We start from the raw sequence: 144,179 nt of genomic DNA on the forward strand, positions 1-144,179 counted from the left end.
AAATTGCAAAAAATCCCATAATGTTTTAGGAAGGTTTATGAATTTGTGTTGGGCCACATTCAAAGCCATCCTGGCCCTCATGTGGCCCATGGGCCATGGTTGGACAAGCTTGGTTTACACAAAGAAATGAAGAGCATCAGAAATGGTAAAACATGGAAGTAAGTATAAAAGACCCTCTCATTTTTATTGGAGTAACCACATTCCATCTTATATTTCCCACTATTTACAACCAAACTCTGGATGAAATCTGTAAAGCAACCATCAGAAGACTGAGAGGCAGAGAAAAGAAGGTGACTTGGCCAGGGATTCTGAGACATGAGGAACAACCAGGCGGTGAGTTCCTTGTTATGATTTCCCTCCTGTATATCTTCATTTGAGCACCGGAGAGGCCCACACTCAGAAATACCAACAGGCACAAAAAACAAAGGCTCCAAGGAAAGCTTACTTTCTCCAGGCAAAAGTATTGATAAAGGGCAGCCCTGAGAGATAGAACACATGCTACTCCAGATGAACAGATGGTATTAAAAAAATGTGATACCATCCTCCAACCCCATGCAACACCGCAGCTGCAGGGACTGAGGGCAGAGCCCTGTCAACCATCCCTGTCCTACCCTAAGGATCAGGCACCCTTTCTTCTCCCGACTTGGAGTCTATGGTCAGGGAGACTGTGTTAGTTTGTTCTCCTGCTGCTAATAAAGACATCCCTGCGACTGGGTAGTTTATAAAGGAAAGAGGTTTAACTGACTCACAGCTTAGCATGGCTGAGGAGGCCTCAGGAAATTACAGTCATGGCAAAAGGGGAAGCACATATGTCCTTCTTCACATGGTGGCATCAAGGAGAAGTGCCAAGCAAAAAGGGGAAAAGCCCCTTACAAAACCATCAGATCTCAGGAGAGCTCACTCACTGCCATGAGAACAGCAGCATAGGGTAACCGCCCTTATGATTCCGTTACCTCCCACTGGGTCCCTCCCATGACATGTGGAGATTATGGGAGCTACAATTCAGATGAGATTTGGGTGTGGACACAGACAAACCATATCAGAGACTGTAGGTGGAGACCTGTTTGGCCATTTCTGTCTTGCATTAAGGAGAAAGAACCCTTCCTCCTCTATACCAGGACTCAGAGCAAACTTCAGGGTGAAGCCCTTTCAACTATTCTGATCCTACACTAACATGGGTAGAAGTGGCACCCCTCCCCCAATACCTATCACTGTGGAGACTGTAGAGTGAATCCTTTCTACCATCCCTCTGCTGCACTAAGCAAATGTCAGCAAAGAGGTGATGCTCCTCTCCCACTCCACTGGTGCATAGACTGTGACCATCCCCACCATGCATGAAGCAAACAGCAGCAAAGAGGCAGCACCTCCTTCCCTCCCAATTAGAGCAGGGTAGGTAGGATTACGGAGGAGAGAACCTGTGTATTAATTCCTGGGCAGACCCCCAAGCAGCCTATGCCTAATAAGAATCAACACATTAGAAGACTGGAGAACTGAGCTGCGGTGTCAAATACTGCTATCATTTCACATTGGCCTCTGGGCAGCACATAAGTTGGGAAGACCAGGGTAGCAAACTAAATTGGCATTTGAATCTCAGCCTATGAAAGTGTACTGGAACATGCATACTGAAGCTAAACAGGTTGACTGCCTGCTGAAAGAAGATTTAAATAGAAACCAGAACTTCATCACACAACACTCAGAACGTCCTAGTTACAATCCACAATTACTCATCACACTATGACCAAGGACATCTCAATTTGAATGCAAAAAGGCAACCAACAGACAGCAACACCAAGATAATACAGATACTATAATTGTCTGACAAGGGTTTTAAGGAACCAGCATAAAAATGCTCCAAAAAGTAAATAGTAACGCTGTGGGAGAAAAAAAAAAAAGAAAAAACAGAAACTCTAAACAAAGGAAAAGAAAACTTACCACGGGAGGAGCCAAGATGGCCGAGTAGGAACAGCTCCGGTCTACAGCTCCCAGCGTGAGCGACGCAGAAGACAGGTGATTTCTGCATTTCCATCTGAGGTACCGGGTTCATCTCACTAGGGAGTGCCAGACAGTGGGCGCAGGCCAGTGGGTGCACCGCATTGTGTGCGAGCCGCCGAAGCAGGGTGAGGCATTGCCTCACTCCGGAAGCGCAAGGGGTCAGGGAGTTCCCTTTCCGAGTCAAAGAAAGGGGTGACGGACGCACCTGGAAAACCGGGTCACTCCCACCGAATACTGCGCTTTTCCGACGGACTTTAAAAATGCGGCACCACGAGATTATACCCCGCACCTGGCGCGGAGGGTCCTACGCCCACGGAGTCTTGCTGATTGCTAGCACAGCAGCCTGAGATCAAACTGCAAGGCGCGGCGAGGCTGGGGGAGGGGCGCCCGCCATTGCCCAGGCTTGCTTAGGTAAACAAAGCAGCCGGGAAGCTGGAACTGGGTGGAGCCCACCACAGCTCAAGGAGGCCTGCCTGCCTCTGTAGGCTCCACCTCTGGGGGCAGGGCACAGACAAACAAAAAGACAGCAGTAACCTCTGCAGGCTTAAATGTCCCTGTCTGACAGCTTTGAAGAGAGCAGGGGTTCTCCCAGCACACAGCTGGAGATCTGAGACCGGGCAGACTGCCTCCTCAAGTGGGTCCCTGACCCCTGACCCCCGGGCAGCCTAACTGGGAGGCACCCCCCAGCAGGGGCAGACTGACACCTCACATGGCCCGGTACTCCAACAGACCTGCAGCTGAGGGTCCTGTCTGTTAGAAGGAAAACTAACAAACAGAAAGGACATCCACACCAAAAACCCATCTGTACATCACCATCATCAAAGACCAAAAGTAGATAAAACCACAGAGATGGGGAAAAAACAGAGCAGAAAAACTGGAAACTCTAAAGATCAGAGCACCTCTCCTCCTCCAAAGGAACGCAGTCCCTCACCAGCAACGGAACAAAGCTGGACGGAGAATGACTTTGACGAGCTGAGAGAAGAAGGCTTCAGACGATCAAATTACTCTGAGCTACAGGAGGACATTCAAACCAAAGGCAAAGAAGTTGAAAACTTTGAAAAAAATTTAGAAGAATGTATAACTAGAATAACCAATACAGAGAAGTGCTTAAAGGAGCTGATGGAGCTGAAAGCCAAGGCTCGAGAACTACGTGAAGAATGCAGAAGCCTCAGGAGCCGATGCGATCAACTGGAAGAAAGGGTATCAGTGATGGAAGATGAAATGAATGAAATGAAGTGAGAAGGGAAGTTTAGAGAAAAAAGAATAAAAAGAAACGAACAAAGCCTCCAAGAAATATGGGACTATGTGAAAAGACCAAATCTATGTCTGATTGGTGTACCTGAAAGTGATGGGGAGAATGGAACCAAGTTGGAAAACACTCTGCAGGATATTATCCAGGAGAACTTCCCCAATCTAGCAAGGCAGGCCAACATTCAGATTCAGGAAATACAGAGAACGCCACAAAGATACTCCTTGAGAAGAGCAACTCCAAGATACATAATTGTCAGATTCACCAAAGTTGAAATGAAGGAAAAAATGTTAAGGGCAGCCAGAGAGAAAGGTCGGGTTACCCTCAAAGGGAAGCCCATCAGACTAACAGCGGATCTCTCTGCAGAAGCCCTACAAGCCAGAAGAGAGTAGGGGCCAATATTCAACATTCTTAAAGAAAAGAATTTTCAACCCAGAATTTCATATCCAGCCAAACTAAGCTTCATAAGCAAAGGAGAAATAAAATACTTTACAGACAAGCAAATGCTGAGAGATTTTGTCACCACCAGGCCTGCCCTAAAAGAGCTCCTGAAGGAAGCGCTAAACATGGAAAGGAACAACTGGTACCAGCCGCTGCAAAATCGTGCCAAATTGTAAAGGCCATCGATGCTAGGAAGAAACTGCATCAACTAATGAGCAAAATCACCAGCTAACATCATAAGGACAGGATCAAATTCACACATAACAATATTAACTTTAAATGTAAATGGACTAAATGCTCCAATTAAAAGACACAGACTGGCAAATTGGATAAAGAGTCAAGAACCATCAGTGTGCTGTATTCAGGAAACCCATCTCACGTGCAGAGACACACATAGGCTCAAAATAAAAGGATGGAGGAAGATCTACCAAGCAAATGGAAAACAAAAAAACGCAGGGGTTGCAATACTAGTCTCTGATAAAACTTTAAACCAACAAAGATCAAAAGAGACAAAGAAGGCCATTACATAATGGTAAAGGGATTAATTCAACAAGAAGAGCTAACTATCCTAAATATATATGCACCCACAACAGGAGCACCCAGATTCATAAAGCAAGTCCTGAGTGACCTACAAAGAGACTTAGACTCCCACACATTAATAATGGGAGACTTTAACACCACAATGTCAACATTAGACAGATCAACGAGACAGAAAGTCAACAAGGATACCCAGGAATTGAACTCAGCTCTGCACCAAGCAGACCTAATGACATCTACAGAACTCTCCACTCCAAATCAACAGAATATACATTTTTTTTCAGCACCACACCACACCTATTCCAAAATTGACCACATACTTGGAAGTAAAGCTCTCCTCAGCAAATGTAAAAGAACAGAAATTATAACAAACTGTCTCTCAGACCACAGTGCAATCAAACTAGAACTCAGGATTAAGAATCTCACTCAAAACCGCTCAACTACATGGAAACTGAACAACCTGCTCGTGAATGACTACTGGGTACATAACGAAATAAAGGCAGAAATAAAGATGTTCTTTGAAACTAACGAGAACAAAGACACAACATACCAGAATCTCTGGGACGCATTCAAAGCAGTGTGTAGAGGGAAATTTATAGCACTAAATGCCCACAAGAGAAAGCAGGAAAGATCCAAAATTGACACCCTAACAACACAATGAAAAGAACTAGAAAAGCATGAGCAAACACATTCAAAAGCTAGCAGAAGGCAAGAAATAACTAAAATCAGAGCAGAACTGAAGGAAATAGAGACACAAAAACCCTTCAAAAAATTAATGAATCCAGGAGCTGGTTTTTTGAAAGGATCAACAAAATTGATAGACTGCTAGCAAGACTAATAAAGAAAAAAAGAGAGAAGAATCTAATAGACACAATAAAAAATGATAAAGGGGATATCACCACCAATCCCACAGAAATACAAACTACCATCAGAGAATACTACAAACACCTCTACGCAAATAAACTAGAAAATCTAGAAGAAATGGATAAATTCCTCGACACATACACTCTCCCAAGACTAAACCAGGAAGAAGTTGAATCTCTGAATAGACCAATAACAGGATCTGAAATTGTGGCAATAATCAACAGCTTACCAACCAAAAAGAGTCCAGGACCAGCTGGATTCACAGCTGAATTCTACCAGAGGTACAAGGAGGAACTGGTACCATTCCTTCTGAAACTATTCCAATCAATAGAAAAAGAGGGAATCAATAGAAAAAGAGGGAATCCTCCCTAACTCATTTTATGAGGCCAGCATCATTCTCATACCAAAGCCAGGCAGAGACACAACAAAAAAAGAGAATTTTAGACCAATATCCTTGATGAACATTGATGCAAAAATCCTCAATAAAATACTGGCAAAACGAATCCAGCAGCACATCAAAAAGCTTATCCACCATGATCAAGTGGGCTTCATCCCTGGGATGCAAGGCTGGTTCAATATACGCAAATCAATAAATGTAATCCAGCATAGAAACAGAGCCAAAGACAAAAACCACATGATTATCTCAATAGATGCAGAAAAAGCCTTTGACAAAATTCAACAACCCTTCATGCTAAAAACTCTCAATAAATTAGGTATTGATGGGACGTATTTCAAAATAATAAGAGCTATCTATGACAAACCCACAGCCAATATCATACTGAATGGGCAAAAACTGGAAGCATTCCCTTTGAAAACTGGCACAAGACAGGGATGCCTTCTCACCACTCCTATTCAACACAGTGTTGGAAGTTCTGGCCAGGGCAATTAGGCAGGAGAAGGAAATAAAGGGTATTCAATTAGGAAAAGAGGAAGTCAAATTGTCCCTGTTTGCAGACGACATGATTGTATATCTAGAAAACCCCATTGTCTCAGCCCAAAATCTCCTTAAGCTGATAAGCAACTTCAGCAAAGTCTCAGGATACAAAATCAATGTACAAAAATCACAAGCATTCTTATACACCAGCAACAGACAAACAGAGAGCCAAATCATGAGTGAACTCCCATTCACAATTGCTTCAAAGAGAATAAAATACCTAGGAATCCAACTTACAAGGGATGTGAAGGACCTCTTCAAGGAGAACTGCAAACCACTGCTCAAGGAAATAAAAGAGGATACAAACAAATGGAAGAACATTCCATGCTCATGGGTAGGAAGAATCAATATCGTGAAAATGGCCATACTGCCCAAGGTAATTTATAGATTCAATGCCATCCCCATCAAGCTACCAATGCATTTCTTCACAGAATTGGAAAAAACTACTTTAAAGTTCATATGGAACCAAAAAAGAGCCCGCATCGCCAAGTCAGTCCTAAGCCAAAAGAACAAAGCTGGAGGCATCACACTACCTGACTTCAAACTATACTACAAGGCTACAGTAACCAAAACAGCATGGTACTGGTACCAAAACAGATATAGATCAATGGAACAGAACAGAGCCCTCAGAAATAACGTCGCATATCTACAACTATCTGATCTTTGACAAACCTGAGAAAAACAAGCAATGGGGAAAGGATTCCCTATTTAATAAATGGTGCTGGGAAAACTGGCTAGCCATATGTAGAAAGCTGAAACTGGATCCCTTCCTTACACCTTATATAAAAATCAATTCAAGATGGATTAAAGACTTAAACATTAGACCTAAAACCATAAAAACCCTAGAAGAAAACCTAGGCATTACCATTCAGGACATAGGCATGGGCAAGGACTTCATGTCTAAAACACCAAAAGCAATGGCAACAAAAGACAAAATTGACAAATGGGATCTAATTAAACTAAAGAGCTTCTGCACAGCAAAAGAAACTACCATCAGAGTGAACAGGCAACCTACAAAATGGGAGAACATTTTCGCAACCTACTCATCTGAAAAAGGGCTAATATCCAGAATCTACAATGAACTCAAAACAAATTTACAAGAAAAAAACAAACAACCCCATCAAAAAGTGGGCGAAGGACATGAACAGACACTTCTCAAAAGAAGACATTTATGCAGCCAAAAAACACATGAAAAAATGCTCACCATCACTGGCCATCAGAGAAATGCAAATCAAAACCACAATGAGATACCATCTCACACCAGTTAGAATGGTGATCATTAAAAAGTCAGGAAACAACAGGTGCTGGAGAGGATGTGGAGAAATAGGAACACTTTTACACTGTTGGTGGGACTGTAAACTAGTTCAACCATTGTGGAAGTCAGTGTGGCGATTCCTCAGGGATCTAGAACTGGAAATACCATTTGACCCAGCCATCCCATTACTGGGTATATACCCAAAGGACTATAAATCATGCTGCTATAAAGACACATGCACACATATGTTTACTGCGGCACTATTTACAATAACAAAGACTCAGAACCAACCCAAATGTCCAACAATGATAGACTAGATTAAGAAAATGTGGCACATATACACCATGGAATACTATGCAGCCATAAAAAATGATGACTTCATGTCCTTTGCAGGGACATGGATGAAATTGGAAAACATCATTCTCAGTAAACTATCGCAAGAACAAAAAACCAAACACCGCATATTCTCACTCATAGGTGGGAATTGAACAATGAGAACACATGGACACAGGAAGGGGAATATCACACTCTGGGGACTGTTGTGGGGTGGGGGGAGGGGGGAGGGATAGCATCAGGAGATATACCTAATGCTAGATGACGAGTTAGTGGGTGCAGTGCACCAGCATGGCACATGTATACATATGTAACTAACCTGCACAAGGTGCACATGTACCCTAAAACTTAAAGTATAATAATAAAAAAAAATTTATTTTCTTAAAAAAAAAACAAAACTTACCACAAAATTTAGAACTGAAAAATAAAATATGTGAATAAAAAGAAGCTGTCACTGAATGGATTGAATAGCAGGTGGAGATGACATTAGAAACAATGAATCTGAGGCTAGATCAATACAAATTATCCTAAATAAGGAGAAAATAAGACTTTAAAATGAATAGAATCTCACAAACACGTGGGACGATAACAATCTAAAATTAATGTGATCAGAGACTCAACGGAAAAGAGAGTGTGGTGCCCAAAAATATTTGAAGAAAAAATGATTGAAAATTTCCCAAATTGGGCAAAAGACATAAGCTGACAAATTTAAGAGATTGAGCAAACTCCAAGCAGGATAAATCCAAATAAATCCATGCCCAAATACATAACAATCAAACATCTGAAAACTAAAGACAAATTTAAAACTTACAGAAACAGCCAGAAAACAATGACTATTACCTACAGCATTAAAACTATTCAAATGACAGCATATTTTTCAGCAGAAATCATGAAGGCCAGAAGGACGTGTCATAAGACTTTTCAAGTGCTGAAAGAAAAAGAAAAACTGTCACCCAGAATTCTGTGTTTGGCAAAACTAACTTTCATGTATGAGGGTGAAATAAAGATATTCTCAGATGAAGAAAATCTAAGAAAATTTGTTACCAGCAGAACTGCCTTAAAATTTTTTTTGCTGGAGGAAGTAATTCAGACAGAAAATAAATGATAACAGAAGGAAATGTGGAACGTTTGGAATGAAGATGAGCCTCGGAAAGGAGATATTACTTTTCTATTGCTTTATAACAAACTACTAGAAACTTGGAAGCTTAAAACAACACGTTGTGGATGAATATTTTGGGCATGGCTTAGCTGGATTCTCTGTTTCAGGGTCTCACCAGGTTACAACACAGGTGTTGGTGGGACTGTGTTCCTTTCTGGATCTTGGAGTCTTCCTCCAACCTCATCGCACTGTTAGAAGAATTCAATTCCTTGCAGTTGTAGGAGTGAGGCCCTCAGATCACGAAGGACACCCACAGATTTTGCAATGTGTTCCTGAATAAGCAGTTCCTATCAGACCATCTTTCTTCTTCAAGGACTGCTACGGTTAGGGATGCTCATCTGCAACAACACAGTGTAATTCAGCACTTCTCATGCTCTTCTTCTCACGCTCCTCAAAAATCCACCTTTTTCAGGGTGATGTCAATGAAGTCCAACAGTGAGCTGAACATGAAGCCCCACCTGGGCCTGCAGACTATACCCAAAAAGAAGAAGAATTTAAAAGAAAAAACAATTAGTTCTTACGACATAATATCCAAAATGTCCAGGAGACAATAAAAAATCCATATACCAAGAACCAGGACATTCACAACTTGATTGCGAAGAGATGATCAAAAGGTGCCAGCGTTGAGAAGACTCAGACATTGGGATTACCTGACAAGAATTTTAAAGCAACTATCATGAAAATGCCTCATTGAGCAATTACTAACACTCTTAATACAAATAGAAAGTAGAAAATAAATAGAAGATATAAAAAGGTACCAAGGGAAATTATGTAACAAAAATATAATAATTGAAATTAAAAACTCACTGGGCTGCCTCAGTAGTGGACAAGAGATGATAGAGGAACGAAAAATCGATGAACTCAAAAGCATATCAATAGAAATGTCCAGTCTGGGCCAGGCATGGGGGCTCGTGCCTGTAATCCCAGCACTTTGGGAGGCCAAAGCAGGTGGATTACTTGAGGCCAGGAGTTCAAGACCAGCCTGGCTAACATGGCAAAACACCGTCTCTACTAAAAATACAAAAATTAGCCAGGTGTGGTGGTGCATGCCTGTAATCCCAGCTACTCAGGAGGCTGAGGCAGGAGAATTGCTTGAGCCTGGGAGGTGGAGGTTGCAGTGAGCCGAGATCGCAGCACTGCACTCCAGCCTGGGCGACAGAGCAAGACTCCATCTCAAACAAACAAACAAACAAACAAACAAAAAACTGAAAAGAGAAATACAGAAAGCCACCATTAGAGTTGGAGACTGCAACATTTCTCTGTGGGTAATTGACAGAAATTGACAGAATAAGAACACGGAATATTGGCAAAGATAGAAAAATCCTGAAAAATACTATCAAGCAAATTGACCTAATCGTCACTGATAAAACACATGACCTGGTCCAGTGGAATACACATTATTTTCAAGTGCACATGTAACATTCAGCATGATAGACCGTATTTGAGCCATAAAGCAAATCAACAAATTTAAAATAACTAAAATAATACAAATTTTATTCTCTTACCACAGTGAAAACCAGCTACAAACTAAGTACAAAAATATATCTTGAAAATGTCTTTGAGGACATTTTTAAGACCAATAACTCATTTAAACAATTATCTTTAAATGATTTATTTAAAAATTATCTTTTGGGCCAGGTGCAGTGGCTTATGCCTGTAATCCCAGCAGTTTGGGAGGCCAAGGCAGGAGGATCACTTGAGCCCAAGGGTTCAAGACAAGCCTGGGCAACATAGTGGGACCCTACCTCTAGAAAAAAATTTAAAAATTAGCCTACCATGGTGGTGCAGACCTGTGGTCCCAGCTACCCGGGAGGCTAAGGTGGGAGAATCTCTTGAGCCTGGGACGTGGAGATTGCAGTGAACTGAGATCGTGCCTCTGCACTCCAGCTTGGATGACAGAGCAAGACCCTGTCTCAATAATAATAATAATAATAATAATAATAATAATAATATAAATCTTTTGACCAAAAGGAATTCAAAAGTGAAATTATAAAATATTTTAAATTATACATAATAGAATTTGTGAAATGTTCTCAAAGTTCAGACGGAAATTTATAGCATTACTTATAATACTTATATTAGAAAAGGAGAAATGTCTCAAATTATTGACCCAAGCATCTACATTAAGAAACTAGGAGAAAAAAGGAATACTGTTTGCAATCTGTGAGCATTTTTTATATTTAGTGATTAAAATCACAGCCTGGCTACTATCAGGGCCATTTTCCACTTTCTCAGCATGAACTCACTTTTGGTGCCACATTTCTTTTACTGCGAAATAAATTCTTTGATCAGAAGCAATCTTGTGTGAAACAGCGAATAAAGCTAGAGAAGGCAAATCCATGTTCAAAGTAAGCATCTATTCCAGTGTGGACAAATCAACGTCCCCTGCTTGATGGGGGGGGGGGCGGTCAGTGGAATCATCTCTTTGTGCTTATATTTTTGTGCACAAGAACATGACATGCTTCATGAAAGGAAGAACTTAGCTTAGTGCTAAATCCCCAGGGCTCAGGAGGGTGCATGCCACATAGGGGCTCAGTACTTTCGCTGAATGAAGAAATACACTGAAGTGTTCTATAGTACAGAGTTTTCGCAGGGGCTTTTCCTGTGTTTCTTGGATTATATTTTCCTCAGGATGAACTCTTCATCTTTCTTTCGCAGACTGTGTTTCTTCCTGTCTTTCCTTTCATCTGGGTTCTCTCGTTCCCCTTCTATCATGTGTGTGTGGTTGCTGAGCCGTTTCTTTTTTTTTAAGACTGCTTTATTAAGAAGTAATTTATATGCTGTAAAGGTTACCAGCTTAAAGTGTAACTGGCTTTCTTCCCTTAGCACCGTGTTTTTGAGATTTATTCACGTTATGGTGTGTATCAGTACTTCATTCCTTTATGTGATGAAATAGTATTCCATTATATGAATGAACTACATTTTGTTTATGCATTATTCATCAGTGGGACATTTGGGTTGTTTCCACTTTTTTACGATGAATAATTGTGCTGTAAACAAGTTTTTTAGTGTATGTCCTAAAACCTAAAATAACAATAGACAGATAGGCTCTCCAAAGGAGTTTATCTGGGATTAGTGGGGGATTGCAATCCAAGATACCCATGCCACAATGAACCAAGGAACACCCAAAGACGCTGGGGTCAAGGCAAACTTTTATAAAGACAAAAAGGAGAAAGTCATGTAAGCTGGTTTGAAACAAAAACTCTTGACTGTTGAAGCTCATAGCTCCTCATCGGTCACACTGGCTGTTGCTGGGGAGATGTCTTCACTCCAGCAGCTTAACATGGAGTGTTTATGGTTTCCAGGGAGTCCTTGTAATAGTTCTTATCATAGGCACGTGTGTGTGAGTTCTCCTCCTTCAGGGCCTCCCGGATTCATTTTGCTAGGGTTTGACCTAAGTGACCCCATTTTGGTGCTGACAACTTTCACAACATATCTCCACTTCTCTTGGGTGTATCCCTAGCAGATTCCCCAAGTCACATGGTAACTCTATGTTTAACATTTTCACAAATTGCCAGACTGTTTTCCTGGGCAGCTACATCACTTTACATCCCCACCAGCAATATATGAAGGTTCCAATTTCTGCACATTCTCGTCAATACTTGTTATTGTGTTTTCTTTTTCTTTTATTTTTTAGAGACAGTGTCTCGCTCTGTGGCTCAGGCTGGAGTGCAGTGGTGTGGTCACAGTGTCAATGAAGAGTCCAACTCTGTAAAATATTTGAAGAGATTTATTCCGAACCAAATATGAGTGAGGCACAGTATCAAGAGGTCCTAAGAACATGTGCCCAGTGTGGTCCGGCTACAGCTTGAATTTATACATTTTAGGGAGACATAAGACACCAGTCAATACATGTAAGATGCAGACTGGTTCCATCTGGAAAGGCAGGACAGCTCGAAGCAGGGGCTTGCAGATCATGGGTAGATTCAAGGATTTTCTAACTGGCAATTGGTTGAAAGCGTTATTGTCTAAAGACCTCTAAACAACAGAGGGGAGTGTCTGGGTTATGATACGGGATTGTGGAGACCAAGGTTCTCATCATGCAGATGAAGCCTCCAGACTGCGAGCTTCAGAGAGAATAGATTGGAAATGTTTCTTAGACTGAAAAAGGTGCCAGATTTGTGACTGATTCTCTGCTGTGTCAGGGAAAAGACCTGAAAGGGAAGGGGATTCTTTGCAGAATGTAGATTTTTCCAAGAGACAGCTATGCAGGGCCATTTCAAGATATGGCAAAGAAACATATTTGGGGTTAAAATATTTTGATTTCTTTATCTGTCCTGTGATGTTATGCCAGAGTCAGGTTGGAAAGTAAGCCACATCATATAGGGTTAAATAAAACTGCTTTGAGATTTTATAAGGTGCAACTCCCCAGCCCCTTAGATAGGAATTTGGCAAGAGGGAAAAAGGTCAGAGTTTAGTCCTCAGTAGCTAACTGTAACTCCACCTCCTGGGCTCAAAGATTGCTCCCACCTCAGCTTCCCAAGTAGCTGGGACCACAGGTGCACACCTGCTTATTTTTATTTATTTTTTTTAGAGACAGGCGTCACTACGCTGCGCAGGCAGGTTAAGAATGCCTTTTATTATAGTCATTCTAGTGGGTGGTGAGTCATTTCATTTTGTTCTCGTGTAAAAGGACAACTTCATAATATGTGAACAAATTCCCTTGGTTTTCTCTTCGAGCATTTTGCAAGTTGTATTTTGTGTTCTAGTCTACATTCCGTGCCCTGATAGCTAGGAGTGAGGCAGGGAAAAGCTCAGCTGAGACTATATCTTTGCTAGAATATCTGGTCTCTGGTTTCTTGACTAGGATTTTCTAAATGTCCTGAATCAAAGTTTCCTCCCCAGGGAGTGATGCAGTGACCCCTGGGGGTCACCCCAGGCTTTGGATCCTTTATCTGGTTCAGCAGGGAACCCCTGAACCCATCAGAGTCCCTCCTGTTTGTTCACGAGCCCTCTCTCACTGGTCTCTTCCCAGCAGCCCTTTTCACTTCCCCCAGCAGTAACAGGAGAAAGATATAGATACCTCTCTTTTCTCCCAATTAACCTGTTTTTCCTCACCAGTGAGACCCCCTTTTTTTTTTTGGAGACGGAGTTTCGCTCTCGTTGCCCAGGATGGAGTGCAATGGTATGATCTCGGCTCACAGCAGCCTCTGCCTCCCAGGTTCAAGCAATTCTCCTGCCTCAGCCTCCTGAGTAGCTGGGATTACAGGCACCTGCCACCACGCCCACCTAATTGTTTCGTATTTTTAGTAGAGACGGGGGTTTCGCCATGTTGGCCAGGCTGGTCTCGAACTCCTAGCCTCAGGTGATCTGCCCGCCTCGGACTCTCGAGGTGCTGGGATTGCAGGCGTGAGCCACCACGTCTGGCCTCCAGTGAGACTTTCTGAGTTTTGTTGTGCCAGCAGGGCCATTTGCGGGAGTCATCTTACACACCTGAGCAATAATGTTTTTTCCCTGTATTCACAATTTTTTGACGTTTTTGGCATTTGGCTGTATCCTTTTGCTTGTTCGCTGTGGAGTTTTCATTTGTTTGCTGGTTTTGGGCAGGAAGGAGGTGCTGGCTTTTCCTACAGTGTGTTCATCATTTAAGTATTTGAGAAGGGAGATGCTGTAATCCAGCTGCACTCTACCACTTTAAAAATTCTCAGCAATACTTTTAGGTGTTTAGCTTACTCCCAGCAATTCCTCCTTACTCATTCATCAAAATCCTAGTCACTGTGCACCTGCTGCATGGCCGGCAGGGCTCTCAGAGCTGAGCTACAGCAGAGAACCAGAGCCCCGCCTTCGTGCAGCCTTAGTAAATTCTGTCCACGTGTCTCCATCAAAGCGTATTTTGCATAAAAGTGTTGTGTTTATGGAAGACAATTTCAATACATTTAAAAGAATTTAAATCAAATTTGCCTAGGTTACAAAATTAACCAATAGGTCTAGTGCATAGCATGACTACAGTTATCATATTATAAATTTGCTAAGAGTAGATTTTAAGTGCTCTTACCATGAAAGAAACGCATACGATGTATATACAATAAAAGTTAAAAAAATGTGTCTACCTCTAACATTCATGTGACATTTCATACTCTACCAAAAGTGCAGAACAGAGGGGAAGCTTTAGAGCAGGGGCGGAGGAATCTGCCTTCATTTTTCCTGGGTGTTTTTTTTTTCCTTTTTATGCATATTCTACTTATGTAGCGCCTTCATTTTCAGGCTTTTTCAATGTTGTATTTGAGAAGCTGCATCAGGTACAGCTCATTTTCCACTCATTGCTTACAGGATGAATTAAAATCATTTGCATATTCCATAGCTGATGATATATGCCCAAAATAAATGCAAGTCTGGCATAAGGCATTAAAAAAAAGTACAGAGAAATGAAGTTGTGTGGCATAGAGAAGGTATTTTTACATTTTAAAACCTTGAAGCATAAGATCTTTGAAAAAATCTTTTTATACGCACCATAAACCAGAGTTGTTCCTCAGCAATTTGCAGAAATCAGATCAACATGGTGTTACAGACAAATATTTACTTGAAGCCAATTTCTATATATTATCTCCTTGCAGCCACCTCAACCGCCAATCCCTGGAATTGTACACAGTCCCTTCAAAACCTTGAGGACACCCGTGGCATTAACTCAGCAAATAAATGAGAGCCTCTGTGTGCACGGCATTATTCTAGGGACAATGGAGGTGGTAGACATAAATAACCCAGCACCTTCCCGTGAGGCATTATTGGGGTAAATGGAAGAGAGCTGACAAAGCAAGGTAGAGATTCTTAAGGGGAAATCATGACAGATGGCCTGCTGCAGTGATAAATTCTGAGTATCTAGAGAACTATCAGTAGAGGATGGTTGACTGATACGGTTCCCAACCTGTGTGAACAGGATGGCTATCTAATCATATTCCTGGATCAGAGCCCATAGCTCACACATGATGGACTGTGTCCTTTCCACCCCAAATTCACATGTGGAAATCCTCACCACTGTAATGATGGTATCAGGAGGTGGGACCTTTGGGAGGTGATCAGGTCATGAGGGTGGAGCTCTCAGGATTGGGATTAGTGCCCTTGTAGAAGAGGCCCCAGAGAGATCTTCCCTGCCTCTACCATGTGAGGATGTGAGAAGATATGAGGAAGAAGGCCCTCACCAGATACCAAATTTACCAGCACCTTCATCTTGGACTTTCTAGCTTCCAGAACTCTAAGAAATAAATTTCTGTTGTTAAGCCACCCCGTTTATGGTACTGTTATAGCAATCCTGAAAATCTAAGACAGCAGAGGAATAGAACCTGAAGGTCAGACTCCAACATGGCATTTTGCTGCCAGCAGAGGCCCATGGGATTTGCTACAAGAGATTGCACCCACACTCCCTAGTGCCCTTTGAAAGTATAGTTTTACTTTGCAGTTTCTTTTTGGGGCTGTGTATGAGTTCATCGTTCATAAATTTGTTTGTACTATTTGAAAATCTCTTCGTATTTCCTGCTAGTTCTGTCTCAGGCCATCAGCTCTATCAAAGTCCTTGATATGAAGCATTCCTGACTGGCTTACATCCTTCAGGTTCCAAGGGCTATGCCCTTGTGCAAACTTTTTAGGATTTGGGAACAAGTTCATTCATGCCTCCTTTCATGGATTCTGAATCTTTGAGCTTTCCTCTCTCAGACACTGCAGCTTCATTATCTAATTCAGGCCCCCAGAGCCACAAAAATGGTTAATCAAGGATGCTGTTACCTATTTCCACCGAGGGCAATGCATACTTCCTACTAACTTCCCACCCACTCCCTGGTTCCACCTTGCATGATTGCTCAACAGGGAAGTATTAGATTCTCTTCTACGCAGAGCTACATAAGGAGACTCAGGAGACATTTTTATTATAGTTAGCAAAGGGGCTACTTCTTGAAGAAAAGATCCTCTTCTAAAGAAACACCTGCTCAATCAACAGTTTAACGGATACAAAAAGTGTGTATTTGCTCTCAGAAAGAAAGGTCCGCATAAACCGTGTTACTCCCATCCTGAAGCACTGCTCATGCTCTGTGACAAGTTCCTCGTAAAAACAAAACAAAACAAAAGAAAACAAAAACAATTTCAGAGTGGCTGTTTCTGGAACTAGAATGGGGAAGCAAACGTAATGGGGATGCGCCACCTAGCGACGAGAGATGGAACTGTCACTCAGCTAAGAAAAGGGCTGTGCTTTGAACAGCAGCAAGTGATCACTGAAACCTTTCAGGTAAACTGAAATCAATAAATCATCTGCTGAATGAAATATGCAGGTATCTTATAGCTTCTAGATATGATATGGTGGTTAACAGTCTTCTGGATAATACACACAAATGTTTAAAAAACAGTAACTCAGATACCCACATTTGAAAGAAAAAATGCTAAGTTTTTAAATGTTTCAAAAGCAAGCTTGAGTAAAAATCTTTTTGAATAACTGAGTTTTTTTTCCCCGATAAAGGGTCTATAACAGATCTATACTCAGAAACATTTATATATTTCCACTGTGTCAATAAACCAGCCAATTATGACTCTGTTAGAATGGAGTAATGCCCTTAAAGATAAAAATGTTATTCTTAACAATAAAGGTAAGTTGTAATGATTATTCAAGATTATATTTAATACAGAAAACAGGCCCACAGTATTTAACTTGCAATTTTATTTTCAGTACTCATACCTTTTATATACTACTAAGAAAATTTAAACCATAACTAGACATAAACATTCTGCAGTTTAATTCAAATTTTCATATATACAGACCAGACTACACACGTATTACACTGCAAAACTTACACATGACTGAAGCTGAGCCTAATAACTTCAATTAGCCAACAACAGAAACACTCCCATTTCCTGCAGTCACAGCAATTAGCTAACAATAAAAACACTCCCACTTCCTGCAGTCACAGCTGAAAGGCTTTTCAAGGCAGACTACATTTGGGCTGGAGATACAAGTGATGTAGTTTGACTTGGGCAATACAAAACAAAAGTCATAGGAATTAAATGGATTTTCAATCACTGTATAATTCATTCTCCTGGCTTAAGTACGTTTTAATTTTTTCACAGAAAAAAATATATTTCAGGCAAATAAAAACAAATTCCAGATTAGCATAGTTCAGCGTTTCATTTATCTTACCTTTATCAAGGCAAACAAAGTACAGATGCTGTACATTAAAAACATAGAAATATATCACTCACACCACATCAACTCCTATGGACAAAAGGGCTTTTTCTAAGCCCTGCTCCTTTCTGAAGCACACACCACAGCTAAATGTACAAAGAGCCATCTGCTGGTCCAACATAGCCAACTCCAATGAGCAGGACGTCTATCAGTGTCCATATTCCCAGGCCACCGAAGCTGAAGAGCTTGCCGAGGCCTTCCCGCCACTGGCCCAGGTAGAAACGGTCTGCTCCAAACCCACCGAGGGTGATGCTGCGACAGCAAACAGACAGGATTCCATGAGATCACCTCCACCCCAACTGTGGCCAGTTATGGTTTAATCACCACATTATGTCAGATTTGAGAAAGGGCTTCCCCTGATCATAGCCCTTAACTGGAACACAAGTGACTATTTCACAAACTGACACCACCAAATAATTATGGGCAGGAAGACTGTTTAAATGTCAAAAGTAAACATACAATTTTTAGCTGTATTAAAAAACCAATGTTTTCTTTTTTTTTTAAAGTGATCAATCTCATTGCTTTTTAGTCAAAACAAAGCAAAGACGCAGTCTAACAGGAAGTGCACTAACACGGGGTCAGGGCTGGAGTCGGGAGGAGCTCACCACCACCTGGATGACCTGGATCAAGTCGTCCATGTTTTCAGTCTATTTTCTCATTCATCTCTAAAATCTTAATGTTAGGAATAAGCGACTTTTAAGGATCTTTTAAATTCTAAGATCTAGTAATACTGAAACAATATTATGGAAAATTTCTAAACACATAACAATAAAAAGTAAAGAGAACAGTACCCATGACTCAGCTCCAATAATCAACACTTGGCCAGCCATGTTTCATCAAAACCCTCCTCTTTCCCCTCCAGAGTACCCTGAAGCAAACCTTGGGCATCATCTCATTACAGTGATGATTTTAAAAGAAACCATGTTGCCGGGCGCAGTGGCTCACGCCTGTCATCCCAGCACTCTGGGAGGCCGATGCAGGCGGATCACGAGGTCAGGAGATCCAGACCATCCCGGCTAACACGGTGAAACCCTGTCTCTATTAAAAATACAAAAAATTAGCCAGGCGCGGTGGTGGGCGCCTGTAGTCCCAGCTGCTCCGGAGGCTGAGGCAGGAGAATGGCATGAACCTGGGAGGCGGAGCTTGCAGTGAGCTGAGATTGAGCCACTGCACTCCAGCCTGGGCGACAGAGAGAGACTCCGTTTCAAAAAAAAAAAAAAAAAAAGCAAAAAAAACACCATGTTGAGTGCTGAGAAGTTTTAATTGTTGAAAGTATGTTATAGTATAGTACTGTAAGAGGTTAACAACGTAGGGAAACCAGGTTAGGGGTATATAAGAACTCTACTATCTTTGCAACTTTTCTGTAAATTAAAATTATTCCAAGTTTCAAACATTTATTTATTTTTTTAAAAAGCCAGTTGTTAATTTGAACCATTGTCAGCAATGGTTACTAATCTTTTTTTTTGAGACAGAATCTCGCTCTGTCACTGAGGCTGGAGTGCAGTGGTGCAATGCCAGCTCACTGCAGCCTCCTCCTCCTGGGCTCAAGTGATGTTCCCATTGCAGCCTACCACGCAGCTGGAACCACAGACATGCACCACGATGGCAGGCTTTTGTATTTTTGGTAGAGATGGGGTTTCACCATGTTGGCCAGGCTGGTCTCGAACTCCTGACCTCAAGCAATCCGCCAGCCTCGGCCTCCCAAAGTGCTGGGATTACAGGTGTGAGCCATCGCGCCCGGCCTATCTTATTTTTGTTAATCTCATTTTCTATCCTGGCATCCTCTTTTACTTTTCAGTCACACTTTTCCTGCCAGGCAAGATCCTTCTTTCCTCAGCTCAAATTCTAATGCAGTGGTTCTCAGCAAGGGGCAATTTTGTCCCCTAGGGGACACCTAGCAACATCTGGAGACACACTGTCACAGCTGCAAGGGATAGGGGGTTTGCTATTGACAAGCAGTAGGTAGAGGCCAGTGAGGCTCCTCAACACCCTGCTATGCAGAGGACAGCCCCAAGACAAAAACTCATTCAGCCCAGAACGTCAGCAGTGATGAGGCTGAGAAATCCTGCCCTATGGCTGCAATGCTGCAGGCCTCAGGGTCTCAGGCACGAACTCAGAACTTCAACTGTAGGCAGCGTGACCTTTTCACTAATCAGTTAACCAGGGTCTTACCTGCCCTTCCCTTTGGTGGGAAGAACTGCTATAATTTCTTAAAGTACTGTTGAGAAGTTTAACAAACAGGACATTTCTATGTAAGAAATATAAGCTTATAATTATCTGCTGATGATGAAATTATAGGTCATTTTTAATGTTTTTGTCATTTTCATTTTTCCAGTTTTCAGTGTTCATCATGTATTACTTTTTATAATAGTTACTTAAAATTAAAGCTATACATCATAAAACTGCCCATTTTGGATAGTCCACAGCATTTTACTGATTCGTGGTACATTCAGAATGGGAAACGTAATGTGCAAGCATCTTGGGAGAAAAGCTAACGTGCCTGCCAGTCAACTCCACGGAGGTACTGGTCTGATCATCTAAACTCTTCCAGCTGTTTCCTAGAGTCTAACACACGTGGTAGGATCTGAGTGAAGAACGAAGTGGACTGAGCTCAATGTCTGAAGATTCCACCAATCCCAAAGAAATGCAAACGGCCTTTTACACTTATGAGTAACAAGGCTTACCTTAGAGCCAGAGCCGTAGACCACTTATAGCCTCCAGTCCAATTGCAATATAGCATTTTGGGAAAAGTACGGTTACCTTAAAAAAAAAAAAGAAAGAAAAATACAGGGTATAAAAAATACTCTCAGAAAGACTTAATTGTAACAAATGGGCTCAAAATTTAAAATGTGAAAAGTCAACTCTCTTTACGGTAATACATGTTGAAGTGAAGAGTACAAAGCGCTTACCATCTATCTATATAGATGTAATATTTAAATCAGCTCAGTTAGGATTACAACGTGAGGAACATGAAATGCTCATCCACATATCAAGACTTACGGGGAAGTTACGAGTATATAAGACAGTGTGGTCCTGAGGCATAAAAATCACCCAATAGGAAAAGAAGAGAAAGTCTAGAACCAGAAATATACAAACACTTCATGTATCAGTGTATGACAGAGGTCACACACGGATCAACAGGGAAGAGTTGAGACAACTGGCCATCCATGTGTGGGGACAATTAAAGTAGAATCTACCTCACACCATCTACCAGGACCAATTCCAGGTGGATTCTAAACCTAAATGTGAAATGTTAAACTTACAACTTTCGAAAGAAAATGTAGCAAATTGTCTTTATTAACCTGGGGTAGAAAAAGATTTCTTAAAACCACAACAAAAAAGGACTAACTCTAATAACTTACAGTAATTATATTTTTAAAATTCTGTTCATGAAAATATACAATAATGCAAAAAAAAAAAATCAAAATCTGGGAGAGGGTGTCAGGGACAGCACAGGTAATATCCAAAATATAAAAGAAGTCTAGACAACTTGAAGACCAAATTTAAGAATAACAACTCTTGGAGAGAATATGGCTCATCAGGAACAGTTACATAGCACGGGTGGGAATGTAAGTCAATACAGCCATTTGAAGAATGACACACACTGGAAAGTACATGCTGAAGAAGCTCTTGCACCTGTGCCATCAGGAGATGGGCAAAGAAATTTGAACACTCACAACAGCAGAAAACAGCACCTAACCAAATATATTGGAGAATAAACTGTGATACAATCTTACAATAGATTGTTACACAGAAGTAAAAAAAAGAAGAGAAGTCACGTGGATGAATCCTAGAGCCATAATGTTTAGGAAATAAGCAAGTCCCAGAAGAGCACACACTCTGAAATCATTTTATACGGTTCTAAAACATGCATTATTGAATATTATTTTATTACATAGAGACAATAAAACTATAGAAAAAATTTAAAAGGAAGTGAAATAAAAAATTCAAAAGGGTGGTTACCTTGGAAGAGGAGGAAAAGCAACCAGGTGAAGGCAAGCACTCAGGCACTCAGGCGGCCGCAATGGTATTGGTGCTGCTTTCATTGTTATTTTGGGTAAAGGTCAATTACTGTGTATTACGCTTTATACTTCAAATGTTTTTATTATTTTATCAAATATTACATTTAAAAAGAATTGCAATTTTCTGGATGCTTTACTTTAGTATGTTGAGTTTATTGATGATGCTTGGCACATCTAAAGAGCTGCTGATAAATGTTTCTAATTAAGTAATTTGACTCGCAAATTTCTGGTTAAAGTCCCTTCAATAAACTTAGAGAAAAACATTTTGTTGACAAATGTCCTTGAACTCTGACCTACCCAAGCAGTGGATGTGGTCCCGCACCGTGCAGTTGGCAGGGTAGCGCTGCCGAGGACAGGACACCGTCATGCAGCTGGTGGAGTTGGTACACTCGTAATCTGTTTCAGGAAGCTGCCAGCAAAATCTGCAAGTCATGTTAATGATGAAGTTCTTTTGCGATTTGAAGTCTTGATCCTATGTAGCAAATGACACAAAACTCATCAATCACAATGGTGTAGTCTGTTAAGATGTCAGTAAGACTGCACAGTCACATGGCACAAAATTCCGTAAACGCTTGTATTTAGGACCTAGGAGTAAGTGCCAGCAAAACAGTTACCAAAACAATATGTATGTAAAACAAATGCATATGATGTGACCTCATAATCATAAAACTACACACCCAAACATATGTACTTAAGGGAAAAAACTAGATAAATTCACATCAAAATAGCAAAGGTTATTTCAGGGTGATATAATTATTTCATAACTTTTGCTTAGCTAAATTTTTCATAGTAAACGTATACTTTTATAATGCAGAAAAGAGGAAAATTTATTTTAGAAAGTCACAATCACGGATGGCTGGAAGGAACTGATGAATGCATTTGTTGAAGGTCACTGAGCTTCAAGTGAGGAGTGGAATCCAGGTCCCTGAACTCCAGCCTGACGCTTCTGTAATGGTTAACACACCGCCTTGCTTCTGAGTTGCCACCCTTCCCTAACATCCCCTACCTTGCACAGCCTGGCAACTCAGGGTTGTTACAGCTGCTCCTACCAGCAGGGCATGTGGCATGTTTAATACAGAGGCAGCCCAACTCAGAAGCACCACATGGTGTGTGGAGGCTCAGTGAGTGTTCATTGGTGGCCAGAGATTTTTTCATTTCAATTTTAAAAGCCATTATTTTGTATTCTGCTTACAAAAGTAGAATGTTCTTTGTATGTTACATATTTGAAGATTATAGACAAAAACCTATAGGTGTTCAGAGCTAACCACTTTTAATCTTCTTTCCGTTTCTTCTACATGTATATTTATCAACTTACTAAAATGGAATTATACTGAAAGCACTTTGTAGTCTTTTTACTCTACCTGACATTACACTGCAGTGCATATTTTTCAAAATCATTTTTATGTGGTCACACAATCATCTCTGGATGCATCATGTATATATATGTATACATATATATACACATACACACATTATTTTTTTTTCTTTTTTTGAGATGGAGTCTCGCTCTGTCGCCCAGGCTGGAGTGCGGTGGTGCAATCTTGGCTCACTTCAACCTCCGCCTCCCAGGTTCAAGCGATTCTCCTGCCTCAGCCTCCTGAGTAGCTGGGATTAGAGACGCACCCCACCACGCCCAGCTAATTTTTGTATTTTTAGTAGAGATGGGGTTTCACCATGTTGGCCAGGCTGGTCTCAACCTCCTGACCTCAGGTGATTCACCTGCCTCGGCCTGCCAAAGTGCTGGGATTACAGGTGTAGGCCACCACGCCCGGCCCATGTTTGTTATTTTTTTTAACATTTCACAAATTTGCATGTCATTTTTGCAGAAGAGCCATCCTAATTTTCTCTGTATGGTTCCAACTTTGGCATATGCGCTGATGAAGCAAGTACTATTCATTTTCTTATCAATGCAAAAACCAATTTTTAATGGTTTTTTAAAAAGTAGGTGACACATGTACATGGTACACATGTCAAGACACAACAGGAGAGTGAGAAGTGAGCCGGCCTCGTCTGGCCTGGCCGCCGGGAGCCCCTGCCCTCCCCAGGCCAAGTACCCTCTGTGCTTCCAGAGAGAGCTGATTCTACACATAGGCACATGTATGTCATCTACATTTAATGTTCCCCAATACTTTCACTTAATTTTGGACATCTATCAGTACATTATCTCTAGAGCTGCCTAGTTCTTTTTAATGGCTACAAGGTGTTTATTCTATTACACGTGTACCATAAATTAAGCAGTTCTTAGACATTTCACTTCTTTTGAATCTTTTGCTTTAATGAGCAATGCAGCTAAAAAATAAGCATACTTCTTTGCATCCATGTATAATGATATCTACAACATAAATTCCTACATGTAGAACTGCGAGGTCAACGATTGTGTGCATGTATAAATTTAACAGATATGGCAAATCGCCTACAAGAGGTTGATCAATTTGATTACCTATAAGATATGAGCATCTGACCCTTATACTCTCACAAACTCAGAGTTAATCAAATTAAAAAAAAATTGCCAATCTAAGGGTTAAAAATGTATTAATTAAATACTATGAGAAAACTTATGTTTTTCATGTTATACATCTATTTGTATTTCCTTTCCTATGAACCATCTGCTCATTTCCTAACACTGTTTTTCTACAAGACTGTCATCTTTTCCATGTGGGTTTTAGGAAGTGTTTATATATTATTGATATTAGTGTATTATTTGTCACATATGCTAGAAACGCTTTTTCCTAGTTTGCCATGTCTTTTGCCTTTATGCTTTTTTTTGGGGTCATGCAGAAATCTCCAATTTTTAGTAGTCAAATGTATCAATTCTTTATTATATGGCTTCTAAACTTTATTTCAATACTTAGAAAAATATTCTCCATTTTGGGATTATAACAGCAACTATCTCGTGTTTTCTGTGGTACTTCAAGGTTTCATTTTTCACATTACATCTTTGGACTATCTGGAATTTATTCTGGATAAGACAGGCGTTCCACTTAATTTTGTTCTAGAGAGCTACCAGGCACTCCGGCATTTACTGAATCCATCTTCTCACCACAGATAAGCACCGGCCCTTCAAAAGCTCATCTATGGCAGAAAGACACTGCCACCCCCTCTGTACACTAGCTGTCACTACTGAGAACACAGAATCCATCTGAACGAATTAGACTTGCTTCAGATATGCTAGTAGACTGATATCTTCTCCAGTCCTACAAAGCAACATTTCTGTCAAGCGTATTTCCAGCAGACATCAACTGGCTAGACAGTTATCATTATAACTAAAACAGTAGTGAGCTGATACGGAAAGGTCTATTGGGTTTTTAAATTTATTTCTACTTACATACTCAAAAGGGAAATCATAAAAGAATATAAAAATTCTTCAGAATTTCTTCCCAATAGTCAAGTCTGAATTGTTCTTCTAACTTAAAGTTTACAACGAATGTATTTAGAATAAGTAAGCTGCAGTACTTACAACACAGGTAACAGATGGTTTCACTGCACAGTCAAAAGTGACAGGCTTCCCATAGATACAGGAGAAATTAGTTGTGCAGTCTATACAGTCTGCAGGAAGTCTGCTACACAAACCATTGCTCGGACACTTCATCACATAAGGTGGGATTTCAGTACTTTCTGTGAGAGGCAAGACAGAAGCTTATTCTCCTATAATACTGATTCGAATAACAGAGAACAATCTTCTGAGGTTAAGAGACATGATCATTAGCAAGCAGACACTGCACTGGAAGGGAAGAAGCATGGGACTGGAGTCAGAGACACCTGCAATTAAAGCAGAATTCTGCCCACGGCCAGCTGTGTGACCTGGTGAGCACCACACTTGTAAAACATTACTTCATTCCTGCCTCCCAAGTGGCCGTGAAAACTAAAGGTGCTCATATACAAACAATGTATAGAAAATTCTGGGTATACATTAAGGGCTTAAAAAAAAGACTATCATTTTGTAAGTTGAAAAACTAAAACTTACAGTAGGGTTTTGCAAAACCACAGAGGAAGTCTGTGGCAAAACTGGAACTAGAACCCAAATCTCTCCATTTCCAATCCCGTGTTCTTTTCATCTGAATTCACTAATTCAGAAATGAAGCCACTGACATCCTCAGGGCATCAACTTGAAAATGTCATTATTTCACACTGGTACTTTGATAAGCCACATTTGCTAATATAATATTTACAGTTTTATGCTGCCAAAGTTCAAAATAGTTCTCTACTTTAATAACATCTTCAGTAAGCTGCAACTTATTTCCAACCAACCTAATCAGTGTGCAACGTATTTTTACCAACTGAAAGGATCAAAACTGCAAGTATTCCTGAAAAGAAGGGCTTTCAAAAGCCTGCAAGAGTTAAGAACTCTTGTGCTTTCTCTAAAAAGTAATCTGAGTTTAAAATTCAAGTGCACTGCTGTTTTTTACATCCAAATAAGAATCAGTAAAATATCTCTGCCAGTTTCAATTCACTGAAGTAATGTCACTTTAAAGTGATGAAATTATAGTCAGAGCCTCCACCTAGCAAAACACACTAATGCTTGTTTAAAACTGGTCCTACTTTACTCACTGTATTAAAGAACAATTCTACAAAATACTCTTTTTTGATCCCGTGACTACGTGGCTGGAAGGTGGACACTTAGAATCACAAAGCAGAAATGACTTTAGGTCGTCAGACCAACCCCACCGCTTTAAAGATGAGGACCAAGGTCCAAAGAGGATAAATAATTTGTTCAAGATCCCAGTAGCAAAACCAGATCTAGATTTCAAGTCTCCATCAGTCCCGCTGTAATCCTTCCATTTCCACAGTCCTGAGGGAGCCTTTAATATTCCAACATCAGGAACAGGGTTTTAGCAGTAGAGGACATTTGCTGAAGGGAAAGAAGCACGGACTGAAGGTTATTTTGATGGATGAAGTGGAAAAATAATAGAAATAAGGTGACAAATGAGCGTGGGATTGGAAAAAGAGAGAAGGCAGAAACGTCAAAAGGTATAAATACGAAGACTATCTACTGAAAATGGCTGTGTATCTACCCTTAATTCACATAATCTAAAATACAATAAATATTCAAAAATGGAAAGTGACTTCGTATACTAAAGGGAATTTTTATAAAAACAGAGAAACTACTAGAGATAAATACATATATTTACTAGAATAGAAAACGTCTAGTACCTGCTGCCCTGGGAACTACTGTGAATGTGCGTGTTGGGCCCGGATCCTTTATTGACTGAGCCAGCGCCTGCGATTGCTCTAAATTTAAGGATCGTACAATTAGAGAAACATGTTATCCCGGGACAAGAAACCCTTGTTTTGTGTGGTTAACAAGGCGGGTCTACACCAGGCCAATAAGCTGCTCATGAAAACCTCACGGCTGGTCAGCCAGAAAACACAAAGCTTAGGGACGAAACGTCAACAGAGTAGACATCAGTTCAGGTCAGCCGGCAACGAGGGACCGGAGGATGACATCGCGCTCCAGTTCCGCCTCCCCGGCCCAGCCCGCAAGCGCTCCATCTCCGTTCCAGGGCTCCGCAGCCGCGATGGCCGGCTCGGTGTCGCCGGAGCGGAGGGGCGGCCTCGGGCCGGGCGGCCAGGGCGCCAGACTCCAGATGCAGCGACAAGCGGCCCGGAGCCCGGCACTCGGCCTCCTCCGCGCGTCAGCCTGTGCCCGTGGGCCCGGCCTCCTCGCAGCTCCCGGGGCCCTGCTGCCACTCAGCCCCACCCGGCGCTGAACCCAGCCTTTGACTCACCACCGCCCGACAGAATGCAGAACTGCGGGAGGAAGAGCAGCACGCGACACAGGGCGCGGAGGCCCCGCAGCGGGCGCACCCCTCCCGCCATCTTGCCGGCGCCTGCGCACTTCCGGGCCGGGGGGCGGGGCGCGGGCTCGCGCGTGAAGCGGACGGGCCGGGCCCGGGCGCGCCTGGGAGCTGGAGCGTGAACTGGACGCAGGCGCGCTGCGACTCCGGGCGGCCGGCGTTTGCGCTGTCGCTGTCCTCGCGCGGGTCGCGGGTTTTCTTCGGGTTGAGCCCTCTGGGAGGTCCCCGAGGAGGATGCGAGCCTGGGAGGTTGTTCCATTTCCACGCGCCCCTCACGCCCTTGGACGAGGCCCTCACCCCTCGTTCCACTGCAGGAGACCTGTTAAAGGTCATCCGTGGACCGAAATGCACGCCCGAAGCAACCAAGGGCAGAGGCGGGCAAATGCGGGAGGCTGGCCGCCCCAGTGTGTGGTCGGATGTTGTGTGCTGGATCTCGTGCGAAGGTTCTGAGGACAGTATCGCGTGGCCTTTCATCCTAAAGACACTTATTTACAGTCGGGGAAGCGGCCCCGGGAGGACGAGGGCCCGAGGGACCCCTCCCCTGGGGCCGGCGCTCAGGCCTGCCGCGGCTTTCATTTCTGGCCAGCCTCTTGAAGATACGCAGCACTTCCAGAAAGTTCCTCTCAGGCCTGGAGAAGCAGGATGGCCGGAGGCGCTGGGAAGTGAGGGGAGGGTCCAGAGCCCAGCCCTGCCTGGGGAAGGTCGCGGCCGTCTGGGGAGCCGCGCTCAGGCCCCAGCTTGCGGAGACCCGTGCCAGTTTCTATCACAGCACACCTGGAAGAAACCGTGCTGGTGACAGGTGCTCTCCTCCCACCCACGTGCTGCGGGATCAGTCATTCCGGGGTCTTCTGACTACCACCCCCTCACGTGCATGTTTGCTGAATGATTTTTTAAAAAATACATGGAAAAGTGCCGGCACATAAGCCCTGAATGTTAGCTTTAAAAATCGTATCACGGCCGGGGGCGGTGAATCACGCCTGTAATCCCAGCACTTTGGGAGGCCCAGGCGGGCGGATCACGAGGTTAGGAAATCGAAACCATCCTGGCTAACAACACGGTGAAACCCTGTCTCTACTAAAAATACAAAAAAATTAGCCAGGCGTGGGGGCACACGCCTGTGGTCCCAGCTACTCGGGAAGCTGAGGCAGGAGAATCGCCTAAACCCGGGAAGCGGAGGTTGTAGTGAGCCGAGATCGTGCCACTACACTCCAGCCTGGGCGACAGAGCGAGACTCCGTCTCAAAAAATAAATAATAAATAAAAATCATATCACACAATCTGCACCTTATACTACTACACAAGTCTGATATATATTGTTTTGTTTGCCAACTGTTTCACTGTTCACATCCCTCAAGAAGTTAACTAAATGATCAGTATATTGAAGAGATTTCTTACATTTCTTTTGAATTTCACAGCATATCGCAAAATAAACAATACTTCTTGTTTGGTAGCTGAATTCTCTATTGACATAATGCCATTTTAATTCAGTTCTGAGCACGTAGAGCATTCCTCTCTTTAAAATCTGAAATCCATTTCAGTATATAAATCCATGGAATGTCATCCCATCAAAAAAGTAACTTAACTCTAGGTGAGCAGCTTAGTTGTGGTAGAAGCCCACAGCTGAAACACTGATGCAATTCATTTGGGAATTTATTTTTTTCTAAAGCGGAACAAAACCTAATTATGAATAAGAAACATTTAAATGGCAACTCTTAACCTATAGTGCAAACACCAGATTCCACAAAACTGAATTCCTTTGTCAGTAATCCAATATTTAGTAGTAGCTGCTGCTTTTGTGGTTGTTGGTTAGTTAAAATTAAGTAATGATTCCAGTTTAGAAGATAAAGTTTCAGTGTGAATTTTAGTAAAAGTCATAAAAATACCTGAGACATATTAGAAAATAAGATTTTCCCTCATATTAAAAAAAACTCTGCAGACTTTTATTTGAAGCCCATCTTTTGAAAATCACTAACATTTCATAATCATTTCCTAGTGTTTAGTTTCACTTTTTCGATGAATAATATTTCCCCATTTAAGTTTCTCAAGGCATTGATTGCTGGAAAATTTCCCACGTGCCCTCTAAATGTCCCCCGTGGACATTAGTAAATTAAACTTTGTGCATGTCAGCTACACATTCATTGTCTCCTTTCTCAGCTGAGGCCGTGAGTGGACCCCATCAGTGGCTCCAAAGTCTTAGAAGTACTAATATGTTAAGAAAAATACATTTTTAAGAGTCAAAACAAAATTACAGAGAAGCAAATATCAGGGAAGGACTTCAAAAGGCCTCCTCAGCATTGAGTGTCCGTGTCTTCTTGAGATTCTTCAGTTTATCAATGGCGGAAGTTACTAAAATCTCTCCATGAATTTTGTTGTCTCTTGTTCGCACGTTTACAGCATTATCTATCTTTTCCTTTTCTCCAACCACTGCAGAAAAGAAAGGTAATGTATTTTAAATCAGCAGTTTACCAAACATTAAGTCAGCAGTCCCATGACATGTTTTTATCAAGTTTTTCTTCATTACTATTAAATATCATCTAATGAGCATTCGGTTCATCCTCTGATAGTTAAGTTTCTTGAGGGAAGCAATGACTTCTGATCCCATCTCTCTATTGTCCACCTGAGAGAACAGCTCTTGTGGTCCTGGGGTGCAAATGAGAGCGGGGAGCTCTTACAGGCTCACACTGACTCCACCTGGCACTAGGGTGCAGATGAGCGGGGAGCTCTTACAGGGTCACACTGACCCCACCTGGCACTAGGGTGCAGATGAGAGCAGGGAGCTCTTACAGGCTCACAGTGACTCCACCTGGCGCTAGGGTGCAGATGAGAGCGGGGAGCTCTTACAGACTCACACTGACTCCACCTGGCACTAGGGTGCAGATGAGAGCGGGGAGCTCTCACAGGCTCACAGTGACTCCACGTGGCACTAGGGTGCAGATGAGAGCGGGGAGCTCTTACAGGCTCACAGTGACTCCACCTGGCACTAGGGTGCAGATGAGAGCGGGGAGCTCTTACAGGCTCACAGTGACTCCACCTGGCACTAGGGTGCAGATGAGAGCGGGGAGCTCTTACAGGCTCACAGTGACTCCACCTGGCACTAGGGTGCAGATGAGAGCGGGGAGCTCTTACAGGCTCACACTGACTCCACCTGGCACTAGGGTGCAGATGAGAGCGGGGAGCTCTTACAGGCTCACACTGACCCCACCTGGCACTAGGGCGCAGATGAGAGCGGGGAGCTCTTACAGGCTCACACTGACTCCACCTGGCATACCTGATGAGCCAAGGGGTGGACACCATACCCATGCGAGCCAGCCAGAACTTTCTGGAATGTGGGTAAAAAGTTTGTTCTCTCTAGTGACCCATATTGTGAGATGATGCAGGAATCTACAGCCATGCTTCTTGCCACACAGAAGGAAGAAACCGGTCTGCAGATAAGTGGAATAAGGGAGATATTCAAGAGAAGCATAAAGAACCAGAGCAAGACAGGAACCAGAAATGGGGAGAAATAGTCCTGGTGAGGGTTGAGCTCCTGATTGCTCTTCTAGTGGTTTGGCTATTTAATTCTACCTTTCATGTCATGGGATACTCCAAGACCCTTCCAACAAATGCTGTGTCTAAACCAAATTGAGATTTCTGCCACCGTAAGAAGCCTGACTGAAGCAGCACAATACCTACTCTGGTGTCAAACATTATCAGTGAAACACTGTCAATAGAACAATGCTATGCATATTTATTTCGCCTTCTACAGACTTTCAACTTACGGGAAATAGCAATACTATGCCTGCAGTTATATCAGTGTTAGTTTCTCTTAATTTTGGAATCATTTTTAAAGCCTAAATTTTAGATTCTGCATCTAATTAGTCATATGCTAAAAGGACATTTTACTTTTCATCTAAATCTTTTCCTTTGGATCATTTTAAATTTGGGATCTTTTCTTTCTGTTAGTTTAATCCCAAAGTTTCCTAATAAGCCAGAAAAGTGAGGGAAAATATTACAGGCCTGTGAGGCTGAAATATAAAGTATATAATTCTACTGATGGGATCATTTTCAGAGTTGTTTTCGTTGTTTGCTTGCAATATGAACTATTGCTAGTAAAACTATCCCAGGGGATTCAGGTGAAACTTTACAACTCTTCTTCCAGCAAACAACAAAGAGTACCTAGGAACAGCTAAGCTAGAAATGCTATGGACTCTTCTTTTTGTGTAAGTATTAAATAGACAAATCATGATAATCAAGTAGTTGAACCATATTTCTTATTTGGTCTTCTGGAATTGAAGTGGAAAAAAAAAGCATTTGGAAAAATATATACAAACTTAAATTACCCAAAATAAAATTATACTGAGCCAGCTGTGCATTTCGTATTTTCTTATTTAGTGTACAATTGTGATCTAAGTCAACGTCAGCCATAAATCCTTCTTCAAAAAATTCACTGGATACCTAGAAGAAAATGAAACACCTTTACTGTTACATTATGGTACCTAGCCTCCAAGAAGACCCCGTTGTTCCCCACTCTTGGTATTCACACCCTTGTATAGTTCCCTGCTCACTATACCAGAGCGGGTCGGCGTGACCATAAAGAAGTGCGGAAGTGTCGGCGCATCGTTTCCGAGACTAGTTTATAAAAGCCTGCAGCTCCCATCTCTCTGAGATCACTCGCTCTGGGGGGAACCAGCCACCATGCAGTGAGAACATTCAGGCAAGCTGTGAAGCACCCAGGTTATGAGGAGCTGCATCCACCAACTGTGAGTGAGCCCCGAGCTCCGCAGCCCTGGCCGACAACCTGACTGCAGCCCCAGGAGACGCTCTGCGCCAGAATCCACCAGCTGAGCTGCTCCCAGACCCTGACTCGTAGGAACTGTGAGATCATCAATGTTTGTTGTTTAAAGCTGCTAAGTTTTGGGGTCACTTGTGACACAGCAACAGATAATATTCTTCCCTAATAGAGCTGTGTAGAAATGAATAATTATGATATGTTTTAAAATACTAATTTCTCAAAAAACATTAAGAATGAAATAGTTCTGAGACAGCTGCAGAGACATGATTCATGTGTTACTCCCAACTGCTGAAAACACGGTTTAAGTTAATGTGTCAGTTCTGCAATATTTTAAAGCATGAAGGACACTGCAAATCGATGACCTACACAGAATACAGGCAAGATTATTACGTACTTTAAACACCTCTGATTTTACCTGAAGTGCATATTTTTCACAAGTTGGCCCCACAGGGATGACCATCACCTGACGAGGAGATAGCCAGAAAGGCCTGAAAAATATATAAAATATGTATTTTCAAAGTGTAATAATGGCTACTTATTACATGATTTTCAAATAACCAAAGATTCTTTTAAAGACTTCACAAGAGGGCAGTTTCAGTAGCGCAGCATGGAAGAAAACCAAATTATATGAAAGTCTGAAGGCAGCAAAGTAAATGAAAGGAGAATTTTGGAATTTTGATAGCACAAGTGCAGGTAGAATGAGCTGGCAGACAGCCCAAAGGGCTGAGCATGCACTTACTGTCTGCCCCAGCAACTGCACTTCTGGCATTTGTCCCAGAGAAATGAAAGTGCAGGTTCACACACAATACTGCTCACTAACGTCCATAGCAGCTTTATTTATAATAGCCCCAAACAGGAAACACACACCGCAAATGTCCTTTAGCGGGTGAATGGTCAAACCGTGGTGCATCCACACTGTGGAACGTGGAACACCATCAGCAAAAAAAACCAACTAATTTATCTCGAAACAAAACAACATGGATGGCTCTTAAGGGAATTCTACTGAGTGAAAAAAATAAGCCTACTTCAAAAGTTTGTGTACTGTGTAAATCCATTTATGTAATATTCTTTACATGACAAAATGATGGAGCTAGAGAACAAGTTCATGGTTGTCAGATAGGAGGACGGGGTGGGATGGTTTGAGTGTGGGGAAAAAAGGGCAGCAGGAGGGAGCCTTACAAGTGATGGACTGTCCTGTGCCTGGACTGGTGGCCTTACACCATCTGTCCATGTGACACAGCTAAATACACGTTCACACAAATGAGTGCATGTGAGGCTGGGGAAATCGGAACAAGGTTGGTGGACAGTCTCAATGTGTAGTTCATGTGAGGCTGGTGAAATCGGAACAAGGTTGGTGGACAGTCTCAATGTGTAGTTCATGTGAGGCTGGTGAAATCGGAACAAGGTTGGTGGACAGTCTCAATGTCTAGTTCATGTGAGGCTGGTGAAATCGGAACAAGGTTGGTGGACAGTCTCAATGTCTAGTTCTTGGTTGTGATACTGTATCTAGTTTTGCAAGATGTTACCACTGGGGTAAACTGGGTAAAGAGTGTGCTGGACTTCTCTGTATAACTTCTTTTTTATTTTTTTTGAGATGGAATCTTGCTCACCCAGGCTAGAGTGCAGTGGCCTGATCTCGGCTCACTGCAACCTCTGCCTCCTGAGTTCAAGTGATTCTCCTGGCTCAGCCTCCTGAGTAGCTGGGATTACCGCCATCGCCACCACACCCAGCTAATTTTTGTATTTTCAGTAGAGACGGGGTTTCACCATGTTGGCCAGGCTGGTCTTGAACTCCTGACCTCAGGTGATCCACCCACCTCGGCCTCCCAAAGGTTGGGATTACAGGCGTGAGCCACCACATCCGGCCTCTGTATAACTTCTTACAACAACATGCGAACCTACAATTATTTCAACATATAATTTTTCTAGAAAAAAAAAGATGGCAGGGTAGGTATAAGCAGTGTCCGCTGTGGGACATGTTTGCCCTTTCCCTGTCATAGTGAGTATTTAGTCTGAAGGTGAAAGGACATGCAAGGAGGACTATTTCAGATAGCATTTTATAAATGTGCATATTTATATATTTATTCTCAAATTACAAACACAAAACAATACATGATAAATGGTAGAACCAGAAATACAGGGTATACAATGGAAACTACATATTTCCTTTTGAGCTCTGTCCTTATCCCATCCCCAGCCTACTCCTCTAAATGACCCACATTTTAGCCATCTTTACTTTTGGCTCCCGGGGAGATTTCCCCACAAGGCTGACTGCTGTCTGAAGTCTGGATGTATGAAGTGCAGGGAGTATACCTCAGTCTCTGCGACAAAGGAAGGCATGCTCAGTGCACTGGCCCCAACCACCTCCTGTCTCCCTCTCCATCTCCTATTTCACTAGTTCTCTCTCTTTTCTTTAAACCACTTTCACTGCAACCATTCTAATGCAAAACACCATCATCTCTTACCTATGGTAAACTATTTAAAACCAACTGGAAAGAAATATAAACATGTTAACTCATACTCAGGTGGCATACATATTCATACCCATACTTTTGGCTTAACTGTAACTTCAACAGCTTAGAAACTCCATGATACCTAAGTGTATTTCTCTATGATCACAAAATATCAGGAATATACACAGACTCTCTAGCTACCCAGGACTTTTGGAAGACACTTTGTTTGGGAAACTTTCCACCTTATGTTTCCTGCTCAAAAATTTGCTTCCCCAGTCTCGCTGGACATGAATGGTAGTATGCATGGATGTGATCTAGGTTCTGCTAATGTATAAACATGGCACTCTGACTTAAGACAGAGTGGAGAAGGAGGCACCACATGGAATCCATTATGGCAAGGAAAGGTGATGCAGAGACATGGAGCTTTTGGAGGAACTGGTTGCAGTGACCCTAGCAGTATCATCCAGTGCCCAGTGTCCACAGTGGGAGCTGCAGGGACTGTGCCCGGCAATAGTAGCAGTGGGGGCAGTAGTTTCTGAAGAGAGAGCTAAACTGCATGAGCAGATGCTTAGCCAATTTCTAAAAATGGAATGGGAGGTAGAAATTTCACAGGTGGTTGCTGGTTTGCAGCATTTCCACATACTAGGATACATCATCACAAGATGTTGTCTGCCAGCTGGTGCTATAACTGCTAGTAAAGCCACTTACTTCTGAATGCATGGTGATAGTAGTGAATCCCATAATGTCAGTGCAATGCTTTACTTATTTGCTATAAAATCTCTTTCATAGTCAGAAGCACTGTTGTGTTCCTGGCAGCACATAAGTACACATTTGGTGCCACTGGCAGAAGCATGGCAGCAAGGAAGAGCAAAGCAAAATCCACAGTGAGTCTCTCTTCAGTGAGAATGAGGCATTGGTCCTTACATGATGAAAGGGATCCAACGTAATCAACCTGCTACAAGACCACTGGCTATTCCCCCAGGTTATGGTACCATCCTGGGGGATCACAATTAATCACTACTGATGGCAACCTGAATTCTCAGAAGAGATGTAGCCAGATGGAACTTAGTGAGGCAAAGTCCATGTTTTTGAGCCCATGCATATCCACCAGTGGCCACTTTGCCCATGAGCCATTGAGCAACAACGAGGGGAAAAAAGAAGCTGATTTTAACAGAATGGGTCCTCTTGTATTGGAATACTGAAAAATCCCTCAACAGCGGGGGCCTTTTGGTGGCAATACCACCTCTGTTGGCCCATTCTGAGTGATCATCCACATTTCTGCTTCCCAAATCTATGTAATTTATTTTTCAATCTAATTAGTTCTAAATCTTTGACTCTGTGGCCAAAGCAGTAACTAGAGCCTGTGCATCCATGTAACTCCTTATCTCCGGCCATTCTTCCTTCCGGGCAAAAAGGACCACAGGATGCACCACTCAAAATTCTGCACTTTAGGACACTTCCCTTCCCCACTGTCATCCTAAATGGGCTGTGCTGCTGAGCCATCCTCTTTTGAGTTTGTGCCATTTATGAATCAGGTTTGCATGTTTTCCTCCTCAGTGGCTGTAGGGAACCCCAAAGGCAAACAACATGGGTTGAAGGAAGGATGGCTGGAGGGCAAGAGGTGGTACCTAGGAGTGTGGGTCACATGTTTTCAGGACAGCAACTAGATCTCTGAAGGGCTTGAAACAGGTAAAAAGATAACTTTAATTCTACCGAGTCCCCCAAAAGGTAAATGGTACAGTTTTATGCCACTCTCCCTTAGTTTTTATTTTCTGATCTGGCAAATTGAATAAGAATTCTTTATTTGCTGTTTGGACACTTGCTAATTACAAGGCAGGAAAGGCCCTTTCTTTTGTTACTACTTTTTTCTTTTACACATGATTTTTTAAGAATAGAAATATTTTTAAAAAGGAAAAATAAGTAAATTAATAAAAATTAAAAAGAATAATAGACATATAGTTTTCCTTTTCCATATCACTTACCATTTTCCACCATAGTTTTCTGAAAGAATGGCTATCATTCTTTCCACTGATCCCAAAATGGCTCGATGAATGATCACAGGTCTCTTCTTATCATCCCCATCCTTACTAAAAAATGAAAATTATACATTTAAGTCTTTTCCTAAGATTCAATAACTATCTTCTAGCCTTATATTTAATTTTGAGAATAGATTTAGATTAGTGATATCAGATCTCTCCATTAACCTTATTTGTTCTGTGACTGTCTTGTTTTGTCATTGCTTTCTTTGCTAATCTTTTTTATTTTAAAAACTTTTTATTAGATATGCAAAAGTAGAGAGAAGAGTATAATGAACTTCCACATACCCTCTCAGCTTCACAAAATGTCAACTCACAGCCAATCTCATCTGATCCAAATGCACCCCCATTCTTGCCACTATCTCCCACATTATAATCTTCATTTTAAAAATGTTCCTGATATGTGTTCTTGAAGTCCACTGGTCAAATTCCCTGAAACCTTCATGAGGTGTATCTTACATTTTATTCCCTCTTCCCCTTAGGAAAAAAAAATGAAAAAAGCAAATGATGACTTAATTGTAATGAAGTAAGCCACTTCAAGATCTCTGCACAAGCACAAGCTTCTCAGAAAGATAAATTTCACATTATTGCAACAAATGTGACATGCGACACTTACAAAGTTCTTTTGATAAATTTTTATCTAAAAATTATACCAGCTAGCTACTACTACAATAAATGAAACAAATTTAACAAATAAGTAATAAAATAAAACAAACAAATAAAAACAGAGAAACCCATTCATTAAACCTACTTCAAATGAGTTGTAACTGGATATCATCACTGCCAACCATTTCTGCTAAGAGCCATTATAGAATAACTGCAGGCAAAACTCTCTGTCTGGACCCTACAGGAAGCTTTGGGGTAGGGGTGAGCGGCTTGAGTCCATTCCTATGCAGGTATATGAAGAAATTCATCCCAAAAATTGAAACCAGTATGAAATATGCCTGAATATCCCATCATGTTGATTTTTGTGTAGGGAAGAAAGAGAAGCAAACTGATCCTTTCACAGAGCCTGGGTATCCAAAATTTCTGTCCCATCATTTCTTTGAATCATGTCTAGACTTAAGAAGAGCGAATAGTGACATAAACTATGATTACACATCTGTGCTATCAGATAAACATTGGAATGAATGCCAAATTCCCCCAAAATAACCCCAGTGGATTTGCTTACAATTATATTAGATTAACAGATAAATTTGAAGAGAATAACTTCACAGTGTTGATTCTTCTCATTCCAAAGTGTGGTATGAATCTTCATTTAAATAACTTTTTTGTGGTCTTGGAGAAAAATTTATAGCATATGCTTATAAATAACATCTATAGTCATGTGTTGCCTAATGACATTTTGGTCAACAATGGACTGCGGATATGATGGTGGTCCCACGAGATTATAAAGAAACTGAAAAAAAAATTTTTTTTAATTATACTTTAAGTTCTAGGGTACATGTGCACAACGTGCAGGTTTGTTACATATGTATACATGAGCCACGTTGGTGTCCTGCACCCAAGGAAGCTGAAAAATCCCTATCATCTACTGATTTGTGTTACAAGTACCTAGAGCATTCAGTACAGTAACATTCTGCACAGGTTTGGAGCTAGCAGCAATAGGCTATCCCACACAGCTTAAGTGTGTAGTGGCCTATGCCATCTAGGTTTGTGTAAGTACACTCCGTGATGTTCACACAACAATGATATTGCCTAATGACACATTTCTCCAAACATATCCCTGTCATGACTACATTTACGGGGATGCATGACTATATTTATATTTATTGTTAAGTTTATTCGTATTTTCTACTTTGTTGTTGCTGTTGCTTCTGAAATGTTTTTTCCATTGCATTTCCCAGCAGATTATTGCTACCATTATGAAGGCAAATTGATTTTTGCATTTTTACCTTCCATTATTATTAGTGCCCATTTCTCCATTTGATTCTGTTGGATTTCCCTATATTTTAACACCTACAAATAATAATTTTATCTCTTGCTTTCATGTATGTGTAATCCCAGAATAATTTTGAGTAACAATACAAATAGTAGTCATATTCATCTTCTTCCCAACTGTGTTGAGATGCTATTGCTGTTTTCTGATAAAAGCTCTTTATCGTGATAAGGAAATTTCTGTTCATTTCACAGGAATGAATGTTAACTTTTATCTGATGCCTTTCTGCATGCTGAATGTAATGAATGACAACAGCACACTCTCATCCACCCCTGCTTTTTTAGGGAAAAACCCTTAATCATGGTGATGACCTTGATGCTTCTCTCTCTCCTCTCATACATAAGCCTGAGCAAGTCACATCAGTTCTTCCTCCAAAATACACTCCAGTACCCCTACTTTGTTCATCGCTATGCCACCTGGCTCCAACTGTCATCGTTTCTTACCTGGTCTGCAATCCACTGCTTCCACCTTTGCTTGCCTACTCGCCATTTGCCGCACAACACCTATGATGGCTGGCTGGGCTGATTTGTTTCTCCTCCACGTCCTCCTTAAATGAGGAGTTTCACTTGCATTCTGATGGCCCTAAGCAATTTTGTTGTAGGACTGATCCTGAAGGTTTGACTTTCTCTCTAATAGTTCTGACCCTTGCTCCTCCAAAACGGAGAGATTAGACTTTTCGGAGTCCTACTAACTCCACTGTACCAATCAGGCAAAAAGTTAGAGGCCAACTCCCAGAAGCTCTTCCGTTTTGGCACACGGTATGACCTATGGGACTTGGCCACTGGGTGGCGAACACATGGAACAGGTGTGAATATCACTATAAAGGCTTCGATAACTGAACTGACACCGAACCACAGCCCACAAAAGTGGGTTGGAAATTTCCACCTGAACCTAACCACGCAGATTCACTGCCAAAACAAGACAACCGCCTTAGGATTTAAACAAGACACAGCATCTCATAACATAATATTCAAGACGTTCAGGATACAATCCTAAATTACTTAGCATATGAATCATTAGGAAAATTCTCAATTTGTGAGAAGAAAAGACAAACAACAGTCCAGCAGCAAGAAAATACAAATGATGGAATTACCAAAGGCTAGAAATAGCCATTATAACTGTACCCCAGGAAGCAGGGTAAACACACCTGGAGTGACTGGAAAGACCAAAGTCTCAGGAAGAAATACAAAACATGAACAACAGAGACTGTAGAACTGAAAACTACAATCACAGAAAGTTTTAAAAAGTCATTAGATGGATTCAGTGGCAACAGAGATGGTAAAGAGTTGGTGAATTTGAAGATAAGTAAATAGAATGTATCCAATCTGAGAGATATGCAAAGAAAGACTGAAGGAAGCATAAACAGCCTCAGAAAACTGGAAAAATACCAAAAGGTCTAATATTCAGGTCACCTGAGTCCCAGAAGGAGCGGAGGTATAGTACAAAAGAAATATGGAAAAACAATGGCTGAAAACTATCCAACTTTCGCAAACCAATAACTTACAGATTCAAGAAGTTCAAACCACCACAACATAGACTTGAATAAGTCCACAGACAGACACATCACAATCGTGTGACACATAAAGGAAAAGTGACTCGAATTACTGCATATTTCTCATCAGAAACCATAAAAGCCAGCAGGATGTGTAACAATATTTTTTGTTTTTACTTTGCAAGAAAATAAATTATATAACTTAAAAAATAAAACCCCCAAACTAAGCAGTTCATCAAAATATTCAGCCTACAGCCTACAGAAACTGCTACCATTTAAAATCGTACAGCGTTATCATCTCAGTGTGTAGCGGCACACGTGCAAATAGCATAGACCACATGAGGACAGATTACAACTTAGGAACTCAAATTTGTTCAACACGCTAAACAACATATAGTGTAGATGACAGGAAAGCTCTCATGTAATGTTTATTTTACAAACATGACCTTGGAAGAACTAATAAGATGGCATCTCAGTTATTTACATAAAAATAGAAAAATCAGCTTGAGTTTAAGACGGCAAATCTTTCTATAAAACTAGCCAATCTTTCACCCAGATTGAAGTTTTAAAATTTGCTCTTTGAAAGGGCTAATGACATCTTACTGCAAATAATGTAAAATATTTTTTAACTACTCAGGTCATATTTTGTATTAAATTTAATAAAAAGTAAAAGTAAGAAAGCTAAGTTTTTACTTTGGGAAGCGTTAACATTTATGCACAAGATGAGAACAAGACTTGAAAAAACAAGTTGATAGAACTCAGGAGCCCCTCCAATAAATGCAAACATTGGAAGACTTCAGAATTCATTTCAAGATCCTCACTAAATCATTGGAGCAGTAATGTTCTAATATTTATTTCATTGTAAGCATCAAAATTTTTCTATATTTTCCCTTCATAAATTTTATTTCATGTCTACTTACTCTGGAAATGAGATGCAACAAAGGTTAACACAAAAATGGATGTCTCTGTTTTTAAATTAGAAGATAAGTGTTCTAGGTCAGGATCGGTGGCTTACGCCTGTAATCTCAGCACTTTGGGAGGCTGAGGTGGGAGGAGGTAAGGAGTTTGAGACCAGCCTGGCCAACATGGTGAAACCCTGTCTCCACTAAAAATACAAAGTTTAGCCAGGCATGGTGGTGCATGCCTATAGTCCCAGTTACTCAGGAGGCTGAGGCAGAAGAATTGCTTGAACCCAGGAGGCGGAGGTTTCAGTGAGCCAAGATTGTGCCACTGCACTCCAGCCTGGGCAACAGAGCAAGACTCATCTCAAAAAAAAAAAAAAAAAAAAGATGAGTGTTCAAAGTTTGCATTAACCTCAGAAGCGTCCTCTTGCTATACTACTAAGTTAATATATATTTTTAAACAATATTTTTAAAATATTAAAACTAAATAACTATCAACCCAGAATTGTACAAGCAAAGAAGGTTATTTTCTTTGAAAGTACAACAAAATAAAGACATTCTCAGATGAAAGAAAATAAGGCAATTCATCTTCAACCGACCTGCTTTAAATAAACTGTTTATTCTCTTATATCTTCAGATATATGAGAAATGATACCAGAGGGAACCCTGGAACATCAGGAATGAAACAAGATCAACAGAAATGGTAAATATTTGGTAAATATAATATAATGTTCTCCTCCTAAGCTCTTTAAAACATGTACTATGATTGAAAACAAAAATAATATTGCTTATGAGGTTGTTAATGTATATGGCATGTAGTGTGTAGTATGCCTTCCAAAATGAATTTTTAAATAACAAGACTTGAAAGTCAAAATTGTGCCTTGATCCATGGGCTGCAGAATGGATGTTGTGTTAATAGGCATGAGAAAACATTAATCTCCTTGTTCGTCTCCATCAGAGCTCTTGGATGACCAGGTGCATTGTCAATGAGCAGTAATCTTTTGAAATGAATCTTTTCTTTTTTTCCTGAGCAGTAGGTCTCAACAGTGGGCTTAAAATATTCAGTAAATCATGCTGTAAACAGATGTGCTGTCATCTAGGCTTTGTTGTTCCATTTCTAAACACAGGCAGAGTAAATTTAGCATTATTCGTAAGGGTTCTAAGATTTTCTGAATGGTAAATGAGCACTGGCTTCAACTTAAAGTCACCAGCTGCATTAGCTCCTAATAAGAGGGTGAGCCTGTCTTTTGAAGTTTTGAAGCCAGTCATTGACTTTTCCTTTCTAGCTATGAAAGTCCTAGAGGGCATCTTCTTCTAATAGAAGGCTGTTTCATATATATTGAAAATCTGTTGTTTAGTGTTGTCATTTTCATCACTGATCTTAGCTAGATCTTCTGGATAACTTGCTGCAGCTTGTACATCAACACTTGTTGCTTTACCTTGCACTTTTATATTACGGAGATGGCTTTTTTTTTGAGATGGAGTTTCACTCTTGTTGTCCAGGCTGGAGTGCAGTGGCGTGGTCTTGGCTCACTGCAACTTCCGCCTTCTGGATTCACACGTTTCTCCTGCCTCAGCCTCCCAAGTAGCTGGGATTACAGGCACCCACCACCACGCCCAGGTAATTTTTTTATTTTTATTTTTGTATTTTTAGTAGAGACGGGGTTTCACCAACCATATGGAGTTGGCCAGGCTGGTCTTGAACTCCTGACCTCAGGTGATCCTCCTGCCTCTGCCTCCCAAAGTGCTGGGATTACAGGCATGAGCCACTGCACCTGGCCCTGGAGATGGTTCTTTTAACTTCATGAACCAACCTCTGCTAGTTTCAAACTTTGCTTCTGCAGCTTCTTCACCTCTCTCAGTCTTCACAGAATTGAAAAGTTAGGGCTTTGCTCTGGATTAGTCTTTGGCTTCAGGGAAACTTTCTCCACATCAGCAAGAAGGCTGTTTCACTTCCTTATCATTTGTGTTCACTGGAGTAGCACTTTTAATGTCCTTCAAGAGCTTTTCCTTTGCATTCACAACTTGGGTAACTGGTGCAAGAGGCCGAGCTTTTGGCCTGTCTGGGCTTTCAACAGTCCTTCCTCACCAAGCTTAATCATTTCTAGCTTTTGATCTAAGGTGAGAGACTTATGACTCTTCTTTAAACATGAATATTTACAGGCTGTTGTAGGGTTATTAATTAGCCTAATTTCAATGTTATTGTGTCTCAGGGAATAGGGAAGGCTGAGGAGAGGGAGAGAGATTAGGGAGGGGCCGGTGGAGTGGTAACAACAGACGACATTTATCGGTAAAGTTCACCGTTTTAAATGGGCATAGTTCATGGTGCCCCCTAAAATTATAACAGTAATATCAAATATCACTAATCACCATAACAGATACAATAATAATGAAAAAGCTTGAAATACTGCAAGAATTACCTAAATGTGACACAAAGACATGAAGTAAGCCCATGCTGTTGGAAAAATGGCACTGACAGACTTGCTTGACACAGAGTTGCCACAAACCTTCAGTTTATAAAAAATGCAGCGTCTGCGAAGTGCTATACAGTGTGAAGCACGATAAAACAAGCTGTGCCTGTATATATATATATATACAGTCATGCACTGCGTAACAGTGTTCTGGCCAACAACAGAGCACATACATGACAGTGGCCCAGTAAGATTATAATGGAGCTAAAAATCTTCCCATTATTCAGGTGTTTGTGGTGAGGCTGGTGTAAATAAATCTACCGTGCTGCCAGCTGTATAAAAGGACAGTGCATACAATTATGTACTGGACATCATACTTGATAATGATAATAAACAACTGTTACTGGTTTATGTATTTACTACACTATACTTTTAATCGTTATTTAAGGTGTATTCTTTCACTTACTTTAAAAAAAAAAAGTTAGCTGTAAAACAGCCTGGGGCTGGTCTTTCAGGAGGTATTCCAGAAGGCACTATCATCATGGGTGATGACAGCTCCATGCGTGTACTGCCCCTGGAACCTTCCACTGGGACAAGATATGGAGGTGGAAGACAGTGATATCGATAACCTTGGCCTTGTGTAGGCCTAGGCTACTAGGCTGATGAATGTGTTTGTGTCTTAGTTTTTAACAAAAAAACTTAAAAAGTAAAAAATTTTTGAAGTTTTTAATAGAAAAATGTTTATAGAATAAAGATATAAAGAAAATATTTTTGTACAACTATAATGTATTTGTGTTTTAAGGTAAGTGCTATAATAAAAGATTCAAAAGTTTTAAAATGTCAAAAATGTATAAAGTAAAAAAGTTACAGTAAGCTAAGCTTAATTTACTATTGAAGAAAACAATTATTTAAATTTAGTGTAGCCTAAATGTACAGTGTTTATAATGTCTACAGTAGTATACACTAATGTCCTCGGCCTTCACATATACTTACAACTTACTGACTCGCCTGGAGCAACTTCCAGTTATGCAAGCTCCATTCATGGTAAGTGTCCTAAACAACTGTACCATTTTTTATCTTTTATACCTAAATTTACTGTACCTTTTCTATGTTGAGATATGTTTTGATACACAAATACCTTACCACTGTGTTACAGTTGCCTACAGTATTCAGTAGAGTAACATGCTTTACAGGTCTGTAGCCTAGAAGCAATAGTCTAGACCATATTAGCCTAGGTATGTAGTAGGCTCTACCACCCAGGTTTGTGTAAGCACACTCGGTGATGTTCACACAGTGAACAAAGGGATAATCAGTGGTCCCACAGAACAGAATTTATAATCTAGAAACAGACCCACATATATATGTCCAACTAATTTCTGACAAAGATCCAAAGGCAAGTCGATGGTGAAATAGTGGCCTGTTCTGACATCATCTGATGTGTGAATAATTAGACACTTAGATGCAAACAATGAATCTTGACCTAAATGTCGCATCTTACACAAACAATGAACTCACATCAGGTCTTAGAACTAGAAAACTTTTAATATAAAACATAGAAGAAAATCTTCATGGCCTGTACTTAGGCAGAGCTTATAGATGTGATGCCAAAGCATGAGCCATAAAAGAAAAAAATGGAGAAATTAAACTTTATTGTATTTAATAACTCAGGATGAAGGGGAAAGTAAAGATATTACAAAAAATGAAAAAGCAAGCTAAAGACCAGGGTAAAATATTTGCAGATCATATATTCCTCCAAGGGCTAGTATCTAGAATATATAAAGAATTCTCAAAACTCAACAGTAAGAAAACAAATCACTCAATTAAAAATGAGCAAAAAGACTTTGGCAGACTTTTAACCAAAGAGGATAAATGAATAGCAAATAAGCACATGAAAAGATGTTAACATTATTAGCCACTAAAAAAAATGTAAAATCAAAAGATAATGAAATACTACTACACACCTATTAGAACTGCTTAACAAACAAAACCTGACAATATCAAGTACTGGCAAGGATGTGGAACATCTGGAACTCTTTACACATTGCAGGTGAGAATGCAAAATGCTGCAGCTGCTCTGGAAGACAGTTTGGCAGTTTCTACAAAGTTAAATATTTAATTATCATATGACCCATTCCCAGTTATTTAACCTAAAGAAATGAAAACTTCTATTCACACAAAAACCTATACACTAATATCTACAGCAGCTCTATTCATAATTACCAAGAACTGGAAGCAACCCAAACACCCTTCAATGAGAGATTGGATCCACAATGGCACACCAGTCAGTGATAGAAAGGAACAAACTATCAATACTTGCAGAACCATGGATGAATCTCCACAGCACTGTGCTACGTGAAAGAAGCCAGTCTCAGAAGGCTCGATACTGCATGGCTCCGTTTACATGACATTCTGGAAAGGGCAAGACTATGGTGATGGGGAGCTCATTAAAGGTAGCCAGGGGTTAGGAGTAGGAGGAGTGTGTGACTACAAAGGAGCAGCACAAGAGAACAACAGAATCATAACCATCAAGCTGTACACACAACACACACACACACAGAGTTAATTTTACTGTATTTTTTTTTTTGGATTACTAAATTATGTAAAATATATTTTTTATTTATTTATTTATTTTATTTTATTTTTTTAATTATACTTTAAGTTTTAGGGTACTTGTGCACATTGTGCAGGTTAGTTACATATGTATACGTGTGCCATGCTGGTGCGCTGCACCCACTAACTCGTCATCTAGCATTAGGTATATCTCCTGATGCTATCCCTCCACCCTTCCCCCACCCCACAACAGTCCCCAGAGTGTGATATTCCCCTTCCTGTGTCCATGTGATCTCATTGTTCAATTCCCACCTATACGTGAGAATATGCGGTGTTTGGTTTTTTGTTCTTGCGATAGTTTACTGAGAATGATGATTTCCAATTTCATCCATGTCCCTACAAAGGACATGAACTCATCATTTTTTATGGCTGCATAGTATTCCATGGTGTATATGTGCCACATTTTCTTAATCCAGTCTATCATTGTTGGACATTTGGGTTGGTTCCAAGTCTTTGCTATTGTGAATAATGCCGCAATAAACATACGTGTGCATGTGTCTTTATAGCAGCATGATTTATAGTCCTTTGGGTATATACCCAGTAATGGGATGGCTGGGTCAAATGGTATTTCCAGTTCTAGATCCCTGAGGAATCGCCACACTGACTTACTGTATTTTTTTTAAAGAAGTTGTTGGTTTACAGTGATAAAATTGCCTTTTTTTCCCTGCTTTTTCAAGAAAACATCTCATCCTTAAGACACAGACCCAATGCCAGCATTTTGTGAAGTCTTCCCCCTGTAACTCAGGGAGAGTCAGCAGCCTGGATCATATTTTCATGGAACTTTGTTCATATCTCTACTCTCATGTTTACTTATCTTCCTCCCCCTACTAGACCAGAAAATTCAAGTTGATTCCCAACTGGATTATGATCAGGTAAACAAATATATATTGCGTGTATAGCACATATACTAGATATTCACTAATGTTTACTTTTGCATTGCTAATACTCAAATTACAAAAAACTAGAATATTAGTACTATAATATTTATCACATTCAATCACTCACCTAACATACGTGAGATTAAATCTAATAGGCAGTTGGAAGTCCAGCTGAATTGTAGCACATTGATGGTATCTGCCAATAGCATCCTTGATTTTTATGTCAATCTACAAATTAAATAACGTTTGCTTAGAGAGAGTATTTATTTTTCTTTTACATTTTGCTGTTTTGAAGCATGTGGTCGACTCACTTTAGGGCCATAAAATGCTCCATCTCCTGGGTTCATTTTCCACGGTTCTCCAAAGTCCATCAAGCTGTTCTGCAGTTGCTTTTTCAAAAGAAGAAAAAAGATACAATTATACATTGTATCTTTTTTTTTTTACATACAGCTCACAAAAGTTACTATAACTCTTCATTACAGTCTATGTTAGTTCAACATATATTTATTGAGCATCTTTTACATTCAATAAACTATTGAGCAGGGACTACACAGAGATGATTAAAGTGGCACCTGCTCTCAAAGAAACATAAACATTTCAACTGGGGAGAAAAGATCATTTATAAATTGTTCCAGTGAATTCCAGGTAAGCATTAGGGAGGGGTCGCTTTTGGCCCTCCTCCCAACACAGGCCCCCTGTGCCCTACACATCAACCAGCTTCTGCCTCCTGGTGACGGGCCTCCACACATGAAAAAGCAGGAAAGCCTTGATCACACTCCCTCTTCCACTCTGAGTTTGGGTGGGTAAGAAGGCCAAGAGGGCAGGCCTCACTACTTCCTTTTTGCCTTTCCTTCACCTCTGCACGTGTCTGGGAGGGTCACTTATAATTTATAGGGGTGTGGAAGCATGAGGCTCCACTTTTGTCTTCAGCCTAAGCCACTACATGCCTTCAACTTAGCTTGTAGTGAAGATGTTCCACATTGAACGTGAGGGTGCGAGTGTGTATTAATGAAAAATTTCCCAGAGTCTTCCAGTATTCCCGTGAATCCAGCTGCCCTGGGAAGCACGTGGGCATTCCTAAGTCCTTGGCCAAAAGTACTGCCAAAACACGAGCCAAACTCCCATCATCACCTCCAACATACGGGTGCCCATGAGGGGGCAGACTTGGGAGTGACATGCCTCATGGGGAAATCAGAGCCGTGGCAGAGTCTTAGGGCCGAAGCTGCCATCATCAAGAAAGGTGACTCCTGGAGTCCTGGCAGCCTTTCACAGGTCCTCAGTCAGGATCTGATCTTGAGAGAGATGAAGATTTTATTCCTGGGATCCTGGGAATGTCCCGCATAGGCCTGATCTTACAGAAGCAGCTTCTTTTCTACTTAGGACCAGAGAACGCCACCCCACGGAGACACTTCCTGGGCCTGGAGGCCGCGCTCCCCTGTTCCACTCTGTTTCTCAAAGGAGAAGGAACACAGGTACATGTTTCCAGGACAAATGAAGCCCTCCTACAGCAGATACCAAGTGATGGAAAGAATTCTGGGGACTCCAAGAAGCTAAAAAGCCAAAGAAAGGCCAAGTTTTGGAGAAGAGGATAAAGCAGGGGTCACTGCTGCTCCTCGGGCCTTGGAGGACACAGGACAGGAGGGCACAGTAGTAGCTGCCAGAGCCGAGAGAGCATCGGATACATGAAGATGTTGTCTCTTTCAAACCATTTCAGACACTTCTGAAGACAAAATATTTCAATGCTCATCTCACTGATTTCCAGGCCAGGGTTAGTTATTGGAGAGAAATATCTCAAAAGTGGAAGCAGGTCCATCCAGTCACACCCCTGGGTGACCTCAGGCTTGGCTGCTAAACTATTTACCCCCATTAATTAAGAAAGGAGCAAAAATGCTGGGACTTCCAGCCTATTCTCCCCATGCCAGGTCTACACCTGGTCCATCCCCTTTTCAGCTCCCCACACCCCACCAAGTTTCAAATGAATGGAGTAATGACAATGATACCAACACCTAACGTCTACTGGGCACTTACATGTGCCTGGCACTATGCCTAACACTCCGTGTAAATTACTTCATTTAAGTTCACCATACCCTCAGGAAGTGGGTGTTATTGCTACATCACCACCACCACCACCACCACCATCGTCATCATCATCACCATTTCATGCTGGATCCTGATGCTTATAGATCTTCTATAATTTACTCATGGAGATAAAGTACTTTCAGACTTTAAAGTCTGGAACAAATGGCTCCAGAGCTGAGCTCTGTGTCCTCATTTCCTCTTCCTGCTTCCACACAGCTGTTAGGTAAACTGAGTCTGCATCCTTCCCAGGGTAGATAGGCTATCTCATTTGGCCCTCTTTGTCCATGCAGTGGATGTGGAAGAAGAGCTTAGGATGGGCACGGGTCAGTGGGGAGGAGAAGGCCCTCCTTAGAGCTCAAGGCTAAACTGCTTCCGTGCAGCCTCTGCTCAGCTTCTGTACCTATTAATCACGTAAAAATAATTGTTATACTATTAATCCAGGGCTTCTCTGATTCTTATTTCTTGTATTGGTGTGTTAAGCTCCCATGAGTACAGCAGTCCCCCTTCTCTGTGGTTTCATTTTTCTCAGTTTCAGTTACCCGCAGTCGACTGCAGTCTGAAAATATTAAATGGAAAATTCCAGAAATAAACAACTCATAAGTTTTAAATTGTGCACTGCTCTGAGCAGCAGGATAAAGCACTACCCTACTCTGCCCTACCTGGGATGTGAACCGTCCTTTTGTCCAGAGTCTCCATGCTGGGTGCACTGCCCACCTGCTAGTCACTTGGGAGCTGCCATGTTTATCAAATCAACTGTGCAGTATCACAGTGCTTATGTTCAGTCACCCTTATTTTCCTTAACCATGGCCTCAAAGCACAAGAGTTGTGTTACTAGCAATCTGGATATGCCAGAGTGAAGCCACAAAACGCTTCCTTTAAGTGAAAAGGTGAAAGTTATCCATTTAATAAGGAAAAAAGAATCCTATGCTGAAGTTGCTAAGAGCTATGGTTAAAAAAAAATCTTCTATCCATTGGGTAAGTTGTGAATTAGTGAAGAAGGAAAAAGAACTTCATGCTAGTTTTGCTGCTGCACCTCACACTGCAAAAGCTCCAGCCACAGTGCATGAATAGTGCTTAGTTAAGAAAAGAAAGGGCATTAAATCCCAGCACTTTGGGAGGCAGAGGCAGGAGGATCAGGAAGTCAGATCCATCCTGGCTAACACGGTGAAACCCTGCCTCTGCTAAAAATACAAAAAATTGGCCGGGTGTGGTGGCGGGGGCCTATAGTCCCAGCTACTCGGGACGCTGAGGCAGGAGAATGGCGTGAACCCCGGAGGCGGAGCTTGCAGTGAGCTGAGATCGCGCCATTGCACTCCAGCCTGGGGACAGAGCAAGACTTCGTCTCAAAAAAAAAAGAAAAAAAGAAAGGGCATTAAATTTGTGGGTTGAAGGCATGAACAGATACGTGTCCTAACCTGATTGCCGTCAATTTGGTGCCATCCAGGTTTTGGGCATCCACTTGGGGTCTTATTCCCATGGATAAGTGGGGACTATTCCAAGAAGAGGAGAACTAACAGGCAGAGCAGGGTGTCTGGCCATGACACCATCCTCATTTTTAATAAAAGTGAACACAGGAAACACACTATATCCTTTGTGTTTATTAAGAAAAAAAAGCAATGTGATGATCTCCTTACCTTGGTTTTGCAAAGCTTAGATGTAACGTCTTCAGGCGTGGGTGTCTTCAGACAGACACAGGGCAGGGCACAACAGGACGTGACTATGAAGGGGACTATGCACATCTACATCTAGACCATGCAGCCCTGGGACTCTACAGTCGGACTAAGATGACTCAACAGGCAATGGTTTAAGATAAACCACACAAACCGAGAGTTACAGCAATCAGAGGATTTCTTTAAAATCCTGGGCCAGCTATTAGTGACCAGCACTGAAGGACTATAAATAAAAGCCAGACATGAACTTTAAGTGTGAAGCAAATGTAAGGTATTATTATCACCGTCACAAAGAAAACGGGATAACCACATTCTACAACCTATATATCTATCTCATAATTTCCAGGTTCAAAATTTCTATTACAAATTATTGCATCCTCCTGTGAAGACTGCAGCCTCTCAGGTGTTTTCCATACGACTAAAATGAAGAGGAATCACAAGGTGTGTCTCTTACCTTCTCAGCCTCATTCCACATCTCAATCTCTCCTAGGAAGTTTTCCGGCCTTGTTGACAGGTTTAATTGAAAGGAGAAGCCAAATGTTGAGTAAACAGATTGCAAAAACTGCAAACACCCCTTTATTTCTTCTTCAATCTGAAATCGAAGCAAATGAAACATTCAAATAGAACATCAAATTCATTTATGTTTTAAAAAATAAAATTCTTCATGTCAGACAGAAATACAGCATGTTTTTAATGGAGTACAGTTGATGATCCTGTTTTGGCTGTTTATCCAATCCTGAGTTGAACCTTCGTTTGAGTGCCAGGCACGTGCAGGGAATGGAGAAGGAGTAGGCGAGGGAACCATACTGTGAAAAGGCAGTGCCACGCACAGGAGAGCGGCACAGAGGGGCTGCCCAGAGGAAGTGAGACTGAGCTGCAGCAGGGGACAAGCAAACGCTCTGCATGGAGTGGAAGCTCAGGAGCTCTGTGAGCAGAGGACACACTGAGCTGAAGGCTCCGTGGACAGAGGAGCAGACTAAGTCGGGGGGCTGCATACGATGGGCTGAAGGGCAGAGGGGCAGTGTGGTAGGTGGGCAGGGGCCAGAGAAAATTAAGTGCTTTCAAAGCCAGGCGAATGTATGGATTTTTTAGGCTGAGAACAATGGGGAGGCAATGAAGGGTTTTTTTTGTTTTGTTTTGTTTAAGCAGGGGACTAACATGACTCAATGTGTTCTTTCACAGTATGTGGAATGAACTGGCAAGATTAGAAGACAGCCCCATCAGGAAGCTGGCTGAGTCAATTAGGAGCAAGATGGCGGTGGCTTAAACCAGAGAGAGGCAACTGAAATGCAGGGAATTTGATGAATTTGAGACATCAAGTCTTTCATTCATTAACTGCAATGGCTAGTTTTTTGTTTTGTTTTGTTTTTTGAGACAGTCTTGCTCTGTCACCCAGGCTGGAACGCAGTGGTGTGGTCTTGGCTCACTGCAACCTCTGCCTCTCGGGTTCAAGCGATTCTCATGCCTCAGCCTCCGGAGTAGCTGGAACTACAGGTGCTCGGCTAATTTTTGTATTTTTTTTTTTTTTTAGTAGAGAAGGGGTTTCGCCATGTTGGCCAGGCTGGTCTCCACTCCTGGCCTCAAGTGACCCACCTGCCTCAGCCTCCCCAAGTGCTGGATTATAGGCGTGAGCCACTACACCCATTTTTTTTTAAGTTCCTGGGTACACGTGCAGGATGTGTAGTTTGTTACATAGGTATATGTGTGCCATGGTGGTTTGCTCCACCTATCAACCCATCACCTAAGTATTTAGCCCAGGATGCATTAGCTATTTATCCTGATGCTCTCCCTCCCTCCTCTTCCCTCCGACAGGCCCCAGTGTGTGTTGTTCCCCTCCCTGTGTCCATCTGTTCTCATTGTTCAGTTCCCACTTATAAGTGAGAACATATGGAGTTTGGTTTTCTGTTCCTGTGTTAGTTTGCTGAGGATAATAGCTTGTGATGGCTACTTTTAAGTGTTAACTCGACTGAGCTAAAAGATGCCAGACAGCTGGCCACCCTTACGACATTTATTTCTGGGAATGCCTGTGAGTGTGTTTCTCGAAGAGATGAGCATCTGAATCAGTGGAATTGGTAAACACCTTCCACCCTCACCAATGTGGGTGGGCCTCATCCAATCTGTTGAGGGCAGGAATAGAACTCAAAGGCAGAGGAAAGGCAAATTCTCTCTCTTTCTGACTTGGGACATTTATTTTCTCCTGTTCTCAGACACTGGAGCTCCTGGTTCTCAGGCCCACCAACTCTGGGACTTACACCAGCTCCCTCCTTTGCTCACCCCACTGAGGCTTTTGGCCTTAGACTGGGAGTTATACCATCAGCTTTCCTAGTTCTCCAGCTTTTTTTTTTTTTTTTTGAGACGGAGTTTTGCTCTTGTTGCCCAGGCTGCAGTGCAATGGCACAGTCTCAGCTCACCACAACCTCCACCTCCCGGGTTCAAGCAATTCTCCTGTCTCAGCCTCCTGAGTAGCTGGGATTACAGGCACGTGCCACCACGCCTGGCTAATTTTATATTTTTAGTAGAGACAGGGTTTCTCCATGTTAGTCAGTCTGGTCTCGAACTCCCAACCTCAGGTGATCCACCCACCTCAGCCTCCCAAAGTGCTGGGATTACAGGCGTGAGCTACCATGCCTGGCCTTTCTCCAGCTTTTAATTGGCATATCATGGGACTTCTTTTTTTTGGGGGGTCATTTTTTTTTTTTTTGAGATGGAGTATCACTGTCACCCAGGCTGGAGTGCAGTGGCATGATCTCGGCTCACTGCAACCTCTGCCTCCCAAGTTCAAGCGATTCTCTTGCCTCAGCATCCTGATAGCTGGGATTACAGGTGTGTGCCACCACACCGAGCTAATTTATGTATTTTTAGTAGAGATGGGGTTTCACCATGTTGGTCAGGCTGGTCTTGAACTCCTGACCTCATGATCTGCCTGCCTCAGCCTCCCAAAGTGCTGGAATTACAGGCATGAGCCACCTCACCCAGCCTGGGTCATATTTTTTAATCTACTATGTCAATCTCTTTTAATTGGATTATTTAGACCATTTACACTTAATATGTTAGGGCTTTACACTGCCTTTTTGTTTCCTTCTTGTCTTCCTATGGATTACTTTAACATTTTTTTGGAATTCAATTCCAATTTATCTATAGGTTCTCTTAGTGTATCCCTGTCTATAGCTTTTTTTTTTATTGGTTTCTCTAGGTATTATATAACTTATCAGTCTAGATATTGTCACTTTACCAGCTCAGGTGAAGTACAAAAACTTTTATTCCCTATACCTTACCCCATTTATAGTATAATTTTCTTAAACATTTCTTGTACATACATTTAGAACATCAGAAAGAACATGTGATTTTTACTTCAATGATCAAACATAATTTAGAAAACGCAAAAGGAGAAGGAAAATATATTGTATTTACCTGTTTTTATTTTCACAATCTTTTTCTTCCTAAAGTTCCCTGATTCCTGTTTTCATCATTTCCTTTCTGTTTAGAAAACTTCCTACAGCCATTCTTTTGGTGGGTCCAATGTCTTGATTTCCCCTCAATTCCTGAAGGGTATTTTCTTTAGACATAGAATTCTGGGTTGAAAATTCCTTTTTCTTTTTTTCAGCACTTTAAAAGTATTGTGCCACTTCCTTCTGGCCTCCAGGATTTTTGTTTTTTAATGAGAAATTGCTATCATTCAAATTGTTTTTCTCTTTAAAGGTAATGCATCATTTCTCTCTCATTGCTTTCAAGCTTTTCCTTTGTCTTTAGTTTTCAGTTTACTATGATGTATCTTGGTGTAGGTTTCTTTGAGTTTATCCTGAACAGTTTTCTTGAATCTGTAGATGTCTTTTGCCAAATTTGGCAAGTTGTCAGCTATTATTTCTTTGAGTACTTTTTCACTCCCACCTTCAGTCTCCTCTCCTTCCAAAATTATGATGATATGAATGTTAGATATCTTGTTATATCCCACTGTTCTCAGGCTCTGTTATTTTCTCTTTCAGTCTGTTCTCTCTCTGTTTTTCAGATTGCGTAATTTCTGTTCTTCTCTTTATGTCTGTCTTCACCATTCTGCTCATGAATCTATTCACTGAATATTATATTTCTCAGTTCAAAATTTCCATTTGGTTCTTCTTTACATCTTCTATTTCTTTCCTGAGATTTTCTATTTCTTCGCTGACTTTGTAATTTTTGTTTGTTTCAAGTGTGTTAGTAATTGCTCATTAGTTAGTAATTGCATTTTTATGGTGGTTGCTTTAAAATCTCTGGCAGATAATTGTAACATCTTTTGTTATTTCAGTGTTACCGTTCATAGATTGTCTTTTTAAATTCAAGTTGAGATTTTTCTTGTTCTTAGCATGATGAGTGATTTTCAATTTCTTAAACCTGGACATTTTGGGTTTTATAGTAAGCCTCTGGATCTTAAATGTTGTTTTAGCTGACTTCCACTGACACTCTTCCAGCAGAGGGAGGACAGTACTGGACAGTTACTGGCAAGTGGGAAAAGCAGTCCAAGCTCCTTTTAGAAAGGAAGTAAGGGGAGAGGAGCTCCTCGTTACTTCTGGGTTGCACGGTTGTTCTAGCCCCCCCTCCATGGCCTTTACTGCACACAGAAAGCATGGCCTCATGACCAATTGGCAGTGAGAAAGTCTTATCTTTCCACTAGACGTCTTCTGACACTACTCAAGCAGGAGTGGAAGAGGCACCTCATTACTTCCAGGGGAGGGCAAAAGTCCAGGCTCCCCACATAGTCTTCACTGACACTGCTGGGTTGGGGGAGGGGGATGGGATCTTGTTAATGCAGGAGTAAAAGTCCCAGCTTCCTAATAAGCCTTCTCTTACCCATTCCAACAGGTATTGAGGTACTTATTTAGAGCCTGCTGAGAGTTAAAATATAAGCTCCTCAATCAGCCTTAGCTGGCATATAAAGGGCCACAGTTTTTTCTGTGGTGTCTGGTTGAAATATAGTAGATATTGTCTACAACTTTTCTATCTTTCTAGGCTGCCCCTTTCCTAGTCCTTTGGCTACAGCAAGCAGACTTCTGTTGGCCTGTTTTATTGATGCCTGTCGGCATCTGTTGGTTGCCAAGTCTGGAATATATGTGGCAAAACAAAACAAAACAAAACAAAACAAAAACACCTAAGGAACTCACTACCATGTTGTTTCTTAGGTCCTGATGTCCATAGCCAGTGTGCCTTTTTTCTCATCACCTTTCAGAGTCTCGTGTTTGTTTTATATGTAATATCCAAGGTTTTTACTTGTTCTTAGAGGGAAGGAAAGGGAAAGCACCTGCTTCATCTTCCCCAAAGCAGGTCTTTTTTGCTCATTGTTTAACTGGGTTGTCTGTTTTCTTATTGAGGTTTGAATATTTGTTAAGTATTCTGGATTCAAGTCCTTTATTTGATATATGCCTCACAAATATTTTCTCCCAGTCTGTAACCTGTCTTTCCTGTCTCTGATCAATATTTTTTGAAGAGCAGAAGTTTTAAATTTTGAGGAATCCAATTTATCAACTTTTTTCTTTTATGGATTGCCCTTTGGTGTCATATCTGAGAAATCATCACCTATCACCTAATCACAAAGATTTTCCCCAATTTTTATTCTAGAAGTTTTGTATTTTTATGTTTGACATTTAGGCCTGTGATTCATCTTAATTTTTTCATATGGTATGAGGTATGAATCCTCATACCTCATGTTTTGCATATGGATACACAATCATTCCAGCATCATTTGTTGACCATATTACCTTTCCTCCATTTTATTGCCTTCGAATCTTAATTAAAAATCAGTTGTCCATATATTTGTGTCTATTTCTAGACTCTGTTTTGCTGATTTATCTATCTAGACCAGCATGATTACTGTAGTTTCTCATAATTCTTGAAATCAAGCATAGTGAGTCTTCCAAATTTGTTTTTATCTTTCAAAGTTCTTTTGGCTATTCTAGGTTCTTGTGCTTTCTATACGAATTTTAGAATCAGCATGTCAACTCTTACAGGGAAAAAAGGTCACCCCGTCTCTACTAAAAATACTAAAAATTAGCCGGGCGTGGTGGCGGGTGCCTGTAGTCCCAGCTACTCGGGAGGCTGAGGCAGGAGAATGGCGTGAACCCGGGAGGCGGAGCTTGCAGTGAGCCGAGATCGCGCCACTGCACTCCAGCCTGGGCGACAGAGCGAGACTCCGTCTCAAAAAAAAAAAAAAAAAAAAAAAAAAAGAAAAAAGGTCTGCTTTGGTATTGACTGGGATTGTACTGACTTTATAGATCAACTTGGGGATAATTGATATTTTAATAATATTTAGTCTTCCAAACCACGAACAAGGTATATTTCATTTATTTAGGCCTTCTTTAAATTTATCTCAGCAATGTTTTAAAGTTTTCACTGTATAGGTTGTGTATGTATGTATTACTCAGCTTGGGCTGCCAGAACAAAAATCCATAGGCTGTGTGGCTTAAATAAGAATCATTTATTCTTCACAGTTCTGCAGGCTGGGAAATCCAAGATCAATGTGCCAGCTGATTCAGTTCCTTGGTGAGGGCTTTCTTCCTAGTTTGCCAATGGCTGACTTCTCACTGTGTCCTCACACGGCAGAGAGAATAAGGAAGCCTCTGGTATCTCCTTAAAAGGGCACTAATCATATCATGAGGGCTCCATCTTCATAATCTCATCTACACCTAATTACTTCCCAAAAGCCCCATTTCCAAACACCATCACATTGGGGGTTAGGACTTCAACATATAAATTTTGGGAGTCACAATTCAGTCCATAGCAACATATTTGTCAGTCTTATCCCAAAGTACTATCATACGTTTTGAGAAGCTATTATAAATTGTTTCTTATTTGCAATTTCCAAGGGTTTATTATTATGAAATGCATATACAATTCATTTTTGTATGTTGATATTCCATACTACAATTTTTCTAAATTCACCTTACTTCTAATAGCTTTCTGTAGATTCCATCTGATCTCTACATAGATGATTATGTCATTTACAAGAGTTTTAATTCTTTCCAATCTAGGTGTTTTTTATTTCTCTTTCTTAACTTACTGCATCAGAAAGAACCTGCAGTACTATGATCAGAGAAGTAATGAGAGAATCCTTACCTAATTCCTGATTTTAAGAGTAAAGCATTTGACTTTCACTATTAAGTATGAGGTTAGCTGTAGGTTTTTCATAGAGGCCTTTTATCAGGTTAAGAAAGTTCCCTTCCATTCCTAGTTTTGAGAGTTTTTATGAGATATGGATGTAGAATTTTGCCAAATACTTTTCCCTGCATCTACTGAGGAGATAATATGCTTTTTGTCTTTTTGTTTATTTTCTTTTTTTTAGTTTGTGAATGTGGGGAATTACAATGATTCATTTTCTAATGTTAAACTACCTTTTCATTCCTGGGATTCAGTCCATTTGATTAAGATGTCCTTCTTAAAAAATTACTAGATTTGACTTACTAAAATGTTGTTTAAATTTTTTGATTTTACATTCATGAGAGATGTTCAGTAGTTTTCTTTTAATTTCTTTGTCTTATTTTTCTATCACAGCAATATTAGCTTCATTAGCTTCATGAGGTGGTGAAGCTTTCCTCCTCTTCAATTTTCTGGAAGAGTATCTCTAGATTGGTATTATTCCTTCTTTAATGTTTGGTAGAATTCACCAGTAAAACCATCTTGGCCTGGAGTTTTCTGTGTAGGAAGGTTTTTAACTATCAATTCAATTTCTGTAGTAGACACAGGGCTATTCAGATGATCTACTTCTTCTTGAGTAAAGTTTAATAGTTTTGTCTTTCAAAGATTCATCCATTTCATCTAAGCTGTCAAATGTATGAGCATAAAGTTATTCATAAAACTGCCTTATCTTTTTAACAGCTAAAGAATCTGTAGTGATGACATCTGTCTCATTCCTGACATTTTTATTTGTCTTCTCTTTTTTCCCTCATCAGTCTGACTACAGGTTTATCAATTTTATTGATCTTCTCAGAGAACCAGCTTTTATTTTTATTCTTTATTTTCCATTTCGGTGATTTCTACTCTGCTCTTTCTTATTTTCTTTCTTTTGCTTCCATTACATTGGGTGTAATTTGTTCTTCTTTTTCTATCTTAAGTAAAAGCTAAGTCATTGATTTTTCTTTTCTAATGCAGGTATTCAGTGCTATAAACATCCCTCTACCACTTAAATCGCATCCTACAAATTTTGATGTGTTTTTATTTCATTTGTTATATAAAATTGTCTAATTTTCCTTTGGATTTTGTGTTATCTATTTTTAATTCTATTGTGGTCAGTTAGGATTAGGGTTAAACATTAGGGTTAATTAAACATTTTGTTTTAATTGCATCCCTTTCAACTCATTGAGACTTGTTTTATGGTCCAGAATATGGTCTATTTTAGTAAATATTCTATGTGCAATTTCAAAGAACAAATACTCTGATCCTTTTGTAGTTCATAAGCGTGATGACTGGGTGTACACACGTGTAAGATGTACCTCCCTCACACCTCGGTACAACATTGGCATATTACCCACCCCACATGAAGCACATTGGATACAACACTGGCACATTACCCATCCAACATGAAACCAAAGAATGTATATTCTGCTGTTGTTATATAAACATCAATTAGGTCAAATTGTTTGACAGTGAAACTTTGCATGGCAATTTTAACTTGAATTAACACAAAAACTTGAAAAAGTAGATTTTAAGTTCTAGGCAATATTGAAAAACAAAACATCCAGAATTCCACCAAATCCCTTAAAATACTCCACTTAATGGAATTTAGGTTAATAAAATCACTGAAGGAATATATTTCATGTCAAGAGATGATTAATCTATTGACCTAATTTAGAGAATCACAGCAGGTTAGAGCTGAACGAATCTCAGAGACTAGACCAAACGTCTATGTTTCAGTAACTCTGAAAGAATACAAGATGTGTTCGGGGCTTCACACTGAATTTGTGACCACCTGCTTCACTCTGTGTTATTGTTTACCTGCTCCACTGTGCAAAAGATGTGAGCATCGTCCTGCTGGAAGCGCCTCACTCTGGTCAAGCCGCTGAGAGTCCCCGACAGTTCATTTCTATGCAGAACTCCAAAATCAGCAAATCTAATAGGCATTTCCCTCCAAGATCGTGGACGATGGGCAAACATTAGACTAGAAAAGATGTGGTAACACACAGCTTTTACACAGCACAGAAATATTAAATAATTATCTAAATATAAAGAAATTACAATTAAGCCTCAAGATTCATAAACTCCTTATTCTAGTTCTTAGATCACCAGGTTAAAAAAAAATTCTTCCACAAATTAGTGAACCTTGCATTTACATCACTGCAGCACTCTGAGAAAGAAGCTTGTCTATTATCTCTTCCCAGAAATTCTGTTCCCTCCCCTTATCCACACAGTGAATCACCATTTACTGTTTATGATTCATTTCAAAGGCTACTTCTTAAATGAAGCCCTCCTAGACATTTTCCAGACAGGGCTAGGCAGTTTCTCCTCACGTTCCTGGAACACCTCAAACATGCCATCATTATGGCACTGGTCTTTTTATAACAGATTGTCTACATGCATGGCCCTGCCCACTCTGCTCATGAGCTCCATGAGGGAATGGTTTGTGTCTTAATCACCTCTGCACTTCTAGTTCCAAGCACAAAAAGCACTCAACTATGTTCTCTGTTGAATGAAAGACTTCTCTCCTGCAGAAAGCACTCCTAGCTTCCATATCCCATTGCCTCTAAGCCACCGTAGTCTTGCTTTCTTATTCTGAGGTGTAAAAAGACAAACTTAAATTCTCTACTTTCATTATAAAGTACGAGGCTATAAGGATGCCTTTGAGAAAATGAGTTAAGAAATTGTTAACACAAGTGTTTTACAATGCAAAACACTAGCATAGCTTCTACCTTCTGTTTAGAAAGAGAGGATACAGAATGTTTACATACCAGTGTTCCTAAAATTAAAGTTATGTATATTTTTTACATGACATCATCATAAAGTTAAATTTCTTCTCATCTTCACTTAAAAGGGCAAAGAGCTTTCTTCAGTGTTCAGTTACCGGTTTTAATAATTATCTTCTAGGTAAATTTACTTGAAACTATGTATGTTGATAATACAAAAACTACGATTGTTGGGATTGTTTTTTGTGGACAATTATGCCTATTCAGTTTCAGTTGTACAATATGTTTGTCTTACAAGGTTGAATTTGCATACCAACTTTATGATAATTAGTCTTTCACAGAATCGAAGACAGCATTGATTGTAAAATGTATCTTCATTTTATGTGCTACAAAGAAAGAAAATAACCTATTAATTAAATTATGATATAATGCTAAGATGCCACCAACTATAAGATGCATTTCAACTTCAGAAATGTTGAAATGTGGAAGAAAAATGGTATCTTGGAATCAGTGAAATCCAGAAACCCATTGATTATGACCTCATTGATCTTGTTATAATCCACCCAAACAGTATGAAAGAACTAAATATTCTGCAAATATGAACATTTGAAGTGCATTACTATAAGAAAGACAAATATTATAAAACTTATAAAACTGACACATAACATTATCCTTTAATCAGCACAAAAAAATGCAATGGTTACCAGCTAACATCCCATATCTGCCAAAGATCAAATGTAGTTTCAAAAGTAAATCCATTCTCCAGAATGAAACAACTTAGTAAAAATTAGTAATCACCACTCTTCAGATTAAAGGGACTCTTTCATTCCACAAAGCATTAAAAGCTAATTGTGACGAAGCGTGCTATGTGCTCTCATGAAAAGGTCTGCTTCGCTTTTAATACTCACCAGTGCCCTGGACAATTCATGGGTTTGAGGGCAAAAGTGTCCTTTTCAATCTCAAAGGTAAACATGTTCTCGCTGTAATGCTGCCAGTGGCCCGAGGCTTCCCAGAGTTTACTGTTGTACATATTGGGAGAGAGCACCTCCGTGAAGTCCCGTTTGTGATATTCCTCCTTCAAGATACATGCATTCAACATTAAAATCTGCTAGGGCAGATCACAATTCCATGCAAAGTAACACTATGAGCAAATATTTTCAAATTGGGCTCATGTCCTATATTAATTCATGATTAATGTACCCTCAGTTTTAGGTGTGGTGGTTTCCGGATCTTGAAAGAAAGATTTACATATGCTTAGTATAATTTCTATTGAGTATATTTATTTTATAGCATATAACAGTATATAGTATATAATGTTTTAGTTCTTTGAAAAGTAGTAATTGAAATACAATATATATAGAAACTCACTGTAACTACTCCAAAGTCCTTCTAGATAAACAGGTTTTTTCCTATTATTTAAGATGCAGAAAAAATTTATAATTTAATAAGCCTGAATGCCATGTTGCATGTTATAATTTTGATTTATTTAGTTTTAAACAGAAATAAGAATTTTAGTGTATAACGATTTAAGTAGTTGATATTATTAAGTCTATGAGCTGGCCTCTCTCCCTCCCTACCTGTTAACAGCTTCCCTAATGGAATTACTGGAGACAGGAGAAGAGAGTTTTTTTCCAAGCAAAGTTTTAACTTTATTTAAACTTTCTTTAAAAACAAAACAATTAGGTGATCTTTGTTGGATAAATATTTTATGTGCACTTTCCAAAAATGCATATTCTGCTGTTGTTTTACAAATGTCAATTAGGTCAAATTGTGTTGACAGTATTTGATAGGGACCCTTTGCATGACAGTTTTAATCTGGATGAACACAAAAACCTGAATAAGTAAGAATTCTGAGAATCCTTAGGTTCTCAACATTGTAAATCACTTAATGGACATCTGGCCCAAATCTAGAATGCCATATATACTTTGAGCAAATTCGAAAAACTGTTTTCACAGCTAAAAAAACATAAAACATAACATTTTAAGATTACTAACAATGGTTTTAGGAATGTTGTCTGTTATTCTTCAGCAGGGCATCTTGGCAGTCCAGGGTAGACAGCTTAGGTCTCGGCCATTCAGTGAGCTGCTTTACCTATCCTTTGTTTTTACTAAATTAGAAAACCTTAACAGGTAGGGTGTGGTGGCTCACGCCTGTAATCCCAGCACTTTGGGAGGCCAAGGTAAGTGGATCACCTGAGGTCAGGAGTTTGAGACCAGCCTGGCTAACATGATGAAACCCCATCTCCACTAAAAATACAAAAATTAGCCAGGCATGGTGGCGCACACCTGTAATCCCAGCTACTCAGGAGGCTGAAGCAGGAGAATCGCTTGAACCCAGGAGGTAGAGGTTGCAGTGAGCCAAGGTCACGCCATTGCACTCCAGCCTGAGCAACAAAGTTAGACTCCATCTCAAAAAAAGAAAGAAAATGTTTAACAAAATGATGTCATTAAGAATGGCAGTGATTATTGGCTATTTCAGATGGTTCCATATATTCAGATTAAACAAGGTCCCAGAAATTAAGGGTGAGTGTGTGTGTGTGTGTGGCAGGGTGTGTGTGTTCACTTTTACTAAAAACTACTTTTAAAGTCTAGCTCAGGAGATACTGCTCAATGCATTTTTAATTCACTCTGAATGCAACCATGTTAGGAATGCATGTCTTCTTGAGATGTTTAGAAATGATTTTAAACTATCCCTGCAATGGACTGAATGTTTGTGTCTCCCCCAAAATTGTGATATTGATACCTTAACCCCAAGGTGATGGTATTAGGAAGTAGGGCCTCTGACAAGTGATTAGGTCATAAGGGTAGAGCCCTCATGAATGAGATTAGCGTCCTTATAAAAGGATTCGCAGAGAGCTCTCTGGTCCTCTTTCTGCCATCTGAGGTTACAAGAAGTCAGCAGTCTGCAACCTGGAAGAGGGCCCTCACCAGAACCCAACCATGCTGGGACCCTAATCTTAGACTTACTGCCTCTAGAACTGTGAGAAATACCCTTATGTTGTTTATAAGCTACCCAGTCTAGGGTACTTTGTTATAGCAACACAAACTAATGAGTATAATCCCTATGAGATGAAGTGTCAACAACTATTCTATTTTTACATAAATATATAGGAGATATCTATATATAAGATATTATGCTGCTGTATCTCTCCATATTGTGATATACAAATTGTTTTGTCTCTCACACACACGTATAAATAACAGAGAGATAAAGCAAACTGGCAAAATATTACCAACTGATGAATCCAAATGAAGGAAATATGGATGTTCATTGCATTGCATTTTAGTTTTTCTCTAGATTTGAACTTTTCAAGAGAAAAAGTTGGGGAGTAAAATATGTCTCACGCCATGCCATTAATTTCTTTCTCTAATGGTGGGAAAGAGTAAACTCTCAGTGATTGAGCAGTTCACAGCTCAGTCCAGTCTCCTGAAGAAATCCAGATAACTTATCTGGAACATTAAAAATCATATTTCATCCCGGAAATAATAGTTTAGGTTACTGAAGGAGCTGAATCTCTACCCATACCTAGTGATCTGGCCACTTAAAAACATCTAAATAGCTTCTAAGAATCAGTGTCATAAAATTGTTTTCAAGTAATTTCTCATTGTAAAAAATAAGGCAATTCCACATAAACAGCTCCTTTCCAAAACCCCATTAAAATAAGAGTAAAGAAAGTTTTTATAAGAGCATAAATCTACCAGGACAAAGAAAATAGGAGAGAAGATGAATGCTATAATAATTTAGAATCTGCAAAGTAGGTGATCAAGTGTTAATTGCCTCAGAAGACCTAGGAAAGCCAAAACTAAATTGGCAGTGGGAGAAATCCAGAAGCAACCTGCTTTAACTGGGTATAGATTTCTAGGCTTCGCATTACTAAGGCATTGTTCCTGTCTTCTGTTTTTCAGTGTTTCCACTGAAAATTTCAATGCCATTCAGATACCCAGTCCTATGTCTGTGGCTTTTTTCTCTCTGGAAACATTTAGGATATTTTCTTTATCCTTGGAGCTTTGGAATCTTTCGATAACATGTTTTGGTGCCCAAAGTATGTTTTCACCAAAAACTGAGACATGCTTGGGAGTTGAGATTGTCCGTTGCCCATTACGGGCTCCCTTTACTATAGAACTGATAGGCAGAAAAGGACTTACTACCCTTGATCCCAATTACTTGGGGAAAGACTTACTACCCTTGATCGCAATTACTGGGAGAAGTCGTATTGCTTACAATGGAGTAAGGAGGACTGTGTCTGGAATTCAGTGGGGAGCCTTCGATATCAACACATCTAGCAACAACCATCAGTGGGAGCCCCGAAACCCCACAAAGAGCATTACTAAAAACCTGGATCCTAAGGACAGCCTGGGGCCATCCACTATTATTGGTTTAATTGTATTCTCCAAGTAAGATATTTGGAAGTCCTAACTCCTAGTACTTCAGAATGTGTCCTTATTTGAAAGTAGGGTCTTTATAGAGGTAATCAAATTAAAATGAGATCATTAGGGTAGATCCTAATACTATACGGCTGGTCTCTTTATAAAAAGGAGAAATCTGGACACAGAGACAGATGCACACAAGGGGAAGACAATGTGAAGACACGCAGGGAGAACATCACGTGAAGACAGAGGATGGGAATGACGCTTCAACAAGCCAAGGAACACTCAAGATGACTGGCAACCACCAGTAGCTAGCAGAAGGCAAGGAAGGACTCCCCCATGGGTTTTAGAGGGAACACAGCCTCGTCAACACCTTGATTTCACACTTCTGGCCTCCAAAACTGGGAGATAATAAATTTCTGTTGTTTTAAGTCACCTAGTTTATGGTATTTTGTTATAATACCCTAGGAAACTAATGCACCCACCAAATAAAACAATGCCCATCTGGGGTGCCACCAGGATAAGGCAAATGTGGAATGAGTGATGGGAAAAGAAGGCTCTGATGTATCAGCTTGGCCCTAGCATCCATCTACAGAGGCTGAAACAGTTACATTTAGTTATGTCTTTTCCTTGCATTCTTACATGAAGGGCACTCATGGTGGCCAATGTCACGATTCAGACTTAGGTGAAACTGAAGTGACATCACCACATGATGACACATCGGCTGATCGGAGTTTGTGGGAGGAAACCAATGTCCTCAGTGTCCTCCAAGCAAAAGGCAAGAATGTGCTGAGAGGCACAGGGGGTGAGCCACGCTTGTTATTCTCCATTTGCCACTGCCTGTCTCACCTCATCTTGGCCCATTTTCCTTCCTTCTCTGCCCTGCACTGTGTTCCCCAAAGCTGACTTCTGTGGGCTCCACAGAAGGCTTACTTGCTGTGATTATTATTTTTTTATTTTATAAAATATATACTTTTATTTTAAACACAATAGTATAATACAACATGCTTAAATTATGTTTCACGTGGAAAAAAAATAAGGTGTATAAAGAAAACCTGAACATTTTCTCTCATTCCACCCTTTACTGCCCTGAAATAATGCTAATGGCCTGGTGTTCCTGTATTTCAACCCTCTCCTCCATGACTGTGAAAACACAAAACACACATACAGGATTTTGTTGTTTTTTGCTTTTACCTATAAAAAGAAAGGATACACTATACATTTACTCTGTCACTTCCAGTTTTCAATGGTGAGGTATACTGAACCCCCTTCAAGTTAGTATGCATAGATGTATTTTTGTACTAACTGCATAGTGCTTTATTGTGTGGACATGTCACAAAGTATTTAATCCTTCTACTATTGAGAAACATTAGACTTTTCATTTTTGAATACTACAAACTATTCTGCAGTAAAGTTTTTTTCTATGTGATTTTAATTGTATATTTTAGATTCCTTTCTAAGAATATTGCTAGGAGTGTGCATTTTTTTCACATTAATATTTATTACCAGATTAATAGCAATTTAAACTTTCTCTCTAAGTATATGATAACTGTTTCCTCACATTTCCTTCAGCGATGAAAATTATTTAATGGGTATCAATCTTTTTTTTTGAAACGGAGTCTCGCTCTGTCACACAGGCTGGAGTGAAGTGGCGTGATCTCAGCTCACTGCAAGCTTCGTCTCCTGGGTTCACACCATTCTCCTGCCTCAGCCTCCCGAGTAGCTGGGACTACAGGCGCCCACCACCACGCCTGGCTAATTTTTTTGCATTTTTAGTAGAGATGGGGTTTCACCCTATTAGCCAGGATGGTCTTGATCTCCTGACCTCGTGATCTACCCACCTCAGCCTCCCAAAGTGCTGGGATTACAGGCATGAGCCACTGCGCCTGGCCAATGGGTATCAGTCTTAGAACTATTACCTCAGTATTTATATATATATATATATTTTTTTTTTTTGAAACAGAGTGTTGCTCTCTTGCCCAGGCTGGAGTGCAGTGGCACAATCTTGGCTCACTGCAGCCTCTACCTCCTGGGTTCAAGCAATTCTCCTGCCTCAGCCTCCCGAGTAGCTGAGATCACAAATGTGCACCACTACGCCTGGCTAATTTTTGTATTTTTAGTAGACACAGGGTTTCACCATGTTGGCCAGGCTGGTCTCGAACTCCTGGCTTCAAGCGATCCACCCCTCTCAGCCTCCCAAAGTGCTGGGATTACATGAGTGAGTCACTATGCCCAGCCTTTTAAATTTTCTTCAATAAATTTTATTACACATATTTGAGATTCACAACATGATGTTATAGGACACAAATAAATAGTAAAAGAATTACCTTTTTTGTGTGTGTGACAAGAGCAGTTAAAATCTAATTACTTAACAAAACTCCCTGATAAAATATAATTTTGTTAACTTTAGTCCTCATGTTCTATATTAGATCTCTGACCTTGTTGATCCTAGATATCTATTTTGTATCCTTTGATCTATATCCCCCCATTGCTTCTCCCCAACCCCTGACCATGGTAAGCACTGTTTAATTCTCTGTGTATGTACCTGAGCTCTCTCCTTTTTTTAGATTCATCAGCTCCCCTGGTTCTTAGGCCTCTGCACTCAGGCTAGAATTACATCTCCAACTTTCTTGGACCCTCAGATCATGGGATTTCTTGGCCTCCATAATCACACAAGCCAATTCCTCATAATAAATCTCTTCTTTTCTATGTATCTTGTTGGTTCTGTTTCTGTGGAGAATCCTGACATGCTAATATACTTTCCATATGGTTTCTGATTGGGTCTGACCAATGGGAAGTTCCAAAGGATTCACAGGGAAGTGGAAGAGAGAGGTCTGGATATTTCTTTCCCTGGTTCTCCCTGCTGTGGGTTTACTCAGGCTCTGGCTGTGTTCTACAGTTACAGCTTCTGTTGCGTGGCCTCTCCTCCATGGCTCCAAGCTCTCTGTGGGTTCTGGTATTACTACTCCATCTCCTCACTTCTCTCCTCCATGGCTCCAAGCTCTCTGTGGGTTCTGGTATTACTACTCCATCTCCTCACTTCTGCAGGCCTAGTGATGGAGGGGAAGGGATTCTTGCTATTGGTAATCCCTGGGCGCTCTATCATCCCTTGTTAGTTACCTTAGCCAGGCCCATATCTCCATAAATATTTCCTTCACTAGACTCTCTTCAGTTAAACCCTTGGAGTGCATCTTTCAGGACTCTCCCTGCAGAAGAGCTGAATGTTTTGAGGCCTGCCATGTTCACAAAGACAAGCTTGGTTTAGAAATTCACTCCATCTAAGGTTGTGTGAAGAGGAAGCAAAAATTCCCCAAGTGGGTTATTAATATAATAACAAGAGAAGCCACTCCCCTCCCCACTCCATGGTTTCAAGACATGCATCAACAAGTCAGGCAGATTCCAGGAAATGCAAAAGGTGTGACTGAGATGAGCTTTACAAAAGCAACCCTCATGCACAGCTGGTGGGAATGCAAAACAGTAGTCATTTTGGAAAATAGTTTGGCATTTTCTTATAAACTTAAATTTACCATATCTATTCTCACACTGCTAATAAAGACATACCCAAGACTGGGTAATTTATGAAGGAAAGAGGTTTAATGGACTCACAGTTCAGCATGGCTGGGTGGGGGCCTCACAATCATGGTGGAAGGCAAAGGAGAAGCAAAGGCACATCTTAAATGGCAGAAGGCAAGGGACTTTGTGCGGGGGAACTCCCTTTTATAAAATCATCAGATCTCAAGAGACTTATTCACCACCACAAGAAAAGTATGGGGGAAACCACCCCCATGATTCAATTATCTTGACCTGGCCCCACCCCTGACCCTTGGGGATTATTACAATTCAAGGTGAGATTTGGGTGTGGACACAGCCAAACCATATCACCATATGACCCTGAAATCACACTCCTAGGTATTTACTCTAGGAAAATGAAAACCTATGTTCATACAAAAAACTGTACATGAATGACAATAGCAGTTTTCATAACTGCCAAAAGCTGAAAACAACCCAAATGCCCCTCAACTGCAGGATGGATCTGAAGCAGTGGTGTGTTCATATGATGGAATACTGCCCAGGGACAAAAGCAGAGGCCCGCTGGGGACACTCAACTCGGATGCATCTCCAGGGTGTTATGCTGGGTGAAAGCAGTCAGTCTCTAAAGGTTTTATAAAATTATGATTCCATTTATATGCCAATATTTTAGGGGTAGGGAAAAAATCAGCAGTTCCCTGAGATCAGGGAAGGTCTGATTTTAAAAGGCTGGGGAGGGTTTGATTTTAAAAGGGTAGCATGAGGGAGTTTTGAGGGGTGATGGAACTGTTCTGTATCTTGATTGTTGAGGTGATAACACAGTTCTGCAATGTTATCAAAAAGGCATAAATTTTACTGCATGACAATTAAAAAAGTTAATTTAAAAAAAGGTAAGAAAAGTACAGAATCAGCTGACAGATATTTTCCAGAATGCAAGGAAAAAAAAATTCAAGGAGAGTAACAAAAAGATCTATTTATTCACTATCAGTTGTCCACACAGTCAGTAACTAATATACAAACAAAAGTTCACTTGCCTTTACTTAAACCTAAGTGGAAGTCATTTTACCTGAGTCAAAAACTCAGAAATCCTGAAATTTCCCTCAGTGGGAACAGTGTGCACACCCAGCCCATCCTGGCCGCCTACATCCCTTCCACAGAAATGCAGCAGTTCCAGTTCTGAGGAAAAGGATGCTTCCTGGTAGAATGCGGCCATATATTCCACCGTGCTCAGCACCATGTACCCCAGCACTCTGGCTACTACTGACTGGTCTAGGACTCAGCACCAAGGCAAAGGCTACTGATATTGGACCAGACCATGGCCCCTGAGGCAGCCCAGCTGTGACTGAGAGTCTGTCCCACAAGCACACCCTCTACTGGCTGGTGACTAACAGAACCAACTGGAACCTCAGGGAGGACCTTGAGGCACATGGAAGAGGGCAGAGAGGAAAAAAGACACAGGCAGATAGACTGAAAAATATTAAGACCCAACAGTATTCTTTTCTCCAGCAACATACTTTAAATATAGAAACAGAGGCAGAAAATAAAAGGATAGGAAAAGATATATCACGCAAACACTAACGTAAGAAAGCTAGCTTGCCTATGTCAACACCAAAGGAGACTTTTAAAAAGATAGTTTTATTACAAAAGGTCAAATAGCCTATGAACCCATTTATATGTGACACCTAGAAATAGTCAATTTCATAGCGACAGAAACTAGAGTGGTGGTTACCAGAGGCTGGGGGAGGCAGGCATGGAAATTAGTGTTTAGTGGGTACAGAGATTAAGTGTAGGATGATGACAAAGTCCTGGAGAGTTTCGGATTTGCAAGATGGAAAGAGTTCTGGAGATGGACCATGACAGTTGCATAATAACATGAACGTACTTAGTGAGAATGAATTGCACACTTAAAAATAGTTAAAATGGTAAATTTTTATATTATGTGTATTTTACCACAAAATGGCTTTATTGAGGTAAAATTTACATGCCATAAAATTCACCAATTTTAAGTGTACAATTCAGTGACTTCTGACAAATGTATACAGTCATGCGACTTCTGCCACAGTCAAGATACAGAACATTTCTACCCTCCAGGAAGTTCCCTCCTGACCCTTTGGAGTCAATCCCCTCTCCCCACCCACTGGACTCCTGATCATCTTTCTGTCACTATAGTTTTGGCATTTCTGAAATGTCACATAATGGAATGGTGCCTTATGCATTCTCCGACTGTCTTATTTGGCTTAGTACGATGCTTTCGAGGTTCCTCCTTCATGTGTATATCAGTATCTCACTGCTTGTAAATGCTGAGTTGTATTCCACAGCATGGACTTTCCACATTGTGTTTATCCTTTCACAAGCTGAATCTGGGGTTGTTTCTGGTTCTGTGCTATTGTAAGTAACGCTTCTATGAACATCCAAATACAACTCTCTGTGTAGATGTGGGCATATGTTTTCATTTATCTTGGGATAATTAGAAGTGGGGGCTGGGCGTGGTGGCTCACGTCTGTAATTCCAACACTTTGGGAGGCGGAGGCGGGCAAATCACCTGAGGTTGGAAGTTTGAGACCAGCCTGACCAGCATGGAGAAACCCCATCTCTACTAAAAATACAAACATATTAGCTGGGTGTGGTGATGCATGCCTATAATCCCAGCTACTTGGGAGGCTGAGGCAGGAGAATCACTTGAACCTGAGAGGCAGAGGTTGTGGTGAGCTGAGATCATGCCATTGCACTCCAGCCTGGGCAACAAGGGCAAAGCTCCGTCTTAGGAAAAAAATAAAATTAAATTAAAAAAAAGGCCGGGCGCGGTGGTGGCTCATGCCTATTATCCCAGCACTTTGGGAGGCCGAGGTGGGTGGATCACGAGGTCAGGAGATTGAGACCATCCTGGCTAACATGGTCTCTGCTAAAAATACAAAAAAATTAGCCAGGCATGGTGGTGGCAGGCGCCTGTAGTCCCAGCTACTCAGGAGGCTGAGGCAGGAGAATGCATGAGTCCAGGAGGCAGAGCTTGCAGTGAGCTGAGATCGCGTCACGGCACTCCAGCCTGGGCGACAGAGCGAGACTTTGTCTCAAAAAAAAAAAAAAAAAAAAAAAAAAGAAGCAGGGCACGTTTATCTTTATAGGAAATGCCAAACTGCTACAAAGTAGTTCTACCATTTTACATTCCTACCAGCAGTAAGTGTTATACTTGCTCCATATTCTTGCCAATGCCTGATGTTTTTAGTCTTTCTATGATGGGAAGGGGACATTCTTCAATCAATAACCCTAGCATGAGACTCTACCTGAATACAGTCATGTAAGGGACCCAATGCAAGAACCACCCAGAGGAGCCTAAAATTTGGAACTATGAAAGACAGTAATGATGAAATGGCAGTTTTAAACTATTAAGTTCTGGGATACTTTGCTATGTTGCGATAGCCATCCAGAACAGAATTTTGCACTGGATGTAGGTACTGCTATAACTGAGAAATAAAAATAAAATCCTAAGCTCCCCAACTGACTGAACAGACACCCTCTTGGCCAAAGGACCCCAGAGAAACCTTAAAAACTGAGTTACTGGCAGTGACAAGAGGTTGGACATGCCTAATTATACCCACTCTGTCACTAACAATCATTAGGCTTTCTTTCCTAAGAGTTAATCAGAAACCAGCCCTTTTGAAAGACTTGTTCCACCACTGATTTACACAACTGAGCAGCATTCCTTCCTGTTAAAAGACCACTCACCATGCACTGGTTCTGCTGGTTTATAAAGGCTGCACACGGGATGCCTCTGTGTCCTCCATTTGACCTTTTGGTTATACAGCCTAATTTAAATGCATTGTCTCCACCCCAAAGTGAACAAGGGATGCATGTAACATGCATGTTTGCTTACCATGTATATAAATGTCCCCCCTTTGTGAATATTCATAGCTCTTCTTATAACCTGTTAAATATTTATACTTGGCCAATCTCATCAGCATAAATTCCTGTCTTACTTTTCCCTCCCCTGAAATGCCTGCTTCTGGTTTCTGCCAGAAGCTATGAAGCTTCCTAGCCTGCAAGATTTCAGGCTGCAACCCCTCAGAAGAAATGAAGCTCTCCTTTACAATTTTATGAACCTCATGATTCTTCAGCTGACATAACAATAACCTAAAACATGTAGCTTTGGGGCCAGGTGGTGGGCAGAAGCTAGAAGGGATTCTTACTACGAGGTGCCAGAAACAGATGGTGGGTAACACTGTCACCAGAAGTAACATGGAAAACAGAAAGGGTACCCAAAGAACTCATGGACTTAGCTGGGGAGATGTCCAGGCAGAATGTAGAAAATGACAGCCGATTTTTGGCTCCCTACGGTAAAATACAAGAAAAGAGGTATAAACCAAAGGTGAAACTAATTAACTTTTTGAGCCAAGTTTAGAGGAAATATAAAGCCACCAGGACCTGCTGGGTTCAAAAATGAAACCTTATCCTTAGACTGTCCCAGAAAAGACTCACGAGGCTTCAGGACACGGATCAAATTCAGATTATAATCATCAAAGCACAGCCTTACGGTAAAGATCTTAAGGGCGGGGCTGTAAGACACTGTGAAAACCTCAGAATGATCTACTGTAAGTGCATCTAGTAAGGCTTCTGCAAGTCTTAGAAGTGTGCTTTGTAGACCCTTTCCGTTAAACACGAAGGCTCTGAAGACTCGGCAGTGTACTATTGTCTCACAGTAGCCTCCCAGGCAAAGAAGGATCGGTGTCAGAAAGATGTGGATGTGGCTTTTATCTAACCGTGTTGATGATACATTTATAGAAAAGGACTCGCAAAGTTTTTAAAGGAATTGTACTAGCTTACATTGAAAGGCAGCACAAAATGAAATAAGGGCTTTGGATTCCCCCAGCCTTCTACAGGAAGGAATCAGGTTGAGAACAAAGCTACCCCAGGCCGGGTGTGGTGACTCATGCCTGTAATCCCAGCACTTTGGGAGGCTGAGGCAGGCGGATCACGAAGTCAGGAGATCTAGACCATCCTGGCTAACACAGGGAGACCCCGTCTCTACTAAAAATACAAAAAGCCTGGCGTGGTGGCGGGTGCCTGTGGTCCCAGCTGCTCGGGAGGCTGAGGTAGGAGAATGGCGTGAGCCTGGGAGGCAGGAGGTTGCAGTGAGCCAAGATCACGCCACTGCACTCCAACCTGGGCGACACAGCGAGACTCTGTCTCAAAGAAAAATAAAAAATAAAAAAATACATAAATAATTTTTTTTTTTTTTTAAAGAAAGCTACCCTAAGGCACATATGGGCCATTTCTTTTTTTTTTTTTTTTTTTGAGACGGAGTCTTGCTTTGTCGCCCAGGCTGGAGTGCAGTGGCGCGATCTCGGCTCACTGCAAACTCCACCTCCCGGGTTCACGCCATTCTCCTGCCTCAGCCTCCCTAGTAGCCATATGGGCCATTTCTTATGGAAGAGAAAGGATGACTCAGAGGGCAGAATCACAGCCAGGCAGAGCAAAACTGGATCTTAATCAAAGTGTATCTTTTGACCCTGGGGCAGTGATGACTGGTAGATACCAGAATTTCTACAGATGGTGACTACCATGTGCCTCCTACTCTACCCCACTCCTTTTTGAGTAAGACTATCTATTGCATTATTCCTTAAGCACCATTTCATAATGTGAGGGAGATGGCAGGATGAGGTGGCTGATAGATAACTTGAGTTTTTAGTTCACAGGTCTTAAACTGTAGAGGAAATGTACTTGATAATCTGTTCCCAAGAAACTGCACCCAAGGAGCCTCATCTGCAGCTAGGCCTGATTCAGATGATGTCCTGGATTTCTGAGCCAATGTAGTAATTAGATGAGCCTTGGAATTATTTGTTAAGAATAGAACACATTGGAAGAGCAGAATGGACTTCCCTACAGTCCCTTGGGGCTGAAAAGACATAAACCCACCAGCCTGTCAAGTGGAAACCCAAGGGGGTCATGGCCTAGAAACAGGAATCAAAAGTTGAATCTTATTACAATGGAAGCCAGCCCTAACCCAGTGCAATCTCTGATTGAATTCAATGATCAGTCTTTAATAGCGGCAGAGGGTGAATGCTCCAGTGGGAGATGTCATCTAGAGCCTCTACACCTAAATTAAATAGAATACTTGGCAGCTAATAAAATATTACTTGATATGGGAAGTGACACAACCATAATAGCAAAAAACCAACAGAAAAAACAGCTGAGTTCCCTAAAAGGTTTTTTTCATGGTAAGGCCAATTCCTTCAGACAAAGGTATCCAGAAATTCAAAGTTCTCAGTGTCGTCTGTGTCTGTCAAATATTCCCATTCCAAGCCTCAGGGACCCATGCCTTCCCAACCAGTGCCCTTACCTTAGAATAAGAGATCATTGGGTTTGTGCATTTAAATGCCTTTACAGTTTGGTGACCCTCACAATCAGGCCCTGCTCCTGTTCATCAGCCACATCTGTCTTGCATCTATAAAAAATAAGAGATCCCCTTAATGCCACTGTAAAGGCTTTCTGTTCATTCTCCAACTATTGTACTCCCAACTTGAGAGTACAAGGTGCCAGGGGCCATGCTGATTTTCCAGAGAAGACAGCACATCCAAATCAGCAGCTGTGACGGTCATCACCACCTGCCTAAATGTAAATCTCTGATAATCTTCAGTGATTCTTCAAGTCTCTTCCACTGCCCTCTGATCTCCTACCACTGCCTCGCATTGGCCAGTCCCTACTGGAAGATCTGTACCCCAGGTGATAGAATACAGAGAGGTCAGCCTCCAGGGGCACAGCACAAGAAGAAAAAGGAGAACAAGACTGGAGAAGCAAACAGAGAATAACCAGCGCAGGCTACATGCCATGGATTGTCTTCTCAGAAAGTTACTGAAGAAAGTGATCCCCAAATGAGAATTAAAGATAAGCAATGAAGAGATATACAGGGACCAGGAAAAGAGACTCAGCATAGGAAGAGACATGAGGGGAGTGGCCAAGATGATGATGAAATGAAGTCCTAAGCCATCAGTTTGCAAGAATCTTAGTAGCAAGTTAATTCTGGAGTAGGACCAAAGTTGAAAAAAAAATTACTGAGCAATTACCTGAATCACTGCAGAATATGTTGCAAGGAGATTTGTAGTTTTTGAGAGAAATTGGAGCATGAATTAGTGGTAGGCACATAAAAAAACTAAGTAAATGAAAAATTTAGGTAATGATTATAGGAAAGACAAAACAGTGCAAGCATGGAAATGTAATCCCAGTAGTCCACCCGGATCACCTGTGAACACTATCTACACAGTCCTTATCATGTAAATACTAAAGACTTTCCCACCTATGAACTTGTAATACAAGTAGGTATTTTGCACTGTTGGTTTTTTCCTCTTTCCTCTGGAGCTGCCAAATCACCTGGGAGTCATGCTATAGGCAAAGGGAAGCATCAGTGGCCCATGGAGCACATTTGGAGAAGCAATGCTTCATGGTTTAACACTCTGTACCAGAGATGACACTTTCTCCTTTCTTCTTTTTCACAGGGAGTGCCACACTTAGTCTAATGCTTACCTTTATATTCTACATGGTTTAGAAACTTATATGGACAAAAAGTGAATTTTATGAAATCCAGGAATGTATTCAGGGGAAACAGAAATTATCTCCATGTTATTATTAGAAGGTACAATCTAGTACCTCACTTTTTTTTTTTTTTTCCTTTGAGATGGAGTCTTGCTCTGTCACCAGGCTGGAGTGCAGTGGCACAATCCTGGCTCACTGCAAACTCTGCCTCCCGGGTTCAAGCAATTCTCCTGCCAGCCTCCCAAGTAGCTGGGATTACAGGCGTGCACCACCACACTCGGCTAATTTTTGTATTTTTAGTAGAGACAGGGTTTCACCATGTTGGCCAGGCTGGTCTCGAACTCCTGACCTCAGGTGATCTGCCCACCTCAGCCTCCCAAAGTGCTGGGATTATAGGTGTGAGCCACCGTGTCTGGCCAGTATCTCACTTTTAACCTCAAAATTCTTATTAATGTTACCAAAGTAAAGTAAATGGAAACGCTTGACCACTTTATTATGAGAGAAAATAGTAAAAATGTAAACTGGAATTGAATAAGAATAAAACATTTTAAAGTTAACTTACTCGTATGAAATCTGTAAGCGTATTATAAATGAAGGCTCCTCTGGGAAGGAAAAAACAGCTTCCAGGACTCAAATCATGGAAAAAGAAAAGTTCTTGTTCCTAGATTGAAACAATAATTGCATTTCAAATGTCATCTGCTATTGCTTAACATTTACTGCACACACACAATATGCTGGGAATAAAACATATAATACTCAGTTATTTCCATCTTCTCTAGTAACAGACATTCCAAGGCCATTCAACACTTTTACCTAAATGTATGCAACAGCATATGTAAAATTTCCAATCATATTTATGCCTAATTAGCTTTGAACTTAGCTTTTACTTCACCTTCTGCTATTTTCTGCGAATTTTCTTACTTGGCACACTTGGAGTATGGCACTCATGGAGAGACAACACGGTAAAAAGACCAAAAAAGTTCATTGCAGGAGGTGGGCTTTAGGTGATGATGATCATCATCATGGCTGCCGCTTACTGAGAGCCTATCCTGTACCAGGCACCGTCACCCAGTTTCTGTCTTCACAGCCACCCTGCAAGGCTACCCAGCAAGGAAGACAAGAACACAGAGCTTGCCCATCATCTAACACAACTAGTGAGTACAAGGACTGGGCATAAAGCTCAGGCCGAGCTGCTTTCCAATCTGAGGTTTTCCTTCTACACGCTGCTCTGTCTCCCAGATACAAAGGATGCTATAAAGTGCACAGAATGTAAAAAACAACTCTTTTTTTTTTTTGAGACTGAGTCTCACTCTGTCGCCCAGGCTGGAGTGCAGTGGCGCGATCTCAGCTCACTGCAATCTCCGCCTGCCGGGCCCAAGTGATTCTCTTGCCTCAGCTTCCAGAGTAGCTGGGACTACAAGCGCACGCTGCCACGCCCGGCTAATTTTTTTGTATTTTTAGTAGAGGTGGGGTTTCACCAAAAACAACTTTATTTTTATATCATGACAAAAATAAGAGAAGGGTACAATTTTCAAAAATTAATAAAAGATACAGGAAGGAAAGAGGTTAGAAGACATCTGGGGTATTAAAATGAAAGAACTCAGCAGCGGACTGTGAGTGCCAGCAAAATAGGAGAGAAGAAGAAGAAATCTTATTTTTAAAGCAACTTAGTTTTGTGAGACAGAAACATTCCTATGTTGGCTTATGATTACATCTCTAGTGATTAAGATGTGGGGCATACCTTCCCAATCTTCCTATGATCTCGGTTCTTTGCTTCCTCTTGGAACTTTTCCCAGTCTCTCATCATCTTGTTATCAGGAAAGGATATTCCATAGATCCTCTGCAATGTTTCCATTTCCGGATTGCCCTCCCAATATGTTGAGGAATTCTAAATATCAAAGAGGATTTTGGTAAATATATCAAACATTCAGTTGTAAGTAAAACTGCTCTTAAATACAAACGCAATTTTCCACTATAATATCAGCAAAGCAGCCCTGCATGATGGCTCATGCCTATAATCTCAGCACCTTGGGAGGCCGAGGTGGTTAGATCATTCGAGCTCAGGAGTTTGAGACTAGCCTGGACAACGTGGCAAAACCCCATCTGTACAGAAAATACAAAAACTAGCCAGGCACGATGGCACATGCCTGTAATCCCAGCTACTTGGGAGACTGGGGCAGGAGGACTGTTTGAGCCCAGGAGGTCGAGGCTGCAGTGAGCAGTGTTTGTGCCACTGCACTCCAACCTGGGTGACAATGCAAGACCTTGTCTCAAAATCAAACAAACAAACAAACAAAATCAACAAAGCTTAAAGAAGACTATTTGTAGTGCTGGGAACAATCTTAAAATAGATTCTAACTAAACCTTCCCAGCCTAAATTATACCATTAACCAGCAAATTATGTAGAGTCTGCTATGGATTCTAGGAATGACAGTGAGAGCACACAGAAAGGAGGGAAGGCTAAGCAGCAATCATAATCACCAAGGACGGGGCAGAACAGATGGTAGGTATGGGGAAGTAAAGGTCGGTCTTGCTAACCTACAGTCAATGATTAAGAACAGTGCCATTAGCCAGCCCCATTTTACCTGTAAGAAAATCAAAGCCAAGAAAGGCTGGGACTGCCAAGTCAGTCCCATGCCTCCTAATCCCAGAGCAATGTTTTCTCCATTACAACATCATATCCCCTTCTGCTTTTTCTTTATGCCACAGTACATTACTTTCACATGCAGACAAATATTCTTGCTTACATCAGGGCTATTCAAGAAAACCATGGTATACAGAACAATATTTTAAAATAGTGTATGAAAAAGGCCAGGCGCAGCGGCTGATGCCTATAATCCCAGCACTTCGGGAGGCCGAGGCAGGCGGATCACCTGAGGTTAGGAGTTTGAGACCAGCCTGACCAACGTGGTAAAACCCCATCTCGACTAAAAATACAAAAATTAGCCAGGTGGGGTGGTGCACGCCTGTAATCCCAGCTCCTCAGGAGGCTGGGGCAGGAGAATTGCTTGAACCCAGAAGGCGGAGATTGCAGTGAGCCAAGATCACACCACTGCACTCCAGCCTGGACAACAGAGCAAGACTCTGTCTCAGAAAAATAAAAAATAAAATAAAATATCGCATGAAAAAGAAATGTTGTAACACTTACAATAAGGTAAAATGATAAACGAAAGCTACCTATAGTGTTCTAATTATCAAAATTCTAAATGATTTTATTAGTTTTCATCAAATAAGAATGAAATATTTTAAAATATCATGATGTTCAGACTACAAAAGATATGATTGAATAAGATATGATTAAAATCCTTTAATAGCTAGTGCACCTTAAGTTTACTGTATTAAAAAAAATCAATCCTTACCTTAAAAATTTTGATGGTTTTAATTTTTCCAGTGTGTCTTACATGTGGACCTTTGCAAAGGTCAATTAATGGACCGCACCTATAATGAAATATTTAGGGCATGCTCAGGCACAGTTACAGTGTTCTGGACTATTCATTATAAGCCATAATATCCTATGTTTTAGGTAGAGCTTCACTTATTTATATGTAGCAATGCCATTTTTAATTTAGGGTGAAGGAGAGAGGTGATTCATCTAGCCTCAGAGTCCATTCTGCCCTCTAGATTCAAAAACCACAGAACATCTTCTGAAAGAAACTAGGCAATTCTCTGATTAAAAACTTAAAAATTACAATGAATACAAAAAGGGACTGGCTTACAGAGTGGCAAACACGAAAATGTCATCTCTTTCAATGGCCAGTCTTTGTGTATTGTTCTCTAGGGAGAGAGCTTGTAAGCAACACTCAGATGAAGGGAAGGAATGCCAAATTAGCATGAAAGGCTTCAATACTCTAACCTTTAAATAGAAAGTCACAGGGCCGGGTGTGGTGGTTCACACCTGTAATCCCAGCACTTTGGGAGGCCAAGGCAGGTGGATCACGAGGTCAGGCATTCGAGACCAGCCTCGCCAACATAGTGAAACCCTGTCTCTAATAAAAAATATAAAAAATTAGCTGGGCATGGTGGTGGGTGCCTGTAATCCCAGCTACTTGGGAGGCTGAGGCAGGAGAATCACTTGAACCTGGGAGGCAGAGGTTGCGGTGAACCGAGGTCACGCCATCACACTCCAGCCCGGGCAACAGTGCAAGACTCCATCTCAAAAAATTAAAAAAAAAAAAAAAAAAAGAAAGCCATAAAAGAAAAGCTTTACTTTTTTTTTTCAAAAATTAAATACAAGCCATTCAAATTGAAAAACTACAAAAAATGTCAATGTTGACCTAAGTAAGGTTCTCAAACCCAACAGCTCAAGCATTAGAAGCTAGAAATTTAAAACTTAGCCTGTTTTCTACATTTTCATTTATTTTTAAGCTTTAAGAAATGCACCGTGCATAGCTTTGCACAAAGGGGATATGATTTTACTTACAGTACAATTAAACCAGAGAACCATAAGTCCTTGACTGTGGAAAATAAGTACCACGAGGGAGAATATCTGTGGTTATAATTAAATAAATACCAGGTCTTCTAAGCCGGTACTGTGATAGTCCGAGCAGCACCCAGATGGCCGGAACACACGGAAAGGGGAACAGCAATGACATATAAGGCGTATACACACGAATAAAGAAAAAGGCGCTCAGGAACCTGAGGTTAAACGAACAGAGCTAAGTGATTCTGGTATTAACTTCACTTGTCTCCTCTTACATTTGATCCTGCCTTTGTTTCCCAGTATTTTCTTTTTGTCTCATCATGAGTATCCTGCTAATGCATGAAGACTGTACACTTGGACTCTGGACAATGGGGCAGACTCTTCTACACTTGCACTCTGGACAGTAAGTATGAGGCAGAGAATCACTGCCGAGGAGATGGCTTGTAATGGCCCCCACTGCCACATTAATAAGAACGTGGAAGGACAGAATAGAAACTCCTTTCCCAACAGTATCACTCACATGGAGAAAAATCCTGTTATAGCTAACACCCAGGAAACAAAATATGGGTCTCAGTACTGTCCTGATTACTAAAAAGGGGAAAATAATCATTTCTCTTTAGTGAAAACATTTTGAAGATTATAACTACAGCAGATTATCAACTACACAACTTGAAAAATCGATCTCCAACCAGAAAACAAACTCGGCCTCTACTGCTAACACCTTCAAGTTTACCACTGAGCAGCGTTTACCATGTGTGGACACAAACCTGTACACGGTGGTAGTTGCAGTGTTAACTTTCTCATTCAGAATGCAGCATTTAAATTTATTGTACTACGAAGAAAAACATATTTACACATTATTACACACAATGTTGAAATGAAAACAACTCTACTTTTTTTCAAGAAACATTGAAAGGTCATCTACTGATGTTCTAGGTGCTGAGACACGAGGGATACAAACAGCTCACAGCCTTGAGCGACACCGTGCAGCATGGAGGCCACAAGCCACGTGGCTACTGGGCATTTCAAATGCCATTAATTTGTTGCTGCTGTTGTTGTTTTTGAGACAGAGTCTCACTCCCTCACCCAGGCTAGGGTGCAGTGGCACCATCTTGGCTCACTGCAACGTCTGTCTCCCTGGTTCAAGCGATTCTGCCTCAGCCACCCGCGTAGCTGGAATTACAGGCAGGTACCATCATGCCTGTATTTTATTTTTGTATTTTTACTATGTGCTAATTTTTGTATTTTTAGTAGAGACAGGGTTTCACTATGTTGGCCAGGCTGGTCTCAAACTCCTGACCTCTAGTGATCCGCCTGCCTTGGCCTCCCAAAGTACTGGGATTACAGGTGGGAGCCACCACACCTGGCCTCAAATGCCACTAATTTGAAAGAAGATGTGCAGTGAGTATAAAACATACTGGACTTTGGAAGTATAATGTTGCAAAAAGAAGAATAAAATCATTCGTTAATCATTCTTTATACTGGCTGCCATTGAAATTATACTTTTTATATATTGGGTTAAAAATTTGTTAAAATTAATTGTAACTTTTACTTTTAAAATGTAGCTGCCATAAAATTATAGGTTACACATGTAGCTCAGACTAGTGGATTCCATTATGTTTCTATTGGACAGTACTGTTCTAGAAGATCTAATTTTAACATTAATCAATAAAATTCTGACAAGGACACAGCTATATTATTAATTTGTATAAAAACAAAAGCAAAGTTTATCATAATGATGATATATTTATAAAACTAAGGGTTTTTTTCCTTTTCCTTTCTTTTCTGCTTCCATCACTACTATCGGGGTATACAAGGCACTTTATATTAAATAACTACTTAAAGGAGCTAGTTGTTGGGAGAAAAACCCGTATCTGCATGATTTAACTGTTTCATATCTATATATTCACATCAAACCATTTTCCTTAATAAAGATTAATTGTGTTTAGTTCTTAAAAGTAGCTGCAAAAAAGGCAACCCACAGAATTAAATATTTGCAAATCACATATCTGTTAAGAAATGGATATTCAGAATATATCAAGAACTCTTACAACTCAAATACAAAAAAACCTAATTAAAAAATGAGCAAAAGAGCTCAACAGACATTTCTCCAAAGACATTTCTTCAAGAAAATACACAAATGGCCAATAAGCACATTAGGATGCTCACCACTACTACGTCATTAGAGAAATGCAAGTCAAAACAGAAACCCCAATGAGATACCACTTCACAACCATTAGGATGTCTATGATTAAAAAAAAACAAAACAAGTGTTGGCAAGGATGTGGAAAAACTGAACCCCCTGTGCATCACTGATGGGACTGTAAAATGGTGTAGCCACTGCACCAAACGGTATGGCGAGTTCTCGAAAACTTAAAAACAGAATTGCCATAGGATCCAGAAATTCCCCTTCTAAGTATATTCCCAAAAGAAGTAAAGCAGAGACTCACACAGAGCTTTACACACCCATGTTCACAGCAGCGCCGTTCACAATAGAAGTAAAGCAGAGACTCACACAGAGCTTTACACACCCATGTTCACAGCAGCGCTGTTCACAATAGAAGTAAAGCGGAGACTCAAACAGAGCCTTACACACCCATGTTCACAGCAGCGCTGTTCACAATAGAAATAAAGCGGAGACTCACACAGAGCTTTACACACCCATGTTCACAGCAGTGCTGTTCACAATAGAAGTAAAGCAGAGACTCACACAGAGCTTTACACACCCATGTTCACAGCAGCGTTCTTCACAATAGAAGTAAAGCGGAGACTCACACAGAGCTTTACACACCCATGTTCACAGCAGCGCCGTTCACAATAGAAGTAAAGCGGAGACTCACACAGAGCTTTACACACCCATGTTCACAGCAGCGCTGTTCACAATAGAAGTAAAGCGGAGACTCACACAGAGCTTTACACACCCATGTTCACAGCAGCGTTCTTCACAATAGAAGCGGAGACTCACACAGAGCTTTACACACCCATGTTCACAGCAGCGCTGTTCACAATAGAAGTAAAGCGGAGACTCACACAGAGCTTTACACACCCATGTTCATAGCAGCGCCGTTCACAATAGAAGTAAAGCGGAGACTCACACAGAGCTCTACACACCCATGTTCACAGCAGCGCTGTTCACAATAGAAGTAAAGCGGAGACTCACACAGAGCTTTACACACCCATGTTCACAGCAGCGCTGTTCACAATAGAAGGCAAAAGGTAGAAGCAACCCAAGTGTCCACAGGTGGATGAACGGATCAACAAAATGTGGTCTATCCGTACAACGGAATATTATCCAACCTTATAAAGGAAGGACATTCTGACGCACATTAAAATATGGATGAATCTTGAGGACTTTTTGCTGAGTGAAACAAGCCAGTCACAAAAGGATAAATATTGTCATGATTCCACTGATATGAAGTGCCTGGAGGAGCCAAATTCAGAGACGCAGAGTAGAATGGTGGTGGCCAGGGGCTGGGGGCAGGGCGGGAATGGGGAGCTAATGTTTAATGGGTATAGAGTTTCTGACTGGCAAGATAAAAAGCTTTGGAGATTGGTGATGGTTTGACAACATTGTCAATGTACTTAATACCACAGAACTGTACACTTAGGATTAAATGGTAAATTTTATATGTTATATATTTTACTGCACAAAAAAGAATACTGCAACTTTTTACCAAAACCAACTCTATTTTTTTATTCAAGCCCACAAAACTAATAATACTGTGTTTTCAAAATACATGTTTTTGGTTGGGCGTGGTGGCTGACGCCTGTAATCTCAGCACTTTAGGAGGCTGAGGGGGTAGATCACTTGAGGTCAGGAATTCAAGACCAGCCTGGCCAACATGGCAAAACTTTGTCTCTACTAAAAGGATAGAAAAATTAGCCAGGCATGGTGGCACATGCCTGTAGTCCCAGCCGAGGGACTGAGACAGGAGAATTGCTTGAATCCAGGAGGCGGAGGTTGCAGTGAGCCAAGATAGTAGTGAGCCAAGATAGTGCCACTGCACTCTAGCCTGGGAGGCAAAGAGAGACTCTGTCTCAAAAAAAAAAAAAAAACAAAAAAAAAAACCCAAAAAATAAAAAACAAAATGTATGTTTTCTCCAATATGTATGTTTTAAAACATAAAATCAGGAATATATTTAAGTACGTTGGTCAAAAAAATATAAAGAGAAAGTTACTGTTTTACACAGGTTACTCTAGGTTAAAATCTGAAACAAAAGTTAACAGAAAACTCCCACAGAAAAGAGAAAAAGGCAACATTTTATATGGGATTATAAATATTGTTGAATTTAGGGGACAGATATTCACAATACTCAGAATTAATCAGATTTATAAACACACATGTGAAAATTATTCACCTGGCCCTTTACCTACCTATGTCTCCCCTCAAATGTTCAGGAAATAGATGGGGAGGGAAATGTCACAGCAAGTAACTGGTAACAACCTCACAGTAGCTTAACAGGATTGGAACAATTTGGTGAGCAACAGGTAATTATTTGGGGGAAGGTGGGGAAGCTAGTCTACATTGATTTTTAATATTCCTAGTAAGAGGTTTAGGAGTTTCCCCAAGTTACCTTAAACATTTCCAGGAGGATTTCCTTGCTGACTTCTAGTCTTTCAAAAGGTTGCTTTTCTTTTATGATGGCTTTACATATATTCTCCAGGGCTGACAATTCTGTGCTGGACACTGCTCTAAAAAGAAGAGCAGAGAACCGACATCCATCTTCCGGACATTATGCATTCCCTCTTTCCTTTGTCCTGGAGCCTCAGCGGCCATAAATTTGAATCTGCTGTCTTATTGTTCCAGGACTTCAGAAAGTCAAACGTTCATACAGTCACTACTCTTGTGTCTCAGTGAGGGAGACTGGGCATCAACAGGTGCCAAGACCTGCCTCATTTCTCCTCTGCTGCAAGGGGAGAAGGAAGCCCTGCTAGGAGACACCCAGGTGGACTGTGAGCTCCTCTGAGGCCTGTTCTTTTTTGTGGTCTTCCTTACCCTTCACATGCTTTAGTTTTGCTCAAGAGCCAGATGCAGTGCTCATCACGTCCCTGCCCTCACTGGCTATGGAACTAAGGCTGGGAGAGATCTGTATGGACTGCAGAGTCCCGGTGCTCCCAGCAGCACTCAGCCTCCGCTATGCATGGACTAACTTCCTTTCAGTCACCCCCTGGTCAGTGCTCACTCCCTCCTGCCACACTAGCTTCCTTGCCACTCCTCAAACAAGCCACACATATCCCCACACCAGGACAGTCCCACAGAGGCCTGGAACCTTCTCCCTGCAGATGTCATAAGTATCCCCATCCTCAGGGCTTGCTCCCTCCCTCCACTCCAGTCTGCTTCAATGCCACCTGCTCCTTCCTGCCCACCTGCCTGTCATGGCACACACCTCCCACACCTGGCTGATGTTCCTATAGTCATCACCACCAGGCAGCAGATGGCTGCTTGTGCATTTGCTGTCTTCCCCCAAACACTGTTAGCTGCATGAGGACAGACTGGTTCCTTCACTGCTGAATCACCAGCACCCAGCACAGAGCACACAGCAGGCAGCAAAAACATCTTGTTGAACGAATACTGGAGCCGTGTTAACAAGAGATGAACGGGATGTGATACTGTGATACAGTAAGAAACACATATTTGGTCTTCATCCAGATTTCTGGCACAGGGTTTTTAAAATCCCGAAATCTCTGGAGTGATACGAGTGTCTTTTGTGTGCTGATGAGACGACTGGTGGCTAGGTCCCCTAGGTAGCTTCAGAGCAGGAACTGGTCACCACAAAGACCAAGGCATGATTAAAGGGTTGGGACTTTCAGCACCCCCACCTGCCTCCTTAGGGGAAAGGAGAGGGGCTAGAGATTGGGTTATCACCAACGGTCAATGATTTAATCAATTGTGCCTCTATAATGAAACCTCCATTAAAATCCCTAAACAACAAGATTCACAGAGCTTCCAGGTTGTTGAACACATCCAGGTGCTCGGGGCATGGCGCCCAGAGACACATAGCATCTCTGTGGTACCTCCCACATACCTCACCATAAGCATCTTTCATCAGGCTGTTCATCTCTATCCTTTGTAACATCCATTATAATACACTGGTAAGGTAAGTAAAGTGCCTTCTTGAGTTCTGTGAGCCAGTCTAGCAAATTATTGAACCCAACGATGGGGTCATGGGAACTCCCAATTTGTAGCCTGTAGGTCAAAAGTATGGAAGGCCCAGACTTCCAGCTGGCATCTGAATTGGGGCCAGTCTTGTGGGACTGAGCCCTTGACCTGGGGAATCTGCATTAACTCAGGGTAGATAGCGTCAGAATTGAGTTCAATCATTAGACACCTCATTGGTGTCCAGAGAGTTGGAGCGCTGGCCATTGATTTGGGAAAAAACCCACACCTTTGAGATCAGAATTGTTGTAGGTAAACACAGTTTCATGCTTGTGAGTAATAGTGGTTCAGCCTGGACAAGTGTGTAAGTAGTAGCTACACAGCGTTGGGTGCTTGGTTGGGGAGGTCATTAAGCAGCATGCAGGAGAAGGTAAAGACAAAATGCACCATAGTCATCCAGGCCAGAGATGCCATGGGGCTAACTTAAGGCAGAAACAAGAGAAGGAGAGGGGGGTGGGAGAACTATTTAGGAGATAAAATTGGCACAACTGGACTAAACAACTGGATGGTGGCGTGGTGGTGAAGAGGAGGGAGGAAGTAGAAGGATCAGAGGTTTTGGTTGTGGCAGCTGGAGGTACCCTAGGAGCTATGAGGAATTCAGGGCAGGAGGTGGACGGGGCTGGCTGTTTGCTAACGATTCAAGCATAGGCCTATGGAATGTGAAGCATCTGTGACACATCCCTGTCCGGCACTCAACTATGTGAGATGTTTGGCTGAGGTTAATGAGGTCCTTGATTATCACGGAGTGAATTAAAGTAGCCTCTCTCTAGGAATTAAGCTTTCAATTCTGGTCTTAATTAATACCATGCTCTAGCAAGTCCAAGACTAGATAAATAGCATATCATATTCTTCTGGGGACAAAAAAGAAAACAATCTTAGAAGTATCTCTTGAATCTAAACTAGATTTGACTAAAAATAATTTTTAGTTAAATGCCTTAGACCATTTCTAAACTAAAAATAATTTTCAAAATTGGTCAACCAATCTATAATCATCTTATGCAATACAGTTGACCCTTGAACAACAAAGGTTAGAACTGCATGGGTCCACCGATATGTGGATTTTCTTCTGCCTCTGCCACCCGGAGACAGCAAGACCAACCCTTCCACTTCCCCATCAGCCTACTCAACGTGAAGATGAAGAGCTTTATAATGATCCACTTCCACTAAATGAATGGTAAATACATTTTCTCTTCCTTATGATTTCCTTAACATCTCTTTTCTCTAGCTTATTTCAAGAATACAGTATATGATACACATAAGATACAAACTATGTGGTACTCAACTGTTTATGTTTTCATTAAGGCGTCTAGCTAACAACAGGCTATTAGTTAAGTTTAGCAGGAATCACAAGTTGAACTCGGATTTTCAACTGCATGGGCGTCGGTGCCCCTAACCCCACATTATGTAAGGGCCAACAGTATATAGTTACTAGGCTAGTATGTAACCATTACAAAACAATACAATTGAAACACATGCATTCACAAGCCAGTATTCAGTGTGTTACCTGTCTTCAATGAACATGTCATAATAAAATCCATTTTCAATGGGCGGACCGTAGCACAGGTGGCCTCCATAGTAAAGCTCCATGGCCTCCCCAAGAATGTGAGCACTGGAGTGCCAGTACACCTGCATGGCATGGACAAAGAGGCCATTAGCTACCAAAAGTATATCATGGAAAATTAGTAGTAAAATGATGTAAACCAGTAGAAAATTTTAAGGAGATACATGGCAAGACCGAGGGCAGCAACATCAACTTGAAAGGAAAATCTTCAATGCCCACTTAGAAGAGAATGCTTTCTGAGCCCTCCCTGACATTCCACCAGAGCCACTTGCTCAGTGCCAGTGTGAAGCTGCTCTGCTGAGTGGCAGCTAGAGCTCGGCCACAACCCCATTTCCTCCGTGCATGTCAGCCACGAGGGATGAACACCTCTCAGAACAGCCAGCAGAGCAGCTGTGTGCAAACCTGATTGAAGCCCAGAGTAGGAGGAAGGCCGAGGAGTGCCAGATGCTAGCTGTCTTCTTTTTCTCCAGGGGCACCCCCTCTGAGCTGGACACAGAGCACTGCAGTGTTCCTGACACCACTAGAGTTAACGAGATCCTGCATCTCCAGAGCAGTCTTCGTGTGTTGAATAGCATGTGACTGTGGAAGTTCGAAAGATGTCTCAGGAAGAAAAAAGTGTTGCCAGGGAACGTCTGCTGGCTGCCTGGGACCCCTGAGAAGTGTATATATGGGCTCATTAGCCACAGTCCAGAGCCCGGTTGTCAGTCCTCCAAGTTCAAAAAGTTGATACTGTTTTGAGTTCCCAAGGAATTCATTTTAGTTTATGGATAAACTGAAATTAACCAAAGTCACCAAATAAATATAGGTACCAAAGGAGTAAGATAATCAACTCATCTTTCAGCACTTTCTTTCTTTTTATTAAATAGAAAGCAAGTTACAATTAAAAAGCTGTTTGATAAAATGAATCAGGGCAGGAGTCAGATGATGGAGCACTATGTGCAATCCCAGCCCACAGCAATAGGCTGGGATATGATTTGCAGACAGACCCAGAGGGTCAGTCCTTAGGGCACAGCACTGCTCCTTTGGATGCTGCTAGGATGGCAGGCTGACTGCTAGCATCAGCCCAAATCTCCCATGTGGTGCACTGTCCACACCTACATATTTGTTGAGCCAAACACTGTGCTGGGTATACAATAGTGAAAGAAACAGACATAGTCACAGCCCCCACACAGGTACAGTCTATTGGCGAAGACACAGGCAATACACAAACCTGGACATGCATAATTCTAAGATGAGAAGGGTGTTTAAAAGGAGATGAACAGGGCTCTGTAATACAGAAAAACGGTGAGTGTCCTGCATTCATGGGGACTCGGGAAGGCCTGTGTGACTAACACGTAGGGGATGTGACAAAGCATAGCTTGTGAAAGGTTAGAGAGGTAAGGAAGGGCCAGAGACCATGCAGGCCTTGGGGAGGAGCTTGCATTTTACTCCAAATGCAATGGGATGCATTAAAGGGTTTTAAGCAAAATGATTAAATTTACATTTACACACCTCATTTGATAGCTCGATGGGAATGAATTTCAGGGGACAAAACAGCAAGTAGGCAGTTTCTTGGGTGGTTCTATAACAAGGTGAGTGCGGATTCTCAGGCAGTGGCAATGGAGAGGGAGAGAAGTGGACAGATTCTAGATATTTTAGGAAGTAAAATCTACTGGGCTTACCCCTCACTGGAGATGGAGTTGAGGGACAGGGAGGAATCACACAAAACCTCCAAGGTTCTGGAATGAGCTATTGGGTATGTGGTGGAGTAATGCACTAACTCAGGCAAACAGGAAGAAATAAGTTTTGGGGTTAAAATCGAAAATTTCATGGTGAATGTACTGAAGATTCTTGTACAAGATCTACATGCAGATATTACATAGACAGTAGTGCATAAAAACTGAGGCATGGCTAGCTATGGCTGGAGAGTTGTGAATTCAGTCTACAGTACTGAACTTTCTGAAAATCACTTTTAAATATGGTTTTATTAATAGTGTACTGTTTACATATTTAATGGTTATACTTTGCATATTTTAAACAGAAATTATAATATGGTTCTTATAGTTTAAAGAAATTTAGCATAAGCCTTGCAATTATTGTAACCTAAGCTAATCATAACTTAGGTTTCATGAAGATAATGGACAGCTTGAAGGGCGACTGCAACGTTCAGGCGACAACGTATATCAGAAATCATATATCACATGCATATGTGAAAAATGTGGTATTTATTTTATAGAAAATTATATTAAGTATTTAAAGGATATCTGAGTCTTGTAATTTCTTCCAATTCTCCTATACATATTAAATTATAAAGTAGACCCATTTTTAATGGCCTATTAACAATTCATTTCAAACACACGTTGATTTAATAACCAAAGCATTCTAACTTAAGGAAATGATTATTGTAAGAAATGATAAGGCTGGGCACAGTGGCTCACACCTGTAATCCTAGCACTATGCGAGGCTGAGGGAGGCATACTGCTCGAGCCCAGGAGTTTGAGAACAGCCTGGGCAACATAGCAAAACCCTGTCTCTACAAAAAATATGAAAAATTAGCTGAGTGTGGTGGTGTGCACCTGTAGTCCCAGGTAGCTGGGAGGCTGAGGTGGGAGGATCACCTGAGCCAGGGGAGGCTGAGGCTGCAGTGAGCCGTGATTGCGCCACTGCACTCCAGTCTGGGTGACAGAGTAAGACTCCATCTCAAAAAAAAAAAAGAAATTATAAATATGGGCTACTTTAAAAACTGACATGTATTTGTATACATTCATGCCACAAATATTAAACATCAATAATCAAATTTTAAATCTCAGAAACCCCCAAAAAACTCAACATTCGTGACTTCAATATGTGGCCTCTTATATAATGTAGTTTACAACATAACTACCCAAAGTTTGGCTGTCTGGTTTTTAAATACTCACAGCTTGAGCTTCCTCATTATCAAATGTAAGCAGCTCTAGAGAAGAGTCCCCTTCCAATGGGCGGTCCAGGTCCCATAGTTCACCATTGACTTTGGCTATTACTGTGCTTTCAGCCAGTTCCTGACTAAGAAAACAAAAGCCACTTGGGAGTTAACTTTATCATTGTTACAATGATTCCTCAAAAGATTAAAAGAATTTCTAGGGTTTTTTTTTTTGAAGTGTATAAAAAGTACAAACGTAAACTAATAGGACAGATATTTCTTGTTTTGCAATATTTATTTTATGTAGAAAAGTAATATACATTCACTGTTTAAAAAAAACTTGGAAAACTGAGAAAGCCCACAGGATAAAATAAAAATCACACATAAATATCATAAATCACTACTTATAACATTTTGGTACATTTCTATCCAGTGGTTTTTCTACCTCCATCCACCCCATGCACACATATGTGCTGTCTTTAAAAGCAGCTGCCGACATAATTGTATAGCTTGCATTTTCTGTCATGCCTCAGATTGCCTTCCAAAGCAGTCTGGAAGTATTGTATTTATTAATGAAGCCTCCACTGCTGCACACTGAGGTCGCCTAAGTCTTGCTCTCATAGAGTATATCACACAGACATCTGTACACAGGCATCTTGTGACTTCTGTGACTGTTTTCTGGGAATACATCCACAGAATTGGAATTACTAGATCAAAGGGGATGTACCGTTGACAGATTTCTGATGTCAATTGAACGCATCACTTCCACGTACCCCGATTTTTAAAATCTTTATCAATGTGACATTGAAAATTGTTGTTTTGATTTAGTTCTTAGTTTTGGTTCATGCTTACAAGCTATTTTTACTTTTATGAACTATCCGCTTCCTTTGCCTATTTTCTTTTTTTTTTTTTTTGAGACAGTCTCACTTTGTTGCCAGGCTGGAGTGCAGTGGTGCAATCTTGGCTCACTGCAACCCCTGCCTTCTGGGTTCAAGCGATTCTCCTGCCTCGGCTTCCCGAGTAGCTGGGACTACAAGCACACGCCACCACGCTCAGCTAACTTTTGTATTTTTAGTAGAGATGGGGTTTCACCATATTGGCCAGGATGGTCTTCTAGTGAGGTGTTGATCTCTTTCTTTCTGTTTTTTTGGGTATCTTTTAAATAACATTTATTGTTTGAAAATTGTTGACAAAATTACAAGTTAAGAAAGGAAACCTGGAAAGCACAGAAACACACACACAAAATCACCTATAATTCTACCACCAAGAAATTACCATTGATGTTTTGTTTATATCTTTCCATATTATTTAATATATAGGAACAAAAAATATTTAATAGTATCTAATTATGTGATTTTATAACCTACTTCTTAAACTTCACAATAAATCACAGCATTTTCCCTAACAGGAGACAGATTTCCAAAACGTGATATTTAATAGTCACAGAGGAACCAATATTTGCTAGGCATTTTAATTATTTTTTATGGGTACTTTGGGGGACGAGTAGCAATGAAAAACAATGCTGCAATGAACATTCTTGAACATATACCTTACTCAATTATTTTCTCAGGAAAAATTCTGGAAGTAAAACTGCTAGGTCAAGGGAAATGCATTTTCAGTGATTTCTGTCGGAATATATTGCAAAATTTTCCTACTAGCAGAGTTACAAGAGTATCTTGTCTCTGAGTTCTCACAATGTTAGGTACTATTAAATTGTATCAACTCTACAATGTCATTTTTTTTTTTTTTTTTTTTTTTTTTGAGACAGGGTCTTACTCTGTCACCCAGGCTGGAGTGCAAAGGTGCAATGTCGGCTCACTGCAACCTCTAACTTCCGGGTTCAAGTGATTTTCCTGACTCAACCTCCCAAGTAGCTGGGATTACAGGCACATGCCACCATGTCCGGCTACTTTTTGTATTTGTAGTAGAGACAGGGTTTCACCCTGTTGGCCAGGCTGGTCTCAAACTCCTGACCCCAAGTGATCTGCCCACCTTCACCTCCCAAAGTGCTGGGATTACAGATGTGAGCCACCGTGCCCAGCCTACAATGTAATCTTTTAATTTACATTTCTGTGATTAACTTGAGCAGCAGTACTGCATTGAGGTTAGGAGCACACAGGTAAGAGGCCAACCTGAGTTTAAATATTGGACAATTTACTCAGCTTCTTTAGGCCTCAGTTTTCTTATCTACAAAATAGGGATTATAGGACCTTCCTCATTCATCTATACTCAGGATTACATAATGTGTACATATGATAACAAGAACTTAATAAATGTTAGATGTTACTAATCAAGTAGAACTTTCTTTTCATTTTTACTGGCTGTCATAGACAGCTAGTGTTTCGCAAACCGATTCTGCCCTTCTTCTACAGAAAGAGTTTTCCAGCCTTCCTTGCAGCTACATGTGGCCATGCGGCCAGGTTTGGAGCCAATGGATAGAAGGAGAAGTCATGTGTAACACTTCTGTGTCTCATCATTAAAACAGTGGAGGGCACTTCTCCATCCTCTCTCCACCTTCTGTAGATGGGAACCCATGTGCTATTCTTTCTGGACCATGTAGACAACGGCAACATTGTACTAGACAGATCAGCAACAAGATGGGAGAAATCTGGGTCCCCAAAAGACCGTATGGAGACATGTCACCCAGTCAACCTGGCCACCCATGTCTAGACTGCTATATGAAAAACAGACTTTGACCATATTCAAGCGACTTGAGGTTTTTGTGATGTCTTTGTTGTAGCAGCTTAGTATATATCTTAAGTAATACAGAAATAAGGACCTGGAAGTAAAAATCCAAAACAAGTGGCACTGGCTTAGCAGACTGGCAGTGAGTAATAAGGAAACAGATTCTAACATATGGAGAGCCAATAACCTTTGTGATAGTATATCAAAATATCTGATAAAACTTGCAGGCAAACCATGTGTCACAGTGCTTGTAGCACACAAGAAAGCAGGTATAAAACGGGAAAGTAGGGCTGGGCGTGGTGTCTTACATCTGTAATCCCAACATTTTGGGAGGCTGATGTGGGCAGACCACCTGAGGTTGGAAGTTCGAGACCAGCCTGATTAACATGGAGAAACCCCATCTCTACTAAAAATACAAAATTAGCTGGGTGTGGTGGCGCATGCCTGTAATCTCAACTACTCGGGAGGCTGAGGCAGGAGAATCGCTTGAAACCGGAGGGCGGAGGTTGTGGTGAGCCAAGATCGAGAAAAGGGGCGGGGTGGAGGTGGGGGGACAGTGTTGGTATACCCTGGGTAACTCTTGTTGCTTTCAGCAAGAAGCTACAAGAATGAGTTATCTCAGATGAAAACAATCTAGTTTGCCAGCAGAGGTGGAAGGGATAGGGAGGCTCCCTCTGCCCGTGTCCTGTAATTCAACTGACTAAAAGTTCAGAAACGTAGAGCTATGCAAGATGGGAAAGACAATCTTCTTTCCCAAACCGCAGGAGGGACAGGCATTGATAGCCCTTCTCAAAGGCCACACATAAATCCAGACAATAGAGGCCAGTGGAACTGCAAGGATTAGAGAGCAAGAGTGCCTCCCTCCCACAAGCCTCTGCTTCATATGATCTCAGTCCATTAAACAAGGAGACAGGAGTGAGCCAAATAAAAAAGCCATGAAACAACAGGGTGAGAAGTCTCTATCTAGAAGATTCTTTAAGTGAGATTACTTTCATGTGGAACGGATTAGCTGCAAATAGACCAGAGCCTACTATGGCTAACTGATCATGGTAATTGTATTGCCAAACAAATCATAAGCTCAGCTTACAAATATCTGTGACTATGTGATCCTTAAGGGAACCCTCAGGCCCCAAGTGTGCACCACAGAACTGAGCTGTGGAAACTGCACAGATCCTAAGAGGACAAACTCGTGCACTTCAGATGTGACAAGTGAGGGTAATGGACAACTCCGAACTTCCCAAAGTGCAAAATCAGGGCCCATGGAGGATCATGGGATAAGACAGCTGCTTCCAGAGAACAAAGGATGAACAGGTGGGCTGACACAAGCACTAACTGCTGCCAGGCTGTGGGGCCTCAAGGTGGCTTCAAGCAGAATCTGATGACTTCTCTATACCACTCCCTGCTATATTTCTCCTCCTTCTTTTTTCCAAGCACACACTTTGTGATTGTCTTCTGGGTACTGTATGCACGTGTGGTGTGAGCAGACTTGTCTATCAGTTTATTTGTTGCTAGAATACAAGTGGTCAGCCTGATGGGGGGTGTTCTGTACATCACTCAGAAATCCCAGGCTTTGAGCTATGGAACATAAGAGTTGTCTCACTTGGGGAGTGAGTGTGTCAATGTTGAAAGAAGAGTACCCACAGATATCTGGATGTCAGAGGGGCAGACTGTGGCAGACTCTCTGTTGTTCCATAAACCATTCCTCTCTTCCATGGTATGAATGCTTTAGCTGGACATGTGGCTGGGCGGCCAAGGGAGCTATATTCCAATTCTCTCTTACAGCTAGGCATAGCCATGTGACTAAATGTGAGCTAAGAGGATGTAAGTGGAAACTGAAGCCAGCCACTATGGTGTCTTGGCCTCAAGGCATCATTGCTCTGCAGCTTCTCTTCCTCCTGACTGCAGGCAGGCCCATGCAACGACCCAGCTTCCACCGCTAGACACAAAGAAACCCTACCTAGGAGACAGCAGATCAACAAGATGGGAGGAAGCTGGGTCCATAAATAACTGCGTGGACCAGAGATGTCCACTAGGCTGGACTGGTCACTTCTAGATGGTTAGCTTGCATTAGAAGCCCCTGGAGAGCTCATAAAAACACTGATGGCTGATCAATTCAGGGGGTTTGAGGTGGGATCCCCAAATTTGCTTTTCTAACAAGTTTCCAGGTGATGCCCATGCTGCTGGTCTGGGGACTACACTTTGAGAAATACTGACCCAACACATTTAACATGCAACCTGACTCTCCATGAGAAAACAAACTTATTCTTGCCTCAAAACCTGTTTTCTCCTAGCACATCATTCCTCCTGGAAAACATGAAAACAGGCTGGGAGAGCATTTAACAATATAATAGGATGAATCAGAAATACAATCTTAGCCATAGTTTTCAAAGAAAATCTGAGAATTTCAGTTGTTGAAACAGTTTGCTTTTTAAATGATAAACATTTATTTACATGGCATTAATACAATTGTATAGAAGCTATATAATTGTATTTATACAATAGCTTCTATACAATTGTATTTAATGCTAAGAATTAACATGAGTCAAAACAATATAAGTTCACTAATGTATCTAATTTCTAGAAAAGTCAAAGCACTATTCCAAGACTGATAATAGCTCTAAAACATATATCTTCAATCTATAATTAAAAGACCTGTAAAAACTCATGGAAATTACTTGATTGACGAATAAAGTCAGTGTAAAATGGCCTATCAAGAATTACAGATTTTTTTCTCTCCTATATATTTTTATTAGAACAGGAAATGATTGTGTTCTGATATTCAACTACTTATTTACATGGCCCTTGGAGAAGCCAGAGGAAAAAAATTAAATACATTTAATTTATTCAACTGAATAAAAAAAAATTTAGCTGATATGGTTTGGCTGTGTGCCCATCCAAACCTCATCTTGAACTGTAGTTCCCATAATCCCCACGTTTTGTGGAAGGGACCCAGTGGGAGGTAACTGAATCACAGGGGCTGTTACCTCCATGCTGTTCTTTGATAGTGAGTGCGTTCTCATGAGATCTGATGGTTTTATAAGGGGTTTTCCCCCCACTTTGCTCTGCACTTCTCCTTGCTGCTGCCATGTGAAGAAGGACATGCTTGCTTCCCCTTCTGCCACGATTGTAAGTTTCCTGAAGCCTCCCCAGCCCTGCGGAACTGTGAGTCAATTAAATCTTCTTCCTTTATAAATAACCCAGTCTCGGATATGTCCTTTTAGTATCGTGAGAATGGAGTAATATATTAGCGGTCCCTAAGAAAACATTTTCACCAGGCTTCAGTATAATTACTTAAGATTGAATATCTTTTCCACACTGTGGTTTACCTAATTTCAGCAGCCACTTGGTAAGGCGTTGTTTTCCAGACTTCCCCTTGCACTGTTTGCCCATCAGCCACTCTTACTGTGATGATATTGCTTGTATCCCCCTTCTTCCCATAAATGGCAAGTAAGAGCTGATGGTCTTTCTTCAGTATTTCAAAAAGCTTCAATCTTTCTTTTATGAAAATTGGTTGATGCTTCACCTGGAAATTATTAGAACATAATGAGATTAATATATACAGCCTACTGTTTTCCAGCTGCTCAGCTCTGAATCAGGCTCACCCCCTTACTGCCTTCTCAGTTCTACAGATGGTCCCAAACTTACCATGGTTTGAATTATGATTTTTTTGTTGTTGTTGTTTTTTGGTTTGTTGTTGTTGTTGCTGTTGTTTTGAGATGGAGTCTCGCTTTGTCACCCAGGCTGGAGTGCAGGGGCATGAAATCAGCTCACTGCAGCCTCTGTCTCCCAGGTTCAAGCAATTTTCCTGCCTCAGCCACCCGAGTAGCTGGGATTATAGGCACGCACCACCCTGCCAGACTAATTTTTGTATTTGTAGTAGAGATGGGGTTTCGCCATGTTGGCCAGGCTGGTCTCGAACTCCTGACCTCAAATGATTTACCTGCCTTGGCCTCCCAAAATGCTGGGATTACAGGCATAAATCACTGTATCCAGCCACAATTTTTCAACTTTAATGATGCGAAAGTCATATGCATTCAGTAGAAACTGTACTTTGAGTATCCATACAACCATTGTGTTTTACACTCAGTACAGTATTCAATAAATTACATGAGATATTCAACACTTCATAATAAAATAGGCTTTATGTTAGAGGATTTTGCCCAACTGTAAGCTAATCTAAGTGTTCTGAGCACTTTTAATGTAGGCTAGGCTAAGCTACGATGATCACTAGCTTACGTGTATTAAATACATTTTTAACTCACATTGGTTTTATTGGGACATAACCCAACTGTAAGACTAAGAGCATGTGTACTTCCCACCTCCAAAAGGCTCCTCTATGCCTATCTAACTTCTCCTTAGCTCTAAAGGTCCACCTCAAAGCCTGCCTCCTCTACCTATTTTACCCGCTGGCACCTCCCTTTTTTTTTTTTTTTCTTTGAGACAGCCCCACGCCCAGCCCCCATGACACCTCCCTTTTCTACTGTTTACAGAACGTGTACACAGTCACACATTACAGCACTTACTTGTATACCATCGTACTCTGTTCTCTAGTTGTTTGTCCTGAGTCTGCCTGAATTCCTCAACCAGACTAACTTCTTTGGGCCCAGGTATTCCTCCCTCACTCCTACCAAATGTTGATGCTAAATACTTACTGGTTGTTTTAATGCTTGATATACAAAAGCAAAGTAGCTAGTTTCTTGAATACAAAAAAAAAAAAAAAAAAAAGACCGGGGGCGGTGGCTCACGCCTGTAATCCCAGCACTTTGGGAAGCCAAGGTGGGTGGATCATGAAGTCAGGAGATCGAGATCCTCCTGGCTAACACGGTGAAACCCCATCTCTACTAAAAAAAAAAAAAAAAAAAATACAAAAAATTAGCTGGGCTTGGTGGCATGCACCTGTAGTCCCAGCTACTCAGGAGGCTGAGGCAGAAGAATCGCTTGAACCTGGGAGGTGGAGGCTGCAGTAACCGAGATCATGCCATTGCACTCTAGCCTGGGCAACAAGAGCAAACCTCTGCCTTCAAAAAACAAAAAATAAAAAACAAAAAAAAAAACCCAACTCTAGTACTCTAGTAGCACAACTTAAATAGATTAAATACACGTGTTTATTAAACATGGGCAGCTCATTTCTCAAGACATCTCATATTTAAGGCTTGAAAAGTTTTAAATACACTAATGTGACCCAAATAATAATTTAATCAGTAATTTTTATTGGAAATCCTAGGTAACTAACTATATACACATATTTAAAATTACAGGTAGTATTTTATATTGTTTCCACAGCAACAACTTACCTCGCTGTCAGCCTCGCTTTCCTTCATTTTCTTCTTTTTCATGTCCTTGTCTTGGCTTTGACTAGAAGGAGGCTGAAAGATAAATTATAAATGACTCACATCAATGGCAAGAAAAAGCAACACATTTTAAGAAGAGAGTCATGCCAGCAGGCTGCAAGTGCCCCGTGTTCAGAGGCTCATAGCTGGGCTCTCCTGACCACCAGCTACAACTCTCAGTGGGCAAGTCATTCTCCAGGGTTCAGTCCTTCCTGTCACACTGTTGCTAAGCACATTTAATATATTGTGCTCTTGAAAACTTTTTGTCCTGAACTTTAAACAAATAATGTGGCTGGAAAATGTGTGGTTGCTGCCCGCCACATCAAATGCACTATTTCCTGAAGATGTTGCTAGTTCACCGCAGCTGTCCTTCCTAAAGGACTGCAGAACATCTCAGCCTGAGAAGCTTCAGGACTCAGAAAGTATGATGTTAAAAGAAGATAATTTATCCTTTCTACAAATCATAAAATACTGTATTAAATAAAAATGTTAAATATACAGCTATCCTCTCAAGATAAACCACCAAAACAAGAGCACAAAAAGCTAAAACTTCTCGTCCCAAAAAAACCCAACAACAACAAAAAAGAACCAGAGGGAATGAAAGAGTTTACATACGCAGCTGTTAGTCTTTCTGACCAAGGAAAGAATAATGAGTTTTAAACACTCCAGCATTTTTTCAAACAAATGAAAACACTATTTCTGCTACTGAAAAAGATGCGTGGCAGGCTCTTTAATGGACGAATTGAGACATCAACAGCATTTGGTTAAGTCTGGCGACTGCTGGAAATCCGGCGGCTCCCCAGGCCACACGGGACCACCGAGCAGTGCAGGGCGGGCCAGCCGCAGGGCACTGGGAGGGCACTCCCCCGGGGCGCCCCCGCACCTGCCCCCGCAGTTGAAAACCTTTCGGTGCGCACCGTCTCGGCCCGCCCCGCCCGCGTCCTCTCCAGTGTCCCCACCGCCCGGTTACCTGTGCGCCGGCCTCCTGCGCCGCCTCGAGCTCCGCGCTCTCCAGCGTGGCCTGGCGGCTCCGCTCCTCGGCGAGGCACAGCCGCAGGCTGCACAGGCGGTGGCGCAGGTCGCAGTTCTCGGCCCGGAGCTGCGCCACCTCCCGCGTGAGGCACGGCCCCTCCGCCTGGCAGCTGTAGGGCGCGTTCAGCTGCTCGTCCCTCAGGCGCTCGACCTCCGACCACAGCCGGCGGATGTCCTCCTCCTGCCGCTCCAGGCGCGACGCCACGGCCTCCGCCGCCAGGGCCTCGGCCGCCATCGCGGCCTCCCTCAGGCACCGACGCCGAGCGGGCTGCCCGCGACTGCGGCGAGGGCGACGCGGACACTCAGAGCAGGGCAGAAGACAGGGCTCCCGGGAGGGGCGGGGCGATGGGGCGGGGACGGAGCCATGGGGCCGCGTTGGAGCCGAGGCCTACACGTTGCAGGGACGGGGCGCTGGGCGGGGAGGGGCGGGGCCTAGGCCAGATACCCTGCAGGGGCGGGGCGGGGCGGGGCGGGGCGGGGCGGGGCGGGGCGGGGCCTGAGGCCAGGCCCACCTTAGGGTTAGGGGCAGTGGGGAAATGGGGTCTGAAGGGCCTCCCCTGCCTTTCGAGGCCTGTCTAGAGGCTCTTGGCAGTAGTTTTTAGTCCGTTGAAACGAAAATCTTCCAAAACCTTGCAAAAAGGCCATCATCTGCGTTCTCCAAAAAGGCCTCACCCTTTCTTCCTCTTGAATTCTGGCAGTCACCATTCTTTTGCCTTGCAAACAGGTTCTAAAAAGTGGCCATTCACTATAAATGGACTTTCTGGCCTTTCGTGCCAAAGTTGCCCAAGTACTGAGGCCTCTGGGCCAGGGCATATAGAAAATCGCTGTGAAATCTAAATCCGACCAGCACGAAATTACTGGCTCCTTGAGTCTAGGGCAAATGCCACATATATCTTTGTATCCCTCTTAACCATGAGTGTGAAACTTCCTGGAGCAGGAACAGAAATTGATTTTTATCACTATTCTTAGGGCTTAGGATGTGACAAACACTGTTCTAAACTCTGTAATAGTAGTAACTCCTTTAATCTTCATAACAGGAGATACTGTTATATCCGCTTATAGCTGGAGAAATTGAAGCACAGTGAGACTGTGTTACTTGACTAAGGTCACACAGCCACTACATGACAAAGGGGGAATCAAACTCAGATAGTCTGATGCCAGTTTCTACACACTTAACACTAGTACTTTTCAACTTTGGCAGAATTTAATTGAGCATGTCATATAATGTGATACGGGTAATAATGCCCTAAGAGTCCTGAAGTGGAAGAGCTTAGCTTGGACTGGTGTGGTTTGAGAAAGGGAGAAATTGCTCTGGAAAATAAAGGTTGGGAGATGTTAGCAAGGAGGAAAAGCAGGTAAATTCCACTCCAGGAGCAGAATCAGTGCAGGAGAAGGAGCGGAGGGGGACAAGCTCATTGGATTAAGCTAAGTGGAATCCCAAACAGCACCCAGGAGGAGATTCCATGAAGTATGTTGCTAACCAATATCACTATCTTTTTTAGTCCTTCCGCAGGAAGCCTCTGGATACAGTTACATAGGACCCACTGACTCCTCATTATTCATCATTTCTCCATCCACTGCCATGGAGTTTCTGCTTCTGCCATTCTGTCATGACCAACACATCACTGAATGTCATGGACCCACTTAAGCCACCCCAGAATTTCCTCGGGACCCTCTGGAATTTGTCTCTCTTGGGTCTCCATTCCCAATACCTAGGCAACCACCAGTCTGCTTCCTGTCACTATAGGTTAGTTTGCATTTTCTTGATTTTCTACACATGGAACCACACTGTATGTCCTCCTTTTGTTTAGCTACTTTCAGTCGGCACAATAATTTTGATATTTACCTATGTTTGTGTGTATCTATTGTTATTTCTTTTTTTCTGAGTAGTATTCCATTGTATGGATATACCATAATTTGTTTATTCATTTGTTGATGGAAAATTTGGGTTATTTCCAGGTTTTAGCTAGGATCACACAATACCCAGTGAGCCCATTGGGTTTCCAAACTCACATTGTAGTTATTTCGTCAGTTCCAGAATGCAGAGTTTGAATAGATATACTCCAAACTGGCAGAATCCCTACAGTGTTTCCCTGACCCTCGGACATAAGGCTATTATTCTGGTAGGAAAGGCCAAGCAGAAACCACTAGAACTTTATCAACATACAAAAATAATAAATCAAAAGTAATACTGCATTCCTGAAGGAATTGCACAGATTACTGTTGCCCTCAAGAACTTGAAAGATGCAGGGGTGGAGATTCTCATCACACCCCATTTACCTTACCTTACCATCCCATTTACATTTAGCCTATGTAGAAGACAAATGGATGTTAGAGAATTATAGTAGATTAATATAAATTTAATTAGATGGTGATTCCAGTTGCAGCTGCTCTTCCAGATATGATTTCATTGTTGGAGTAAACCAGCATAACCCCTAGCACCTGATATGCACCTATTGAGCTGGCTAATACTTCTTTCTTTATATCTATTAGTTAAGGGCTATCGAGCACCATTTTATTTCAGCTGACAAGGCTGGCAATACACCTTCACAGGGTATCACCTCAAGACAATATAAACTCTTTAGTTTTATGTGATAATCTAGTCCACAAGGACTTTGATTGCTGCTGTATTCCATAGGATATCATGCTGGTGTCCTATCATTGATGATAGCATGCTGATTTTCCCTGATGAGCAGGAAATAGCAAATACTATAGTTACCTTGATAAGGCATGTGGAGGTCGTAGAGAAGGAAATATATCCCCAAATGTAAAAATTCAGAGGGCTGTCACCTCAGTGAAACTTCTAGGCATTAAGTAGCTCAGAGCATTTAGAGATGCCTCTTTGGAGGCAACATATACCTCATTTGGACATTATTTTTCTAAACCAATTACTATGTAACTCAAGACTGCCAGTGTTAAGTAAGACTGAGAACCTAACAAGATTCTGAAACAGGTAATGCTGCTATGCAAGCTACTTTTCTATGTGGGCCACATGAACAACAGATCTGATGGTGCTTGAAATGTCTGTGGCAGATAAGAGTTACCCAACCTAGAGTGCAGTGGTAAGATCTTGGCTCACTGCAACCTCGACCTGCTGGGCTCAAGCAACCCTCCCACCTCAGCCTCCTGAGTAACTGGGACTACAGGTGCATACCACCATGCCCAGCTAATTAAAAAAATGTTTGTAGTGATGGGGTCTTGCTACATTGCCCAGGCTGGTCTTGAACTCCTGTCCTCAAGTGATCTTCCCACCTTTGCCTCCCAAAGTGTTGGGATTAACTATTCTGCTTTTGAGAAGCAGCTTCTGGTTTGCTACTGGGCCATAGTAGAGACTGAGTGCTTCATCAGGGACCATCAAATTACCATGCTACCCAAGTTTCCCTCCATGAATTGAATGTTATTTGACCCATTAAGCCATAAGGTTGGGTATATACAGCAGCATCCTATCATTAAATAAAAGAGGTGTATGCCAGATCAGGCTCAAACAGATTATGTACGAGTTTTTGGCATAAACAAGTCACCCAGATGATCACAACTCCTGTGGCCTCATGAAAAGTTTTATATGACCAGTTGACTGACGAAGGTAAAATTTGGCCATGATTTACAGATGGTTCTGCACTCTTGTGGAGCAGAAGCTTCTTTAAGTTGACTCCTGAGAATTTAATTGCTTCCTTGATTTTTGGTTTGATAAAATGTTCCAGGCTCATCTTATATTCAAGGAATCTATCATTTCTCCAAGGTGGCCTAGTCCAGTTTAATGGGAATTGTAATTTAAATCACACAATGTGGGTCCTGGCAGCAGTCTTTGTTTCTAGGACTTTTCTGTATTTAGGATTGCCAGATAAAATACACAGTGCACATTTACATTTGAACTTCAGATAAACAAAAAATAATGTTTATATAAATATGTCCCATGCAATATTTGAGACATATACTAAAAAATTATTCAAGCCAAAAAGCATTAAATAAGACAAAGAAGGACATTTTGTAATGTTAAGTGCCACATTCCACAATGAAAATATAGCAATTCTGAATATCTATACACCTGTAATTTGAAAAAAACTACAGGAAACTAAAGGAGAAAGAGAAACACACTAATAAGAGGAAAATAACAAGGCTGGGTGTGGTGGCTCATGCCTGTAATCCCAGCACTTTGGGATGCCGAGGTGGGCAGATCACCTGAGGTCAGAAGTTCAAGACCAGCCTGACCAACATAGAGAAGTCCCGTCTCTACTAAAAATACAAAAAATTAGCTGGGTGTGGTGGCTGCAGCTACTTGGGAGGCTGAGGCAGGAGAATTGCTTGAACCTAGGAGGTGGAGGTTGTGGTGAGCTGAGATCATGCCATCGCACTCCAGCTTGGGCAACAAGAGCAAAACTCCATCTCAAAAAAAAAAAAAAAGGAAAATAACAAATCACTCTCTGAGTATATTCAAGTGCCCCCACAAAAAAGTAAGGATGTAAAAGACCCAAACAATATAATTAAAAAGTAGATATTTTGAATATATTCACATTATCAGTATGTATATATAAATATCTATATAAACTATACCCTGAAAACGGAAGATGCACTTTCCTCTTAAACAAATGTATAGATTCTTCATATAAATTAATCATTTGTAGAGCTCAAGAAAGACCTCAGTAGGTTTCATAAAGTAGAAATATTAGGTACAACACTCTCAGCCCCCAATGCAATAAAATTAGAAATTAAAAATAAAACAACAACAAAAAGCCTTTTCACATGGAAATTTTAAAACTCTTAAGCATCTCTTTATTGAAAGGAGAAATGAAAAAGGAAAGTACAGACTTTCTTTAAAATAGTGATAATGAAAATACTACAAATCTATGCAATACACAGATCAGTAATCAGAAAAAAAATCATAACTCTAACACCTATATTGATAAAAACAAAAGAATGGAAATAAATTCTCAATTGAAAAATTGAGAAAAATGACAGCAAAATAAAGCAATGACAAAGTTCTAATAACACTAAATATACATTTCTTTTTCAACCCAGCAATCCCACTTCTAGAAATTTATTCTGAAGATACAAGAATGCAAAAATGCATATGCACACAAATTCAATGGAAGAGTTGTGATTGTAAAGTACCTCATAGGAGATTGGTTCAATAAGCTATAGTACACACAAAAAATGGAGCACTATGAAGCTGTTAAAAAAATAATTAAGAGGATCTCTGAGCTGATATGGAACGATTTCCAGGAGATTTTATGAAGCAAAAAAAGTAATGTTCAGGCTGGGCACGGTGGCTCACGCAAGTAATCCCAGCACTTTGAGAGGCCAAGGCAGGCAGATCACAAGGTCAAGAGATTGAGACCATCCTGGCCAACATGGTGAAACCCTGTCTCTGCTAAAAATACAAAAATTAGCTGGGCGTGGTGGTGCACGCCTATAGTCCCAGCTATGCAGGAGACTGAGGCAGGAGAATCTCTTGAACCAGGGAGGTGGAGGTTGGAGTAAGCCAAGATCACACCACTGCACTCCAGCTTGGCAACAGAGTGAGACTCCGTCAAAAACAAAAAACAAAAAAACAGTAATGTACACATGTAGTATGTTACATGTTGTATAAGAAAAAAGAGAAAATGAAAACATGCATATATCTGCTTATCATCACAAAAAGAAACAGAAAATAAACTAGAAAACAATGAATTTGGTTATCTACAAGTAGATAACCAAGAGATAAAGGTCCCGCCCTCTAATACCTTTCCTCATTAAAGGGCTCCTGGCAGAAAGGCCTATTCCAGAGCTGGGACATTGACTTAGTCCATTTATGTTGCTACAGGGAAATACCTGAGGCTGGATAATTTACAAAGAAAGGAGGTATATTTGGCTCACACTTCTGCAGGCTGTACAAGCAGCATGGTGCCAGCATCTGCATCTGGTGAGGGTTTCAGGAATCTTCCACTCATGGCAGAAGGCAAAGGGGAGCCCACATGTATAAAGGTCACATGACAGGAAAGCAGAAGCAAGAGAGAGGGGAGAGATGCTAGGCTCTTTTAAATAATTAGTTCTCACAGGTGCTAAGAGTGAGAACTCAATCATTAGTGAGGACAGCACCAAGCCATTCATAAGGGATCTGTCGAGGACGGCACCAAGCCATTCATAAGGGATCTGTCCTCATGAACCAGACACCTCCCACTAGGCCCCACCTGCAACACTGGGGGTGAAATTTCAACATGAGATTTGCAGGGGACAAATATCTAAATGATATCAGACATGTAAGTTCAAGATAAGCCTAGAGCACTTTGTTTTGCTGGAAATTAACAAAGCGCTCTCCACAAAAATGATGGGAACATGATACAAGGGCATAGGAACCAGCTTGAAGGGATCCCACCAGCCAAACCAATTGAACTTCAAAAATAATTAAGTAATGAATTGTAAACCATTAAAAAATATGGGAACTCACAAGTCCAACCAATAATAGAAAAAAATGGGAGAGAAGCCAGAGCTCAGTTTATAGTCTATGCCACGGACTAAATGGCAAACACAGGTAAATGGGAAATTAGAAAATCATCACTTTGCCACTTTCATAGTAAGGACTGGATCAGACAAGAATCATCATGCTCAATCTAGGGGGCAGTGCTGAAAAGCAGCAGGATACTGGCATGGACATAAAATGTTCCCCCACAGGCTGTTAACCAGTTGCAAGGGAGAAAACAAAAAGTAATTATACAATGGAGAAATCAGGCAATATCTTGATCAGGTGATCAAAATGAACATCCCCTATGAGGAACAGGTGGACTTTATGTACCTCCAGATGTGATATTCTAAAGAAGGTATAACACCCCTGTACAGAATTTATATCAAGAATACATAACCCCAATCTAATCACAAGGAAACAGCACATAAACACAAAATGAGGAACATTCGCTTTTAACGGTGGAGGGGAGAAACTGAATTCTTCAAAAATGTTTATATAATAAAAGACAAAATCTGGAATGCTCCAGATTAAATGGTACTAAAGTCATGATGATTAAATGCAATACCTTACTCCAGATTGGATCCTGGAAGGGGTAAAATTGCTACAAAGAACACTATTAGACAAACTGACAAAATTGGAATACAGATGGTACATTAGATAAAAGTATTGTTCATGTAAATTTATGAAGTTGATAATTGTTCTAAAGCTATATGAGATCTCCATTCTTCGTAAAAATAAGCCAAAGTATTTAGTTATGATGTATGTAACTCATGTTCAAATGGTTCAGAAAAAAAATTATAGAAGGAGAGAGAACAAATGTTAAAGCAAAGGATAAAATGTTTGCCTCAAACATAAGCTTCTTAAAACATCTGTAAGATTATGTTTACTCCCCTGGGTAAAACCATCAGGAGCTTTCTACTGCAAATAAAGTAAAATCCAAATTCTTTATCAGGACCTACCAGGCCAGCAAGATCGAGCCTCTGATGGCCTCTCTTAGATTATACCATGACCCCAAACCCGGCAAACCCCTGTGCTGGTTCATGGAGCTCTCAGATCCTCAGAAACATCCCTCTCTCCTGCCTCTGGGATTTTACACATTCGGCGTCTTGCCTTGATAATATCCTCTGTCCACTCTTAATGTCTGACCTCTTTTCATCCTGGCAGTTTTAGCTTAGTGCCACCTCCCCACTCCATTTAAGGTAGGCCTGCCCCCATTCTCTCAGTATCCTTTTCTACTATATTGTAACTGTTACCCAACATCCAGGTGCTTAGGAAGGTTATATAATCTGCAGAGTTTACATATCAACCACTTCAATTGCTGACAAAGCTACAAAACACATTTCAGTAAATAAGCATGTTAAAGAGCCCTTAGAAGACACCAATAATGTTATGACTGCAGTAATCAATCCAGTAGGAAATAAAAATGTTTGTTACTGCTCGATTGCAGCTTACAGTTAAAAAAATACTCTTCAAAATATTTTCAGGAGCCTCTAGTTTAAGAAAATTACTATGGCTTGGGTGTACAATCACTACAACTGATACCTAGCAGAATGACAACAATTAAGGCACAGGAAGAAGTTCCAGACATTGTCCAATTTCTCGTTGCTACCTTGTTTTCTTAGAAACTTACAACTTCAGACAAGAGAACATTAATGCATTAATGAGGCTACCAAAAAAAAAAAAAGAAAAAAAACACATAGGCAGTGTTGCTACACATGGATTATAAAATTATACATTCCAGTCATAGTCAGTTAAAAGTACATAAGCAAATGTGATCTAGCAGACAGAGCCTGGGAATCTAGATGACCTTGGATATCGTATCTAATTCCCTGAGTTTGAGTCTCCCCATCTGTAAAACAAAGAAATGAAAACTTTCCCAGAATGGTAAAGATTAACTGAAACCTGTGAAAACACTGGATACTTAGTTGGCTTGTAAGTGTCTGTCTAAAAAATAATAATTCACTAGGAAACTGCAAAGAATAACTGTAAATTTCCAAATTTAAGTCCAAATTGTGTTGTAAGCATATTTACTTTAAGCAAGTAAGGTAAACTATGTGCACAAGTATGGTTTTCGTTGTTTAAAATGATTTTCAACGTATAAGGTGACTCAAATGGGATCTAATAAGGCACTCACTTCACTTGGTCAGGAACAATTTCCTGGGTGTCTCTGATCAAGAAAAGAGATGAAGAGAAAGAAGCAGGTTTACAAAGGACAAGGAAAGAAGACACAGGATTAGAATGGGTTAACAAAGCAAAGAATAAGCCTTCCCAAAGTGAGCAATGAAGCAAGTGGAAACAAGGAAAGTTGAACAGTAAATTTGGATCCACCAAAAATCCTCATGCTTAAAAGGAAGCTCGAAGCCCCAGTGTGGATTTGTTATGCACCCAATACGCTGTTTGTGCTAACTACATAAGGAAGATGAGGCGGGGTGATCTGGACACAGACCTGGACACTCTGACCTCTGACACAGAAGTGGCTACAGGAGTGCTGGGGGAGAGAGGCAGCAGGGTAGCGGAGTCATATCAAGCAACAAGAAACACAAGTTAGTACATTTTCCACAAATTTCAATTTTACTCCCTTCCCTCATGATACACACATACAAAGCATTTGAAGGATGGGAAGAAGAAGCTGAGATCACAGGGAAAATAGTAAGAGACATTCAGAAGGGCAGGTCTTAGAAATTTACTAGTTTGGGGAGGTCAGAGAACAGTAGCATATAAAAGAACGCTAAGACAGTTCCCAGGTTTAGGCATGGGTGACTAGTTTGATTATATCATTTTGTCCCACTCACAATGACAAGGAGAATTACTGAGGGAACACATGATGGGTGCTAGGAGGTGGATACATGAAAATGTAAATGTCATCATTTTGAACACCCATGGCACTCCAAGTGAGATTCCCTAACACATATGATATGCAGACAGATATATGGGTTTGAAACTCTAGAGGTGAATGCGAATTTAGGAATCCCTGGAACACAGGTCATGACTTCAGTAATAGGAGTCAAAGATTACTCAGAGAAAGCACAGAATGAGAAGAGAAGAAAGAAGTAGGCCAAGGAAGAAGAGATGGGAGGAGACCAAGGCAGGGTGATAAGATCAAAACAGAAGAAAGGAATCTGATGGAAGTCCCATTAGATTATCATGTCCCTTCCCAGAGGATAGGGACATGCCTTTTTTGTCTTTTATACTCAATTATCACAGGGCCTGGCACAGAAGCCACTCAATGTTTTTTTAAATTGGGTTCTACTATTCACAGTTTGCTGTATCCACCAGGGGAGAAAAAAGTAAGTATAAACAAGAACAGATATGGATTTTTTTACACTGTATACTAAAGGGGCCAGATTATACACAGTATTTTATGCCTTACTTTTTTACTTAATATATCTTAGACGTTTGCCGTGTTTATGGAAGGACTGGCTGCATTTTTTGGTCTACAACAGAATACTCTATTATAAAACTATACACTATAATTTTTATTTAACCAACTGTTTATTGGTGGACATTAAGAATGGAGGAATGTTTCAACAAGGGAACAATCAACAGTATCAAAATACTGCAGAGGGGTCAATTTGGGGACTAAGAGAGGAGACACTGGATTTGGCAACTAGGAGATAAATTTTAGTGCAATGATGAAGGCAGAATCCAGATTATAATGAATTCAATGAAAAAAGCTGAAGACATATAGATTATCTGCTCAAGAAACTAGCTATGGTAAACTGGCAGAGGCTGTAAGAGTGGGAGGTGAGTTTTCTCCTTCATGTAAATATATTTACTTTTATAAACACTAGGCCCAATTTTATATCCTACTTCATTTAACTTTATGAACATGTTTATGTAATGTTTTAGACAGTAAAAAATAACTCATTTTTGCTATTATAAAACTGTTATCTTTAGATGTTCAGAAGCAACTTCCTAAAAGGAGGTAGCAATAACGGAGCTATGCCTATCATTCTTTCCCATCAACCCCCTTGCTGGAGATGTAAACATGTGTCCATCTAGCTTTTAATTAATTTTTACCTCTTATCTTCATGGCTCTCCATATAAAACTTAACTCTTTTTTTTGTATATGTATATGTATATCTATAACTAGAGAGAGAGACAGAGAGAGAAGAGCGGGTCTTGCCATGTTGCCCAGGCTGATCTCAAACTCCTGGGCTCAAGCAATCCTTCCACCTTGGCCTCGCAAAGTGCTGGGATTACAGGCATGAACCACTGTGCCCAGCCTCAGCCTTAACTCTTAAAATATCTTCAAATCCCTGTTCTTCATTTCTTAAGAATATATGCGTTTAAACCAACTATAACTTATTTTGACAAAAATTGGAGTTAAGACTCAAACTTCCTCAGATGGTCAGTTCTCCTAAGACTATTTACAGAATAATCTATCTTTTCCCTATTAAGTTAAAATACCACCTTTGTCTTATAAAATTCTCATTAGCATGACTCTGGTTCTAAACTTCTATTGCCTTTATCTGTCTGGCCCAGGGCTATTCCACAATATTTTATTTAATATCTGGTTGAACAAGTCTATTCTTTATTATTTTTTATTATTTACTCTTCTACACAAACTTTAGAGTCATTTTTTCAAGTTCCAAAAATAAATCTGCTGGGATTTTTTTTTTTTTTTTTTTTAAGACAGGGTCTCACTCTGTCACCTAGGCTGGAGTTCAGAGGCATGATCTCAGATCACTGCAATCTTTGTTTCCAAGGCTTAAGTGATCCTCCTACCTCAGCCTCCTGAGTAGTTGAGACTACAAGTGTGTGCCACCACACCCAGCTAATTGTCATCTACCCGCCTCAGCTTCCCAAACTTTTGGGATTACTAGTGTGAGCCACTGTGCCCAGCAGAAATTATATTTATAAATTAATATGAAGACATGGTGATAATTAACATATTTATAATATGAAATCTGCTCATCCAGGGACATAGAATGCAAATCTTTCATTCCACTCAGCAAAATGTTGTCATGTTCTTGATAAAAGTCCTGCACATCTAAGTTTATTCCTAGGTATTTAATTTTTGCTGAAATACTTGAAAAAATACTTTATCACTATATCTCCTATGTGATTATAGCTAATATTGGGGTAGGCTATTGATTTTTCAGTAATGGGGCTTTTAACCAGCAACCTTAAAAATTGTTTTCAGTTGGTTCCTTTGGATATTTTTAGGTAAACAATTACGTCAACTTAAAATAATGATTGTTATTTTTCTATAAAGATTATGACATCATGGGAAAATACGGTAAATGCTTTTTTTTAGTTTTTAATTTTTAATTTTTTTAGAGATGGAGTCTCACTCTGTCCCCCAGGCTGGAGTGCAGTGGCATGATCTCGGCTCACTGCAAGCTCCGTCTCCCAGGTTCACACCATTCTCCTGCCTCAATCTCCCGAGTAGCTGGGACTACAGGTGCACCAGCCACCATGCCCGGCTAATTTTTATATTTTTAGTAGAGATGGGGTTTCACCATGTTAGCCAGGATGGTTTCGATCTTCTGACCTCATGATCCGCCTGCCTCGGCCTCCCAAAGTGCTGGGATTACAGATGTGAGCCACCATGCCCAGCCTAGTAAACGCTTTTTAAAAGAATATAAAACTATAGAGAATATGACCTCAACTATTTAAAAATATGTATAAGGATTATGTATTTTACTAGCAAAGAAAAAATATATACTGGTAGAAAATAGCCATCATGTCAACAGTGATTATATTAGGTAGAAAAATTATGAGAGACTTTAATTTTTTTTCTTTTCTATATTTTACTATTGATTGCTTATGAGTTTTATAATAAAGGTTTTTAAAATTTTTGCAACATGGAAAGTTATACTTCTTTATATACTAAAAACAAAAACAAAACTTTCTATTTAAATACCTTTGACTTTTACTGCAGACTTACAGACCCTTCAAAGAAAAGGCAATTCCCTCGCACTAGTCCTGGTGTGACTCTACCCATCTCTCCCTTCAGTTCCACCTTGGTCTTTTTTCTACCTCCCACCTTGGCTAGTCATCTCTACCCAAAATGCTTGCTTGGCTTAATGGTTAGCATTCAGGGAAAAGGAGATCTTGAATTCCTAAACTAAGGTTATACATGTGGGAAATAATAAAGAGAAACCAGGTAGTAAATAAGATTTGAAGGACTTAAAATACCCAGACTTTAATTCCTCTAAGATTATAGTCATTAATCATGCTTTTATATCATATTATCTCTTAACATTATATCATATTATCTCTTAACATTTAATTTCTAAATATAATGTTCATGAGGAAAAGAGAAAATAGCTTGGCTTCTCTCTTCACTGAATGGTTGTTCTTAGTATCTTCTAGATGTTCCAGAACTGATGTCAGATTTGGCTCGTCAGAGTCCACAAAACATATTGGTGAGAAAGATGAATAGGATTCCTGTTTAGCACAGAGACACCTATGTTAAACATCTGCATACAGACTAACCCAAATATGCAATTAAACCACACCACTAAATGGCAAGATTAACATGGATTTAAACAAAATGTATGGGGGGGAAAAGGCAACACATTAAAACCAATGTGAGGAGTTGGACTTTTGAGGCAGCCATTCTCCTTGCATAGCACTGTCTGCTACTACAGCTCATAGAAGTCAATAATTTTCTTCAGCACTGGTAGGCAGCCTCTAAATGGCCCCAATCACCCTCACCTCCTGGCATTCACACCCTTGTAAAATTCCCACCTGTGGACCTAGTGACTCACTTCTAACAAAGAGAATGCAACAGAAGTAATAACATCACTTCTGAGATGAGGCTACAAGGACAAAACGATGCCTGCCTTGGTCACCCTTCTCCTGCTCTTTCCATTGCTCCCTCTGATGGAAGCCGGTTGCCATGTGTTGAGGTGCCCTATGGAGAGGCCCACGTGACAAGGTATTGTAGAAGCCCTCCGACCAATAGTCATCTAGAAACAGAGGCCCAGTCCAACAGCCTGTGAGATAAATCCTGCCAACATATACGTGAGTGAGCTTGGAGATGGATTCCCTCCCTATCCTGCCTTGGGATGATCATAGCCGCCACCAACACCTTCACTGCCTGGTGAGAGGCCAAGCAAGTGAACCCAAGGTAAACTGCACAGAATCCTGACCCACAGAAACTGTGAGATAATGTTTGTTGTTTTAAGCTGCTAAATTTGTTACAGAGCAATAGATAACTAATTCAAACACCATAAAATTCTAATATTTTATTCTATCACACAAACCAAGTAATACCAAGAAATGCCATTGCTATACATGTATTTTTGGAACACAATTACATGTGATTTTTTTTAAAAAGCTAATGAACTAAGCATTATGTGCTTTTACCACTAACAGACATTTACTCTGTTACTTTCTACTGTTTGCTATTATAAATTGGGGAGAAGCCATTATTATTATATATTAGCTTCACAACAACTAGGTTCAAGTCATGGAAAACAATTTTGCACAAACTTTAGGAAACACTGCTTTGAAAACTGTAATCTGAATTATAGCTGAAGCCACAGAAACAAATTATTTACCAAAGGTTCTTTTAAGAAAAACAAGTTGGCCGGGCGTGATGGCTCATGCCTGTAATCCCAGCATTCTGGGAGGCCGAGGTGGGTGGATCACGAGGTCAGGAGATCAAGACCATCCTGTCTTGATCAAGAAACCCTGTCTCTACTAAAATAAAAAAAAATTAGCGGGGCGTGATGGCATGCACCTGTAGTCCCAGCTACTCAAGAGGCTGACACAGGGGAATCACTTGAACCAGGGAAGCAGAGGTTGCAGTGACCTGAGATTGCACCACTGCACTCCAGCCTGGTGACAGAGAAAGACTCTGTCCACCCCCCAAAAAAAAGAAAAAAGAAAAACAAGTTTTATGGAAGGAGGACATCATTAACAGTATATCTCTTCAATAATGGTTTATTTTACTATTCTCATTCTTCTCATTCCTCTCTTACTATGTCCCAAATCTCTTTACAGGCTAAAAGAAACTCTTCAGAATTAATCCTATTCATAAAGAACACCACTTACTGAGTATTGCATTTTCTTCTTCAAATTCTTCAACATGCATTGGGAATACACCCTATGGACCATTTTTATGTGTTTAGTTTTGGGTTTTTTTTTTTTTTTTTGGCTAAAGAAACTGCAACTAGATTTAGGACCTCATTCTATTAGGTTAGTATTTGTCTAGTAAACTTCAGCATAAGCAAAATAAAATACATGTTGTTATTCTGGACTGAAACCCCTCAAAACCATATTTTAAAAATTATAAAAATAAATGAACTGAAATCATGTTTTTAAAAATCTTGTAGATGAAAAGATATGATATATAGTAGGTTTAAGTACCTATTTCAATGGTTCCCAAAGTGGGGCCCTCAGATGCCCAGGTCCAAACTATTTTAACAGGAACACTAACATGGTGACATTTGCTGTAAGGGTGCAAATACAATAGTGGGTAAAAATGCTGGTACTTTAGCACAAACAAAGGCAGTAACACCAAACTAGTCATGGTATTCTTCACTATGCACAGGAAAGGTTTAAAAAGGAAGGGCAGGCTGGGCATGGTGTCTCACGCCTGTAATCCCAGCACTTTGGGAGGCGGAGGCAGGTGGATCACCTGAGGTCAGGAGTTTGAGACCAGCCTGGCCAACATGGTGAAACCCTATCTTTACAAAAAATACAAAATTTAGCTGAACATGGTGGTTGTATGCCTGTAGTCCCAGCTACTTGGAAGGCTGAGGCAGGAGGATTGATTGAGCCCAGAAGGTGGAGGCTAAAGTGAGCTGTGATCATGCTACTGCACTCCAGCCTGGGTGACAGAATAAGGCCCTGTCTCAAAAATAAAAAGAATGTCTATGATGAATCAGTGAAAATTTTACTACATTTTTATCCTTGAATATGTCTTTTTAATATTTCAAGTGATGAAACTGGAAGTACACATGAGCATTTCTACAGACTGCCTGAGAAAAAACCCTCGTGTGACTAAGTCGTGAAGTGAATTAACCACTTTAATGGAATACCATTTTTACTTGAAAGGATGACTGATAAACAATGTTATTTCAACTTGGGTTTTTGGGAGACATTTTCTCAAAAAAATGAGATTCTGTCATTTCAAGAAAAACAACAGACAGGCCATAATAAAATTCAATAATAAAATTGCTAATAATAAAATTCAATCTTTTGAACAAAAAATTAGTTTTAGAAAACTTATATCCACCATAGCTTTCCAAAAGTATTCTGATGAGATTGATGGTGATATTGATGAATGTATTTTGATATTGTATAATCAAACGTATCAACATGTAGAAGATCTTGAACCATTATTTTCTAAATGACCAATGCATGATATTGTAATATCATGCAAGGGTAAAAGATCCAAAGTTCAAGAAAAACCAAGTTTTGATGGAGTATCAAAAAAGAAGCCTAGGCAACATGGCAAAACCCTGTCTCTATAAAAAGATACAAAAAATTAGCCAGGTGTGGTGATACACACCTGTAGTCCCAACTACTCTGGAGGCTGAGGTGGGAGGATCACCTGAGTCCCCGGAGACTAAAGCTGCAGTGAGCTGTGATCACACCACTGCATTCCAGCCTGGGCAACAGAGCAAGAACCCATCTCAAAAAAAATTTAAAAAATATATATATATATCTCCACAATGATCTAAAATGGCTATCTGTATGAGATTGGACATTGTTCACATTTTTTAAAGCAAATATCACACAATAAATTGAATGCAGATGAAAATGACATACCAAACATCAAAGAAATTTGCAAAAAATGTAAGACTGTGCTACTTTTGGTTTAGAAATGTTTTCATAAAAGCATTTATAACAATATGTGGTGAGCTTTTAAAGAATAGTTTAAATATTTCTGATTTAATTTCTAGTGATAAATACCAATAGATATAACCTACATAAACCAAAGCTCCTTGGGCCCTCAATATATTTTTAAGAGTATAAAGGAGTCCTGATTCCAAAACTCTGAGAACTGCTGCCTTCCCCTCCACTTTCCTTCCTTCCCTAGAATTTCTTCCTGGGAAGAAACATCCCTTTGCCATTCCATATTAACTTACAGAGTTCCACTGAGGCCGGTTTTGCTACCTCCCTCCCATCTTTCCACCTCCCTCTCTTGACACAAAACCTAACCAAAGGACTTTACCAGCCCGCCCCATTTCCAGTGATTAGCTGTCAAGGTGGGCTAAGCCAAGAAAATCTGGGTTTTCCCTGAGACTAAACCTCTCTTTCTGGGAGATCTGGAATCACAGGGACAAGGTTGGCCACCTTGGGATAGTCAGAATTCATCTTGCCTAAATGGGGAGAGGTTAGGCAAGTTTCTAGAAAGCCAAACTGCTTTCTAGAAAGTCAAAGATAATTATACTTTCTGCCACGACTGTGAAAATGCCCATTTTCTAACATTTTTACCAAACTGATAAATAAAAGCTGGTACCTAGAAGAAAAAAAGGCCGGGTGTGGGGGCTTACATCTGTAATCCCAGCACTTTGAGAGGCTGAGGCAGACAGATCACCTGAGGTCAGGAGTTTGAGACCAGCCTGGCCAACATGGTGAAACCCCATCTCTACTAAAAATACAAAAATTAGCTGGGTGTGGTGGCAGGCACCTGTAATCCCATCTACTTGGGTGGCTGAGGCAGGAGAATTGCTTGAACCTGGGAGGCAGAGGTTGCAGTGAGCTGAGATCACACCATTGCACGGCAGCCTGGGTGACAAGAGTGAGACTTTGTCTCAAAAAAAAGTTTCCATATAATATAATTTGTTCCATCTCTAGAAACCAATTCAGCAATGAGAACTGAAAGCCACCACTTGGAAGGTTTCAAGTATTCAGCTCTACCTATTGATGTCTAAAGCATTAGTTAAGGTAGAAACACACACACACACACACATACAGCCTATGTATTCAGTACCAGGAAACATGACTGACTAGATGGTATAATCATCCAACAGAAAGTGTACAATAACTGAAGCCACTGCAGAGGAGTAAGTTACGACACGGATCTACAATATTGTTGAGTGAAACAGCAGATTACAAAAAAAAATCTGATTTTTCAAGGGAGAGGGAACATATACAAGCATAGGAGAAAAGAGATGCGCAGATGACTGGAAAAATACAAAATTCTGATAGTGGTACCTTCTGAGTGGTAGAATTATCAGTAATATTTTCTAGTTTTGCCTAAAAATTTTCTAAATTTCTTAAAATAAGGTTTTGTTATCCATATTATAAAAGATCCACCGCCCCAGGAAACCTAACCTTCAGCACAAACTCTACAACATGTTCAAAGTTTGTTCAGTTTAATATTTAAGAGACAATCTATTTTGAAAGACATCTAAAATGATGACCAATATTTAAACCTATGCATTAATATTTTTCAATCATATGCTTTAAATTTTGTAATTTTGATAAGGTTAAGCTTTATATCCACCTTGAAAAGGTAAGTTTTCTATTTGTCTTCAAAATATGACCTAAAATAGGCCAGTTTTTAAACAGCGAATGGTGCTCAAAAACCGCAATATAAATTCAGGCAGTGTTCCTTACATAGAATGTTTAAGTGCTTCTAACACTGCTGTTTTTCACCAGTTATGAAAACACATTACAATTATCTAAGCACCTAATTATTCAGGTCCCTTGTTTCTCCTCCATTCTATTAGTTTTATAGTAATTTTAAGGCCTGTGAGGATGAAGTTGTCTGTGATGGCTACCACAAAGGTTACCATAAGTGGACAAATTTCAAACAAGTTTATCTCCACTACCATCCCCACCATAAAACTGTCTTGATCAAGGGCAACACATTTCAAGGTTAACCAAGACAACCTCTTTACCTGTCACTGCTCAAGAAAAGGATTTTTTGGTCTTATTTAGAATTAACTTTCTGTATCTATTTTTCTCCATAAATCCACTGAGGCCAATGTGTGGCTCTATCTCAAGCTCCAGCAAGCAAAACTGCCTGCCAGAAGGTTCAGTTTTTGTATCTTTCCAAATGTAGGACACAGCTCTCTTTTGATATCATAATTATTTGAAAATTGATACACAAACTTCTTCTTGAAAGTTCAGCCAGGCACAGTGGCTCACGCCTGTAATCCCAGCATTTTAGGAGGCCGAGGCAGGTGGATCACGAGGTCAGGAGTTCAAAACCAGCCTGGCCAAGATGGTGAACCCCGTCTCTACTAAAACCACAAAACTTAGCCAGGTGGGGTGGCAGGTGCCTGTAATCCCAGCTACTCGGGAGGCTGAGGCAGGAGAATCGCTTGAACCTGGGTGTCGGAAGTTGCAGTGAGACCAGATCCTGCCACTGCACTCCAGCCTGGGTGACAGAGTGAGAATCCGTCTTAAAAGAAAAGAAAAGAAAAAGTTCATATATACAGCAGTTGTAATTCTTCTGAAAGCTAGTTATGGGACACTACTTTCACACTTTGCTGTTCAATAAATGTGGGGTGGAGAATAAAGTAAACTGACAGAATTACCATATAAAATAAAATTCTAAGTGCTCTGACAACAAAAGAAACTTACACACACACACACACACACACAAACACAAACACACACGGTTTTCCCTGGTAATCATTTTACAACTAAACAACCAAAGTAGCTAACCCAGAGCCCACAACAGCAGAGTAAAAATTCTAACACTTGGTTAAATAAAAATGCACATATACCGCTGTGAGCTAAAAAAAAAAAATGCTTAAGCATTCAAAGACAGACAGCAATTACAGCTACTGAGAACACCATTGTAAGCAAACTGAGGCAGAGAAAACAAAGGTGCTGATGAGGAATTGAACCACCTAACCTGCAGAAACCCACTGGATGGTTTCCTAGGTTCCGAGTTGGCATTATCTTTCAGAGTGATTTCTAAAAGATATCACATAATACTGTTACAAAGGATCTGGAGAAAGGGACCCTTGCTTTATCTCTCTGGTTCTCCAGTCATGCTTTACATTTTCACTTCTTACACTCTCTTTCATATGAAATCAATTTACAGACTTCCATCAAGCCCTTAGAGACCTTTTTGTACTATCCATGACAAGTTCTTGATGTAGCTCTGCACTTTTGACAAATTCTTAGCAGTTAACTTTCAAGGCAGTTAAGATTTTTGTTCAAGCACGATATAGCTAGAATAGGGTCATATACTCAATAAAACAAATATTTACCAAGCATTTACTGACTGGAAGATAAAAAGCACAAAGCATAATTATAAAATATTCTCCCCTGCCACCATAAAAAAATGTAAAAAGACTTAGAGTATATAGCATAACATGACCAAAGTAAAAATAGTGAGGACCAAAGAGGGGAGGAAGGGAAAATATCAACATCAACTGAATATGACCCGGGAGAGCCTTGATGGTCAGACATGTAAAGACAAATTGGGTAGGGTTAAGGGGTGGAGGTCAGGGACGCATCCTACGGGGGAAAAACAGCTGACACAGAAGCCTGAAAGGAAAAGCGGGCAGACACCTGTACGGGACTCTTACCTGCCGCCTTGACTGTACAATGAGCCCTTCCAGAACACAGCAGTGCGCGGCCAGGCCCCGGGGAGAGGGATCGCTCAAACAGCACCAGAGGCTGCATTCCAACTTTTCCTCCGTCAACGAGTGCGTTTTCATTGTTAGTTTCTCCTTAAACACAAACTTAAAAACAACTGGCTTAAATCTACTATCGCATCTTGCGTGATCATGTTTGTGCCTTACAGTGACAGGTTGCAAATGATAGAAATTCAACTCAAACTGTCACAAGAAAAGAAGGAAAGGCTTGTAACTATTTAAACATATTGCTAATTAAAGATATCTGGACAAAGTGACTCAAAAAAAAAAAAAAAAATTGGCCGAACACGGGGGAACAGGGAAAACCTGACTGAAGAATGAGGCCTTAAAACTTAAGGGCCTTGGGTCCCGGCGCGGTGGCTCACGCCTGGAATCCCAGCACTTTGGGAGGCAGAGGTGGGTCATTTGAGGTCAGGAGTTCGAGACTAGCTTGGCTAACACGGTGAAACCCCTTCTCTACTAAAAACACAAAAGTTAGCCAGCCTTGGTGGCGGGGCCTGTAATCCAGCTACTGGGGAGGCTGAGGCAGGAGAATCGCTTTAACCCGTGGACTGTCAAGAGACACAGGCTGCAGTGAGCCGAGATCCCGCCACTGCACTCCAGCCTGGGCGACAGAGTGAGACTGTCTCAAAAAAAAAAAAAAAAGAAAAGAAAAGAAAAAAAAAACTTTTTTTTTTTTGAGAGAAGTCTCCCTCTTGTCTCCCAGGTTTGAGTGCAATGGCTTGATCTCGGCTCACTGCAACCTCCGCCTCCCGGGTTCAAACGATTCTCCTGCCTCTGCCTCCCAAGTAGCTGGGATTAAGGCGCCTGCCACCACGCCCGGCTAATTTTTGTAGTTTTTAGTAGAAACGCGGTTTCACCATGTTGGCCACGCTGGTCTCGAACTCCTGACCTCAGGAGATCCGCCCGCCTCGGCCTCCCAAAGTGCTGGGATTACAGGCGTGCGCCACCGCGCCCAGGCAAAAAACCCGAGCATCTTAGAGGCCTTTTCCCTTCCGCGCCTGGGCTCAAACAACGCTGGAGCGCCCTGCCCCGCCCTGTCGCGGTCCCGGGAGCAGTCCCGCTGACTGAGGGCGACCATGAGTCCCAAGAGGTCTCCGGCCGCGGCGGGCTCCCACCTCGGTGCGTAGCGACGGCGGCCAAGAGGGGCCAGCAGCCCCCAAGTCAGCCCCGCGCCAGGAGCCGGACAGACGCGCCCTCCGCCTCCTCCCACCCAAGCCTCGCGCAGTCCCGGGGGCGGGGCCGGCTGAGGGAGAAAGGGGCGGGGACCCGGCGCCTCTACCCGTTGCGCTGCCGTTTGTCTCGGGACTCCCCCCTCCGCCCCCGCGCTGCCCTGCGAGGCCGCCGCCGGGCGCCTCACCGTTATGCTGCAGTGGAGCGTGAGCCGCGGCTGCGGCTCCTGGTTCTTGTGGAAGGTAGACGCCGGCAACTTCAGCTTGGCCTTAACCCTGACAGGGACATCTTCCCCTCATCTCCGGCGGGAGGGGCGCGGAAGGGGAGCCGCTGTCATGGCTGCGACCACCCGGCGGGACCGCCCGGGCGAGCCCTCGCGGCTTCGCCTCTCCCCGCCGCCTCAACCTTCGTGGGAGCGCGGATGGAAAATGGCAAGGGGCACCGAGGCCTCGGCGGGGAGCTGTGTGGCGGCCTCGGGGGCTGCTCCCTTTGTAACCGACGCCACCGACAGGAGGGGCGGCTCCTGTCAAGCCGCAGCTTAAAAGGGCAACAGCGGCCGGGCGCGGGGGCTCACGCCTGTAATCCCAGCACTTTGGCACTTTGGGAGGCCGAGGCGGGCGGATCACGAGGTCAGGAGATCGAGACCATCCTGGCTAACACGGTGAAACCCCGTCTCTACTAAAAATACAAAAAATTAGCCGGGCGCGGTGGCGGCGCCTGTAGACCCAGCTACTCGGGAGGCTGAGGCAGGAGGATGGCGTGAACCCGGGAGGCGGGGCTTGCAGCGAGCCGAGATCGCGCCACTGCACTCCAGCCTGGGGGACCCAGCGAGACTCCGTCGCAAAAAAAAAGGACAACAGCACCACCGTCCCCGCTACCGCCTGGGAAAGGGCTGCCCCAACCCTGCCACCTTCCCTGTCACCCGTCAACCCGGCGCGCACCCGTTTTGGCGGTTGCACGAGTCCAGAGCGTGCGCGCGCTCCCGGCTGCCCCCTCCTCCCCTTGACCCAGCACCTTTCTGCCCGACCCATCTAGTCCCTACATTCCTCACACTCGCCTACTGGAGGCTCAGGGCAGCACAACCATCAACTGTAGAGTGTGTGTGTGGTGTGTGTGTGTGTGTCTCCCAAGGGAACAGAGCACTGCTGAGTTCAGGTTGATTATTAGGTCGTGGACTGTCAGCAAAATACAGTCACAAGAAGGCTGTGGGCTGTTTTGTGTTTTGCGGTGACATCATGTTGCTCATGTTTTATGTTTTTCAGAGTTCATTAGTTTCTATTTGTTCTCAGTTAATATCCACCTCAATAGATTGCATAAGTAGAATACCCCCAAACTGAAAGTCACCTCCATAAAGTGTAGTGAAAAATATGTCACCCACTTAAACTATAGCTTAAACTATAGTTGAAGTTGTCTACACACTAGTTTTGTGTAGCCAACACTAGGTAATGGGTAAAGGCACAGGATCCTGGGGCTCTACTGCCTGGGTTCAAGTTCCAACTTAGCCATTTGCTGGCTGTGAAATACTAGACAACTTTAAGCCTCAGTTTCTTTTTTTTTTTTTAAACTTAATCCCAAATGTGATAGTAAGTCTCAGTTTCTTGATCTGAAAAACAGAAATTATTCAATGAGAGTCTATGTGAAAACATTAAAGTTTTTAAAGCCACTGCCTGGCTCAGGAAAGTCCTCAGCTTTAGCCGTTATTAGCTATGATAATTATTGTGTTGGCTACACGTGCATTAATGAGGTAGGAAAATGCTCAAGGATAACAACCAAGTATCCAGATTATCTCATGAGACCGAGAGAGATGCATATGTGTGCATGCTCATGTTTCAGCTCAGAGCGCTTTGTCTAGAAGGCTCTTGAACTCAGAGGCCCAGGCACTATCAACTGGACTTTGCAGTGGAGGCATCACTTTTGTTGATCAATGAAATTGACATAATGCTCTTTTCTTTTTTTTTTTTTTTTAGCACCGACCATGTGCTGAGAGCTAACTGTGTCAAGAAGAGCATGCTTCGGTTGGCTGGAGTGAGCAATTCAACTTGTGGAGGAGTGAGAAATGTTAGTGTTGAGACAAGAAACAAAACCCCAGGGTAAGGTAGGAATCAGTGAAAGGCAGAGGAACTGCCGTCCAGTAATGAGTTAGGCTTTGCTGGCTTCTGGCCCTACAGATGGCTCTTTGGAGAGGAAAAAATTAAGCTAGGCCTGAGGGCACAGATCCTAAGGGAATGCTGGCAGCCTAGGCTGTCTATGGAAGAGAAGCAGAGGGTGGCACCTGGTTGAAAGAGGGGGTTGGGGGACATAGCTTGAGCCTGTGTTTACAGATGGAGTCCTCTGATTCCTGCGACTGGGGAAGGAGATCGTGCCGGATCAGGGGACCTCAAATCAGAACTCTTCCCACCCACACCCCTTCTTTTCAGGGCGTCTTTCATTGCAAACAACAGATAAGCTAGTTGGAAAGCTCAGCAGATTCTCACGGTGGTGCCTAGCAGGCCAGGCCTAGCTGCCGTTTAGCCTGTGACTGAGGATGATGCCACTGGCCTGTAAACACACATTGGAAAATCTTTATGTCCATGGACACGCCATGCCCCACAGAGACAGCTGTGCATGGTTCTTTAGGTTTGGGGTGCTGTGCTGGCAGTTGCCTGATAAATGTGTAGGATTAAAATGGGATGCCCTGGAGTTTAGCTAATCTTTATCCCCCTCCCCCCTCTAAAATGAAGGGGCTGCTAGTTTTGTTTGCTTTATGAAAGATGGATCTGTTATTGTTTTTAGAACCTTTGGAGAAAGATTTCTTGGGAGGAAGCGATCCTGAACCCCCAGAGATTTTCTCATTTACTGGTGCACCAGCTTTCGAGTCCTAGGTCTTCATCCTGGCTCAGCCACCCTCCAGCTGTGTGACCTTTGAGAAGTTGCTTGACTACACTGAGTCTCATTATCACCTATGAGTGGAGGTTGCTACATTGCTACTGTGTGGAGCACCTACCCCCAGGCACTCTTACAGGGTGATGGTGAAGATTAAATGCAATAATAAGGCTGAAGGAGGAGGATCGCTTGAAGCCAGGAGTTTGAGACTAGCCTGGGCAACAAAGCCAGACCACATTTCTATGAAAATGTTTTTTTTTTAAATTAGCTGGACTTGGTGGCTTAGGCCTACAGTCCAGCTACTCAAGAGGCTGAGGTGAGACCACTTCAGCCCAGGAGTTTCAGGCTGCAGTGAGCTGTGATCACACCACTGCACTCCAGCCCGGGAAACAGAGAGAGAACCTATCTCAAATAAATGAATAAGTAAATAAATAAAATAATAAAATAACGCATGCAATTAGTACACTAGTACATGATCAGGCACATGATAAATGCTCGATAAATGGTAGCCTCAATAAACTTTGTAATATTTTAAGGGAGGATGTCCTTTGGACTCAGCCCAGTGACAGAGCATTTGAAAAGACTGATTTGTATGATGGCTATTTCCTACAGATACAAGACTGTACCTCCAGGGACCCAAGGCATTGGCTCAATGGGGCACCTTGTTCTGTTTACTCTTGTTTTGGTCAGCACCGATTGCCCTAGGGCTAAGCAGGACTGCCACCACAGACTCAGTTGCCAAGAGTATCCCCCTCCCCAAGCTAGCCGTGGGAAAGCCACTCGCATCGTAAGACTACAGGAAATCAAAGGGAATAAAAAGTACAATTTAGTCACCTACTCTCCAGTTGATGGGCAATAGGTTTTTGCTATTTTGAACAGAGCTGTTAGGAACATTCCTTGTCCACATCCCCTGTTTTATATAGGCAAGAATTTCTCTTCCACATAGAGTAGAATTACTGGGCTGGGAGGAGTGTGAATATTGAACCTTATGAGATGGAGCCAAACTGTTTTCCAAAGTGGTCATACCAGTGTATACTCCCAGCAGCAGTTCTTAAGAGATCTCAGGATGTCTATCTTCTGGTGATTTCACAAGCAGTCAAAAAGAATGAACGCCAGCAATAAACAGCAATAAGAACTTTAGCAATATAATATTGTGAGAAAAACAAATTCCAGAAGGATGCATACAGAATCCTTTATATAACATGGAAAAGAAAATGTATATATAGACCCAGCATGGTGGCTCATGCCTGTAATCCTGGCACTTTGGGAGGCCAAGGCAGGAGGATTGCTTGAGGCCAGGAGTTCAAGACCAGCCTGGGCAACATAGCAAAACCCTTTCTCTACAAAAACGAGAAAAATTAGCCAGGTGTGGTGGTGCAGGCATGTAGTCCTAGCTACTCATGAGGCTGAGATGGGAGGATCTCTTGAGTTTAGGTGTTCAAGGTTACAGTGAGCCCATGATTGCACCACTGCACTCCAGCCTGGGCAACAGAATGAGACCCTGTTTGCAAAAGAAAAAAACAAGTAAATAAGTAAAATTTAAAAACAAAATGTGGGCTGGGCACGGATTCTCATGCCTGTAACCCCAGCACTTTGCGGGGCCGAAGTGGGTACCTTATGAGGTCAGGAGTTCAATACCAGCCTGATCAACATGGTGAAACCATGTCTCTACTAAAAATAGAAAAATTACCCAGGGTGGTGGTACGCACCTGTAATCCCAGCTACTCAGGAGGCTGAGGCAGGAGAATGACTTGAACCTGGGAGGCAGAGGTTGCAGTGAGCCAGGATTGTGCCATTGCACTCCAGCCTGGGTAACAAAGCAAGATTCCATCTCAAAAAAAAAATTATTTTTTTAAAAAGATAAACAACATTGACAAACAAAAGGAAACACGACAACTGATACCACAAAAACTCAAAGAATCACTAGTGGCTATTATCAGCAACTATATGCAAACAAATAGGAAAACCTACTAAAAATGGACAAATTTCCAGACACATCCAGACTACCAAGACTGAACCAGGATGAAATCCAAAACCAGAACAGACCAACAACAAATAATGGGATTGAAGCAGTAATGAAAAGGCTCCCAGCAAAGAAAAGCCTGGGACCTGATGATTCACTGCTGAATTCTAGCAAACATTTAAAGAAGAACTAATACCTACCTTACCCAAACGATTCCAAAAATAGAGAAGGAGGGAATACTTCCAAACTCATTCTACAAGGCTAGTATTACCCTGATACCAAAACTAAAGATACATCCAAAAAAGAAAACTACAGGCCAGTATCACTGATGAATACTGATACAAAAATCCTCAACAAAAATATTAGCTAATTGAATTCAACAACACATTAAAGTTGGGGTGCAGTGTCCCAGGTTCACTCAACCCTTCCCGTTTTCTTCTCTGTGTGTGTCTACTTTGCTCTGTTCCCTGGTGGCAGCGGCGGTGGCAATGTTGGTGCATGGGCCTCTTAGGACAAGGGGAAAGTGAGTATGCCCTTTTCTTGCTTCCTGCCAGGCATCTGCAGCCTGGCACAAGCTCTGGCCAGGTCTTCAAGCAAGGTACCTGGAGATGTTCTTTTCCAATTTCTGGATTGGTAACTTGAGGCAAATTCTGGGCACTAGAGTCAGGACTAAGATGAGACTTGAATCAGGGGAGTCTAGGGTCCTGAGAGGCAGAGGCCTGAAACCGTCTAGAGCATGTGGGGAGCTGGGTGTGTGTTCAGGCCAGTTGCTTCTCTCTGTGCTTCAATGTTCCAGGTACCCTTGGAGGGACTGAGATCCTAGGGATTCCTGGAGCCTGGCTGCGTGGCCTGGCCACCCTGATGCCCTTGCATTCTCCGTGACAGGACAGCAAGGCCGAGGAGAATGGCTCCCACAGCTTCATGCACTCCATGGACCCACAGCTGGAGTGGCAAATGGAAACCACCCAGAACCTGGTGGACTCCTACATGGCCATTGTCAACAAGACCGTGTGGAACCTCATGGTTGGTGCGAAGCCCAAGACCATCATGCACATCATGATCTACAACGTGCATGCACCGCCTCATGGGGGTAGGCGGCTCCTGTGGCACTGGGGATGCAGGTGGCCATGTTGGCCTGGGGGAGATGCTGACCAGCCCTATGGGACCAGGTCCAGGGAGGGAGGCATGGTCCAGACCAGAGCTGTCTCATAGAAATATAACATGGGACTGAGGACAGTGGTCCATGCCTGTAATCCCAGCACTTTGGGAGGCCAAGGCGGGAGGATAGCTTGAGCCCAGGAGTTCGAGACCAGCCTGGGCAACATAGTGAGACCTGGCCTCTACACAAAAATTTTAAAAATAGCTGGGCTTGGTGGTGGCACGTGCCTATAGTCCTAGCTACTCGACAGGCTGACATTAGAGGATCACTTTGAGCCCAAGAGGTTGAGGATGCAGTAAGCAGTGATCTTGCCCTCTATACTCCAGCCTAGCGACAGAGTAAGATCCTATCTCCAAAAAAAAATTAGAAAAACGTGAGTAGACAGGTGTCCTGGTAGCATGATAGGTCCAGGGTCCCCTCCCAGATCTGTGACTTCCACAGGCGACCTTTCCTCTGGACCTCAGTGTCCCTATCTGAGTGAGAAAAGGGCAATGGGGAGGCAGATCTTTGAGTTTAAGCTGTGTAGAAGCGACATCTGAAAAGCCATACTCAGGGCTTCAACTCCAGCACACAGTCCCAGCAGGGGCCAGCAGGAGGCCAGGGCAGCACGGGCATCAGGACCCAAACTCCTTCCTTCTTTGCCCACTCTCAGACCAAGGAGTTCATCTTCTCAGAGCTGCTGTCCAACCTGTACTCGCGTAGGAACCAGAAGACACTTGTGGAGGAGTCGGCAGAGCAGGCACAGCGGCGCGACGAGATGCTGCGCATGCACCACGTGCTGAAAGAGGCTCTCAGCATCATCGGCGACATCAACACTAACACCGTCAGCACAGCTACGGGGGCCCGTGGACGACTCCTAGCTGCAGGTACAGAGCGTCCCGGCTGGACGCAGGTACCAGGGCTGGCCCCCACTAGCCCCAAAGCCCCCCAGCCTCTATGGCTGAGCTTGTGGGCTCTTGGAACAGGCTCTGTGCCCAAGCTGGCAGACATGGGTTCTCTCTGGAGCTGTCAGAGAGCTCGTGGTTTATGGTGTAAGGGCTGAGAGCTTGGAGGGGGTTGTGTGCAGGGCTGTACTCTGAGGCGGCCAGAGGCCTAGGAATGTCATCCTGGGCACGCTGTAGCTGTTGTGAAGTCTGAGTCATGCTGCCAGGGTGGGCATCCAGCTCCCAGCCTGGGAGTGCTAAGAGCCAAATCTACTGCAGAGCAGGGTGATAGTCAGGGTCCCACCTCCTCTATCTGTTGACAATCCAGTGGTGATCTAAGATAAAACCTTGAGAGTCCCATACACACGGTCAACCCACAACACACCTCACAGGCCAGGCAGGGACACACAGTCCCCTTCCCTCCCTCCCAGGTACCATCATAGCTGATAGCGTGTGGCTGAAGGCAGTGTCCCTGGCCCCCGCTGAAGCACTACCGCCAGCCAGCAGGCTCACGCACCTTGGCCTGTTGCTTCTAGAGGTTGCCTCTGCGATTCAGCTGAGGGGACCATAGTGCATGCTGGCCCGGCTGAGCTCCGCCCAGCAAGCCCACCCACCTCCCTTGCCATGGACTCTCCCTCTTCTGCTTTTCCCAGCAGGAAGGGCCCAGCCTCACCTTTGTGACCTGCAACCCCCAACAAGCTGAGGCCCCCCTCTTAGACTTATAAGTCTATAGCCAGTGGCATCCGGCTGCCTGTCCTCCCTACCTCCCCCAGGGTCCCTTCAGAGGGTCCTGGGCTTTCTGACTGCCCAAAGGGGGCTCCGGTGATCACTCCAGCCATCCATCCCTTTTAGCTTCATCATCCCGGTTCAAGCAGTGTTCCTTCTCTATCAGGCCTCGTGGCTGTTGCGTTGGGTTCCCAAAAGCAAGAGGTGGCCCCGGGCCAGTGGGTTCAAAGACAGGGTGACCAGAGAAGAGGGACACTGGAGTGGGCTGAGCATTGCTCTGAACGGTGGGTGCACCGCCCTGGGTGCCCTGAAAGAGGCCAGCATGTGTGGGGTGGGGAGGTCCGCCGCAGCCCCCAGGCACTAACTGTGAAGCTCTGCCTCCCTCCTTCTTCCTCCCCTTTCCTTTCCAGCCCCACTTTCCCAGGAGCCTCGCCATACCCGCACCTGCGCCCTCCCCGCCCCAGCCCTCCCACAGCTGCTGTGGCACACCTGTGCTCTGCACTTGCCTCATCAGCTCTCTGCTCGCTTTTCTCTCTCCTGCTTCTCTCTGCTTTCTCTCCAACGGCCAGCTGATTGGGTCAGGCAAGACCATCCCATCCTCAGAGCGCCAGCTGCCCCTTCGACCTCTAAACAGATCCCTCCTCTTCTCAGAGACCTCCCTTTCCAAGCCTGCCTGAGCGGCTGTTCTGTGACTTGACAGTGGCTCCCCCAGCCTCAAAGCCAGCCCCCTACATCTGTGACTTAGTCTGTTGTAGTGGTGAGCTGACACATCCAGGTGTGACCACTGCTGAAAACTTGTGCCCCCTTTGTGATATGCCCCTGTCCTGTTCTATAAATATCTATAAATACACACACACACACACACACACACACACACACACATATATATATACACATGCACCAACACGTGGCCGACCGCCTCGTCTCTAGCGCTGGGAATCAGTCACCCTGCTGTCCTTTTGGAGTCTTGTGGCCCAACAAGAGAAAGCTGTCCCCTGACATTGCTCCTCCAAAGTGCGCCACCTCCAGTGAGCCTCCTTGTCATGCCCAGCCTGTGGACAGCCAGCCCCGCCATCCCTCCCGCCCCCCACCAAGCATGGGGGTGCTATGCAGGCCTCTGTGTGGCCTGACAGTCTCTACCAGTCCTGCTGTCCCTCGGCTGAGAATCAAACCCATTTCTGGATGGCGGGGAAGTGTGTCCTCTGCTGGCTGTGTTCTGTGTGGAGCTCAGAGGACGGGAAAGGCCAAGCCATTTCTAGGGTGCTGTTGGGAGCTGTGAAAAGGTCACACCATTTCCAAGGGACACTTTTCCTGGAAAGCCCCTGGAGCTTAGCTGGCTCTTATCCTGTGAAGCCGGCTCTGGCCACCAGGGGGCAGGGCCGTGAACTCAGCCTGGAGGGAGCCTGAGGGGCAGCCGGCACTCTGGAGGGACAGACAGAACAGGCCACCAGGTGCAGACAGGAGAGGGAGGCAAGGGGATGGAACGGAAGACACCTGGGGTGGATGGAAGTCAGTGCCCTTAGGTGCTGGTACCTGTCTTCCCGGCCATGGCTAGATCACGCTTCTGAGCCTGTTGGCTGTCAGGGCCGGGCTGTGCCCATAGGTGCCATGGCAGTCCCCGTGGAATCCCCCAGGCATCATCAGGCAGCATACAGGTAACAGACCTGGAAGGTCCCCAACAGCCCAGCTGGACACGCTCAGACACTCCAGGGCTTCTCGTTCAGTGGCACAAACACCAGGACCCAGTGAGGGAAATGGGAACACACCAGGCTGAGCAGTATGGCTAAATCCGTTTATTCCAAAATAAAAAGCAAAATAAACGGGAGTCGCATCACCAGGAGCCATGACCCCATCCCCGCCTCCTTTCTTTGTCCTATGCTAGCAATACATAAGTTTCCCAGCCACAAATAATGATTAGACCCTCCTCCCCATGTGCCAGCTCCAACCTCCTCTAGGTACGATACAGGGGCGGCCCTACCCTCTGGAATATACAAAACGTTACATAGATACAATATGTACACCGGGGAAGGGGGGCCACCCCAGCAGCCTGTGCCCTCACCTGGTCCACAGTTAGCCCCACTGTCCCGCCTCAGCTGCGTCTCTGAATAAGAAGATGGGAGCCCCCCCGAGGGAAAAGTTACTATGGTGAGAGTAAGGAGGCCATCAGACCTCCTCCAAACAAACCACCTCTGCCAGCCTCTGGCTCTTAAATAACAATCATCATCATCCAGAAATTTAAGGACTCAGCCCTGGTCAAGGCGGCAAAGGGTCTGTTTGTCTTTCCCCATTAGACAGAGGTCTTGTGTGGCTACCGTAATTGTAAAGGGGTGACTGGGAAGGGGTGGTAGGGTCATGGTGGCAGTGGAGACTCCAGCCCTACTTCTCCAGGCTTTGCTGACAGAGGCCTGCTTTTAATTTTTGTTTTTATCCCATGACTTTTTTTAAAATCCCGTAACTTCTTTTTCATAACTTTTTTTGTAACTTTTCATAAAATTTTTTTCTACTTTTTTGCCACAACTTTTTTACATTTTTTATCCCATAACTTTTTCACTCCGTAACATTTTTTAATCCCGTAACTTTTTTATTTTGTGTTCTTTTAACAAACACTTGCATAGCTATATTACAATTTTGTAAAAATGAAACAGATTATCTCATGCCAAGCATGCCCAGCATTCGCACAGTATCAACACCTTTAATACTATAGTTTTTCAAGACATGCAAAACAAAATTTTAAGGCAAAAACAGCACTTTGCAACAATTTAATAATTTATTACATTACAGTAGCATCACACTAGCAGTCAATAATCCCACTTTAGGCAAAAGTTTTTCAGTATTTCCATTATACCTTCTGTTTACAAGAATTCATAAATTGGTAAAATTCATTCTAAGAAAACTTGGCAAATAAAGCTTTGGACTGGAATTGGCATTTCTTTCTCTACTTTTCCCTCCCACCGTTTCTTTCTTTTAAACTATAGTATTCATATTTTAAAATGTTTTATTTCAGAACTTTAAGATAGCAGTTACATTTTTTAATAGTTACACTATTTTTAAATGACTCTTTAAGATAAAGTTTTAGAGAAACTATATTATGGATAGGGCTGATTTACATTTTCAAATTTTCTAAAAATCAGCTTTGGTTTTAGAACCGATTTCTTTTTTTCATTTCTGGAAAACCTATCAGGTTTAATCAAATACTTTAAAAATAATTATTATATATTGCAATCTTTAAATAGGTGTTTTGATTCTTCCTGCAGAAATTCAAATTGATTCAGTTGAACTAGCATTTTAAAATTCTATGTTTCTGATGAACTCTAACCTTCCTTCTAAGCAAATCAAAAGCTGCATTGTACTGAATGAGGAAGAGCACAAATACTTGGCTCAATGAGGTATCACAAAAGACTGTATGCACTTTGAAGAAACACAAGTTAGTCATACGATTTCCATTCTTTTTAGCTTTCTCTTAAATATATGACAAATACCTACACAAAGAGTGGTATTTCAGTTAATGTAGTAAATTTATTTCCAGACTGACATTCAGCTTAAATATGCCCGTATGTGATTTAATCCATAGGCACCTGAGGAACACATTATTGTCAGACTGGTTACAGATGCTAAATGCTAGCTGAAGGTCATTCCTAGTCATTAATATTTATCAGGGTAAAAGTGAAGTGATTTCAACAATAAAAGTACCTTTGAAATAGTTTACCAATGTATTAGATAAACCCAGTTTCAGAATGATAAAGAAAAAACGTTAGACCAAATAGATGTGGCTGATTAACAGTGGTCTGATTTCTAGCCTGAGGGTTTAAAATGGACTTAAAGTAACTGTCTTTAAACTGAACTCAAAGAATGCAAAAGCAGCAAGTTCAGAAAATAAAAGGCAAGAACAGGACTTTAGGTCCATTTTAAACCCACGGGCTAGAAATCGTACCACTGTTAATTAGCTGCGTTATTTGGTCTATCATTTTTTCTTTATCATTCTGAAACTGGGTTTATCTAATACATCGATACATTCATACAATTTGGAAGAGTCAGTTGAAGTCACAAGGACCCAATATTTGCGCTCTTTCAGTGAATGCAGGCAAATCTGTTATTCCATCGGTAAAATCGTATTGTTGCTCTCCTGTTAATGTCATATTTAGAAAAGTATCATGAGGACGCCAAATGCTAAAAATGGAGATGGTCTAGTAACTAGAAATCCCCACCCCAGGGAGCACACATACACATCTCCCTACATCCTAATAATGTGATGTGTTTTGGAACACAGACATTAGAACTTCATGAAGTTTGAACTGTTGAGTCTTTCCCAAGCGTCATCAAGTTATGATTTAGGCAATGTATGGCTGAAATCATTCATTCATCATGCATAGGCACAATCACATAAATATTGCAAAAAATATGTCCCTAACTGAAACTGAGAGGTACAAAAACATATTTCACTCTTAGTAAACAAGTTTGTGAGGAGATATAACTCTGTGATTGTATAGACACGTTTCCTGATAATACATTGACATTCCCAAACAGTAGATTGCACTGCAGTTTATAAACATTTTAAATTGCATAAACTTCTCCTTGATTTTCAAATATAGTATAATACTGTCTACTAAAACTCCTTTTTGTTTCAACTAAGTACTCTCACATATATTAGTTTATAATAATGTTTGTTATTATTTTTTAAAGTGTTTTCCATTCAAGGAAAAGAAGTAAATTCCTATGTCAGAGTAACCAAGGTGGTTGAAGAATAGGTATTAGCCAGAGAGGTGTAGATGGTAAGAATCAATCTTCAAGCCTCAAAGAAGTTCCATGAACAGAGAGGAATGCCAGGTGTCACAAGCTTTCCTTCACTCTAATTCATTCTTGACTAGAGCCTGTATGCCTGTTCCAGGGACATTTAAACTCCTAAAGGATTTCTTATGATCTTTACTAAATAGATTAAGAAGAATGCCAACCAGCACTCTTTTGTGTACTGGGACATGTGGTCATGTGATTAAAACAGGTAACATCAACTGTGACTTTAAAATGTATTATAGATACAAATGCTCTAAGCTAGGAAAGGTTTTCCACATCTACAGTCAATGATGGGAGCCTTTCATTCCTCAGAAATGATCAGTTTTTAGGTCATCGAGAAAGAGTACAACTGCTGCAGCTCATGATGCAATATCTTCATGAGCCCAGAGCACATACAAATCCAAAGGGAACTACCATAGTACAGCACTAATTGTTGGCACCGGAACAAATGAAACACACTCTATCCTGCACAAACCTGCCAGAGCAGGCCACTTTCCTCTTCTGTGAGATTTTAAAAGCTCCCCCAAAATGTTATTACTCCCATCGCCAATACACAGAAAATAGGGGAAAGGCTGTTTCCAGTTCTCGGCCTTTAAACAACTCTAAATGTCAGTACTCATAGTGGCATATTACAAAGTAATAAACAGTGCACACTTGGGGGCAAACCACATATTGAGCTAATGAAGAGCTCACTGTGATTAAGATTAGATCAAACAATAGCAGAACATAAGCAAATTTTATCTGAATTCCATAATGAACATACATGCTGCAATAACATTAAAAAAGCATGGCAGCCTATTCCAAACCAGCAATAATAATTTTGTGCAAAATAGTGGGTCTTTGTGTATTTGAACTCCCACCATGTAAGGGCAAACTTGATATGCATGCTAATGACCTACAATTATGAAACTAAAAAAGGAAAATGCTGAAGGATGCCAGAGTGAACATCAGTGAAAGCCACAGAGACCCACTCTCCTTTAACTTTTTACAAATAAACTTAAACTATAAATTACAAACACAAATAATCATGAGTGGCTCTAACATTCAAATGAAGTAAATGAATTGGGTAGGAGATGAACCCCATAACTTTGTTTCCTTTTTTAAAATTTCTTGAGCAGCTCTTTGATGATGGTGATGTTTATCTCCTTCTTCTCAGCAGCCAAGCCCAGCAAAAGAATGGCATACAGGAGTTGCTGCACAAGCCTGGGTGCTCCACGCTGTCAGTGAGGCTCACCTCACAAAGATCTTTGGAGAGAAGGAGGTGGGGATCTGAGTGCAGTTCAAGCCGCCCCTGCCCCTGCCTGCCTACCCTGCCTGAGGACTCTACTCACCACCATGCTTGTCAGCACCCACAAGCTCCTGGGGGGCTGGGGTTCCTGGACCGGGCTCATCAGCAGGGTTCAGGGTAGTGGTCAGTAATTTGCCGTGCCCCTCCTTGTAGCCACCACAAGCCGCAACATCATCTCCAGCAGCTCCAGCAGCTTCACCTGGAGGGAGGGGTGCTCAGCTGTTATGCACCTACCGGCGCCCACCCTCACGCCCACCCCCACCCCTGCAGAGATGTTGCACACCCTACCTTCATCTCCTCCGTGTCCTGGACCAGCCTGATGATGTCCTCCTCACGTTGCTGCATCTTTGGCACTGCCCCCTGGCTGTGTTCTAGGGTGATGAACTTTCCTGCAGGAGGACAGGGCTCAGACGCTGAGGTCCCTCCGACGGCCCTGCAGATCCCCCTGCCGTGCCCTGGCCTCCCACTAACTGATGACTTCTGTCTTTCCAGTACTGGATGAATCGAAGTTCTAGTTTCTCCGCTCGCTACCTCAGGTCCACCTTCTCCTCCAGGAGGTCCGTAAGGCCGCTCTGGAGCCAAAATAATGGGTTCACATCTCGGCAGCGACCTGCTCCACCCCTGCCCTTCTTGGCCCATGCCAGGACTCAGTCACCTCCAGCTTCTCCATGACCTCCTGCATGGCCCGGTGGGTCTCCCCACTCACAGACTCGCCCCCAGTCAGTGGGGCTGGGACCGCTGCCTCTGGCTTCTGCTGGACCGAGGCCACCAGGTGAGCCATGTGCTGGCAGCACACCCTCTGCTCTTTCACCTGCTCTCGTAACCATTCCTGCTCCTCCTGGGCATTGGCTCCAGTGGAGTTGAAAAACGCAACCTGAGGGCAAGAGGTGAGCATTCTTGTAGGGGCATACACAGAACAAACAGGGCAGAGAGGTGGAGTGCAGCCCCTTCCCTTGGGGCCTCAGAGAGTGCATCTGTTGGTCACAGGTGAAATGGTGTCTGACCACTGGCTCCCAGAAGGGGTGAGGGTCCAGAGAAATCAGAAGGCAGGGAAACCAAGAGCATAAAGGGGCCTTGGAGGGACCACAGAGGAAGGTGGCAAAATGGGTGCAGGGGGAGTCAGGCTCACCGTGGCCTCCCAGCTCTCCAGGTCCTCCGGGTTGCTTGGCATGGGCCGAGGTGCCTCCTCCTCACTGTCCAGATGTCCTCCTCCATCTCCTGTGGGGGGTGGCCAGAAGGGTCCTCAGACAGCCCAACAAGGGAGGTACTGTGGGCCCACCGCTGCCTCCACCCTCACTGTGTAACCCTGAGCCAGCCACTACCCAGAGAGCAATGAGCTGCTGTTCTTTATTTTTACTTTTAAGAACCAAGATCAGGCATAGTCCCACTACGGTCAGTGCGGGAGTTCTGACCCGCTCCCTTTCTGACCTGGGCCAGTTCAGCCATCCTTAGGCAACTTGGTGGCCCCCCGCTCCCAGGAGGTCACCATATTGATGCTGAACTTAGTGCGGGCACCCGGTCGGCATAAGGACCAGCTGTTCTAAAGGTCTCTTCCAACTCCTCAATCCTATGCTGCTAACAGTCCCCACTTCCTCCTGGGGCTCTCTCCTCTTCCTCTGGGCAGTCTCCCTTACCTTCCCCAGGGAGAGCCATGAGGCTCAACTGGGCCTGTAGGGGCTGGTTTTGCTGGCTGGCAGCTTCCAGGCACTCCTAAGGGGCCAGGGAAGGGTGAGAAGGCACAGAGTTTGACAGGTTGTCCCCCTTAGGGCCCCAGCCTCAGCAGCTCCCTCCCCTGGGTCTCCTGCAACTTTTGGTGGGCCAGGTCGGCTACCGCTTTGCCTCAAGCTTCCTGCTGATGCAGCTGGTTCATTAGCTGGGTCTGCTGCAGTAACTGGCTGTGCAGTTAGAGGTCAGGTGCTGATAGGTGGCCACCTGCTCCTGATAGGTGGCCACATACTGCTGCAGGTGACCCAGGTAATAGTCTGGGTGCTGCTGCAGACTCTGAGCCTCTTGGCTCTTCAGCTCCACCTGCAGGAAGACCCTGGGTGTGAGGGCTTGTGGTTGCTGGCTTCCAGATTCTGGGCCCATTAATAGGGTAGTGAGGGCATTGTGGGGCTCTGTCGCCTGTCCAGGCCCCTGGCCCCTTGCTCCAGGCCTAAGTGACTGCCTCCTTTTCCTAGAACCCCATGCCTCCTTCCCCAGCCTCAAATCTCATATCCTCTTCTCACCATTTAAACTGTAGGCCACAGACTGGTGGAAAAGCACTGGGAGCCAACCACCATCTGCTAAGTGTGCTACATGCCTAATGCTTTCCAAGTATTATCTCAGTTAATCCTCAGCACGTCTGTAAGGAAAATGTTAACTTCCTTCTGAAGTTAAACGAACAGAGACTTAGAGATGCAAAGTACTTGAATGGTGACCAGTGGAACCGAGGCTGGAATCCAGTTTTAACCTAAGAAGCCTTTTTGTTTTGTTTGGAGACAGAGTGTCACTCTGTGGCCCAGGCTGGAGTGCAGTGGTGCAATCTCAGCTCACTGCAATCTCCACCTCCTGGCCTCAAGTGATTCTCATGCCTCAGCCTCCTGAGTAGGTGGGATTACAGGCATGTGCCATCATGCCCAGCTAATTTTTTTTTTTTGGTAATTTTAGTAAAGATGAGGTTGTACCATGTTGGCCAGGCTGATCTCAAACTCCCAACCTCAAGTAATTCTCCTGCCTTAGCCTCCCAAAGTGCTGGGATTATAGGCTTGAGCCACTGCACCTGGCATAAGGAGCCTGTTATACCACTGTCTCTTCCCCTATGACTGGGGCCTCCATGCCGCTAGCTGAGGTGATGATGTCCAGACCTGGGAGGAGCCCAGGGCTACCCACCTCTAAAAGTCAGAAGGCAGGACGCAAGAAATAGTCACAGGACTGCCCTGGAGGGTGCTGAGGTCACCTGCCCACAGGCTAGTGCTGCCTCTGGCCTGGCACCTCCCCTCCCAACAGGCTGGTGCCCGCCTCCCAGCCCTTCTTGGAGGGGGCAGAGGTTACTGTCTCCTTCACCTCACCAAGCTTCTCCTGCAGCTCCTCTACTTGCTGCTCCAACTGCAGTGCACTTTTGTTCTTGTTCTGGACAGAGAGACGCAATCAGCAGCCACCCATTGCAGCTGGAGACCCCAGAACTTGGTGTCTGCCTCCCATGGCACCAGGAAGGGTGGAGGCAGGTTAGAAAAATCATCCCGTCTCCCACAGCCACCAGAGCATGGCTCTGGCTCACAGGTGCCTTTAGAAGTAACGTTTCACTTGAGGGCTACACTGCCCCATTTTACAGGTGGAGAAACAAAGGCCTGGAGGGCTAGGGAGGAGGGCAGGCTCCCTAGGTGGGGCAACGCACCAGCTCCTCGAAGCTACTCTGTGGCTCGGCCAGCTGCTGAAGCATCGCGTCCTGCTCCCGAAGCCTCTCCTTTTGCCCCAATATCAGGACACTCATGCGCTTATTGTTGTCCACCTGGGCTTGGAGTTCTGCTGCCACTCTCTCAACCTCCTTCCTCAGGTGCTGCAGCTCCACCTCAGAGGGCACTGCTGGAGGCTCCGGGGGCAGGGGTTCAGCTGAGAAAGGAAGCAGACAATAAAGGCCTCTGGATTCTCAAACAAACAAACAAACCAAACAAACAAACAAACAAACAAACAAAAGAAAAACCCTCCTCTTGGTGCACAGCTCCTCTCAGGCTCCCCGAACTTGGCCTCACTGCTACTGATTCCTCGCACCCAGATGGTAGCCAATCTTCCAAGCCACTTTCAGATAGAGAGCACTGTGGGTGGCTGACAACGGGCCCTCTTTGCTGATGGGGACACTGAGGATCATGGAGATGACAAGACTTGCTGTCTCGGGCACAGACCTCTTTCCTTCTGCCTCAAAGCCCTTCCATCGACCCACCTCCCTGGGGCATTCTAAGCCACTCCCACAGCCCTCTGATGCCAGTCCTGCTCCCAGGTCATGCCAGCCCCATCTTACCCATCTGGTTTTTGAGTTTGGACAAGCTCTTCTCCAGCTTCTCTCCCCGACATGTTTCATACTTCTCCTTCTTCAATGTGTGAACCTGCCCAAACCACAGGGGGAAAGAGCCCTGGAGAGAGGGGCTGGTGGCTGGACAGGCTGCCATCTCCCTCTCTGCCCCCACCTCCACAAAGCCCAGACCCAGGACCACCTCTGGCTGTACTATTCCCATTTTACAGATGCCCAGAAAGATCCAGTGACTTATCTAAGGTGGGGTGTTGAAGGGTTAGATCTCACCTCCTGCGACATTTTCCTCATCCTCTGCTGCCACTGGGCCCTCTCTTCTTTTATATTTTGAGCACATTCATCTCTCTCTAGCCGGATTTGTTTAAGCAACTCCTTCAACTGCAAGAATGGGCACAGAAGTTAGGAAGGGCTGTCACTGGTCCTCAGCTGCTCCTGGCCACCTGGGTCATCTTCCTTCCACATCCCTCCCACTGCAAAACCTCACCCATGTCGTGTGTGTATTCAGCAGTGCCTGCTCCTGTATGGACCACTCTAACTGCCACTCGATAACTGCTTTACTGCAGCTCAAGGTCTGAAGGTGAAGAGTGAGAAGTTTTGATCTGGAGAGCCCAGGCCATTCCACACAGTGCCCCTTAAAAGGGCTGGGCTAGGCTCAATATACAAATTTGTCAGTAAAGATCAAGGCCTTTCCAAGCTCGTGGTATGGTTTTTTAAAAGAACTCAGTCAAGTTGGAAGGGACAGGGAAAGAGATCGAATTTACAGCTGGCTAACAGAGGCCCAGAGAGATCAGATAATATTGCTTTGTAATTACTGCTATTGCTACCACCGTTTGAACCTTTATGGAGTGCTTCACCAGGTACCATGCTAGCAATCCCATTTAATCCTTGCAACCACCATAGAAGACAGTTACTATGATTACCTCTATTGTGTAGATGAAAACACATGGAGTATTCGAGGTTAAGTGCTTGCCTAAGATCACTTAGGCAGAGCTGGGATTTGAACACCCATGTCTATGAGATTCTCTAAGCCCATTTTTCTTGCTGGGGGTGGGGGCACAGATTGGAAGGGGAAAATTAATCTTTTGTTCACTTTTTGAATGGATGATACATTCGCATAGTCCAAAACTCAGAAGGTACAGAAGGGAAGTATCTCCCAGCCACCCTGTTGCCCTCTCCTGAGTTTTTTATGAACCCTTGCACACATGTTTTATGTATATTATCATAGTACGTGCACACACACACACACACACGTTTCCTCTCTCTACAGAAATGGTAACATATTAAAGGTACTCTTCTGTACCTTCACAGTAGAAGTACCTAATACCCTACGTAGGACTTGGCCAACACTACAGCCAGGTAAGGGCAGGGCGGGCACTTGGCCTCCAAGCTCTGCGTCCAGTGCTCGCTCCCCACAGTGGCCCCCAACTCACCCACAGCAGCTGACTCAGCCCCAGGCTGCTCTAACAACCATACACAAAAGCAGCGGGAAATGGCCATGCTGCATTCTGGGCAGGACACTCCATCCTGCAGAAGGGAACTTTAGGCTCACTCTTCCATCTAGGAAGCCAAGCTGCCAGGGGATGGGGCAAGTGGCTGAACTCACACTGTCCTTCTTCTCCTGTGTGGTGGGGACAGCAGAGAGAGCCCGCTCTAACTCTGCTATACGCTGCAATGAATGTTGCGGGCGAATGGCCAGACCCTTGGACTCATCTGTAATGAGATAGTTGAGATGGGACCCAAAGGACTCTCCCTAAAGACATGTCAAAGTGCCAGGCGGAAAGGTGACAGGGTGCCCAGATTCCTACCTTCAAAATACTTGAGAGAACATTTCATATGATATAGGTCCATATTTAGTTTCCCTTTCTGTGTGTTCAATCTCGATTTGAACCTTTGGGAGAAAAGCCAAGCAAGTGCTGAAAGAGAAGGAAAGAAACATTCTCCGGAGGACAGGAGGGAACTGCACACCCTCCACTCACCTCTAGCTCCCTTTCGGCTTTCTGTTTCTCATTGTTTACTTTCTTTTCCTATAGAAAGAGGAAGACAGAGCTCTTACCAGGGGGAGGCAGAGATGGCACAGCAAGAGATGTGCCCCCAGAATGCCACCAATGCCCCAGGACAGGCCTATCCGTGGGACCAGGTTATCAGGGACCCTGTAGGGATGGGGTGGAATCTGAGGGGTGAGCCTTCTTTCCCAGGCTGGGAGTGGACAAGATGAGACTGGGGCCTCTACATCTGAGTGCCCCCCAAACCCAGCAGTCATGTCATGAGCAAACACAGAAATCACGTTACTTCTTCCAGCTGATGTTCCACTTGTTTCTTCTGTTGCTCCTGTGGGGAGAGTCAAATTAAGGTGATGGAGGGTGGCCCCCTCAGCTCTATTCTCCAGACCAGGAAGTGGTAGGCAGGGACCAGGAATGGATTTTAAAGGCAACGTTCTCAGACCCAATGGGAACACGAACTGGTAAACTCTCTTCAAGCTCCCAAGGACAGAGGATTTGGGTCTTTGTTGGCTTTTGCCCACAGCCACAAAACTCAAAGTCGGAATCTGGAATCTCTTGAGAGGAGAGTAACATAAACCTCTAGAGATGGAGTTTGAGAAAGTCCCCTCCTTCTGCCAGCTTGTGATTTAGAAAAGTGCATTCATTCGATAAATATTTACTGAGCCCGTACGGGCCAGGTATGGTTCTTCACAGCAGATATAGGGTGGAAAAGGACTGACAGGAGCCCTTGGCCCTGAGGTTTCCATTCTAGGGGGCCTTTAAATCTCGGACTCTCAGAGCTGACAGAGACCTTTGATACTCACTACCTCCTCTCAAAACACAAGCCCAAAAAGGAGAGGTGGCTTGTCCAGAATCAAAGAGCAAATTAGAGACTGAGTCATGGCAGAAATACGGGGCCCCTGACAACCAGTCAGGCTAGCACTTCCCCGAGAGGCAACAACCCCAGGGCGTGTGTAGCAAGGACTCGAGCAGGGATGTCTGGATAGGAGAGAGTCGGCAAAGAGGGCAGCAAAAGAAGAGCCATGCTGCATGTTCTGGGGTCCCTCCAGGTGAGGCCTGGATGCCCCAGCTCTCTATTTGCCCTTGGCACCAGGGGCCCCCAGCCCCTTTCTTCAGGGCCCCCAGCCCCTTTCTTCAGGGCCCCAAGGGGAAACGAGCCCAGGATTGACAGCGTGGAATCGGGGGACCGCACTGGACTCTTACCAAAGATTTGATGGTGTTCTTCAGTTGACTGATTTTTACAGACCTGGAGTCTGGGACTACTGCTGGTTCTTGGCATGGGCTCTGAGGCACATGCAGCGAGGAGGAGGTGCAGGAGGAGTGGAGTAGGGGAAGAGGTAGAACAATCATTAGGGCTGAGGTATGTGTGGACTGTCTCAGGAGGCAGAGGGACACCTAGTCCCCGCTGTGGGAGGAGGTTGGAGGGCTGGCCTGCAGGGTCACTGCACCTCCGCCCAGAGCCTCTTACCTCCAGATCCTTCAGGGTAGCAGATGATGTAGGGCCCTCCCCATGGACACCTGGTGCTGACTACAAGAGATGAGAGTGCACGTGGAGATGTTCTTTCCCCCTTAGTGTCTAAGCCCTCTGACTTCCTTTCTTCCCCATCAACTGGCAACATTTTCTTTTCTGCCTATCTTGGACCTTTTCTCCCAAAACTCCTTTGTGCCAACTTCTCTCATGGTTCTTATCTCCCCACCATCCCACCCTGGGGTCCTTTCAGTGACTCCTGATGGCAAGTGGCTGTTCTCATTGTCCTGGCTTCCCCTTGAGACTGGGGATGAGGAAAATCAAACAGCAATGACCATATCCTGGGTGTCCTGAGTGTTTACAGCAGGCCATGTACTAGGGATTAACATAAAAACAACAATAACAAATCTCATTTAAACTTCACAAAAGGAAGTCAAACAATACCACCTCTATTATACAGATGTGAAAAGAGAGGCCCAAAGAGCTCAAGCAACTTGCCCTAGCAGATGGAGAGGCAGGATTCAAACCCAGAATTCTTAACCAGTACCTAACAGTCCATCCACAATCCTAACAATTACCCTCTACTGCCCCTTGGGTCCCCTGTCCCCAGGAGCCTGGCCAGCGAAGACTCACATCCCCAGGTGAGTGGCCGCCACCAGAGGTGGCTGTCTCAGGGCCACTGCCATTTGTTTTCCTGTTCCTTTCTGCTCCTGCTGGAACACCAGGGCTGTTTCTCTGCCAATATTCTTTTAACATCAGTATCATGATGTGTTCTCTTAACAGATTGAGGATTTTATTTTTCAAATAGGAAATGGCTAATTTATTTTAAACTATGTATCATATTATACTTTCAAATTCCAAACAGTATCTTAAAATGATATGAATAATTAAGTTTATAATTTAGCTTTAAAAACTTATGTAAATTGTATATTGACACTGATGGGATAGAAATCTACAATGGAACTTTTAATTCCTTTATGTTTTTATAGTGTCACCATAATACAATAAAATTACTGCTCTATTGCATTGGAAGTATATGCTCATTAAGGAAATGGCCAGGAGAAAAATATTCACGTACTCAGGGAAATTTTAACATGAGATATTTTGCCTTAGTGTGTATATCACTTGAACTTCCTTTGAACTCTGTGCACTACTTGCTATTTATGACAAAGAAAGCCATTGCTCACAAAGTATTGGGTTTGCCTTTGAAGCGGTATCAGGAGATCATTGACAAAAGGCAGGGCTGAGATTAGATGTTGAGGGTCATTGCCTTGCTATAGTCCCAAAGCTATGTGAAATGTCAGCTAATTGAAAATGGTAATTATTCTAAATAACAGCATAAACTGTTTCTTTCTAGGATATGTGTTGCTTTCAAATTAATAGCCATTGATCTGTGTGTGTGTGTGTTTTTTTTTTTTTCACAATCCTTCTCTGTCCTTTTGTCAAATTATCCAGCCATCGGTCCTTGGGACAAAACCCATTGCACCATTTGTATTGACCATGGTTTAATGAGTGACCTGGTCTTCCTGT

At 42.3% G+C, this 144,179-nt stretch overlaps 3 protein-coding genes, 1 long non-coding RNA gene, 2 other non-coding genes and 3 pseudogenes across 9 annotated transcripts in view; 3 read left to right on the top strand and 6 right to left on the bottom strand.

Annotated features, from left to right (window-relative positions):
- The window catches only part of LOC109023390 (uncharacterized), a 24,967-nt gene extending 22,498 nt beyond the window's left edge, over positions 1-2,469 (bottom strand). Inside the window, exon 1 of the long non-coding RNA XR_008671875.2 lies at positions 1,933-2,469. This is a non-coding gene — a long non-coding RNA (uncharacterized lncRNA). The remainder of the gene's footprint in view (positions 1-1,932) is intronic.
- Positions 2,470-17,387: 14,918 nt separating this feature from the next.
- Positions 17,388-27,884, bottom strand: TM2D3 (TM2 domain containing 3). Of its 2 annotated transcripts, XM_019011011.4 has the most exons (6): positions 27,673-27,884; positions 27,098-27,175; positions 25,404-25,561; positions 22,244-22,418; positions 20,609-20,684; positions 17,388-18,176 (listed from the first exon to the last, which is right to left on the bottom strand). In XM_019011011.4, exons 1-6 carry the CDS (start codon positions 27,761-27,763, stop codon positions 18,011-18,013), a joined length of 744 nt encoding a protein of 247 aa, XP_018866556.3. In that variant the 5' UTR covers positions 27,764-27,884; the 3' UTR covers positions 17,388-18,010. The 2 variants fall into 2 exon arrangements, with proteins under 2 accessions (XP_018866556.3, XP_018866557.3); XM_019011012.4 differs by lacking the exon at positions 27,098-27,175 and having other exon boundaries at positions 27,673-27,809.
- LOC115930861 (U6 spliceosomal RNA) lies at positions 23,730-23,836 on the bottom strand. The gene has a single exon (XR_004067457.1). It is a non-coding gene; the product is annotated as a U6 spliceosomal RNA (small nuclear RNA).
- A 1,488-nt stretch (positions 27,885-29,372) lies between the features above and the next one.
- Positions 29,373-100,816, bottom strand: TARS3 (threonyl-tRNA synthetase 3). 2 transcript variants are annotated; one of them, XM_004056841.5, is made up of 19 exons: positions 100,264-100,816; positions 99,258-99,329; positions 97,290-97,486; positions 91,298-91,421; positions 88,344-88,465; positions 85,257-85,374; positions 81,449-81,513; positions 79,621-79,699; positions 78,003-78,149; positions 76,824-76,922; positions 61,750-61,916; positions 59,937-60,099; positions 51,436-51,573; positions 47,544-47,621; positions 47,360-47,460; positions 36,947-37,051; positions 32,927-32,999; positions 32,060-32,174; positions 29,373-30,164 (listed from the first exon to the last, which is right to left on the bottom strand). In XM_004056841.5, exons 1-19 carry the CDS (start codon positions 100,558-100,560, stop codon positions 30,016-30,018), a joined length of 2,409 nt encoding a protein of 802 aa, XP_004056889.4. In that variant the 5' UTR covers positions 100,561-100,816; the 3' UTR covers positions 29,373-30,015. The 2 variants fall into 2 exon arrangements, 1 of the variants encoding a protein (XP_004056889.4); XR_004067380.3 differs by lacking the exons at positions 29,373-30,164; positions 32,060-32,174; positions 32,927-32,999 and adding an exon at positions 37,289-37,477.
- LOC115930974 (small nucleolar RNA U13) lies at positions 59,380-59,479 on the top strand. The gene has a single exon (XR_004067553.1). It is a non-coding gene; the product is annotated as a small nucleolar RNA U13 (small nucleolar RNA).
- Positions 100,817-112,884: 12,068 nt separating the features above from the next.
- UBE2Q2P13 (collagen alpha-2(I) chain) lies at positions 112,885-122,497 on the bottom strand (annotated as a pseudogene). The gene is made up of 5 exons (XR_010131041.1): positions 122,345-122,497; positions 121,872-121,989; positions 121,412-121,698; positions 120,225-120,380; positions 112,885-113,160 (listed from the first exon to the last, which is right to left on the bottom strand). The product of XR_010131041.1 is annotated as a collagen alpha-2(I) chain (transcript).
- On the top strand, positions 121,570-137,087 carry LOC129527041 (uncharacterized; annotated as a pseudogene).
- A 2,580-nt stretch (positions 137,088-139,667) lies between these two features.
- Positions 139,668-140,905, top strand: LOC129526905 (uncharacterized; annotated as a pseudogene).
- A 1,191-nt stretch (positions 140,906-142,096) lies between these two features.
- LOC101140620 (golgin subfamily A member 8S-like) lies at positions 142,097-143,414 on the bottom strand. Its single transcript, XM_063698747.1, has 4 exons — positions 143,283-143,414; positions 142,650-142,709; positions 142,385-142,465; positions 142,097-142,159 (listed from the first exon to the last, which is right to left on the bottom strand). Exons 1-4 carry the CDS (start codon positions 143,412-143,414, stop codon positions 142,097-142,099), a joined length of 336 nt encoding a protein of 111 aa, XP_063554817.1.
- Positions 143,415-144,179: the final 765 nt, after the last annotated feature.

The sequence above is a fragment of the Gorilla gorilla genome, chromosome 16 (genome assembly GCF_029281585.2).
Source record: "Gorilla gorilla gorilla isolate KB3781 chromosome 16, NHGRI_mGorGor1-v2.1_pri, whole genome shotgun sequence".
In the NCBI taxonomy this organism is placed as follows: domain Eukaryota; kingdom Metazoa; phylum Chordata; class Mammalia; order Primates; family Hominidae; genus Gorilla; species Gorilla gorilla.

Bases quoted from the DNA above. Each gene is read 5' to 3' on its own strand.
- TM2D3 (XM_019011011.4), bottom strand. From the start codon at position 27,763: ATGGCGGGAGGGGTGCGCCCGCTGCGGGGCCTCCGCGCCCTGTGTCGC. The intron at 27,176-27,672 runs GTGAGTCAAAGG...CCTTAAATTTAG, and splicing joins CTGCATTCTGTCGGGCGGTG to AGCAATCGCAGGCGCTGGCT. The intron at 22,419-25,403 runs GTAAGTACTGCA...TTTGCTACATAG, and splicing joins AACCATCTGTTACCTGTGTT to GATCAAGACTTCAAATCGCA.
- LOC101140620 (XM_063698747.1), bottom strand. From the start codon at position 143,414: ATGATACTGATGTTAAAAGAATATTGGCAGAGAAACAGCCCTGGTGTT. The intron at 142,710-143,282 runs GTGAGTCTTCGC...CATCTCTTGTAG, and splicing joins GCGGCCACTCACCTGGGGAT to TCAGCACCAGGTGTCCATGG. The intron at 142,160-142,384 runs GTAAGAGTCCAG...TCTCCTATCCAG, and splicing joins AGAACACCATCAAATCTTTG to ACATCCCTGCTCGAGTCCTT.
- TARS3 (XM_004056841.5), bottom strand. From the start codon at position 100,560: ATGGCGGCCGAGGCCCTGGCGGCGGAGGCCGTGGCGTCGCGCCTGGAG. The intron at 60,100-61,749 runs GTGAGTATTAAA...CATCTTTTCTAG, and splicing joins ATGAATTGTCCAGGGCACTG to TCTAATGTTTGCCCATCGTC. The intron at 37,052-47,359 runs GTGAGTGATTGA...TTCATTTTTTAG, and splicing joins TTTAATCTCACGTATGTTAG to TAAGGATGGGGATGATAAGA.